The sequence below is a fragment of the Anolis sagrei genome, chromosome 6 (assembly GCF_037176765.1).
Source record: "Anolis sagrei isolate rAnoSag1 chromosome 6, rAnoSag1.mat, whole genome shotgun sequence".
Classification (NCBI taxonomy): Eukaryota; Metazoa; Chordata; class Lepidosauria; order Squamata; family Dactyloidae; genus Anolis; species Anolis sagrei.
In genome coordinates this window covers 23,554,105-23,698,283 of record NC_090026.1, presented here as the reverse complement: position 1 = coordinate 23,698,283, position 144,179 = coordinate 23,554,105, and the positions used below count along the sequence as shown (strand labels likewise).

The following is a 144,179-nucleotide window of genomic DNA, read 5'->3' as shown; positions in this document are numbered from 1 at the left end:
GCAGGTAATGGAAATGGCCTGGGATATATGAATGGTGGAGAAGCTAATGGGCTGGGGGCAGGTAAGATGGAGGGATCTTTTAAGAAGATACTTTAAAACCTCACCCTCTCCAGTTGAGCTCCTGTAACAGTCTTTTCACCCTTTGCTTGAAAAAAATTGTATCTGATACTAATTTGGTGTAATTGAAAGCACTTTCTGCAACTGTGCCTTCACTTTACATTCACATATACATTCTCTGCGCTTAGCTTTTGGCTCTCACTCTGTCTGGCAGGTGCATATGGTCCTCTTGGAGCCGGGCAAGCACAAAGAGGGTATGGTGGTCCACTAAGCCCTGGACAAACACTGGGAGGCTATGGTAGGTGACCCCGTATTTGTGTTATAGATCCAAATGTGAGGAACCCCTTCCTGCCCCACCACTATTATACCCAAGTTTGTAGTTCCTGTGTGTATCTTTATTTGTATAATCCTATCATGTGATGCTACCAGCCTCGCATCACTGCTGCCACAACAGACAAGCGTCTGAATTCCTTTATGCCAAGAATACTATTACAGCATTAGAATCACAAGTGTATAATGCAAATAATAATAATAATAATAATAATAATAATAATAATAAACAATGTTCAGTGTACCATAAAATATGATTTCATTAACACATCTAAATCTTGATTTAACTCTCATCCAAACTCACATCTTCTTTACACATTCCTAACTAACCAACCATTATAACTCCAGTCTGTCTTTGATCCTAGCTCTTACTACTTCTCTCACTCTCATTTTCCTAGTTCTTTCTAATATCCAAGGGCCCCCTGGTAGCACAGTGGGTTAAACCACTGGGCTGCTGAACTTGCTGACTGAAAGGTTGACGGTTCAAATCTGGGGAGTGGGGTAAGCTCTCACTGTTAAGCCCAGCTTCTGCCAACCTAGCAGTTCAAAAACATGCAAATGTGAATAGATCATAGGTATCGCTTCAACGGGAAGGTAACGGCTCTCCATGCAGTCATGCTGGCCACATGACCTTGGAGGTGTCTATGGACTCTTTGGCTTAGATATGGACTTAATCAGGGGAAACTTTTACCTTTTTCTGTTATCCATTGAACCATTTTAACATCTCTTGAACATTCATCCAGTCACCAGTCACCTTCCTTCTCATCCCTTTCAACAGATGACTTACCTTATTACATTTACTATTCAGGACATACATAACAATGACTTACTTTAATTTCTCTGATGAGCACATTTTCCCTTCAAAGGTCCATAATGTCATAAACATCTAAAGGAATGTCTCTCTTTTTTAATATTCCAAAATAATATTTTTAAGTTGAGGGTAATATGTTGGAATCAGACTTAATTAAAGACTTAATTGCAATTACAATACACTTAATTGTAGTTGACTCACTGTAATCAGTATGATTAATAAATCACAATCAATTAAATATGATTCATTTGGTGGGGCTGCTATACACTTGAAAACTAAGTATGGCTCCAGCCCATGAGCTTCATATAACTGGTAGAGAAGCAGACCTCACAATGATCTACAGGAAATTTGTATCAAATGAAAGTAAACTCTTAGAAAATGACAGAAACAGGAGAAAAAGAATCATGCACAATTCAGAGTTTCTTATCAGTTTCTTTCTTTCTTTTTTTTCTTTAGGGGGAAAAGAATCAAAGTATGGAATGAATGGATTTCTGGGAAATGGGTACAGAGGTAAAAAAAAGTAGAGAATCCCTGTATGCATCCCATCATTATAGCACAACCTCCTTAAGAAACTATGTTCCCCCAACCATGTTTTAGTCACATCTGTATAGTGCTAACTTCCATAGAATATAGGTAACCCTTATCTATTCCACAAACATGAACAGTTTTAAGAGGATCATCCTGTTTTCTGAAAGTCCTGGTTTATATAAATGAGGTGGGCAATGTGCTTTCCTCCAGAGATTGTTGGATACCAACCTCCATCATCCCCTTATCATTGACTGTGCTAATTATGGCTGATAGGACTTGCAATTGAATCATAGTTGAAGAATGACACTTGCCCAACCAATCTATAATATCATATAAACAGTAATAATGGTCTTTGAATGTGATTTTCCTGCTTCTTGGCAAGGGGTTGAACTGGATGGCCCATGAGTTCTCTTCCAACTCTATGATTATATGATTCTTGTCTAATGTGGAAAAGACCCATCCATGAGACTAACAAAAACTGGATCTCATCACGTTTCAAAGATGACCATGCTTATAAACCTTTCTGGATTTGTTACAGACCTGAAATGTAGATATGCTTTTATCTCCAAGTTGAGAGTATTTCTGGATAATACCCTCCTCCCAACACACATACACACATGCAATGCCACAAATCTGTATAATATTTGGACGCTAAAAGCATTGTCTGCTGTATGATCGTTTAGTGGATAAAACAACCATATCCCCTTCCCACATCATGCTTCTCTCTGCTCTGATTTTGTTGACTGCGGACTTGTAATAAATGTAATAGTAATTGTCTTATTGTCCTCATCTTTCTTTCCTTAGTTCGTTGCCCTTCTGGAAAATGCTGAACAGGTGACATGGCTCCAAGGAATGACCCACAGCAGGAATTAGGCATCCCAACAACCTTTTGGTGCTAATTCTAATGACCAGCAATACCAAAGTTTGCCAGTATAAATGAGAATGCCTTTCTTTTTTCATACTGTGTTATTTTTTTATTGTTGCAGATGTTTCATTTTAAAAGTTTGGGGAGGAGCTTGCATTTTAGGTTTTAAAGCCTCCATCAGAACTTTTTTCCAAAAGGTCCATTCACAGTAGTGATCTAGTGCTATAGAAATATTTACTGCGGAATTGGAATTTCCTTTCCTCCCCCAAAGAATGTGTCCTTAAAAACCTCCCTTCTTTACAGTTAGTTTAGAGATTATTCCCATCTGTGTATATTGTGCCCCATACCCCAGTTTCTTTTCAATTAAAAAATACAATCGTTTAGTCTTGTGTTTTTGTTATTACAGGAGAGAAAAGCACAATATTGTCCAACATAAAGCTTGGTGCTCATTTTAACATTTATGACTAAGTATCAATCATGAATCCGGAACAGTTACAGTTCAGTAAATCTAGGTAACTGTTCTGTATTCACGACAGCTATTTAGTCACAATTGTGACACTATTGCGAGGATTGTAACTAGGCATGGATAGAGTCACGTCGGATAACTCGTTGCTTGTAATAATTTCATTAAAATTACCTTTTTGAAGCAATATTGAAGCTTTTAAAAAAATTGAAAGTCCTTTTGCTCTTCCTAAGCTTTTTCCGCCATTTTTGTTACAACTCAGGAAGTGAGTCGGAAATTATTCAGCTTTTCCCTGCTTCAGGTCCCTGGCCTCAGCTCAAGCCAGAGAAGCCAGTTTTAAACCAGAGAAGGAAGGAATTTCCTGGCCTCGGCTCAAGCCAGAGAAGCCAGTTTTAAACCAGAGAAGGAAGGAATTTCCTGGCCTCGGCTCAAGCCAGAGAAGCCAGTTTTAAACCAGAGAAGGAAGGAATTTCCTGGCCTCGGCTCAAGCCAGAGAAGCCAGTTTTAAACCAGAGAAGGAAGGAATTTCCTGGCCTCAGTTCAAGCCAGAGAAGCCAGTTTTAAAGTTCTGGTGCAAGCCTCTGACTCCAGCAGTCATTACTTAGGGCCTTTCCACACAGCCCTATATCCCAGAATACCCAGACAGAAAATCCCACAGTATCTGCTTTGAACTGGGTTATCTTGAGTCCACGCTGTCATATTTTCCAGTTCAAAGCAGATAATGTGGGATTTTATTCCGCTGTGTGGAAGGGACCTTAATGAACGGAATTTGTACCCTGCCTTTATCCCAATATGGGATCTTAAACTATTCACAATATAAATTAAAACCAGATACAATTACACAATGAATACAAAAGTTTACAAATTCATAACTATTTAAAATATTAATTCAAAACAATCCTTAACAGGCCATAAAATATAAGAACAACACCAGTAGATGAATAGTCCTGTTATGTACAGTTGAGGGCCACATGATCTCAGATATAAATAAACTTGTTTCTGGAAAGATTAAGTTTGTTGGAGAATAAATGGATACAAAACTTCTTCATGAAGACAAAAGAGCTATGGAAATAAATCGGAGATAATGTTGTGCTGAAGCAACAATCAAATTTGTTTGTTTGTTTAAATAAAACATCAGGAACCATCAACTTTTCCTGGCATATTATTAAAACCTAAATAGCAAAATTGAAACAATGGACCTGGCCTCAACTCTGCATAGAGAAGGCTATCCATAAACTCAGTGACCTGGAAAAGATGGCATGACTCAGATAGGTAACAGCAACTCTGAAGAGCAGCAGAAATCTATTGTTGGGATGACAGCTAATTCAGAATCAATTTCAGGATTGAGTGACAGTGTTGTTGAGCCACAGCACCCCCTCCCCAAATTGATCTGAACCTTCAGAGGGACTCCAAGCAAGAGATTCGAATTTCTTTTTATTGTTAAAACATTTTCCGCTCTTTCAAAGTTACGCAATATCGAAGCCTTTGGAGGTTCGGAAAGGATCCAGCAGCAACTGTACCCCGAACTATATCATGTCTAAACCCTTTAATAAATGTATAAAATATTTATTGTGTAACTTGTTTTGATTGTATACTATATCAATCCCTACATGTATAAAACTGTATCAAATACGTTATGAAGGCAGCTGTTTTTCTCAGTGCCCCCTATTTACAAAAGCTTCAGGGAACGGAGATTGCTGAACAATTAAAAAGGTTTCTCCCAGTGATCTCTCAAGCTAGATAATATCAGTTCCTTTATGTGTGTATACAAGACAGATAATCCCTTTATCGCCAGGGCTATGTTGACGCTGTTTTACCTGTTAAAATATGTCTGGAAGCTTATGGTTTAAAGAAAAGGCTAAAACAAATATGAATACATTAGCCTTCTGAAAGGGCAGTCAAGCCCTCCGGTCAGCCAGGATGGCCACCTTTTGTTTCCTGGGTCTTGCATCATTGTCTTCACTGAAATGAGAATTTAAATCAGTGATTCCCAACCTTTTTTTGACCAGGGACCACTCTCCAACTTTATTACCAAAAGGGTTCCGAATAAGTTTTTGGTTAACTTTTGATTCAGCATGGTTATTTGGGGTGCAGACTCAGAAAACTGCATTAGATAGACCACATAAGCTCTAGTTTCTGTACAGAACATATGACATCCAGTAGTCGCCATGTGCTCACCACAGATGGCAAAAACCATCTTTAATAAGCCTCAGCACTATAAGAGGGTTTCATGAGACCAGTCACTCTTGTTGCAATGGTGTAGTAACAGTAAGGTCGTGGACCATATTTTAGTTCTTGCGAACACGTGGTGGTCCATTTATTTATTTATTTTTATTTTAAATATTTATATCTCGCCCTTCTTCCCACAAGGGGGACTCAGCGCAACCTCACATGAGCATTAGAAGATACTAACAGCATAAATACCATAAAAATTACAATTCACAATAAAAACATTGTACGGTGGTGCAGTGGGTTAAAGCACTGTGCCGGCAGGACTGAAGACCGACAGGTCACAGGTTCGAATCCGGGGAGAGGCGGATGAGCTCCCTCTATTAGCTCCAGCTCCTCATGCGAGGACATGAGAGAAGCCTCCCATAAGGATGATAAAACATCAAAAATTATCCAGACGTCCCCTGGGCAACGTCCTTGCAGATGGCCAATACTCCTGACACGACAAAAAAAAAAAAGAGTAAAATTTAACAATAAATTAAAAATTAATGTGCCAGTAAAAACCAAGCCGAGCTGGGAGAATCTATATCACAAAATCCAAATTTCCTTTTCCTATTGCCACTGGTCTCTAATCAAATGCCTGGCCCCAGAGCCAGGTCTTCAGTTGTCTTCTAAAGGACAGGAGGGAGGTGGCCAACCTGATGTCCTTAGGGAGAGAGTTCCACAGACAGGGGGGTTCTACCGAGAAGGTAGTGTCCCTCGTCCCCACCAACAACATTTGCGAAAGTGGTGGGATCGAGAGCAGGGCCTCTCCTGATGATCTTAAGCTTTGTGATGGTTCATAGCAGGAGATACGTTCAGACAGGTAATCTGGACCAGAACTGTTCAGGACATTAGAATCATAGAGTTGGAAGAGGCCTCACGGGCCATTGAGTCCAACCCCCCGCTAAGAAGGAAAATTACATTCAAAGCACCCCCGACAGATGGCCATCCAGCCTCTGTTTAAAAGCCTCCAAAGAAGAAGCCTCCGGGGCAGAGAGTTCCACTGCTGAACAACTTTCACAGGAAGTTCTTCCTAATGTTCAGATGGAATCTCCTTTCTAGTAGTTTGAAGCCATTGTTCCACGTCCAAGTCTCCAGGGCAGTTGAAAACAAGCTTGCTCCCTCCTCCTTGTGACTTCCTCTCACATATTTATACATGGCTATCATGTCTCTTCTCAGCCGTCTCTTCTTCGGGCTAAAAAGGCTGAGCTCTTTTAGCCGCTCCTCATGGGGCTTGTTCTCCAGACCCTTGATCATTTTTGGCCACATTCCAGCTTGTCAATACCTCTCTTCAATTGTGGTGTGGTTGTACATTGTACAACGAAATGAAATGCTTTCCCCAGCATTCATGACAAAAACTACACACTCCAAACATTGAGCCCTGGCAGTTAAAGTGGTGCCAAACTGTGTTAATTCTAGTCTAGCTGCATTTTGTCACTGACACAAGTTTGTCATTAAGTTAAGACTAAGAATGGGCAAACTTGAGCCCTTCAGATGTTTTGGATTTCAACTCCCACCATTCCTAACAGCCTCAGGCCCCTTCCTTTTCCCCCTCAGCCGCTTAAGCGGCTGAGGGGGAAAAGGAAGGGGCCTGAGGCTGTTAGGAGCGGCTGAGGGGGAAAAGGAAGGGGCCTGAGGCTGTTAGGAGCGGCTGAGGGGGAAAAGGAAGGGGCCTGAGGCTGTTAGGAATGGTGGGAGTTGAAATCCAAAACATCTGAAGGGCACAAGTTTGCCTATGCCTGAGTTAGACACCGTAAGACACAGCCAAGACGTGTCTCTTTCCTTCCTGTCAATCACCTCCTTTGGTGGCTCCTGATTGGCTAAAAGAGAGAGAGAGAAAAAAAATGGCGGGGGAGGGGGGGAAAAGAGGAAAGGGGGCGGGGCTTGTGCCTTCCCGCGCTCTTAACCCCCCCCCATCCTTTCCCTCGCTTCTGAGTGCGCGCGCACTGCTGCTGCTGCTGCCGCGGTGACGTAGGCGAGGCGGAAGTGGGCGAGCCCGTTTGGAATTTTGGCGCGAGCGCGGAGCGTTGGCCCCCAACGTTCTGAGGAAGGGGAGTGGGAGGGGTCGCCCTTGGCGCGAGGAGAGGAGAAGGAGAAGGAGAAGAGAAGAGAAGGCGGCTGCATCCGGGTATTTGTGTGTGTGTGTCTGGCGAGAGAGAAATATTCCCTCAACACTTCAGAGGAAATTGGAGAGGCCAAGAGGCAAGGCGTTCCCTGCCTCCCAAATATGGGGGGATGTCTTAAATTGGGGAGAATTGAGAGGGGAAGGAAGGGAAAGGGGGGCTTGACAGATATCCTTTATTGTTAATGGTAATGCTGTATATTGGTGGAAGCATGGCTCTTTTCTCCCTCCCTTTGAGAATTAAGGTTGCCAGAATGTTGTGTTATTATGATGTTAGTGATGGAAATATAGTCTTTTTCTCCCTTCCTGTGTGAATTGAGGCTCCTAGGTGTCACTAAAATTATTATTATTGTGTGCTGGAGGAAATATTATCCTGTTTTCCCTCCCTCTCAGTTAAAGTTGCCAGATGACATTATTATTATTATTATTTGAAACACAACAAGATCAGTCCACAGCAGACAAGATCACTCTGCTGGCTGCTGTATTGGATCGCACGTCAGACACTTCCCAAGTGTATTATTATTATTTTATTATTATTATTATTATTTGAAACACAACAAGATGAGTCCACAGCAGACACTGTGCTGACTGTTGTATTGGATCACATGTCAGACACTTCCCAAGATGATGATGATGATGATGATTATTATTATTATCATTATTATTATTTGAAACACAACAAGATGAGTCCACAGCAGACACTGTGCTGACTGTTGTATTGGATCACACGTCAGACACTTTATTATTATTATTATTATTATTATTATTATTTGAAACACAACAAGATGAGTCCACAGCAGACACTGTGCTGACTATTGTATTGGCTCACACGTTGGACACTTCCCAAGTATATTATTATTATTATTATTATTATTATTATTATTATTACTATTATTATTTGAAACACAACAAGATGACTCCGCAGCAGACAAGATCACTCTGCTGGCTGTTGTATTGGATCACATGTCGGACACTTCCCAAGTGTCTAGGACTGTGTAATGTATCGGCGAATAATAATAATAATAATAATAATAATAATAATAATAATTTTACTGACACAAAAGCACAGTATGTCACAGCAAACGAGATCTATATGCTGGATTTTGTGTCACAAAATCACAAGTTGAAGACTTCCCAAGCATCCAGGACTGTGTGATGTATTTTCAAATTATGTGTATTATTATTATTGTTATTATTATTATTATTATTATTATTATTATTATTATTATTATTATTTGAAACACAACAAGATGACTCCGCAGCAGACAAGATCACTCTGCTGGCTGTTGTATTGGATCACACTTCAGACACTTCCCAAGTGTCTACGACTGTGTGATGTGTCGGCGAATAATAATAATAATAATAATAATAATAATAATAATAATAATTTTACTGACACAAAACCACAGTATGTCACAGCAAATGAGATCTATATGCTGGATTTTGTATCACAAAATCACAAGTTGAACCCTTCCCAAGCGTCTAGGGCTGTGTGATGTATTTTCGAATGAGGCATGCAGATCCAACTAAGGTGGCCTTTTGCAGTTGACAGATTGTGATTTTGTCAATATTTGTTGTTTCCAAATGCTGGCTGAGATCTTTTGGCACGGCACCCAGTGCGCCAATGACCACTGGGACCACCTGTACTGGTTTATGCCAGAGCCTTTGCAGTTTGATTTTGAGGTCCTGATAACGGCTGAGTTTTTCTTGTTGCTTTTCCTTAATGCGACTGTCACCTGGTATGGCGACATCAATAATCCAAACTCTTTTCTTTTCCACAGTTGTGATGTCTGGTGTATTGTGTTCCAAAGCTTTGTCAGTCTGGATTCGAAAGTCCCACAGTATTTTTGCGTGTTCATTTTCCACCACCTTTGCGGGTTTATGATCCCACCAATTCTTTACTGCTGGCAGGTGGTACTTGTGACATAAGTTCTAGTGAATCATTTGGGCCACAGAGTTGTGCCTTTGTTTGTAGTCCATCTTTGTGATTTTCTTGCAACAGCTGAGGAGATGACCATGGTTTCATCAGCTTCCTTGCACAGTCTGTATTTTGGGTCATCAGCTGATTTTTCAATCCTGGCCTTAATTGCATTTGTTCTGATGGCTTGCTCCTGGGCTACAAAAATCAGGCCTTCTGTCTCCTTCTTCATAACCATAACCAGGTATTCTCCTTATCAACTTTTCCTTCAATTTTGTCAAGGAACTGCCCATGCAATGCTTTGTTGTGTCAGCTGTCAGCTCTGGTTTGGAGTGCAGTTTTCTTGTACTGGTTCATTGTCTGCTGTGCTTTTAATATATATATATATATATATATATATATATATATATATTATTACTATCATCATCATCATTAGGTACGTAACAATATTAGTACGCCGCAAACAAGATCACTATGCTGGTTCTTCTATTGGATCATATGTCGGATACTTCCCAAATGGCTAGGACTGCTTGATGTATTGGCGAATGTTGCGTGCAGATCGGAGTCAGGTGGCCATTTGCAGCTGACAGATGGTCGTTTGTCAGCGCCGATTGTTTTTAAGTGCAGGACAAAGTCTTTAGGCACTGCACCCAGTGTGCCAATCACCACTGGGACCACCTTAACTGGCTTGTGCCAGAGTCTTTGCAGTTCGATCTTTAAATCCTCATATCGTGTCAGCTTTTCCAGTTGTTTCTCTTCAGTCCTGCTGTCACCTGGGATTGCAACATCAGAGATCCATACTTCGTTTTTTAACATGATTGTGAGGTCAGGAGTATTGTGCTCCAAAACTGTCAATCTGAATTCGGAAGTCCCAGAATAGTTTGACATGTTCATTTTCTGTAACTTTTTCAGGCTTGTGATCCCACCAGTTCTTTGTCTCAGGCAAATAATAATAATAATAATAATAATAATAATAATAATAATAATAATAGATACACTACACGATTAGTACACAGCAAACAAGATCACTCTGCTGGCTTTTGTATTGGATCACACGTCAGACACTTCCCAATAATGTGCACAGATCCGAGTTGGGTAGCCTTTTGCAGCTGACAGATGGTGATTTCTTCAGCACCGATTGTTTTTAAGTGCAGACCAAGGTCTTTAGGCACTGCACCCAGTGTGCCAATTACCACTGGTGAGAGAGACGTGATTTTAAATGTGATTTTCTAATGACTGCAAGTCCTAGATGTCCTGTTTGCCTGACTTACCTCTCTGTGGCAGCTTAGAAAATGCTGCCACAGAGAGAAGCAATTATTCTCTGTTGCTTTCTACTGCTCAAGGATATAAGTTGCTAGATAGTAGATGCACTTCTTCACTCCCTAATTTCTCACAGGCATGTAGAGAAGCAACATGCAAGTAAGATAACACGGCCTGTAGCTTCCTAGCTCAGGGTCAGACATTTGAACAGTACCATTGTTATATGCTCGTGCTGTTAGATAGAAGAACAATGAGATTCCATAATTGCTAGCTAAGACCAATGGGATGACTGATTTCTGAATATCAATAAAACTGTGCCTTCTGTTTTTAATGAGAGTCATAAATATGAATGTAAACTAACTTTAGGGGCGACAAGCCCTTTGATTGCATTCTTATGTGCATGTTCATCGTTATTGCTGACAGCCGTGCAATAAAATAGCATTTTGCAGTTTTACAGATTAAATTTCCGTGGTGTTCTTTCTCACCCTCCCCGTGGAAATCTGCTTTCAGATTTGGATTTATAGAGTATCTTGGTCTTTTTGCCCCTACATTTTGGGAGGTTCCACCGAGATGACCTTGACTGGCTTGTGCCAGAGTCTTTGCAGTTCTGTATTTAAATCCTCATATTGTGTAAGCTTTTCCAGTTGCTTCTTGTCAATTCTGCTGTCGCCTGGCATTGCAGTATCCACAATCCATACTTTGTTTTTTTCCTATGATGGTGAGTTCAGGAGTATTGTGCTCTAAAACTCTGAATTTGGAAGTCCCAGAGTAGTCTGACATGTTCATTTTGTGTAATTTTTTCAGACTTGTGATCCCACCAGTTTTTTGTCACAGGCAAATGGTATTTGTGGCACAAGTTCCACTGGATCATCTGAACAACAGTATTATGCCTCTGGTTGTAGTCTGTTTGCACAAACTTCTTGCAGCAGCAGCTGAGGATGTAATCCATCGTTTTGTCTGCTTCCTTTCAGAGTCTACACTTGGAATCTGTTGTTGACTTTTCAGTTCTGGCTTTAATGGCATTGGTTCTAATGGCTTGATCTTAGGCTGCAAGAATTAAACCCTCTGTCTGCTTTTTCAAAGTTCCATTTGTGAGCTACATCCATGTTTTTTCCTTGTCAATTTTGCTCTCATTTTTTCCCAGGAACTGTCCATGGAGAGTCTTCTTTTGCCAGTTTTCTCTTTTAACTGTTGTTGTTAATGTGTGGTGGTGGAAATATGGCCTCTTTCTCCCTACATTGTGGAATTAAGATTGCCAGATATCATCATCATCGTTATACAAGGGCGGAAATATTTTCCCTTTCTCCTTACATGTGGGAATTAGGTTGCCAGATGCCATTGTTATTATTATCACTACTATTATGCAGTTGTTGAAATATGGTCCCTTTCTCCCTACATTTTGGACTTAGTGTTGCCAGATGTCATTATTATTGCTGTTATTATTAATATTACTAAGATGGGGTGGGGTGGCCCTGTTCTTCCTACATTTTGGAATTAGGATTGCCAGGTGTCATTATTATTATAAGGAGTCGCGGTGACACAATGGGTTAAACACTTGTGCTGGCTGAACTGCTGACCTCAAGGTCGGTGATTTGTATCTGTGTGCTGGGGTGAGCTCCCGTCTGTCAACTCCAGCTTCCTATGTGGGCGCATGAGAGAAGGTTCCCATAGGATGGTAAAACGACCGGGTATCCCCTGAGCAACGTCCCTGCAAGACAACCAATTCTCTCACACCAGAAGCGACTTGCAGTTTCTCAAGTCACTTCTGACATGATAAAATTATTATTATTATTATTATTATTATTATTATTATTATTATTATGCAAGGGTGGAAACATCCTCCCTTTCTCTCTACATGTATGAATTAGGGTAGCAAGATGTTGTTGTTTTACTACTAATATTGTGCGGTGGTAGAATTATTGTCTGTTTCATAGAACATAATAACTGTATTGTCATTGTACATTGTAAATCTTTCTTCATGTTGGAATTTAGGGTTGCCAGATACCCCTTATCTCCTTCTTGTTTATGCACTTGTTGTATTTTGTGTGGCTGCACTATTGAATGCTTTTGTGAGCTGCCCCACATCCCTTCGGGGAGATGGTGGCAGGGTATAAATAAAGTTGTTGTTGTTGTTACTGTTATTATTATTGTCATTTGTTTATATAGCGCCATCAATGCGCCTGACATTTTACTACTGTTGTTTGTTTATATAGCGCCATCAGTGTTCTGATGCTTTATATAGTTGTGGGAGTGGGGCAGAATGTTATAAACTCATTGGTGAGAAGTCGTATTGATATAAGTAGTGTGTCATGAAGACATAATCTTTGTCATGCCTCTGCTAATGGGTTCAAATAATGAATATAAGTGATTCAATTGATGGCTAAAGTAGGGGATCTCGCAAGGTGCATCAAAGGGGACTTTTTGAGGAGATATTTGAAGGTAGTTTTGACATCTCAGATTTTTCATGGGTGGCACTTAAAGGCACCAGGTCCTATCTGATCTGGAAACTAAGCAGAGCCAGCCCTAGTTAATATGTGGATGGGAGACTGCCAGTGAATACTAGGCGCTGTAGGCTATCTCTCAGAGGAAGGACATTATTTTGGACTCCTGTACAAATCTGAACAAATCCAGGCTGAAGTTATACTTTCCTTTGGGGCTTGGGGCAGGTGTTAGCAGAGAGCCTTCTTGCTCTTGTCCAGGAAGGATTGGGGCATGGGTTGCTGAGCATGGGAGTGGAGGATTTATAAACCAGCTGAAAGGGTAGATTTTTGGATCACATTTAGTTAACTGCAAATATTCCCAGCAGTTGTAAAATTTTAAATCCATTTTACAATCTCATAACCACCAGTATATCTCCGTTAATGAAGTAGATGTATTCCTCCGTGGTTGTTTTCAAGGAAAGTCTAAGTCCCCATGTGCCCACTCTGAATGTTTTTGGACTAGAAATATAGACATAATGATGTAATTATTTGCAATGCTTTAAAATATATTTATGGTATCTTTATTCTGAAACAAGTCTCATTTTTTGTCTTTAGGGCTCTATGGAAAGTGTTTCTATAATTGTATCCTGATTTTCACATAGATTCAAGTGGTTTGTGATAGATAATGCAAGCAAGGGAATTGTGGGGTAAATTGATACTCTGAAATTCTTTGTATCTTATTGTTGCTCAGCTTAGTCTCTTCTTTCTGTGATCCCGCTGAGAAGTTTTCTTTCTTTGGTTTTAGTGGCACTAGAGATTCAGATCCCACGCTTGTCAAATTCATTTGAATGTCATGTGGTTTATCGGGAATCACTGAAGCCGCTATCACTATATTGATGGCTCTAGGACAGCTGTGGCAAATTGATGGAATTAATCTTATCTCACAGAGCCCCCAGTGGTGTAATGGGTTAAACCCTTGTGCCGGCAGGACTGAAGACTGATAGGTCAGAGGTTCAAATCCGAGGAGAGTGTGGATGAGCTCCCTCTGCCAGCTCCAGCTCCTCACACGGAGACATGAGAGAAGACTCCCACACAAGGATGGTAAAACATAAGAACATCTGAGTGTCCCTTGGGCAACATCCTTGCAGACGGCCTATTCTCTCATACCAGAAGTGACTTGCAGTTTCTCAAGTTACTCCTGACACGAAAAAAAAATCTTATCTCAAATGCTCCCCAAACTAGGAAATAGGTATGAACAAAAACAAATTCATCCTGCAAAACAACCTATAAAGGAACTGAAAAACAAAGCAAAAGCTTGTTTGTATCGTAAGTGATGCTAGGATTAGCTAGCAAATAATGGCAATTTCTTTATTTGTGGTTTTTAGCTTTTTATGGGGGATCCTGTGCCCCTTGCCACAGTGAAAGTGGAAGGCTGGCCGTAGTTAATGATGTTTCTTCATGTTCCTCATGCTATTTGGTTTTGCATGGAGAAAGGATTCACTTATGTAGCAAGATTTCTCGTCAACATGTATTATCAGTCTATAAGAGTTTCATTTTTCTCTCCAGAACTGTAGTTAGTCTCCCTAGAGAACTATCTTGAAAATATTTGCAATTTTATATGTATTTTTCCTGCTCCCAACCTCGCTAGTGGCTATTAGCTAGCAATGCTGCTTAGTTCTGACAGTGGAGGAAGTTACCATTTAGTTCTAATGACTACCTTGTGCTTCCAGGTATGCCTGTAGCTCATGACTGTGCAGAGGCCAAGTCCCAGCTGAGTCACACTCCTTTGCCAGTGCCTGCCTTCTTCCGGGAAGCAGAATGTAGCTTTTCGGTCAAGCGGGCCCGCCAGCCCCTCAGCTATACCGTCCCTCCACGGCCGCGCTACAAGAGTACGCTAACTGTGAGCCGGGTTTTCTCTGCCCGCCAGTTGCAGCCATGGACTAGGCTCCAACCACGTAGTGTTTCCTTCCACGGAGAGAAGAGGCAAGAACCACTCCTGCGTAGTCGCTTATATGATCCAACCAAAAGAGAGTTGTTTTTCAGACAGTGTTTCCAGCAGCTGAGTTGTCTGGGACGAGGCTCTTTTGGTGAAGTATATAAGGTAAGCATAGTTTCTAAAACATGTGTGTTCTTGGGACAGCATAATTCCATTCCCTGCTTGGGTGTCAAAATTTCTTGAAGCACTACCTTGGCAAGGGGATTTCTCTGTGAATTAAGAGTTGGAACCCTCTTTAGAATATGAGTCTGACTTGGCTATTCCATCTGTTTTATAGGTACGTTATAAGGAAGATGGACAGCTGTATGCTGTGAAACGTTCTGTGGAGCACTTTCGAGGTGAGGGTGACAGGCAGAGAAAACTGGCCGAAGTGCGCAAGCATGAACGTGTAGGGCACCACCCCAACTGTGTGAGCTTCGTACAGGCCTGGGAGGAGCGCGGACAGCTCTATATCCAGACAGAATTGTGCCCGGGCAGTCTGCTGCAGTACTGTGAGAAGTATGGGCCACTACCTGAATGGCAGGTGAGGGTCTTCCTCTGGGACTTGCTGCAGGGACTGCATCACCTACATGACCACAATCTTTTACACATGGATGTCAAGCCAGCTAACATCTTTCTGTCATCTAACAACGTTTGTAAACTGGGTGACTTTGGGCTGATGCTGGAGCTGGACTGTGGCGATCTCAGTGATGCTCAAGAAGGGGATCCCCGTTACATGGCCCCTGAGTTGCTCCATGGAGAATACACCAAGGCTGCTGACATCTTCAGGTGTGGGGTGAGATGGAAAGTAGGGGAGCCAAGTTAGCCACCAGCCTCTCACTTGTGGCTCTTGCTCACCACCTTATAATCAACTGTGATATAAATTACTCCTGTAGTCCAGTAATCCATGTTGGCAGTGTCTTTATCAGTGTGTTTTCTTTTCTTTCCCAGTCTCGGCATAACTATTTTAGAGATTGCCTGCAACATGGAGCTTCCCAATGGAGGTGAAGGATGGCAGCAGCTGCGACAGGGTTATCTGCCTCCTGAGTTCACTGCAGGTGAGTGGGAGCCACACACAATATTGACCAGAGCAAGACACAGTTAATCCTCGTGAGAAGCAGGCAAATGGAAAAGTGTTCTTTAAACCAGGCGTGTTGAGGAGAAATTTCTGGTGACATGGAAAATTCAATATTCTGAAAAAAAACAAGATAAGCAACTTGAACATTCCTGCCCTTTTCAGATCTTTCTGCTGAGCTGCGGACACTTCTGGCTTCCATGTTGCAACCCAAACCTCATCTCCGGCCCTCAGTGGATACACTGCTTGCTTCCAGCCTCATGCAGAGGACGGCAAGGTGGAGGAAGCTGATGCTTCTGGCACAATCTGGGATCCAGCAAGGGGTTTCCATGTTCAAAGTGAGCATGGGCTTCACCACTGATAATCACAATACTAATCTGCAGTTGTCCTCAACTGCATTTTCAAGGCACTCCTAAGTCACCCACTTCTTTGCACTGTGTTAATTGCAGCCCTTTCCTGCTTCAATCAGTGTTTCCTTCCCAAAATGGATGCTGGTTTTCTTATGAGTGCTCCCGTGTACTCTCTGTGAGCGATTAAACCTGTAATACGTTGGTTTCTGTTGTTTGGGGAAGGGGGCTATTATACCAGCCTGTGTAATGTTGCCTCTGTTTTGTATGAAAATGTCCCTATACACTGTTATTGTGTGGCATGGTAGCTGTTTTTGGTCTCTCTCTTTCCTAACATTCAGTGTGTAACTCTTTCCTCCTGCTCATTGCAGATCTTCCTTAGGTTCATGCAGTGGGTCTGGGAGACTGTATGCAGCCCAGCTCACTGGCTGCTATTCTGGCACCGAAATGTTCCAGTAACACCTCCACATTCACCCCTGGTTCTACCCTTCCAAGACAGTGCCCTTTCTAATGACTGGGGTGAGGAGGAAGATGAAAATATTGAAGACAGCCTTGGCAAAGATGTCTTTGAGCTTTCAGGCACTGTTGGACGTCACAACCACACTTGTCCCATGGAGCTACAGTTCTCAGACAAGTAAGTAGGGGATACGCATGGAGTGAGAGAAGGCATGATTACTCTTGTAGCACTTGCTTTTATTTGTAGTTTTAATTGAGATAGGGCAGTATACAAATGATGATGATGATGATGATGATGATTATTATTATTATTATATTTTCTCCATTGTCTATTGTCCATCCTTTTTTTTAAAAACCTGTTTCTGGGTGTTGGGTTTTGCTTTTGTTTGTTTTTTGCCTTTTGCTAGCTCCAGAAAATTAAAGCTAATGATTTGCTAACACTGATAACTTCCACATTTTTGCTCTTCCAGACAGCCTGGTTCCCCAATCTGCCCATGTGTAGGAAGCACATCAACACCACGGCATCTTTCACCCCAGCATACTAATGGCAGAAAGAACAGGTGAGCTATTGATTAACAATGTCATTTTCTCCTTCCTGAAGCTTTGTCAACACTTCATGCTGTGGAGTCTTTTGTGGCAAAGTGCATTGACATTTACACTGTCAGGGTAAATTTCAAGAGATCCTGATAGCACCTCCTAACCTATGGTTTGTTTTGGTTTTTTTTACAATCACTCCATTTTTCTTGATTTCTTGTAGGTCTTTGGTCATTCTCAGTAGCCCCAATCTCAGCTACATCGGCCGAAAGTCCCTGAGCAGCAGTCCTACTTCATCCGACTCGTTGCCTGCAGATAGTCTGCGGCGCACGCTGGCTTTTGAGGATGATGATAAGGAAGATGAATGGGAACCAACTGATCCCCAGTGCTCAGATCAGTCCTCAACCTTTGAACCAAAAAATTTGCTGAGCATGTTTGAAGATTCCATGACATCTGAGTAGAAGTGATAGAGCTGATGGCAACTTAGGTTCTTTCGTTACTCATGTGGTACAGAGGAGCCCTTCCAATCCATGTTACATATGTGGCCAGTATACTGAGGGGTTGAGCTGTGCCATAGAGCTAAATCTAGCAATGAGGAAACAGAGCTTCTAGGTATTCTGCCCTGAGGCTCTTCTCCGCTTGATTCCCACAGTGGCACTGTTTTTGAGATGGATATCCTTGTCATCAGGGGCTCAAAGCAGCATTTGCTGGGTGGCAGTGGAAAACAGATAGTACTGTAGCACCAAAGGTCATTTTAGAGGAACAAAGTCCCTCTTTTATGTAGGGATGTGGGTTTAATACATTATATGCACATTTCTTTTAAGTTTTGTCCCCTCCTGCTTTATATTTCTGCCATTTGTGGGACTGGGGCCTGTTATCTTTCTCTTCCATTCTGGGGTTTTACAAAGGGTGGCAGCTGTAGGATATGACAATAAAAGCATCTGTAAACATCCACTGAACGTTGTGTGTTTCTCTTCCTTAGATATGACTAGATCACAGTCCAAGTTGGATCTCCATAAAGATAGAAGACCAATGTGAGGGTGGCTATTGATAACCAAATCAAATATTTTACAAGAAAATCCAGTTCCTGCAAGTCACTTGCCATTGAGGCAATCTATACAATTCGTTGAAGCTTTCAGTTTGTTTTAAAAACCAGCTAATATGAAACCTTGAAAGTATACAGTGTGTTTTCTGAAATCTCAAGAGAAGTGTATTTAGAAAGAGCCAGGTAGTGGTTTTGAACTAGAAACATCTAGCTGTAATCCTGTTTGTAACAGGTATTAGTATGTAGTGCAGTGGTTCTCAACCTGTGGGTCCCCAGGTGTTTTGGTAATGTATCTGTATAATGTGTTTTAATGATTTTTACTGTTTTAATTGTAACCCTTGTTGTTTATATGTTGACAGCATCACAATATGCTTATGTGAGGCAACCCTAGTCCCCCTTTGCGGGGAGAAGGGTGGGGTAGAAATGCATGTAATAAATAAATAAATAAATTTGGCCTACAACTTCCAGAAATCCTGGACAGTTTACCAGCTTTTAGGATTTCTGGGAGCTGAAGGCCAAAGCATCTGGGGATCCACAGGTTGAGAACCACTGATCTAGTGTTCCAGTTGCCTTCAGTTTAAACACAGTAGCTTGCAACCTAACTAGAGGAAAAGGCACAGTATATTTTGATGCTGAGTGGAGGTTGTCTTGTCAAATTAGATTTTATCATAAGAACTTCTGGAGTCTTGTATAATTTACTCTGCCCATTCAGTAATTTTACACTACAATTCTAACTGGATTTCTTTCCCTAGTGACTAACAATTAATGTGTGACTAACAATTAATGTGTACACAAAAGTAATTCCTCTTACCAGCTTGTTAAAATTGTGTACTTCAGACCTAATACTAAAGTTGAGTGTCAGTAACAAGGCATTTCAGTCTTCCCAAGTACAGATCACTTCAATACAGATGGAGCATATCAGAAACCAGAATATAAGAATGGTCTGGAAGCCCCACAATCAATCTAGCTTCCTCAGTGTTTGCGGCCTGCTTTAGCTCTTATGATATACAGTAGTGGGAAATGTGTTAAAATTTCTTTCTAAAGCTAGCTGTTCAAGAAACACCTCGAGTATACATGGCCTTATAAAGTATTCAAGTGGGGGTACATAGAAAGGAAATGACAGTACAAACCACAAGCTTTCTAAAATGCTAACTTCAGTGAAAGTAATGGAACTATTTAGGTACAGTTAATTCCACTGTTTTCAGCAAGACTGATTACTAAATTGTGAACTGTTATCTCACAGCTGTCCTAAACATTTTTTTAGGCCAAGTGGAGTGAAGTGTGTTGTCAAAGGCTTTTATGGTTGGAACATTGGGTTGCTGTGAGTTTTCTGGGTTGTATGGCTATGTTCCAGAAGCATTCTCTCCTGACATTTTGCCCACATCTATGGCAGGCATCCTCGGAGGCTGAGGGGTCTGTTGGAAACTAGGCAAGTGAGGTTTATATATCTGGAATGTCCAGGGTGGTAGAAAGAACCCTTGTCTGTTTGAGGTACGTGTGAATGTAACAATTGGCCACCTTGATTAGCATGTAATGGCCTTGCAGCTTCAAAGCCTGGCTGCTTCCTGTCTGGGGGGAATCCTTTGTTGGGATGTGTTAGCTGGTCCTGATTGATTCTTGTATGGAATTCTCCTGCTTTTGGGGTGTTGCTCTTTATTTACTGTCCTGATTTTAGAGGGTTTTTTAACTGATAGCCAGATTTTGTTCATTTTCATGGTTTCTACCTTTTTGTTGAAATTGTCATGTTTGTAGATTTCAGTGACTTCTCAGTCTAATCTGACATGGTAGTTGTTAGAGTGGTCCAGCATTTCTGTTCTCTCAAGTAATATGTTGTGTCCAAGTTGGTTCATCAGGTGCTTTGCTATGGCTGGCTTTTCACAGCCACAGGAGTAAAATGCTTTATACAAAATGAAATACAGCTGACTTCAGCATGTCGCTGAACCCTTCAGCCAGAAATTCTACTTATTCTTAACTTGAGGTCAGGAGTCTATTGTAGGTGTTCTAGACAGAATGGCCAGTGGTCATTCTAAAATCTGGATAGCTACAGGTTCCCACCTCTACAATAACTACCGCAAATGTAGTGTCATGGACAAAGCTCTAGTGTCTGGTGTATTGCACAGTTGAAAATGTCAGCTTGAAACCTGGGGAGTTTTCTTGCGTGTGCTACGAAGGAATAGAAGAGGGGTGTAACCTTCATTTATAAGACACTTCTGAAGAACTCCAAAAAGAACAAATACCACTTCTTCAGGCTGAAAAGGGAGGGATAAAGTGTTTTAAATAAATAAATAAATTATGACAGGCCAGGCAAAACACAAGTGTTCCTTAGACATCTCTTTATTAGAAGCCCAGACATGCCATCTGTCCAGTAAGAGGTTCTGGGACCGTAAGCACCTACATTATCCTTCTCTCCCTCCTCCTTGAAGTGCATTTTAACTGGGTGCCTTGCTCTTTTATTTTAAAGAGATATGTCGCTTCAGCCCAAAGAAGCTGCGAACATTAACCATGTCCGTCTACCCTGAGATAACAAGAGACAAGACTGGGCTGTGGCAGCAGGTGAAACCGCTGCGGCCCAAAGTAGCAGTGCAGAAAGACGCTTCACACCCCAATGTGGGAGGCTTGAGTCAGTCCTTTCCTCTTCCTATTGCAGACCTGTTAATGAATCTTCCTTCTGCCACAGCAGAAGACAACCTGTGGCGAGTAAGCAGAAGGCCTCAGCTTGGGTATTCTCCACCAGGGCAGTAGACTTTACAATAGCTACTCGTCCCAAGACCCACTTTCCCATCTGCACTTTAGCTGCTTGCTGTTAAAGTTGTATCTGATTGGTCCAAGTTCTTATCCACCAGCTGAGTCATCCTCTCTAGAGAGGATGACAGATCCCAATTAATATGGCATGCATTTGCAGGACTTTTCCCAGGAATATACACAGCCCCAGGCTCCTGAGAGTTTTAGGAGGAGGAGGAGTGGAGATGCTCTGGTTGGTCTTCTGCTCACTGCACTCTCTCCCACCCACTCACTTTCCACTGAGTGAAACTGCAAGAGGGTAACTCTCCCACCCACTCAGATTCATAGAAAGATACAAATACATGCCATATCTTGTTTGGCTCTGACACAATCAAATCTAGATAGGTTTGTCTGCTACACACTGAGAACTCACTATCAGTGTGGATCAGCAGAATAAGTCCTTAACTCTTTTCACAAATGCTCTTTTGCTCAGCCACTGATACAGTATGGATTAAGACCGGTGCTGCATAGAAAAAAGAGAAAGCCCCACTGTAGGAAGGGAGGAATACCATCGTCTACAAGAGCTTTTTAAAAGCCACATTCTTGTAATCTAGGTAAATAATATTTTGCTGAACTTAAAATAAAAATACCTTTATATGGATTGGGTTACTGGACTGGTCCGGGTGCATTCCTCAGAGGCTCATCCCCAGCCTTCAAAAGTGATTTCATGATTGCTACCATGAAGATCTAAAACAGTGGTTCTCAACCTGTAGGTCCTCAGATGTTTTGGCCTTCAGCTCCCAGAAATCCTAATAGCTGGTAAACTGGCTGGGATTTCTGGGAGTTGCAGGCCAAAGCAACTAGGGGCCCACAGGTTGAGAACCACTGATCTAGAACAAATGCCAGCGGAAGAACCATTTACAATTTGGGTGAGGAACCTGTGGGCACTTCAGTCAGCATGGCTCACGGTTAAGAATCATGATACCAAAGTCCAATTTAAGCAGCCACCAAATACTCATTCCTGATTCACATTAAAAGCCAGACCATGATAGTCATTGAGGACCTGGCTGCTGAAGAGGGCCAAGGCCCGCTGTTTTGAACAACAGAAACATATTTTTTTAAATTTTAAAATATATATATTGGCCTCACTGGCTTCAAGCAAGCACCTAAAATGGAGGAGCACCTAAAGGACTCTGGGCCAAATTTCAGACACCTGAAGAAAATGCCTGACCCTCCCAGTTCCTAACTTGGGGACAGAAGGGAGAACGAGGTGTGTAAAGGAATGGCCGAATGCCTTGCCAGAAAACGAACTGGGGCTCAGCCTTCCATCTCTATGTTCTTAAACAGCCCACAGAGAAATCTAGCTGGGCTCTGAGATAAGATGTTAACATTATTTAGAGCAGGCATTAACCTGATGATTCCAGTTCTAGGCAAACAAGCAAAACTCCACAGTAAACTCGTCACCATGGACCACTAATTCAAAATGCCAGCGAAAGGGGGGGAAATACTAATTTGGAAAGAGGAGTAGAATTATTTCCAAGCCGGCAACTCCCTTGAGAGCCATCAGGAAATAAAACTGAAACTAAACTCTGGAAAGCATATGCTCTGGCAGAAGTCTAGCTGGCAAAGGAGAAAAATAAGTATCTTGGATATATCTCGAAGTAGCAATCACTAGAAAAAAATCAGAAATAGACAAGCTGTAAGAGCCATAATCACAAATTTGGAGAAAACTACCAGAAGTGGAAACTTGAACCCCTGACCTTCCACCCCAACCCAGTTTCAAGGCCCCTGGTTGCCTCTTTGGCAGGGAGGGGGAAAGGAAATGCTGGTTCAGTGCTTCAAGTCATTTCAGAGCAAATTAAATACATACAGAGAGCATCTCTTTTCCAATCACTTGGCTAGCTGCATCCCAACTCTTTCCAAAAGAACCTCCCCTTCACTTAAGTGCAGCTGGCCTTGGCACCCAGGTGTCTAACCAGCCCTTTTTTAAAAAAACCCAGAAAGTATTGCATGGTGTCTGAAAGATACCTGGATAAAAAGTCTATTTAAATACCATGTCTCTAGAAAGCAGAGAAGCTGTACTCAAAACAAGCGTCTTCTACTCAATTACTCTTCTCCCAGTGCGTACTTCACCTTCAAAACAGGTGAAAATTAGGTCGAAGCAACAGTATTATTCCTTCATGACCACCACCAAAGCCCAGGAGAAAACTAGCTCTGGTGACAAAAACCTAGAGGAAGGCCCACAGCGTAGAGGAAATGACTGTAGGGTCCCAACAAGTTAGGAGTCTTAAGTCAGTCAGCCAGACCATTTCCTAACCAAATAATTCACCCCCATGGTAATAATTTGGAAGAATAAGGGTAGACCACTAGCCGATTTCAAAGCACCTCAGATCAATAGAAATTCATTGTTTGACCCACAAGTGTCCTGATCCAATGGAAAGCCTTGGGCCCAGAAGGAGAGAACCCCACCCTGCTCTAAGTAGGTTGTTTCTACATACTTTCTTGTCCAATTCAGCCCTTGTAGAAGACTTTGAACAAGAACTAGTAGCCTACACTTCGGAAGCAGCTCACTTTTCAATCCGTGGGGTTTTCCTGCTGGAGGCTGGAGTGCGAGCCCAGACACAGCATGGTCAGTCCATTGAGCAGGCGTCATTGGTGATCCACTGTAGATCAGCCACTACTCCCCAGTGTAAATAGAGGATGCTGACTACCACCAGCACGTGCATAATCTGATGGCTGTTGAACCAGTAGTCAAAACGTCCCGGCTTCCAGCGCTCGGGCACCCGCGAGATATTGATGACGCCCCCAAGGAAGGCCAACCCATCCATTATGAGGTATGAACGCAGCGAAGAAGGATGACCTGTTCCCAGTCCCATCCAGCGCAGGAAGAAGAAAAAGAAGCGGTACAGGGCCTGCCAGACAAAGGCCCGCAGGCGATTGACACTGGAGCGGGCAGTCACTGCGCAGAAGATGCCATAGCTTGACAAGCCGGTGTAAGACAGCAAGGAAATAGTGCGGGGAATTGGGAAGCAGGCCAGCGTGCAGTAGATGATTGGCAGAGCACCTGCAGAGGAGAAAGAAAAAGAGATAGACACAAGAGTCAATCTTTTTAGGAGGTTCAAGGACAAACGCAACTAGTAATTGGAGCTTGTGTGGCCAGTTTCTAGCACTCACGTATTAGTAATTCTTGACCCCTACATATTCACTAGTTTAGGGAGTATATAAGACCTGTGACAAGCCCCCACTTGCCAGGCAAAAGCTGTAGTGATTATTTTTATTGAGAAGCAGCTGAACGACAATTCCCCAACTTCCCCATACAAGCAACTTCTGGTATGAGGAAAAATTGCAACAAGGACCTTGCTTGTCAAAACGGAAAGTGATTATGGGAAGGGTATGTGAGCCTCAAGTCGGCTGCATCCTGGTCAACAGGAGAGTAGATCCTGTTGCTTGCAGTAGCTGCTTCCCAGTAAGTAGAGATTCACAGAGTCCAGGCCAGAAGACACTATTTAACTACGTAATTATAGCTGTTACATGGTATTTTGCTACAAGCTAACTGACTGACTCTGGGCCAGGAGTCTACCCAACTCAAATCTGTTATTCCTACTATGCTTAAAGCAAAGCATATATTTTACAATTTAATGAGGTTTGTTTAGGTTGTGTATGATACGTCATTGAATTTTTGCCATAGTTTGTAAAGCCATTCTGAGTCCCCTTTGGGATGAGAAGAGTGGGGTATAAATAAAGTAAGTAAATAAATAAATACCTGCAGAAGGCCCTTGGTTCCCTTCCTGGCAACTCCCAGTTAAAACAAGGAGCAGGGTGGTAAAGGCCTATGCCCAATAGTACAGAAGTGCTGTCAATTAGTGGAAAGTACTGGGCTAGGTGTCCCTACCCATACATATGGTAGCTTCCTATGTGTCTTCTATAACAAATTCTATCACTTAATTGTGCACCACGTGAAGGAATTCTTTTATTTATCCTGCATTTCATACTATCAAACTTCATGAAAAGAATTTGGGTTCTAGTATTCTATCTGATTTCTCTTTATGGTTTGTCAGTCTATGGAAACTACATCTTCTGATCTTAGCAAGTTTTAATCAGAGGAGGTTTGCCATTGTCTTCCTCTGAATATGGCCTATAGCACCTGATATCACCTGGCAGTCTCCCTTCCAGGTGCTAATCAAGTCTGACCCATCATTATTTTTAAGATTTGCTAACATCAGGGTATTTCACCTGCTACTATTTTTTTCACTGCCTTCCTATCATGTCTCTTCAACTCACCTATTTGCTTTCTTCTCCCTAAATCAGTGGTTCCAACCTGTGGGTCCCTAGGTGTTTTGGCCTACAACTCCCAGAAATCCCAGCCAGTTTACCAGCTGTTAGGATTTCTGGGAGTTGAAGGCCAAAACATCTGGGGACCCACAGGTTGAGAACCACTGCCCTAAGTGAAAGGTTTCCAAAACTTTGACCTGAAATCTATTGGAGTGCAATCAGAGCGTAAATACTTATGCTGGTGCTTGAAGATACTCACTGTCATTTTGTTGATGGCATACCATGGTGTTATGCCTGCATTATTTCTATTTTAGTCATATGACTTATTAAAGAGCTTCTGAAGCACACATACCCTATGGCCATTCCATGCATGGAAAAGAATGGGTAGGTAGAGGGATCACATAAGTGTCTGCCTTTGAGTATGTTGCCAGAGGTGAAGTGTTTATATCTACTGCTGAAACTTTTGGAGGCCTACAGTAACAGATGTAATTGACTTATGCCTGCCCATGGATGCTCTCATCCAGCACATAATGGCTTCAACAGTTCTATGGTAAATTTGGGTGTGGTATTGGTGGTAAATTCATCATAATAGCACAGTTCCACATATAGAACTACTACACTACTCTGAGCCTTAAACTCACCCAAGGTGTTGACCATGCATATCCCACACATATCAAGGGTGAGCAAGGTATGGTAGACGGCAGGACCTCCCTCATGATTCATAAAGAGGTGGTAGAGCACGCTGCCCAACTGTGGAAAGATACACGCCAAGTAGTGCACTATTCCCAGCCACGACACTGTGAGTCGGGTCCATGGAATGGTCAACGGCAGCACGACGAGACACCCAAGTAGAGGTATGCCTGGAAAAAAGAAAGAAAATCTCCAGTTGGCCTAGTATTGTGTCTCTGAAGAGAGTTGGAACTGGAAACCTCCCTCTCCTTGAAATCCAAACAATACTATGTGCAATTAGGTGTAAACACAAATTTCTTTTTCCTCATTAGTTTTCAAGGTAAATGGCATTCACAAGTGACTTACCAGTGCAGCCTTCTGCTTCATTCAGACAAGATTTAAGGACATAGCCTTATTAGTCTCTTTCAGCCTTTAAAGATGTCAAGAAAACCTTTAGCATGTTCCAAAGATTTTGTGGGCTTTGTGGGTTTATCAGATGGTTTGGAATCCACAAAGCATATTATCTAAATTTATTTAGTAAGTTTCAGGATTTTGTAGTTCTAAGCAGAGTTAGTAAAGTGCCGCTGCTTGCATTTTGATACTAAGAGATCCTCCATCAGCATCACCGCCCCCTCCTACTGCCCAGTAACTTCCCTTCTGTAGCTTTTTTATCTCTTCACACCATTGGAACTATCAGTTCTCTTCTGCTGATGCAGCAATTGTTCCCCGAAGAAGATGGCTGCATCCTAGTCAATGTCTTTACTTTGAGCTTTCCACCTTCGGTGACCCTACTAGGACGGCATTTAGTGTCTTCAAAAAGTCTAGTTCCCCAACGTTGCTGCTCTCAGCTACTCTGACACACTCAGACATCCTCACAAGAAAGAACAAGTACTGTATAATGATATATTAAGTAGAAAGAATACAAAACCAGGGTCGTCCATGTCACAATATTTCCAGTTTCTATGTATTAATGTGAAAGCCAAAGAGTGAAAGAAGCTGACAAGAAATCAGCTCATTATAGATGTACCAGAGGAGATTTCTACAGGCAGCATGGACTGATTTTTTATAGTCCTGAAACAAATCATGCCAGAAACCCCCCCTAGAAGCCAACAAGACAAAACTGAGACTCTCATACTTTTTTTTTTTTTTTGGTATCAGGAGCAACTTGAGAAACTGCAAGTAGCTTCTGGTGTGAGAGAATTAGCCGCCTGCAAGGACACCACCCAGGGGACGCCCAGATGTTTTGATGTTTTACCATCCTTGTGAGAGGCATCTCTCATGCCTCCCCCCCCCCACACACACACACACAGGGAGCTGGCGCTGACAGAGGGAGCTCATCCACACTCTTCCCAGATTTGAACCTCCACCCCCCCCCCCCACACACACACACACACAGGGAGCTGGCGCTGACAGAGGGAGCTCATCCACACTCTTCCCAGATTTGAACCTCCAACCTGTTGGTCTTCAGTCCTGCTGGCACAAGGGTTTAACCCACTGTGCCACTAGAGGCGCCCTCTCATAACATGAGACAACATGACTTGGAAAAAAACAGCAATGAATGATAAAGTCGAAAGCAGTGAGAAAAGCAGCATACCTCGCAGGTGGATTGATTCAGTTAAGGAATTGCCAACCCTAAGTCTCCTATGGGCCCCTGGTGGCACAATGGGTTAAACCACTGAGCTGCTGAACTTGCTGACCAGAAGGTTGGTGGTTCGAATCCTGGGAACAGGGTGAGCTCGTGCTGTCAACCCCAGCTACTGCCAATCTAGCAGTTTGAAAACATGCAAATGTGAGTAGATCAATAGGTACCGCTTCTGCTCTATGCTGGCCACATGACCTAGGAGGTGTCTACAGACAACGCCGGCTCTTCAACAGAAATGGAGATGAGCACCACCCCACAGAGTCGGACACCACCCCACAGAGTCGGACATGACTGGACTTAATGTCAAGTGGAAATCTTTACCTTTACTTTACTTAAGTCTCCTATGGCTCTTTGGACACTAGAACATCCAAGTCTCATTCAGTATTGCCAATGCTCTGTGGTAGTGATTCACAACATGTGGGTCCCCAGATGTTTTGGCCTTCAACTCCCAGAAATCCTAACAGCTGGGGACCCACAAGTTGAGAACCACTGCTCTGTGGTGTTGGGAGTTCCAGTTTTATATCTCCGAGGGCAGATGTCTTGTACCCTAACAATGGGAGTTGTACTCCAAAATCACCTATCCCGATTCCTGAGCAAGTAAGAAGCGGGGAGGTGATAGTAAAAGTGGCAAAAATGTATTAACTAGATTTCTCCTTCTCCTGTAACTAGTCACCCTAAAACCACACACCCGTCTATCCCTGTTCAACTTTTTTTCACCCTCTGTAGCCCTTTTCTTGCCCTCCGCACCCCTTTTCTTGCCCTCCACACACCTTCATATCTCTGGGGGGTTACAGCTTAACACAAACAGATCAGGTCTCCCTGAGCCCTATTACTGTGCTAATTGCAGCTGCCTGAAGCCAGGTCTCAATTAGGAATGTGATAAACACGCCCCTTGGAGTTCATTAAGAGGCCAGAAATTCTCCTTGAGAGGCACGAGAGGGAAACAGGAGAAACTCTGCAGGGGATTGAGTCAGCCGCCCAGCCCAGTCACCCAAAGCTCCAGATGGCACCCAGGGCCACCCTGGCCACCCTGCTGGCATTCCCACCCACCAGGCAGACCTCCTGTGTCTTCTAACAGCTTCACAACACACAGCAATTGAGTTGATGAAGCCCCAGCCAGCATCCCTAACTAGCTCAATTACGGCATTTATTTTGCCAGGAAAAGCTTTGTCTCTTTCAAGTTGTGCCTGGCACATTAAAAAACACGGGCTTTCTGTAAGAAGAAAAAAAAAGTGAGAGAACAGTCAGTAGCTGCCCCTTATTGCTCTACATCAGGACTGGAAAGTTTTACTTTTAGAAGGCCACAACACTCCAAATCCTCTAGGTAAGGTAAAGGATTTCTCCTGATATTAAGTCCAGTCATGTCCGACTTTGAGGACTGGTGCTCATCTCCATTCCTAAGCTCAAGAGCCGGTGTTGTCCATAGACAGCTCCAAGTCATGTGGCCAGCAAGACTGCATGGAGCACCGTTACCTTCCCGCTGGAGCGATACCTATTGATCTAGTCACATTTGCATGCTTTTGAACTGTTAGGTTGGCAGAAGCTGGGGCTAACAGCAGGAGCTCATGCTGCTTACCAGATTCAAGCCTGCAACCTTTCGTAAGCAAGTTTAACCCACTGTGCCACCAGGGGCTCCTATCCTATCCAAATCCCGTATCCATATAGTTATTTTTCTTGATTATTTGTATCTGCAACAACCTTAATGTTATTGTTATGTGCCTTGAAGTTAACTCTGACTTATGGCAACTCTGTACTAGGGTTTGCTTCACAAGGTTTTTTCTGTGGAGGTTTGCCATTTCCTTCTTCCAAGAAGAGATATTGTGACTTGCTCAAGGTTACCCAGCCAGACTGCATAGCTGAGCAAGGATTCAAACACTGGTCTTCCGGAGTACTAGATCAACATGGAAGCTACTCTATTGCAATGGTTAAAGTCCTGAAAAAGAGGCCTACTTCCAGGATCATGGAACAGAACAAGTAATCTTAATCTCACATTAATAACAGAGCAGGAAACTAATTTCTTAGGGCACAATTTCCTAGATCTCCAGCTAGCATATCCTATGGCTTTTTTTTTTTCATGTCAGAAGTGACTCGAGAAACTGCAAGTCACTTCTGGTGTGAGAGAATTGGCCCTCTGCAAGGATGTTGCCCAGGGGACACCCAGATTTTTAATGTTTTTACCATCCTTGTGGGAGGCTTCTCTCATGTCCCTGCATGGAGAGCTGGAGCTGACAGAGGGAGCTCATCCAGGCTCTCCCCAGATTTGAACCTCTGACTTGTCAGTCTTCAGTCCTGCAGGCACAAGGGTTTAACCCATTGCACCACTGGAGGTGCCTTCTATTAAATCAGTTAGCTGGTCCATCTAACTCAGGTCCATCCACTCCAGCATCTCCTACTGGTGACAATGGGAACTGTAGTCCAATAGCTATGGTGAGCACAGGGGCCTGGAGAAGCATGTCTGTTTTAAGGGTTTATGAAATAGTAATGCAATAAGGTAATTTTTTCAAGCTGTGCTGAGGAAAATAGTTATCTCTTTTATATCTGTTTATATTTGATCCATCTAGCTCAGGATTATGGACACTGCCATCATAGAATCATAGAATCAAAGAGTTGGAAGAGACCTCATGGGCCATCCAGTCCAACCCCCTGCCAAGAAGCAGGAATATTGCATTCAAAGCACCCCTGACAAATGGCCATCCAGCCTCTGCTTAAAAGCTTCCAAAGAAGGAGCCTCCACCACACTCTGGGGCAGAGAGTTCCACTGCTGAACGGCTCTCACAGTCAGGAAGTTCTTCCTAATGTTCAGATGGAATCTCCTCTCTTGTAGTTTGAAGCCATTGCTCCGCATCCTAGTCTCCAAGGAAGCAGAAAACAAGCTTGCTCCCTCCTCCCTGTGGCTTCCTCTCACATATTTATACATGGCTATCATATCTCCTCTCAGCCTTCTCTTCTTCAGGCTAAACATGCCCAGTTCCCTAAGCCGCTCCTCATAGGGCTTGTTCTCCAGACCCTTGATCATTTTAGTCGCCCTCCTCTGGACACATTCCAGCTTGTCAATATCTCTCTTGAATTGTGGTGCCCAGAATTGAACACAATATTCCAGATGTGGTCTAACCAAAGCAGAATAGAGGGGTAGCATTACTTCCTTAGATCTAGACACTATGCTCCTATTGATGCAGGCCAAAATCCCATTGGCTTTTTTTGCCGCCACATCACATTGTTGGCTCATGTTTAACTTGTTGTCCACGAGGACTCCAAGATCTTTTTCACACGTACTGCTCTCGAGCCAGGCGTCACCCATTCTGTATCTTTGCATTTCGTTTTTTTTTTTTGCCAAAGTGGAGTATCTTGCATTTGTCACTGTTGAACTTCATTTTGTTAGTTTTGGCCCATCTCTCTAATCTGTCAAGATCGTTTTGAATTCTGCTCCTGTCCTCTGGAGTATTGGCTATCCCTCCCAATTTGGTGTCGTCTGCAAACTTGATGATCATGCCTTCTAGCCCTTCATCTAAGTCATTAATAAAGATGTTGAACAGGACCGGGCCCAGGACGGAACCCTGCGGCACTCCGCTCGTCACTTCTTTCCAAGATGAAGAGGAAGCATTAGTGAGCACTCTCTGTGTTCGTCCACTTAACCAATTACAGATCCACCTCACCGTAGTTTTGCCTAGCCCACATTGGACTAGTTTCCTTGCCAGAAGGTCATGGGGGACCTTGTCAAAGAAGGCCTTACTGAAATCCAGGTACGCTACATCCACGGCATTTCCCACATCTACCCAGCTTGTAACTCTATCGAAAAAAGAGATCAGATTAGTCTGGCATCACCTTGTTTTGATGGGAATTGTAGTTCAATACCTATGGTGAGTACTGGACTGGAAAAGCATGGCTGTCTGCAGGATTTTGAACATTATAGTGCAATAAGGTAAGTTTTCCAAGCTTTCCTGATGACAACAGGTACCTAATTTATATTAGGTCAGATGATTGATTTGTCTAGCTCAGTGGTTCCCAACTGTGGGCCACAAGATCTAAAATAAGGCCCACAAGACATGCATTTTAGGCCTGTTATTTGGGGTACTGATTCAGAAAATTGCATTGTATAAACAACATCAGCTCTAAATTATTAAATTTGGTTTTCTGTGGGCGAGCAGATGGCGACTATTGGATGGCATATGTTCTGTATCAGAAACTAGAGTTGATGTGGTATATCCAATGCAATTTTTTGAATCAGCACCCCAAATAACCAAACCAAATCTAAAGTTGACCAAAAACTGATTTGTAGAACCATTGGTCTAGCTCAGTGGTTCTCAACCTGGGGTCCCCAGATGTTTTTGGCCTACAACTCCCAGAAATCCCAGCCAATTTACCAGCTGTTAGGATTTCTGGGAGTTGTAGGCCAAAAACATCTGGGGACCCCAGGTTGAGAACCACTGGTCTAGCTCATGACTGTCCACATCAGCATTCTCCATTGGCAACAATAGGGGTTCTAGTTCAACCAAATCTAAAGTTGACCAAAACTGATTTGTAACCCTTTTGGTACTAATGTTGGAGAGTGGTCCCTGATCAAGGTGGTCCCTGGTCAAGGTGGTCCCTGGTCAAGGTGGTCCCTGGTCCTAAAAAGGTTGGGAACCATTGGTCTAGCTCATGAATGTCCACATCAGCATTCTCCATTGGCAACAATAGGGGTTCTAGTTCAACCAAATCTAAAGTTGACCAAAACTGATTTGTAACCCTTTTGGTACTAATGTTGGAGAGTGGTCCCTGATCAAGGTGGTCCCTGGTCAAGGTGGTCCCTGGTCCTAAAAAGGTTGGGAACCATTGGTCTAGCTCATGAATGTCCACATCAGCATTCTCCATTGGCAACAATAGGGGTTCTAGTTCAGCACTTTGGGGAGAGGCATACTCACTAATATTGGCTCTTGAGAACTTCCAAGAGAATACCAGGAGAATGATGGCCAAGCATGGCTTTTGACTTCATGCCCTACTCAATGGAGACTGTAGGGTCTGAAATACAAGAACCCGGGCTCAAAGGGCTAAGAAACAGCACCTACAAGAAAAGTGAGGAGCCTTTGGCCTCCAACCCCCACCAGATCATGTCTGGTGAAGGATTATGCAAGCTGCAGCCCCAAACATTTAGAGGCCCAACAGTTCTCCATCCTGGTAGATTTACAAGGTGAAAGTGGGCATGTTATCTTTAACAAAACGCCATCTGGTGCTTCATCAAACAGATCTGCTGGCGTTTAATCTACCCCAACTTTTACTGGTTTCCAGAAACTTCACCTGACAGGATGACAGCGCCAAGGACAATGGGGAAGCGGTGTCAGCAAATAAAGCCCAACTGCGCATACTGCTGACAGCATGGATTGTGGACCCTAAGCACCAGAGGCACAGTAGCAAATGCCTCCAAAATGCAGCCAAACCTTTTAAAGAACCCATGCAGCAACTTTGTGCACCAAACTCTATGGAGAGGATTTTTTTCAACCTCAAAAGATAATATGTTGGATGCCAGCTGAAAGGTAAACGATGTCTGCTCTCTACATTTCCTCACTCTACTTGCCAGAAGGTTAGAAAGGAAATGGTCCTTTCCAGGACTTGAGAAGAGGGCATCTAAGACCAAGTGGCTGAAGAACCCAGGAAGGAGTCCAAAGCACAAGACAGGATTATGAAGTATTTAGTTCTGTACATTGTAAAAGGATAAGAGGAAATACTTACAAGCTTAGAAGGTTAATTGCTGGAGCAATGAGGATTCTTTAACAATGCTGCAGAATATGGGTTTTGGTGCAAAAATCAGCTCACTAAGAACCACGGTCTTTTCTTTTTTTTTTTTTGAATTGAAAAATATATTTTATTTTAAAGCAGTATGATAATATAATTATACAAGAACAGCAAAATAAGGGGTTTCTTTTCCACAGGACATTATGCAAGGCTAACCACTAGAGTCCAAAGAATGAGAGCATGTGAAATACTTCTATTGATGGCTCTGTCGAACAAAAAAATGTGAGAATTTATCCAAGTTCTGTAATGAGCTGTGCGTGTATAGATTCCTGGAAGTTTTGGCCGACCACAACCAAGGCCAAAACTTGTGATTCCCACCAGATAGTATTTGGTGGCATCTGGGAAATAGCACATTAAAGGTCCACCACTGTCTCCCTGACAACTATCAATACCTCCACTTTCTGCACCTGCACAAAACATATCCTTTGTTACTGTCCCTGCATACCAGTCAATTCGGTTACAGAGTACAGATGGAAAAACATCTACTTGTGCTTCCTGTAAGACATCTCTGAGTCTACCTGACTTAAAAATGAGTGGGAAATACAACCGATTCCTGGATAGCTTCCATCAACTTTCTCCACTGTGTTTCCCCATCCACTTATGTAACATGGGGTCTCATTAGTTACAGTAAGGGGACCATTAGGTAAGCAAACAGGTTGGATATATTCATTGAATTTGATAGAATCTATTAATTTGAACAAAGCAACATCGTTTTTAAATGTGGCCTGGTCGTAATTAGCGTGAATAATGATAGCCCTGACCCGGCTCTTTCTTGTATGTGTTTGGTATCTATAAAGATGAAAAAAAGAAAAAAGAACCACGGTCTTTTCTAAGCAAATTTCTAGTCCCTAAAACTGAATGTGTTATATGGCAGGTGGAGCAACTTCAGCCTTATGGACTATAATCACTGCATTGTCAAAGGCTTTCATGGCCAGAATCACTGAGTTGCTGTGAGTTTTCCAGACTGTATGACCATGTTCCGAAAGCATTTCCTCCTGAGGTTTCACCCACATCTATGGCAGGCATCCTCAGAGGTTGTGAGGTCACAGCCGCTGAGGATGCCTGCCATAGATGTGGGTGAAACATCAGGAGAAAATGCTTCCGAAAGATGGCCATACAGCCCAGAAAACTCACAGTAACCTGACTTATCACAATCATTCATCACTATTATAATGATATAATAATAAAACTTTATGTATATACTGTATCGCTCTATCTCCCTTAGGGGACTCAGAGTGGTTTCTACACATGCAATAACACAGAAAAGATATACAGAGTATTCAAGACATAGACACAAAATTATTAACACAAAACATATACATTAAAACCAGTTCAAACACTATTCTATCATATGGAATACCCTGCTAGGGGCCGGAGTAGTCGAGTGGGCCCAGACCGTCTAAGGGGACTAGGCCGAGGTTAGTGCACAGCAATCTAGAGCCGGGGAGATGGAGAAAGTGCAAAGACTGGTCTAACAGTGACCATAGTGGGGCCTGGGGCTACATTTCCAGGACCTATTGATGAACTATATGAGGGACTGGGCAGAACAAGTATTCGGAGATGACAAGGGGTTGGAAAAGAGAATGAAGAGCAAGGTCGAGTCCTAGCTAAGGCCTGGGGACTGGGACTAGTAACTAGTCATTCTCAAGGCCTGATAAAACCAAGTCTTCAAGTTCTTGCGAAATGAGGAAAGTGATGGGGCCTGTCTGGGGAGGGCATTCCAGAGGCAGGGGGCCACCACCGAGAAGGCCCTCTCCCTCATCCCTACCAGCAGAGTATGAGACAGCAGTGGGGGCAAGAGAAGGGCCACCCTGGAAGATCTTAGAGTGCATGACAGTTCATAGAGGGACATGCGATCATGGAGATAGGCGGAGCCCAAACCATTTAGGGCTTTATAGGTCATAACCTGCACCTTGAATTTGGCTCAGCAACTTATCGGCAGCCAGTGGAGCTGTTTTAATAGGGGTGTTGTACGCTCCCTATAGTTTGCTCCACTTAGGAGCCTGGCTGCCGCCCATTGCACCAGTTGAAATTTCTGGGCCGTCTTCAAGGGCACCCCCATGTAAAGTGCGTTGCAGTAATCCAATCTGGATGTAAATAAGGCAGGTTAGAAGGGGAAACACAGGGCCAAAGTTTCTTCTACTTCTACAGAAAGTGGAGATTCAATGGAACAGGGGAGAGGCAAATCCACAAATTCTTAGAATAGAGTAGCAAAAGGCAAGGGCTTAATCCATCTTGAAAGAACTATATTTTTTCCTGCCATGGTGCCATTTATGGTACATTGATACATTCCCCTCTCTGTAGAATGACCCTCAACTTAGCCATAATTTTGACCTCCAAACATGCTCTCAACATATACATGAGGCCAACTTATACATTAACATATCTCTTATAAAAAAAATCAGAGCTTGGAAAAATTAGCTGTGAGGACTCCATCTCCCAGTGGCCATTGCTGGCTGAGGGATTCTGGGAGATGTAATCCAAGCTATACATTTCCTGAGCTTCCAAACACAGAGACACCCACAATCCTGGGTCTTACTGCTGAATTCCTGGCAGGATGAAGAACTGCCAACCTGCCGACACTAATCCAGAACCCTCAGTTGTGGGTCAACCTTAGTTTTGCCTTCCCATCACACTTTTGCCACACATCAGAAAGGACCGGGCACACAGGGCTTCTACACAGAGGCAGCCTCAAAGGGGTGAAGGACAGAAGCCGCATTCCCCACTGTCTTCCAACACAGAGAGAAAGCAGCTGACCAGAGGCCTTCAATGGCATTCTTGTTTTCCTCATTCAGAAAGAGAGAGAGAGGGAGAGAAGCTGTTCTCGCCTTCCTTTCCTGTCCTCAGTTTTCTGCCCTGGCTGCTTGCAGAGCTGTCACACAAGCACAATCCCGGCCTTGCCATTCTCTCCTGGGATGTGTCGTGGATCAGATATCCGACCCGGAAGCATCAGGACGGTGTAATATTAAACAGTCATGATTTCACGCTCCGAGCCAGAAATCTCAGACAGGAAAGAGAAATACCCCATATAGAGCCAGCAATATGGGATCACTTCTGGGATCTCAGACCCACTGAGAAGGGTCTGCTTCACATCTCAAACATCACTACATCAGCCTCAAAATAAGATATGGGCCAATCTTCTATCGTTCTTATTTAAGTATAACACACATCACTGGATGCAGTAATATTTTCCAGGTCTGTGTCCCAAGAGGTCACCTCAAAGAGATGGAGAACAGAAGCCGCATTTCCCACCTGTCTTCTGGCATAGAGATGTTACACATCAGTTGCAATGGCAATTCCCAGGTTAGTAGAGTGGTAAATCTACTTTGGGCTTTGGGTCTCAACAGTAAAGGAGCTAACCAAGGTGCTGAATACCTTTTCCACAATAGGTTTCATATTCTTGAGTAAGTCTTCTAAGGTTTTGGCTGAAACCCAGAACTAACTGACCACCAGAGCCCTCGGTGGCACAGTGGGTGAAACCTCTGTGCCGGCAGGACTGAAGACCAACAAGTCGCAGATTCGAATCCGGGGAGAAGTGGATGAGCTCCCTCTATTAGTTCCAGCTCCTCATGAGGGGACATGAGAGAAGCCTCCCACAAGGATGATAAAAACATCAAATCATCCGTGCATCCCCTGGGCAACATCCTTGCAGACGGCCAATTCTCTCACACCAGAAGCGACTTGCAGTTTCTCAAGTCGCTCCTGACACGACAAACAAACTGACCACCCCTATAGACATCTAAATCACAGGCAAAAAATAGCAACCATGGTAGGGACAAGTACTCACATTGTGGAAAAGTTACTTTGTTGTTTGCCTTCAAGAAACCTCTGACTTACGGTAACTCTATCACAGGGTTTTCTTGCAAGATTTGCTCACTTTTGGCTTTCTCTAAGGCTGAGAGAGTGTGACTTGCCTAAGGTTAGCCAGTGAGTTTCCATAGCCAAGCAAGGATTCAAACCCTGGTCTTTCAGTGTCCTTGTCCAGCTCAAACCACCACATCACACTAGCTCTCTAGAGTTGCTCTCTTGGATTACAACCGCCAACTGTCCCCCAGCCATCATGCTGGCTGAGGGATGCTGAGACTTGCAGTCCAAGAGAACAACTAGGACACATGCACAAATGAAAACCCATGTTCCTTTATTTCATTGGTTCTCAATGTTCTTAATGCTGTGACCTCATGTTGTGGTGACCCCCAACCATAAAATTATTTTCATTGCTACTTCATAATTGTAATTTTGCTACTGTTATGAATCGTAATGCAAATATCTGATATGCAAGATGTATTTTCATTCACTGGACCAAATTTGGCACACATACTGAATACTGGTGGGGTTAGGGGTGGGGTTGACTTTGTCATTTGGGAGTTGTAGTTGCTGGGATTTATACTTCACCCACAATCAAAGAGCATTCTGAATTCCACCAACTATGAAATTGAACCAAACCTGACACACAGAACTCCCATGACCAACAGAAAATACTGGATGGCATTGAGCTTGAGTTTGGGAGTTGTAGTTCTCACATCCAGAGAGCACTGTGGACTCAAACAAGGATGGATCTGGACCAAACTTGGCACGAATACTCAATATGCCCAAATGTGAACACTGGTGGAGTTTGGGGAAAATTTGGGACCAGGTTTGGGACCTGCCTACCTGGCATGACCGCATCTCCGTTTACGAACCCACATGCTCCCTCCGATCATCTGGAGAGGCCCTGCTCATGATCCCACCTATGTCGCAGGCGTGTTTGGTGGGGACGAGGGACAGGGCCTTCTCTGTAGTGGCCCCCCGACTCTGGAACTCTCTCCCTAAGGACATCAGACAGGCTGCAACGTTGGCTGTCTTTAGGAAGAGCCTGAAGACCTGGTTGTTCCAGTGTGCCTTCCCAGAATAGGAAACTCCTGGCTTCAAGTCCCAAACACACTTCGTTAGAGATTCAGGATTATATGCACATTGCACCTACCATCAAATACCTCTATATATTACCTGTCAGGTTCAGCACTTTTAACTTTTGTCCATTACATTTGGCTCGGCCCCTAGGTTTTTAATTGTGTCACGGTGTCATTGTTTTACTTGTTATTGTTTTGCTTGATGTTTTATTATTTGCTAATGGGTTTTACTGTGTATTATATGTTGTTGTTGTCGGTGGCCTCAGCCTTTGTAAGCCGCATTGAGTCCTTCGGGAGATTTTGCGGGGTATAAATAAAGATAATAATAATAATAATAATAATAATAATAATAATGGGATTTATAGTTCACCCACAACAAAGAGGATTCTGGACTCCACCAATGATGGAATTGAACCAAATTTGGCACACAGAACTGCCATGACCAAATGAAATTCTGGAGAGGTTTGGAGGGCAATGACCTTGAGTTTTGGAGTTGTAGTTCACCTACATCCAGAGAGCATGGTGTACTCAAACAATGATGGATCTGGACCAAACTTGGCACAAATACTCAATATGCCCCAACCTCCAAATGTGGTGGAGGTTGGGGAAAACAGACCTTGACATTTGGAAGTTGCTGTTGCTGGGATTTATAGTTCACCTGCAATCAAAGAGCATTCTGAATTCCATCAACTACAGAATTGGGCCAAACTTCCCACACAGAACCCCCATGACTAACAGAAAATACTCTGTTTTCTGATAGTCTTTGGCAACCCCTCTGATACCCCCTCATAACACCCCCCCCCCCCCGAGGTTCTGACCCTCAGGTTGAGAAACACTGCTTTATTTAAACATCCAAGGCCTCCCCAATTGCACGAGTTCGGTCCAGCTTCCCTTTTGTCACTTCCACAATCAGCTGCTAAAATGTAAGCCACTTACAGCCGGAGCTGCTATTTCAAGATATCTAGGACAAGATCTTCCCCACTTCCTAGGGGCTGGGGTGTGTCCCATGATGTGTGCCCCCCTGAATAGAGGTACTAGAGAGGGAGGAGGAAAGAAGGCGAGAAGAAAGAGCTGAGCCTATAATAGGATCACATCATTAGCCGTCTGGAAGGAGCTAAATAAAAAACAGTTAGAGGATGAATAGAAAGTGGGAGGATGCCCCAAAGGAGGAAAGGGGAGGAAAGGTGCTTCATACAGAGCATTGAAAGGCCAGATCAGGGCAGAACATGTCCGCCTCTTAATGCTCCTCTGTGTGGAACTATAGAGCCAAAGCAAGAGTATATAGTGGCCGCCTGGTCACAGATGACCAACCTGAGGGTCTATTTCTTCCTGGGTAATGACCACAAGATGTAGCAGAGGCTGAGATGGTGTTTAAAAAATAGATCAGAGAATAAAATCAATGCCTTATCCATTGCACTCAGGTACAATAATGAACCTTCTATATTCAGAAGAAGTCAATTATATGTATTGTCCAAGGCTTTCATGGCTGGAGTCACTAGGTTGTTGTGAGTTTTTGGGGCTGTATGGCCATGTTCCAAAAGCATTCTCTCCTGACATTTTGCCTGCATCTATGCACCCTGATTAGCATTTAATGGTCTTGCAGCTTCAATGCCTGGCTGGTTGCTGCCTGAGGGATTCATTTTTTGGGAGATGTTAGCTGATCCAGATTTGTTCTTGTCTGGAACTCCCCTGTTTTTGAGTGTTGACCATTTTATCCATCCCAGTAGCCTTGAGTGTTGTTCTTTATTTACTGTTATGGTTTTAGAGTGTTTCAGGTTTTTTTACACTCAAAAGCAGGGGAATTCCAGACAAGAAACAATCAGGGCTAGCTAATCACCTCCCAGCAAAGGATTCCCCCAGGCAGTAAGAAGCCACACCTTGAAACTGCTAGGCCATTAAATGCTAATAAAGGTGGCCAATTAAAACATTCACACCTACCTCTAACAGACAAGAGTTCTTTCTCCCACCCTGGATATTCCACAGATATATAAATCCCATTTTCCTAGTTTCCTACAGACTTCACAGGTGCAGGTGAAACATCAAGAGAGAATGCTTCTGGAACATAGCCATACAGCCCAAAAAAACTCACAACAACCCACGTCTATTATAGATTGTCAGATGGGAGGCAATGCCTATCTTTCTCCAGCATGACCTATTTCACAGGCTTCTCGGGATCATTTGGCTTATCAAAACCAGAATGATGGACTTATTTAACCTGGCTTCACCCAGAAAAGCATTTCAGAACTGCTCCTTTGGATTCCAGAGACTTTGCTGCTATCAGTGATAAGACTTCTTCTCTTGTAGCAATCTCCCCCCGACACCGCCCGGAAAAGTCCTTTCTCCAATACATTCACTGACATCACAATTTCACCAGACACCAAGTTAAGTCGGTCTTATTCTCTTGAGCCTTGAAGTGCAATTAATATTGATCTTCTCTTAGCTACTGTTAACCTATTTTTAATTCATTTTTAGGCTGTGATTATTTAATTTCATCAGGCAGAGCTCTCATCACTTTCACCATATTTTGGAGATTTCATACTATTTAAATATATGTGCGGTAGTACCTTCACATCTCCTTGGTTAAAGCCACAAAATCCCTGCAAAAAAGGGAAAAGGGGAAAATACAAAACACTAATTTTTTTTAACTAAAGGGAACACTTGTCTAGGAATCTTTAGGTCCTCCGGCACAATTCTATGGCCAACTTCTGATAGAGGTTGACCATACAGTTGCACTGTTTACTAAAGGGAACACTTATCTAGGAATCTTGAGGTCCTCCAGCACAATTCTACGGCCAACTTCTGATGGAGGTTAACCATACAGTTGCATTGTTTACTAAAGGAAACACTAATCTAGGAATCTTTAGGTCCTCCGGCACAATTCTATGGCCAACTTCTGATGGAGGTTGACCATACAGTTGCACTGTTTACTAAAGGGAACACTCGCCTAGGAATCTTGAGGTCCTCCAGCACAATTCTACGGCCAACTTCTGATGGAGGTTAACCATACAGTTGCATTGTTTACTAAAGAAAACACTAATCTAGGAATCTTGAGGTCTTCTGGCATAGTTCTATGGCCAACTTCTGACGGAGGTTGACCATACAGTTGCACTGTTTTTTAAAGGGAACACTTGTCTAGGTATCTTGAGGTCCTCCAGCACAATTATATGGCCAACTTCTGATGGAGGTTGACCTACAGTTGCACTATTTACTAAAGGGAACACTTGTCTAGGAATCTTGAGGTCCTCCAGCACAATTCTATGGCCAACTTCTGATGGAGGCTAACCTATAGTTGCACTGGAGGATCTAAAATTCTTAGAGAGACTTTGTTAACCAAATCCGCAAAGGTATGTAAATGTATGTATGCGTGTATATACCAGACAAGGGCAAACTTAAGTGGCTGGTGGGGGGGGGGGGGGGAGGAAAGGGCCTGAGGCTGGTTGGAATTGTGGAAGTCCAAAACCCCTGGAGAGCCAAAGTTTGCCTATATATACAGATTGATATATATATGACTCATGAAAAATAATTGAAAGGCAAGATGAAACTGTTGAAATCCATATGGTTTCTATTCCAAGATCCTGACTAAATTTCAGCCCCTCTGTCTCAGTTTTCAAATCTATATAAGGGGAGCAAAAACATAATTTTTCTCATTTGAGCAATAGTGCATTGCTCAAGTGATACAAGACACTGAGCAAGCCTAGGCAGAAGTCAATCACAGCTCATAGAATGTTATATGGGAAGACAAATGTATAAAAACAAGTCCAGATACGGTTAGAAATAGAGACTGAGCCAATAAAGAAGAAAGGAAAGGAGGACATAAATAGAAGGAGTTTTGGAGCTGAGGCGATGAAAAGCTTTTAAGGAAAAGTGTTCTAAGTTTAAAGCGGAATTGTTACCAACGTACTGTGTGCATAATCCTTGATTTTTATTTTTACCTGGTACAATATGTCTTTACTGATTTTATTTTCTGCTCCTCTGTGTGGATGTGTTAATTTAAAAACTAACAAGGAAGACAGTGCACACTTTAACATACAGAACTGCATAAATCACCACAACTACTTTTCCAGAAACAGTGGTCACCTTGAGGCGCAGGTATCTAATCCTGGATGAGTGACTGGAGCCCCTGGGCAGGAGACCTATCACATGTGTTGAGAAGGAAAGTGAAGAGCTCAGCTTAAAGGACTCAGAGCTGGAGCAGGCTGGGATTTTGAAGGTGTTGCTTCACTCACACTATTTCAATGGCATCCTCAAACTAAAAAGGAGGAGAAAGTCCAGCCTGACTTTTAGTTACATGGGGACAGAAGCTCAGCTCAGTGTCCTTGTTCTACCTCTCAGCCACCCATATGTCCACAAGATCAAGAAATCCGGAACAGCTCACATTACCCGAGCAGCTGCCTCCCTTCCAACTAAGTGTGGGTACCGTGGCCACTTTACTGTTTATTGTTTTAATCTGTTTATTTTGTTTTCTTCTTTTAGTAATTTGTCATTTTTAATATATATATTTTATTTTGTTTACTTATATTGTGAATTGCTCCAAGTCCATTCAGGGAGATGGGGCAAGACAGAAATTATTATTATTATTATTATTATTATTATTATTATTATTATTGCGAGCCCAGTGGCACAATGGGTTAAACCCTTATGCCAGCAGAACTGAAGACTGACAGGTCGGAGGTTTGAATCCAGAGAGCACACACGAACTCCCTCTGTCAGTACCAGTTCCTCAAGGATGGTAAAACATCAATACAGCTGGGCATCCCCTGGGTAACATCCTTGCAGACGGCCAATTCTCTCACACCAGAAGTGACTTGCAGCTTCTCAAGTCACTCCTGACACAAATTATTATTATTATTATTATTATTATTATTATTATTATTATTATTCCCTCACTCCAAAACATCCCAAATTCCCATCTGCACTACAAAACTTCACTTACTGTTGGATTCACTCCAATGGCCATGCCATTTGGAGATGATGTAAGTCGTATTCCAAAACTTGCAAAAGTTTGGATTTTGGAATGACAACATATCTCAACCTTTAGACAACATAGCTAGTGAACGTGTTGGTTAGTGGATTCTGGGATCTGTCATCCAAATTCTAAGACTAACACATTTAATAATAATAATAATAATAATAATAATACACTTTATTTATATTCTTCTTTATCTCCCTGGGGGGACTCAGAGCGGATTACAATACACATGTGAGGCAAACATTCAATGCCTTTACACACAGACATACAACACACATGACCTCATCACACCAGAGAATGAATCCGCTTAAAATCCAGTTTCTGCCTCCTGCAGAATTCTGGGGTTTGTAGTTTAGGGAGGAGACTTTAACAGCCTCACTAAACTACAAACCCCAGAATTCTGAAGGAGGCAGAAAGTGGATTTAAAGTGGATTCATTCTCTAGTGTGATTAAGTAAACAGACAAAGGTAAAGGTGTTCCCCTTTTTCCATCTCCGGCATCTGGACGCAATTCTCCACTCCGGTCATGGGGAGGCGCTCTTGCTCAATTTTTCCATGCCGAAGAGCCTTTTATCCATAGACATCTTTGATTGTGTTGCCAGCATATCTGCATGGGATGCCCTTTTACCTTCTTTTTGAGGCGGTACCTATTGATCTACTCGCATTGCATGCTTTCGAACTGCTAGGTTGGCAGAAGCTAGAGCTGACCATTGGGAGCTCACCCTGACCCAAAGCTCTGAACTGCAAATCATCTGGTCAGCAGCTTTTTCTGCAGTTTAACCCACTGTTCTACCACTGCATATTTGGTGGCCATTGGACTGTGGGCTATGACACATCTTTCCCAGCTGGCCAAAACAGTCAGCTTTAGATCCCAAATAATCCACTGTTCAAAACATCAGCATTTTTCATTTTCAGTGTTTTGTTTTCCCATACAGCTGTAACAAAAGCAGCAAGCTGCAGTGGTTAGATTGTTTTATGAAAGATACTTGTATTCACACTCCTAACTCCACTCAGTCACAGAGGTTATTGTGTGAACCAATATAATAATAATAATAATAATAATAATAATAATAATAAACCTTTATTTGTACCCCGCTACCATCTCCCGAAGGACTGGGTGCGGCTTACAAGAGGCCGAGCCCAAATACAATAGTAAAACAATAAAAACAGCAATAACTCAAAAAGACAAAGCAATAACATTAACAACACACAATGATGCAATTAAAAACAATGGCAGGGCCAAATGTAATGAAAAGTTAAAAAGTGCTGGGCGTGACCAGGTGGGGTGTTTGGAGGAGGGTGGGCATATAGGTATCCTAGATCTCTGATAAAGTGTGTTGGGACATAATGCTAGGAGTTTCCTTATTCTGGAAAGGCACACTGGAACAACCATGTCTTCAAGCTCCTCCTAAAGATTGCTAGAGATGGGGCCTGCCTGATGTCTTTAGGGAGAGAGTTCCAGAGTCGAGGGGCCACCACCAAGAAAGCCCTATCCCTTGTCCCCACTAATCGCGCCTGTAACGCAGGTGGGACTGTGAGCAGGGCTCTCCAGATGAACGAAGAGATCGTGTAGGTTCGTACTCAGAGATGCGGTCATGTAGGTAGGACAATGACAATGGAGACTGTGGATAGCAAGTGCTTTTTTGGAGAAAGTATGTGATAAATAGGTTAAGAGAAACAAACATAATATGCAAGTACAATATTTGGTTGCACTTGCAAAATAATTCAGAATGGCACATATTACAACAATAACAGGCATTGAGACTTTACAGCTGGGAAGATCAATCCAAAACACAGGTGTACAATCTCCAGTGATGCCAGAAAAGAAGACTTAGAGATGCTGAGTAAGACAGTCATGAAATATGGCTTAAGCACTCCACGCAGCATCTTGTTAATGCACGTAGTCCACTTCCAATACATAGCAGAAGAGGTCAGATAACACAAGCAAATAAAGTTGCTTTCCCTACATTTATTTACACTGGGCTCTTCATTTTTGCTGGAATCAGAAGTGCAAAATCACAAATAATATCCCAAGCACCTCTCTAAGGATCTCTAGGTCCTCCAGGGTGACTCAATGATCAAAACATATGACTCAAGCCTATGAATTTGAGGACCCCTTACCCGAAATGCTTGGGATCAGAAGTGTTTTGGATTTTAGAATATCTGTATTTCACATAATGAGATGTGGAGAAAAGACCCAAGTCTAAACAAAAATTCATTTATGATTCATATACACCTTATACACATCACCTAAAGGCAATTTTATGCAGTTTTAAAAAAATAATTTTGAGCACAAAACAAAGTCTGTACACTAAGCCATCAGAAAGCAAAAGTGTTACCATCTCAGCCATCTATATGGACAGTTGTAAAGAATTTTGGATTTCCAGGTAAGAGATGCTTAACCTATAATTAAATCCACAAATGTGGAGAGTCAAGTTACTTTATACAATCCGCCCCTTACACACTTAACTGAAAATACTTCATGGCTTTGTGCCAACATGTATGCGGGTTACCAAAAACATCCACTTACAAAAATATATGCAACCTTTATTGGTAAACAGAAAATAAGCATAGCCATGCACATTGAACTCTGGACTTTTACATAAAATTAACAGAAACCAAGTGGAAGGAACAGTTTAGAGCAGGCATGGTCAAACTGTGGCCCTCCAGGTGTTTTGGACTACAACTCCCACAATTCCTAACAGCCGCAGGACCCTTCCTTGCCCCCCTCTGCCGCTTAAGCTTAAGCGGCTGAGAGGGGCAAGGAAGGGTCCTGCGGCTGTTAGGAATTGTGGGAGTTGTAGTCCAAAACACCTGGAGGGCCAAAGTTTGACCATGCCTGGTTTAGAAGAACTCTGACAGTTCAACTCTAGGTAGAATCAGGGGTGGTGTTACTGGGAGACAAAACAAGAGCATTACTTCCCAATTTCTAGCACTACAGAGTGCAATGCTAAACACTATCAACATCAAGAACTCATATCTGCCCTAGATATTTCTTCTAGATTCACTCCCAACTCACTTTTTGAGTTCTAAGTCACGCCACAATGCTTGAAATCTTGTGCTTTGTTCTTACATGCTAGAAAGTTGTTTCTGACTCTAATGCAAGTGATGAAATATATACTCAAAGATAAGCCAAGTTTTTCAGCCCTTTTTTGGGTGGAAAAAGCCTCCTTCAGCTTATAATGGAGTCAAGGCTGGGCAGCGGAGCCTGGAAGCCATTGCTTGCAATATAGGATATATTTCTCTCTCTTATCTCCCTTAACAGTGTGTTTTCTTTTCCAGTCAAAAGGAGATATATTTCATGTCCTTCTTGTTTGTATGGCTCTCTTTAAAGCCCACCCAAGTTCCTGGCCTTTTTTTGTAAATATAAATGTATTAACTTTATATATGATATATAGGGCTTGCAAATATTGCAGGGGAAATGCATACACACATACAGATATTTAGATAGATATAAACAGATATATGGGGCTTGTAAATATTGCAGGGGAAATGCATACACACATACAGATATCTAGATAGATATAAACAGATATATGGGGCTTGTAAATATTGCAGAGGAAACGCATACACACATACAGATGTCTAGATAGATATAAATATAGATATATAGGGCTTGCAAATATTGCAGGAGGGAAATGTACATAAAGAGAGGATTTGCAAACGTTTCAGGGGGAAATGCATTTGTGAAATTAGTAAATATAATTATCAATTTATATCTAGCTCTGCATTGTTTATATAGGCATTGAATGTTTGCCTGTTACGGTGTTGGAAGCTGGCTTGAGTCCCCATGGGGAGATAGGGTATTATTATTATTATTATTATTATTATTATTATTATTAAGTTATTGTTGATACTATATTGTTTTTGTTGACTCCACTTTTCCACTTACAGAGCTAGTTTACTGTTTTACTTTGAAATATGGTAAATATTCAAAAACATTTAACCTACTGATATCTCAATTAATGTAATTTTACTGCGTATCTATTTTTATTTTGAAATTTAAACGTAGCTACTGCATTTCCCACCCTCATCTTATACTCGAGTCAATACGTTTTCCCAGTTTTTTTTGTGGCAAAATTAGGTGCCCTGTCTTATATTGAGGTTGACTTATAGAGTATATACAGTATTTCATTAGGAGCAACATTTGACTTCTTTTTCCTTTCATTTGGCTCTCCTTTCAGTTGCTGATGGCTTAAGCAAATTCAGATCAGTATGTCAACCTGGAACAAGACTGAAATCTATTACTTTTGCATTTGTTGTTCTCTCTTGACCATTCAACTAAAACAAGACTCTGGACTTTTGATCCAAAGCTCGATTGCGTGGCACCATGAGATACAAAAGCCCATTACTATAGTTCTTGGAAGCAAACTGAGACCTCAAAAACCAACATGGATTTCCAAAAAGGAGACAAGGCTTCTGGTTTGTGGTGGATGATGTTCGTATCTCTCACCTCAGGGAGCATCCCAGCCTCTTGTGTCCTTCAGAACACTTGGGGGGAAGGCATTAAACATTAAAAATAATCAGTTCCCTGCACAGGTCTTTCTAATCCTCTGCACCATGACTCCATGAAAGGTCTCTACCTCCAGTTCTTAATGGAGAGCTGGGAGAATAGAAATGATTCTGACACATTCTCGCTTTGTGCCTGGATTAGCCAGGATCAAGGGCGCTTAACCCCAGGGAACTGGAAAGGCAATTCACAGCAGGACTCCTGGGTCCTGTGAGGAGAGAAAATCAAGCACGACTGAACCAGAGCAAAAGCTCCCATGAGTGCACTAGATCTGCTCTATACTTAAGTCAGACTATTTTCCAATGAGATAATTTTAGTCTTGGAAGTGGCATTGTGGTATAATGGGCAGAGTGCTGGACCAGGACATGGGAAAGCCAAATCTCCGCCGGGCTACAAAAATCACAAGGAACCCACAAGCCAAACACTCTCTCTCAGTCTGACCTACTTCACAGGCTTGTTCCGAATATATAGTAGGGAGAGTACAGTCATATGAAGAAAGGCTTGAAGTATCCTTGGTTGTTGCTTATGATGTTTGTTATATTATTCTTATAATGGTATTTTATGCTGTTTTATATTGTTATATTTTATATGCTACTAGCAATCCCCTGCCACACGCTTTGGCCCAGTCTGGTGATGTGGAAAATAAAGTAATGAGAACATCTAGGTTTCTAATATTTGTAATGTCTTTATGCTTGTGGGTAAACAGTATTTCCTGTTGTTTCATTGTCAGTGTTGATGTGGAGATTGTCTGGTTTGCCTACTCTGGAACATGCAACATATTGTTGTCCTTCTTTAGGGGTCCCTTTCCAATCTTTGATACTACACCTGTCATATACATATATGTGTGTGTCTGAATGGTTGGATGGCCCTTTGTCAGGAGGGCTTTGATTATGTTTTCTTGCCCTGGTGAAGGGAGTTGGACTGGATGGCCTTAAGGCAGCATTTCTCAACCTGGGAAGTCAAGACCTGGGAGGGGGGGGTCACCCCCCTGGTGTCAGAAGGGTCACCAAAGACCATCAGAAAACACAGTATTTTCTGTTGGTCATGGGGGTTCTGTGTGAGATGTTTGGCCCAATTTCGTTGGTGGGGTTCAGAATGCTCTTTGATTGTAGGTGAACTATACATCCTAGTAACTACAACTCCCAAATGTCAAGGTCTATTTCCCCCAAACTCTATCTGTGTTCACATTTGGGCATATTGAGTATTTGTGCCAAGTCTGGTCCAGATCCATCATTGTTTGAGTCCACAGCGTTCACTGGATGGAGGTGAACTACAATTCCAAAATGCAATGTCAATGCCCACCAAACTCTTTCAGTATTTTCTGTTGGTCATGGGAGTTTGGTGTGCCAAGTTTGGTTCAATTCCATTGTTGGTGGAGTTCAGAATGCTGTTTGATTGTAGGTGAAGTATAAATCCCAGCAACTACAACTCCCAAATGACAAAATCATAATTATTTGAGTGATGGTCACTCCTTGTGTTGTGAGATGTTTTATTGCCAAATTTGGTGTGATTTCGTTCATTGGTTCTTTTGTTTTTAAGGTACTCATTACGCACAGAACCTTTTTAATATATAGATGCTTTGAATTCTGTGTGATTGGGCTTGGCCCCATGTAAGCCGCCACGAGTCCCTTCGGGGAGATGGAGGTGGGGTATAAAAATAAAATTATTATTATTATTATTATTATTACTATTATTAAGGCAAGATACAAATGGAGTTTCAGTAGACATTCCGGGTTTGCGAGTTTGTCTTTTGTGGGTTTGATTATTTGTGGATTTGATTAAAATGTTATCTCTAAAAATCACTAGGTCCTCCAATGTGATTTTATGGCCAAATGGAACATAAAGTACCATTAAAGTAAATAAAATACCACATATAAAACAGCTGTTTGCCACAATAGTTGACTGGTGCACTCATACGTAGGGGAAGTATACCTATGAGGACCAGACACACAGGGACAAAACAAAAATTGCTGGTTGACTTTTATGCCCCGCTTTTTGAGCATCCTAGAGGATTCTTTCTGGCTACAAAATCGTGGACTAGATCCTGGAAGTATATACTTTTGGGAGTATAATTTGCAGAATTCACCAATCAACATGGCCACTCCAGAAAAAGCTTTGACTTGACTGACCTTTGCCTAGCGCAGCCACAGCAGTTTTTGACAATCCTATTCATCCCCGACTCTGAAATTGCTTCCTTTGGACCCATCCTCTGGGACCCATGCTGCCAGGCAGGTCCCAGGTGCCTGGTATGTGCCGCTCCCTAGAGATCCCCACCCTGTCCTTGCTGCCAAACTAATCAGTTTCTCCAAAGCATTTCTCTTGGGAAACAAGTATAAGCAAACATGTACACAAACTCACGCACAAAAATTCCATCTGGATCAGCAGAACACAAGTCTAACAATTTCTTGGCTCAAGGTTTTGTCTAAGCAAACGTCTCCAGTTTTGAAGGACTTGGTACTTTACACACACACACACAAAACACACACACTATAGAACAATGATGTCACTAAAGGGTGAAGGGTCACACCAGGTGACTCCACTGGCAGGAATGACACCAAAATGACTTTCTATAACAGGTATGGGTGAGCCCAGGCCCGGGGGCCAGATACGCCCCCTTGGAATTTTTTCTCAGGCCCTTATCTCTCTCACCATCCTATCCTTTTCTTCTCTCTTTCCTTCCTCCTTCCCTCCCTCTTTCTCTCTCCTTCCTTCCCTTCCCCCCTTTTGTCCTTCCTTTCTTCTTTCCCTCCTTCCCTCTCTCTTTCTGCTTCCTTCCTTCCCTTTTGTCTTGCCTCCCTCTCCATTCTCTTCCAGCCTTTCATCCTTTTCTTCCTTCTTTCCTTCCTTTTCTTTTTTCCTTCCTCCTTTCCTTCTGGGGGATGTTTAGCTGGGAGAAGAGAAGGTAGCCCTGAGTCCCCTTGGGGAGATAGGGTGGGTTATAACTAAATAATTATTATTATTATTATTATTATTATTATTATTATTATTATTATAAACACAACAAGAGTAGTACACAGCAAACAAGATCACTCTGCTGGCTGTTGTATTGGATCACACGTCGGACACTTCCCAAGTGTCTAGGACTGTGTGATGTATTAGTGAATAATGCATGCAGATCCTAGTAGGGTGGCCTTTTGCAGCTAACAGATGGTAATTTTGTCAGTGCCGATTGTGTTTAAGTACAGGACAAGGTCTTTAGGCACTGCACCCAGTGTGCCGATCACCATTGGGACCACTTTTATTGGCTTGTGCCAGAGTCTTTGTAGTTCGATCTTTAAATCCTTGTATCATGTCAGCTTTTCCAGTTCTTCTTCTTCTTCTTATTATTATTATTATCATCATTATCATTATAGAGCGGGAACATGAGAACCATGTTTCTAGATTTAAAAGAGTGTCCCATTGAGGAGGAGGAGGAGGGAAACTGACTTTCTGCTGCCAGGACACAAGGAAGCAATGGTTTCAAATGGCAGGGAAAGAGAATTGACTGAAAAGATTAGGAAGAACTTCCTGAGAGTAAGAGCTGTTGGACAGTGGCATAGGCTGCCTCGGAGTGTGGTGGAGTCTCCTCAGGAGGCTGTGTATTGGGAGTGCTGTGACTGTGCCTTCCTGCATGGCAAGGGGTTGGACTGGACGCTCCTTGAGCGTCTCTTCCAACTCTAGGATTCTATATCAGGAGTAGGCAATAGGGGGTGTAATGGATACACTTCTTCTCTCCCACCCACCATGTCATCCTGAGCAAGGAAAACCCTTTTGGGATCCAAACGTTTCCCATCTTTCCTTTACTTTATTCCTCTGAAAGAAAAGAGGAAGGGGAGGAAAGGGCTGGGAGGGGACTTGGGGAGAACCCACCTTTTCCCAATCTGCCCACCCTGCTCCAGCCCACCATGCAGCCCCCAAGTTAGTAAGTTTGCCCATGCCTGGTCTATAATGACTGTCCACTGTGGAGGAGCTGTTGGAATCCCTTCTCCCGCTGCAAGTTCTTTTCCATTCTTCCCTTCCCCTCCTACTTGACAAGAATGCATACCCACAACAGCCATGGAGCCATGTAGTCAAAAGGAAACGTTGTGATGGATTCTGGAAGACCTGGCTGCAAGCAGCATTGAGGACTTGGCAGGAAGAATGGCTTACCCACCTTGAGGCAGGTAATGATGGAGCCCATGCGGGAAACACAGCAGTGATGGTTCTGGGTAAGTGATTGGAGGTGACCCCATGAGTTATCACACTGAGTGACACCAACCTAAGTGTTGCCATTGCTACAAAGGTGTCTCTTCTCTTAACCCAGCAGTTTTTAAACCACTTCAAACCTAGCCCAATTTCCTTGGGAAGGATAATAAATGACCTAAAAACATACTACAGGATATTGTGTGTAAAGCATGTAGGACAATGGGTAAGTTTCACAGATCTAGCTGACACCTCATGGATCGCTGACATTGTTGTGTGCCTTCAAGTCATTTCTTACTTATGTCAAACCAATAAAAAGATTTTCTGAGTGCATGTGGCTCACCTGAGGTCACCCAGCAAGTTTCCAGGGCCAAACAGGGATTCAATCCCTGGTCTCCAGAGGTGTAACTAATGCTCAAACCACTATGCAACACGTTTATACCAGGCATGGGCAAATTTCAGGTCTCCAGGTGTTTTGGACATGAACTCCCACAATTCCTAACCACCTACCTGGAGGGCTGAAGTTTGCTCATGCCCAGTTTATACCATTGCAGAAATTCCACTGCAGAGATGGAGAAAACCCTGAATATATTTCCACACAGAAAGAATTCCCCATGGTTTAGGAATTAGAAATGTACAGCTCTAACCCAAGGCTTTTCTCCACTCTCAGCCACAGGAAGAAAAACAACCAGGAGGCTGGGCTCCCTGAGGAATATTGATCCATTAAACACCCACACATCTCTAGGCCAGCCATTTCCCTCCTTGGATTTCTGACTTTGAACCTTCATGGTGTGTAAATATAATTCAAAGCCGCTGAGCTGGGTTGGCCAACAAATTCTGGGCCTCTCCTACAACCCGCCCTTCAACACTTTACACAATGAAAATTGCTCCACTGTTTTCCCCAATGCTCTTTGCTCTCATTTGACACCAGCGGGAAGAGAACAATTCTTTCCTTCACGGCTCTTGTTGACTTGTGCATAGGAGCAAAGAGCAAGAGCTAGATACTGGAGAAGGATACTGCCTGGAACTGGTTATGTGCATGGGTTCTCTGTTGGAGTGAGGGCACAAAAGGACATAATCTACCCCTATATACTTGTGTGTAAATCTAGACATTTTAAAGTCAAGCAAAAAAACCTGTGCCAACATATCCAATGGGGGACGCCTACCTCGACAGTAATACATGTGAAAAAGATCTTGGAGTCCTCGTGGACAAGTTAAACATGAGCCAACAATGTCATGCCGCAGCTAAAAAAGCCAATGGGATTTTGGCCTCCATAAATAGGAGTCTACTTTCTAGATCCAGAGAAGTCTTGCTGCCCCTCTATTCTGCCTTGGTGAGACGACAGTTGGAATACTGTATCCAATTCAACTAAAATGAACAAGAGTCTAGAGAACAAGCCCTATGAAGAGCGGCTTAAAGAGCTGGGCATGTTTAGCCTTCAGAAGAAAAGGCTGAGAGAAGACATGTTGAGAGCCGTGTATACATATGTGAGGGGAAGTCATAGGGAAGAGGGAGCATGCTTGTTTTCTGCTGCTCTGGATACTAGGATGTGGAACAATGGCTTCAAACTACAGGAAAGGAGGTTCCACTTGAACATTAGGAAGAATTTCCTAACTGTGAGAGCTGCACAGCAGTGGACCTCTCTCTCTGCCCCAGAGTGTGGTGGAGACCCCTTCTTTTAAATAGAAGCTGGATGGCCATCTGTCGGGGGTGCTTTGTGATTTTCCTGCTTCTTGGTTGGACTGATTGGCCCACAAGGTCTCTTCCAACTCTATGATTCTATGTGAACTCTTATAAAAACAGAAGCACCAGTGTTTTGCCCTTTCCATTGAATGATTCTCGACTTATTCACAAGTCCTACCATAATCCATAATTTTGGCCTCCAAATTGACCCTTGGCTTATACATTAGTATATATGGTAAGTTGCAACTTTCATTTATTTAAATAAGCAGGTGGTTTTAAATATACCCCCTGAACAAGAAAGAGATATAGTGCTTACCCAGTACAAGGAAGTGTGTTTATTTAAACAGATCCTTATTAAAAGTTATTCTGGCATTCACACCCACATAAGCACACTACAAGAGAGAGCCATCTACAGCAATCCTCATGGCCCATACAATGAGGTTTGCTTGTTTATTGCCCATATTTAGTAGTTGTCAGGTATTATAAGGGATAAGGGACCTCACAACCTCTGAGGATGCCTGTGATAGATGTGAGTGAAACACCACAAAAGAATGCTTCTGAAACACAGTCATACTGCCCGGAAAACTCACAGCAACCCAGTGATTCCAGCCATGAAAGCCTTCAAGAACACATAATAAGGGATGTTCCTTGTTTAAAAGTTGGAAAGCTTGTTCTTTATAGGGTTGGGAATGTCCTTTACTATAACGCCGCTCCATGCAGTCATGCCAGCCACATGATCTTGGAGGTGTCTACAGACAACGCCGGCTCTTCAGGCTTAGAAATTGAAGTGAGCACCACACCCCAGAGTCGGACACAACTGGACTTCATGTCAGGGGAAAACCTTTACCTTTACCTATAATGGAAGTACCATATTTGAGGGTTAAAAAGCTTTTTTAAACAGACTTAGCAAGATGCTTCCTGCAAATTCTATATTTTTGGCCCATTTATAAAGACAGAAACAACTGCATTGTGTAATTTATGGATGAGATAATATGCTGATTTTACAGAGAAACACGCAGCTAAGCTTGATATTTAATCAGAACATCATGATCCACACAATGACCTTTGTCTGTTTATTGCCCCATATTTAGCATTGCCACATATTATAAGAGATATTCCTTGTTTCAAGGTTGGAAAGCTTGCTCCTCAGAGGACTGGCAATTTCCCTATTTGAGGGTTGGAAAACTTTTCCTCTTTCTGTCTTTCTTTTTTATAGACAAAGCAAGATGCTCCCTGCAAATCCCATATTTTTGGCCATGGACCACTCATAAAGACAGAAGTGTGTACATGATGAAATTTATGGAGGAGGATAACAATGTTATCCTCCTCCATAAATTGAAATGTGTGACATGTGAGCTTGACACTCAGAAACTATTAGCAAGTTTGTATTCTCAGAAACTATTAGCAAGTTTGTATTCTGATGAAACACCAATACAAACTTCCTAATAGTTTCTGAGAATACAAACTTGCTAATAGTTTCTGAGTGTCAAGCTCACATGTCACAAATGTCAACTGTCCTTTACCGATGTTTTGAAAAACAAATAACACTACTGACATTATTAGTAGAAAATGCAAATGATAAGCCTTCTCAGCAACTCTGCCAAGATATAATCTAGACACAACACGATCCATAATCTAATGGCAACACACTTACTATGAACACACAAGGCCCATTCAAATGGCACTATGGGAATCATGGAGCTCTCTAGGTGCTACTGGACTGCAGTTCCCTCATCATTCGTCTTGCTGGCTAAGGGCTAAGGTTGCTGGGAGTTGGAGTCTAAGAATGCCTGGATAGCTATACACCAATGGTTCGCAACCTTTTTTTGACCAGGTACCACCTGACCAGGGACCACTCTCCAACATTAGTACCAAAAGGGTTACAAATCAGTTTTTGGTCAACTTTAGATTCGGTGTGATTATTTGGCGTACTGATTCAGAAAATTGCATTGGATAGACTACATCAGCTCTGGTTTCTGATACAGAACATATGCCATCCAGTAGTCACCATTTGCTCACCCACAGAAAACCATATTTAATAATCTAGAGCTGGTGTGTTGCTAGTAATCTTATGTGGGTAGTCAGCCTCTCTCCTCCTGACATCTCGGTTGCCTCGGCACTATAAGAGGGTTTCACGAGACCAGTCACTCTCATTGCCGTGTGGTTTCAAGACAACAGTTTAGTAATGGTGAGGCCGCAAACCATATTTTCGTTCTTGCAGACCACTGGTGGACTACAGGCCACAGCTTGGGAACCACTGCTGTACACACATCAGACCTATCCAAGGGAATGGATCTCAGGAAGCAGCAGTATTCAAGATACTAAGGCAGCAATTGTGATCATGGGTTCATCCAGTTGTTGGTGAAATGCAACTCCCAGGATTCTTCATCACTAGGGTTTGCTGGAGCATGCAGTCTAACAATATCTGGAAGGCAATTCCTACCCCTAACGTAGAAAGCCTATAGAGGCAACACTGGGTGCAACCAAGGTTCTGGTTGCATCTGAAAACTCTACAGATGTGAGTCTGAAGCTCTAATCATGGATCCAATGATCATGGATTCTGGGAGGTACAGTCCCAAACACCTGGAAGACCATAATTGGAGGGACACTGCTTTAAAGTCTCTCTAGAACTAAGTTACTTCTGCAGTAGACCTTGACCAAGAAAAGAAGAACATTGAAAGAACAACAGTAACAATCACCTAGATCTCAAGCTCTTAAGAAATCAATTTCAACAGACAGGTTTGCAATAAATTCTGCCATCCGCTTTTACCCAATGGGCAACGGTTGCCTTAAAAGTTTGTTTATGCTAGCATTTACCCAGATCTTAGAAAAGGATTATAACTCTAAACAACATTTACGGTTATAGATTAGAACTCCAAAGAAGTCCTGGGATTCTAGATTAGAACTCAAAAGAACTTGCTGGATTTTGGATCTTTGACAAATCCTTGGGTTTCTAGACTAGAACCCCAAAAGAATTCCTGGGGAATTCTGGGAATTGTAATCCAAAGAATGACTGTTCCCTGGTTTTGCTCCCTCCCTCATTCAGAACAAGCCACAACCAGCAACTTGTGTATTTCTGGACAGTCAAGGGAGGAACTAGTGTGTGCATGGAAGCGAGAGGTAATGAGCACTAGCCTTAGAAGGAAAACCGGTTTATTAGTTGTCTCATGATATCTCTTGGAAGGAGAAACTTCCCAACTTCTTTCAGCTACATCTACAAACATATTATTGGGTCTAACTTTTTTCCTATTGCATTGTCAAAGGCTTTCATGGCTGGAATCACTAGGTTGCTGTGCATTTTTTTGGGCTGTATGGCCATGTTTCGGAAGCATTCTCCCCTGACGTTTTGCCCACATCTATAGCATGTTTTTATACTGTAACCATGTTTTTGGTGGCATTGAATTTTGCTTGTAAACCGCCTCAAGTCGCCAGAAGACTGAGAGGAGTGGTATACAAATACTGTAAATAAATAAATAAATATAACAGGCATTCTCAGAGGTTGAGAGGTCTGTTTTCTAAAACTGAAAAAAGGCACTCTGCATATGATTTTTTTTGTTCTTTTGTGATTCAAAAAAGGCAACATTCCAGAAGGTGTTCATTCATGCCCTGACCAGTCCCAAACAAGCTTAACTTCAACAAAATGGTAACTTCCAGTTCGGCTCTAGGACATAAACATTGTGTTTTCTGCTGCCCTGGAGACTAGGACGCGGAACAATGGCTTCAAATTACAGGAAAGGAGATTCCACCTGAACATTATGAAGAATTTCCTAACTGGGAGAGCTGTTCAGCAATGGAACTCTCTGCCCTGGAGTGTGCTGGAGGCTCCTTCTTTGGAGGCTTTTAAGCAGAGGTTGCATGGCCATCTTTCGGAGGTGCTTTGAATGCAGTTTTCCTGCTTCTTGGCAGAGTGTTGGACTGGATAGCCCATGAGGTCTCTTCCAACTCTATGATTCTATGATTCAGGATGATTTTTGGCTGCAAGTTAGACCTGTAACTAGACTTTTGTAATAAGAAGGCTTGAGGGGTGGCAAGGCATCAAAACAAGAGATTGTTTAACGGGTCTCAAATTAATTTAATTGCATTACTTCTTAGTGAGCAAGTTTGCATGGCTGTTACTGCAGCTTCACAACAAAACATTCAAAATCACTTAGCTTCACTGCTGAGAATGGGTTGGCACCAGACATATATAGAAAACCTATAGCAGAATAAGCATTTCTTATTAGTCCTGTCCTGATCAGCTGTTTATTTATTCATAACTTTATTTGTTCAAGCACAAATATCCCAAATTTTCTCAAATAAGTCTCAGGTTCCCTCTGCTTCATTTTGTCCTCACAACAACCCTGTGATGTAGGTTGAATTGAAAACAGCAACTTGCTAACTTTCAGCAGGTGAATATAAGGACTCACTAAAGACTCAAGAGATTGTGTTGTCGAAGGCTTTCATGGCCGGAATCACTGGGTTGCTGTGAGTTTTCTGGACTGTATGGCCATGTTCTAGAAGCATTCTCCCCTGATGTTTCACCTACATCTATGGCAGACATCCTCAGAGGTTGTGAGGTCTGTTGGAAACTAGGCAAGTGGGGTTTACATATCTATGGAATGTCGAGAGTGGGAAAAGAGCACTTGACTGCTTGAGGCAAGTGTGAATGTTGCAACTGGCCACCTTGATGAGCACTGAATGGCCTTGCAACTTCAAAGCCTGGCTGCTTCCTGCCTGGGGGACTCAAGATTCATGATGTAGTGGGTTGATCATTATATTATGATTCTGGAGGTCTGGGTTTGAATTTCTACTCAGCCATTAGAAACCCATTGGGTGACCATGGACAAGTGATGCTCTCTCAGCCTCATAAGATGGCACTGGCAAATCTCCTTTTGAACAAATCTAAAAACTTGTGACTTGATTGACTTAGGTCTCTATGATTTGGAAACGACTTGAAGGCACACAATAATAAACCTGGATCTCCCACTTTTAGTCCAACACATTAACATCAACAGCACAGTGATTTTCTTTTTGTTTACATATCTTCCTTTTGAGGGGATTTCAATATATATCCTATAGCAGTGTTTCTCAACATAGCAGGTTCCGAGGGGGGGGGGGGGGCAGCGAGGGAGTGTCAGAGGAGTTGCCAAAGACGATCAGAAAACACAGTATTTTCCATTGGTCATGGGGATTCTGTGTGGGAAGTTTGGCCCAATTCTATCATTGGTGGGGTTCAGAATGCTCTTTGATTGTAGGTGAAATTACAACTTCCAAATCTCAAGATGTATTTTTCCCCAAACTTCACCAGTGTTTCCATTTGGGCATATTGAGTGTTTGGCCCAATTCTATTGTTGGTGGGGTTCAGGTCGCTCTTTGATTGTAGGAGAACTATACATCCCAGCAACTACAACCGCCAAATGTTAAGGTCTATTTTCCCCAAGCTCCACTAGTGTTCACCTTTGGGCATATTGAATATTCATGCCAAGTTTGGTCCAGATCCATCATTGTTTGCATCCACAGTGTTCTCTTGGTGTAGATAAACTAAAACTCCAAAACTCAAGGTCAATGCCCACCAAACCCTTCCAGTATTTTCTGTTAGTCATGGGAATTCTGTTTGCCACATTTGGTTCAATTCCATCATCAGTGGAGTTCAGAATTCTCTTTGATTGTAGGTGAACTATACATCCCAGCAACTACAACTCCCAAATGACAATATCAATACCCCCCATAACCCCCACCAGTATTCTAATTTGGGCGTATTGGTTATTTGTGCCAAATTTGGTCCAGTGAATGAAAATACATCCTGCATATCAGATATTTACATTACAATTCAAAAGAGTAGCAAGATTACAGCTATGAAGTAGCAACAAAAATAATTTTATGGTTGGGGGTCAGCACAACATGAGGAGGAGGTATATTAAAGGGTCACTGCATTAGGAAGGTTGAGAACCACTGTCCTATAGCATTCCTCTGAGTCTGCCTCCCCTCCAGGAATCCACTTGACTCAAAACCTGTTTTGCTTGAGGAAGATGTTTGCAATAGCATCAGATTGTGCCATCGCTCACCCCTTTGCCACATTGCACACACAGCTATTTGTGGGGAAACGAGCAGGGGTTACTGACTTTTGCGGTAATATACGCAAGGTTATATTCAACAACAACAACAAAAGAGCAGGAAACCTTGTGTTGCCTCATGACTCCCTTCCCTGTAGCAAAAAAAGGAGAAGTTGTGATGAGCAAACACAAATATTGAATGCCTCACATCCGCGCCAGGAGAGGGCTTGCCATCCAGCATTTTCGCAGTGTACTCTAGCAAAGCCAGCTGAGCAGATTCTCACTAGAACCAACGATAAAGGCACATTGTCTATTTTGCCAAGACTGGTACTCAAGCTTAGCGATGAATGGAGGCGAAATTCAAAACACACACGCTTGGTTCCAGTTCAGTTGGAACAACAACAAAATTGCCAAAAGAGGGGGACATTTGTGAATTCATATCCAAGACCTCAATTCCTCAAGCTTTTGTATCCCATCTAACATAACTTTAGAGGGCCAGTGTGGGACTGTAGAGTGGTTTGAGCATTTGGAATAGGACTCTGGAGAACACAATATAAATCTCCTCTCGCCCATAGAAACCACTTGGGCGTGTCACAGTCTCTCAGCCGCAGAGGAAGGCAAAGTTCCCCTGAAGAAATCCTGCCATTATCAGTAAAGGTTTCCCCTGACATTAAGTCTAGTCATGTCCCACTCTATGGGGTGGTGCTCACCTCCATTTCTAAGCCGAAGAGCCGGTGTTGTCCATAGATGCTTCCAAGGTCATGTGGTCAGCATGACTCTATGGAGTGCCATTACCTTCTCGCCAAAGCGGTACCTATTGATCTACCCACACTTGTATGTTTTCGAACCGCTAGGTTGGCAGAAGCTGGGAATGTATTGTCGAAGGCTTTCATGGCCACGATTACTGGCCATGAAAGGTTGTTGTAAGTTTTTTATTTATTTATTTATTTATTTATTTATTTCATTTATTGACCGCCCCTCTCAGCCCGAAGGCGACTCGGGGCGGTGAACAACAACAAAGAAAAGACAGTATACAGCAAATCGTGACAATACAAACCGGACAATACAACATAACATATACTATACTAAAAAATCCGCTTCGTCAAGTCCTGGGGTCATAGCCGAAATTCATAGTCCTAGTTCATTCCAGTGTCATTCCAAGATACACTCAGCTGAAGGCCTGCTCGAAGAGCCAAGTTTTCAGGCCCCTACGAAAGGCCATCAGGGAGGGCGCCTGTCTAACTTCGGTAGGGAGGGTGTTCCACAGCCGGGGGGCCACCACCGAGAAGGCCCGCTCCCTCGTCCCCGCCAGACGTGCCTGTGAGGCAGGCGGGACCGAGAGAAGGGCCTCCCCGGAAGATCTCAAGGCCCTCGTGGGCTCGTAGGCCGAGATGCGGTCTGCAAGGTATTTTGGGCCGGAACCGTTTAGGGCTTTGTAGGATAACACCAGCACCTTAAATTGGGCCCGGTAGCAAATCGGCAGCCAGTGGAGCTGGGACAGCAGGGGCGTTGTATGCTCTCTGCGTCCTGCTCCGGTTAACAACATGGCTGCCGCGCGCTGGACTAGCTGAAGCTTCCGGGCCGTCTTCAAGGGCAGCCCCACGTAGAGAGCGTTGCAGTAGTCGAGGCGGGATGTGACCAAAGCGTGTACCACCGTGGCCAAGTCAGACTTCCCAAGATACGGGCGCAGCTGGCGCACGAGCCGAAGCTGTGCAAATGCTCCCCTGGTCACCGCTGAAACCTGGGGGTCCAGGCTCAGCGATGAGTCCAGGGTCACACCCAAGCTGCGAACCTGTGTCTTCAAGGGGAGTGCGACCCCATCCAACACAGGCTGTAACCCTATACCCTGTTCGGCCTTGCGACTGACCAGGAGTACCTCTGTCTTGTCTGGATTTAATTTCAGTTTGTTCGCCCTCATCCAGACCGTCACAGCGGCCAGGCACCGGTTCAGGACTTCGACAGCCTCCTTAGTAGCAGGTGGGAAGGAGTGACAGAGTTGGACGTCATCTGCGTACAGATGACACCGCACCCCGAAACTCCGGATGATCTCACCCAGCGGCTTCATGTAGATGTTAAACAACAAGGGGGACAAGATGGAACCCTGAGGAACGCCACAGGTCAACGGCTGCGGCGTTGAACAGGAGTCCCCCAGTAACACCATCTGAGTACGACCCTCCAGAAATGACTGGAGCCACCGCAGAGCAGTGCCCCCAAGACCCATCTCTGCAAGGCGCCCCAGAAGAATACCGTGGTCGACGGTATCGAAGGCCGCTGAGAGGTCCAGGAGCACCAACAGGGACACACTCCCCCTGTCTAGCTCCCGGCGCAGATCATCCACTAAGGCGACCAAGACCGTCTCGGTACCATGTCCCGGTCTGAAACCAGACTGTGCCGGATCCAGATAATCCGTGTCTCTCAAGAATACCTGGAGTTGTGAGGCCACCACGCTTTCCATGACTTTGCCCAAGAAGGGGAGATTGGAAACAGGCCGAAAGTTGTCCAATTTAGTGGGGTCAAGTGATGGTTTCTTCAACAGCGGCTTTATAACAGCCTGTTTTAGGCTCGCTGGAATCTTGCCTTCCCGAAGGGAGGCATTAACCACCACCGTTACCCACTCGGCCAATCCCCCTCTGGCCTCCTTTAGAAGCCAGGATGGGCAGGGGTCTAGGATGGACGTGGTGGGTCTCATTCCTCCAAGTACCTTGTCCACATCCTCGGGTTTCACAAACTGAAAAGAATCCAACAAAATCGGACAAGCAGGTGCTTGTGTCACATCCCCAGAGACTGCACTTAATGTGGCGTCCAGCCCAGAACGGATCAAAGCGACTTTGTCTGTAAAGAACCGAGCAAATGCTTCACAGCGCGCTGCCAAGTTGTCAGGGCTCCCACCTGAGATAGGGGGAGTTAAAAGACCTCTGACAACCCGGAACAGCTCCGCCGGACGGTTTTTTGCAGACGCAATAGTGGCCGCGAAGAAGGTTTTCTTTGCGGCTTTTATTGCCACAGCATATGCCCTTAAAAAGGACACAAACCGTGTTCGGTTTGGCTCGCTTGGGTCCGATCGCCACACGCTCTCTAGAACCCTCTTCCTTCGCTTCATCGCTGCCAGTTCCTCAGTAAACCAAGGAGCTGGTTTAGCTCGGTTACTTGAGAGGGGACGTTCCGGAGCGATCTTGTCAATAGCCCTGGTCATCTCCCCATTCCAGAGAGCGACCAAGGCCTCGACATGATCACCTACCGCGGTGGCGGGAAACTCCCCAAGAGCCGTCAGGAATCCATTCGGATCCATTAGCCTCCTGGGGCGGACCATCTTAATGGGTCCTCCACCCTTGCGGAGGTTAGGGGGCGCAGTGAGCCTAAATCTAATCAGGAAGTGGTCGGACCACGGCAACGGAGAGATGGACAACTCCTCCACACCGCCACCCTGCTCCCATCCCTGGCAGAAAACCAAGTCCAATGTGTGTCCAGCTGTATGGGCTGTATGGCTGTATGGCTGTATGGCCATGTTCTAGAAGCATTCTCTCCTAACGTTTCACCTGCATCTATGGCATGCATCCTCATAATCTCTGAAGATGCCTGCCATAGACGTAGGTGAAACGTCAGGAGAGAATGCTTCTAGAACCTGGCCTGAGACCTCACAACCTCTGAGGATGCCTGCCATAGATGCAGGTGATACATTAGGAGAGAATGCTTCTAGAACATGGCCTCACAACCTCTGAGGATGCCTGCCATAGATGCAAGCAATACGTCAGGAGAGAATGCTTCTATAACATGGCCATACAGCCCAAAAAACCTACAGCAACCCAGAAGCTGGGAATAACAGTGGGAGCTCACCCCGCTCCCTGGATTCAAATCGCCGACCTTTTGGTCAGCAAGTTCAGCAGCACAGCAGTTAAACCTGTTGTGCCACTAGGGGCCCCATTATAGATCATAATAAATTGTAAACAACTTGGAGGCACACAACAGTCAACGTATTGCTAGACTGACAAAGTGGTAAGAAACTCCAAGCTTACATACACCATTATGGGTTAAAATTCAAGTGATATACATTCAAATCATCGGTGATCTATGAAATTAATTGTTTCATGCATCAGTGGGCCATTATTCTCTTCCAGCCTGACTTACAGGGTTGTTGTGAAGACCAAGTAGAGAAAAGTAGAGCTCATGAGAGACGGAATGTAACTTCAGTAAATAACTAACCATCAGCCTGTCTGGTTTCCACTGTCCAAACCTCAAGGTGAAGATCCTCCTCACCTAACTGGGACCATCTCTTGAGCTTGATCAGATATGGGCAAACTTGGGCCCTCCAGGTGTTTTGGACTTCAACTCCCACAATTCCTAACAGCCTCAGGCCCTTTCCTTTTCCACCTAAATTGCTGAGCTGCTGAACTTGCTGACCAAAAGGTCGGTGGTTTGAATATGGGGAGCGAGGTGTGCTCCCACTGTTAGCCGCAGCTTCTGCCAACCTAGCAATGCAAAAACATGCAAGTGTGAGTAGATCAATAGGTACCGCTTCGGCGGGAAGATAATGGCACTCCATGGAGTCATGCTGGCCACATGACCTTGGGGGCATCTATGGACAATGCCAGCTCTTCGGCTTACCTAAACTAGACGTAAGGCCTTCAATTTGCCAAACATCTGCTCTGCTCCCAAACCTTGGCCCCTCTCTGTAAAACTGTCAGCTGCTCAGCCACAAAAACCCATGCTCAATACAAAGCTGAATGAGAACTCGGTCTCCCAGCATGGAACACAATTCTACCACCAGTCTTTGCTCAACTATTTTTCCCCAACTCTTGATAAAGAAGTTCCAGCTCTTTGCTGATTGTTATGGAACAGCCTTCCTTAGCAACAAGAAATCAAATAAAGAGACCCTGAGTTTCAAGGAGTACAGGCGAGCTAGCAAAGAAGAAAAGTAGAAGGGAATATCCGTGTTGGCATATTCAAAGAGAAGAAGGTGACTAAGGTTGTGTCTATATTGTAGAATTAATGTAGGCTAACACCACTTTAAATGCTATGGAATCATGTGTGTTGTACTTTTACAAGAACCTTGTCTTCTCTGCCAAAGAGTGTTGGTACCTCGCCAAATTACAGTGTAGATCAGGTATGGGCAAACTTGGGCTCTCCAGGTGTTTTGGACTTCAACTCCTACAATTCCTAACAGCCTACTGGCTGTTAGGAATTGTGGGAGTTGAAGTCCAAAACACCTGGAGGGCCCAAGTTTGCCCATGCCTGGTGTAACTGCACTCTGAGCCTGATTTGTGAGGTCCATGTTTTGGAAAGGTTCGAGGTTAGGTGGCCCCAAGAAACATGTTATGATGACTACATATTATGATTACTAGTAGCATCTTGGGGTGCATCTACACAGTAGAACTCATACAGCTTGACACCACTTGAACTGTAATGGCTCAATGCTGTGGAATCATGGGAGATAGAGTCTTGGAGAGGCGTAAGCACTTTTTGGTCGAGAAGGCTAAAGACTTGTACATCTCCAGCTCCCATGATTCCACAGCCTTGAGCCATGGCAGTTCAAGAGGTGTCAAGTTCCATGAGTTCTATAGTGTAGACCAGGCATGGGCAAACTTTCTAACTCAAAATCCTCTGCTATCCTAATAATATAATATAATATATTTCCATGTCAGGATTGAATTGAGAAACTGCAAGTCGCTTCTGGTGTGAGAGAATTGGCAGTCTGCAAGGACATTGCCCAGGGATATTTTGATGTTTGACCATCCTTGTGGGAGGTTTCTCTCATGTCCCCGCATAGTAAGCTGGAGCTGACAGAGGGAGCTCATCAATGCTCTCCCCGGATTCGAACCTGCGACCTCTCGGTCTTCAGTCTGCCGGCACAAGGGTTTAACCCACTGCGCCACCAGGGACTCCGATATAATATAATGTAATATAATATAATATAATATGTTGTACATACATATAATATTTATAATATTATAATATTATTATAATATTATAATATAATGCAATAAAATAATAATATATTATAGTTATATATTTATATTACATGTAATATTACAAATAATATTATTATAATATAATGGTATAGTACAATATAGTGATATAGAATACTGATATTGTACTATGCTAATAACATAATATATTGTTTGTATGTATGTATGTATGTATGTATATATCTTGTAAGCCGCTCTGAATCCCCTTCGGGGTGAGAAGGGTGGCATATAAATGTCACCAATAAATAAATAAATACATAAATATCTTGAGGGCCACATGGCAGGCCAGGAGGGAGGGGATTCTCCCCAAGTCCCCTTCCTGCCCTTTCCTCCCTTGCCTCTTCTCTTCTGGAGGCAGAAAATAAAGGAAAGATGGGTTTGGATCCCAGATGGGTTGGCTTTGGTCAAGATGAGATGGTGGACAAGAGAAAAAAGGGTATCCATCAGACCTCATGTTGACTACTCCTGATATAGAATCCTAGAGCTGGAAGAGACCCCCCAAGGGCCATTCAGTCCAACCCCCTGCCATGCAAGAAGGCACAATCAAAGCACTCCTGATAGACAGCCTCTGTGGAAAAGCCTCCTGAGGAGACTCCACCACACTCCCAGGCAGGCTAAGCTACTCTCCAGGAAGTTCTTCCTAATATTCTCAGTTGAATCTTCTTTCCAGTCATTTGAAACCATTGCTCCCTTGTGTAAATGCCAGTTTACCCCTTCCTCCGCAATGGGATATGGTTCTCTACTTTCTCTTCTCCCAGCTAAACATCCCCCAGGAGGAAAGGAGGAAGGAAAAAGAGAAGGAAAGAAGAAAGGGAGGGAGGAAGAGAAAGATGGAAGGAAGGGAATAGAGGGATGGAGGAAAGACAAAAGGGAAGGAAGGAAGGAGAAAGAGAGAGAGCCCGAGGGAAAGAGGGAGGGAAGAAAGAGAGAAGGAGGGAAGGGTAGAAGGGAAGGAAGGAGGAAGGGAGAAAGAGAGAGGCAAGATAGGTGGGGAGAAGGAAGGGAGAGAAGGAAGGGAGGATAGGATGGTGAGAGAGAGGAGGGCCTGAGAAAAGAGCCCAAAGGCATCTACATCTTGTGTAGATGCTCCCTAAATCTTGCCCATGCCTAGTGTAGATGCACCCTGAATCTCTTCCCTGGAAGGTTGGGTTTCCAAGAGAGCTACTGTATTTAATATTAAAGCAGTGTCAAACTGTAATTACTTCTACAGTGTAGATCAGACACAGGCAAACTTCAGCCCTCCAGGAGTAGGCTGCTAGGAATTGTGGGAGTTGAAGTTCAAAACACCTGGAGGGCCAAAGTTTGTCCATGCCTGGTGTAGATTCACCTACAGAGCAGGGTCAGCTGCAGAAACGCAGAACAAGAATGGTGGGAGAACATCCTACAACTCTAGAACCCTTCTGGAGCATGGATGATGGGCTGTGCAGTCGTAGCTCAGGGCAAGAAGGGGGGCACTTGGAGATTAGGGGTGATAGATAGGTTGTGGGTTACCCCTTTTGCACAGATGAGGGTTGGACTAGATGGCCCTTGGGGGTCCCGTCTTATGATGGCTCCATGTTCCTTGGCCTTTTTGATATGACAGAGAAAAAAGCCAATGTGTTTCTAGACTGTATCAATAGGAAGATTGTGTCTAGACCAGGCATGGGCCAACTTAGGCCCTCCAGGTGTTTTGGACTTCAACTCCCACAATTCCTAACAACCTTCTCACTCCAAAAGACCTGGAGGTGCCCGGGTGAGGCCTGATCAAAGCAGAATAGAGCAAAATGATGGTTTCCCTCAATCTAGACCAGGTATGGGCCAACTTGGGCCCTCCAGGTGTTTTGGACTTCAACTCCCACCATTCCTAACAGCCTCAGGCCCCATTTCCTTAAGTGGCTGAGGGGGGAAAGGAAAGGGTCTGAGAGGAATGGTGGGAGTTGAAGTCCAAAACACCTGGAGGGCCCAAGTTGGCCCATGTTTCGTATATACAGATACATATATGAGCCATGAAAAATAATTGAAAGTCAAGATGAACGCTTAAGTGGCTGAGGGGGGAAAGGAAGGGGCCTGGGACTGTTAGGAATGATGGGAGTTGAAGTCCAAAACACCTGGAGGGCCCAAGTTGGCTAATGCTTCATATATACAGATAGACGCATATATGAGCCATGAAAAATAATTGAAAGTCAAGATGAAAGGCTTAAGTGGCTGAGGGGGGAAAGGAAGGGGCCTGAGGCTGTTAGGAATGATGGGAGTTGAAGTTCAAAACACCTGGAGGGCCCAAGTTGGCCCATACCTGGTCTAGATGGAGGGGAACCATAGTTTTGCTCTATTCTGCTTCGATCAGGCCTCACCCGGCCACCACAATAAACCAATGGTGGGACCAAAGGTTGAGGAGCTGGGTTAGGGTTAGATGAGAGAAGAGAAAGCTGAGAGGGCATCTGATCATGGAATCACAGAGTCGGAAGAGACCTCGTGGGCCATCCAGTCCAACCCCCTGAGCCATGATAGCCGTGTTTATTGTGTCCCATGGAGGAGGGGGCAAGCTTGCCTCCTGCAAAGGGACACAATGGGCCATGGCTTGAAAAGGGATGCAGGAAGAACTCCTTGGAAGCTTTGGGAGCCTGGGCCGTATGGCCATCTGCCGGGAGGGCTTGGGTGGTGTCTTCCTCTGCTGGATGGCCCTTGGAGAGGGGATGGGGGTCTCTCCTCGGGATGGGACTCACCGTGGGTGTAGATGTTGCCCAGTTCGTTGTGCAGGTAGAAGAGGCTGCGGAGGCACCCGGACCCGGAGCTGACCGGCCGGTATCCGGTCAGCACGAAGCGGTTGAACTGGAGGTGAGGGGGGGAGCTGGCCCAGTCCAGGAGCCGGGGCCCCCCCAAGAAGGCCATGGCCGGGCTCCCCCCCCGGGGTCAGCTGCTGCTGCGGCTCCGCATCCCCTTCGCCTTCATCCTCCGCCTTCCTCTCCCTCCTGCCGTCGTTGCTGCTGATGCTGATGCTGCCGCCGCTGCTGCAGCTCCTCCTCGGGCTTTCCCCTCCAGCACCCCTCCCTCTCTCCCTCTCTCCCTCCTCCCCTCCCTGCCCAGGAGCTGAGCTCACAATCTCGCCCCGCCCACCGCCCTCATTAACATAATAGATGCCTGTGTCACTCCCTCCCCTTCCCCATCTCTGGGCCCGCCTCCCCTGAAGCCCCGCCCTCGCCTCCTCTGCTCATTTGCATAAATCCCTGCCGCCCTCTCCTTGTCCTTTGGCACGCCTTGTCCACAAAAAGCCCCGCCCACTCTCCCAACCTTCATTTGCATAAATCCCTGCCGCCCTCTCCTTCTCCCTTGGAACGCCTTCCCTACACAAAGCCCCGCCCACTCTCCCTGTGCCAACCTCTCCTGTTCGCCCTTCCCATTAGCCACGCCCACTCGCCTTCCCTACACAAAGCCCCGCCCACTCTCCCGACCCTCGTTTACATAAATCCCTGTCACCTTCTCCTTTTCTCCCTTCTCCATTAGCTCCGCCCACTTCTCCAGAAAATTTGCATAAATCCCTGTGTCGCCCTCTCCTGGTCGCCGTTCCCCATTAGCCCCGCCCACTCCTCCGGAAAATTTGCATAAATCCCTGTCTCAGCCTCTCCTGTTCTCCCCTCCCCATTAGCCCCGCCCACTCCCCTTCCCCACACAAAGCCCGCCCGCTTTCCCCAACCTCTATTTGCATAAATCCCTGTGTCGCCTTCTCCTGTTTGCCCTTCCCCATTAGCCCCGCCCACTCCTCCGGAAAATTTGCATAAATCCCTGTGTCGCCCTCTCCTGTTCGCCCTTCCCCATTAGCCCCACCCACTCCTCCTGAGATATTTGCATAAATCCCTGTGTCGCCCTCTCCTGTTCTCCCTTTCCCATTAGCCCCACCCACTCCTCCGGAAAATTTGCATAAATCCCTGTCACCCTATCCTGTTCTCCCTTCCTCGTTAGCCCCGCCCACTCGCCTTCCCCACACAAAGCCCCGCCCGCTTTCCCCAACCTCTATTTGCATAAATCCCTGTCTCACCCTCTCCTGTTCGCCCTTCCCTGTTAGCCCCGCCCACTCCGCTGGAGATATTTGCATAAATCCCTGTCACCCTCTCGCCTATCCACAAACCCCGCCCATGTCTGCTCTGTCCATTCTCTTCATTTGCATAAATCCCCCGCATCGCAAAGAATCTTCCTCCGGACCTGAAGCAAAACCTCCTTTCTGGAGACTTGGAGCCGTGCGTCTACTCAAGCCACGCCCTCCTCGGCTCCAAACCCTGTCTGCTTGCAATCCGGTTGGCCAAAGCAACGTTCTATTATTAGCATAAAAGCCGACCCTCCCACCCGGCTGCGTTGGGTGTTCATAGAGCGCGCGCCGGCGATTTGCATAACCCCGAAGAGGCCACGCCCACTCAACCCCTGCTTTCCCAATCGTGGCGGTGTAGGCCCAGGTTTCAATGCAAGCGGAACACGCCCCCTATCGGCAGGAGGGCGGGTTGGGAAATGCCAAAGTTCCCAACCCAATGCTAAATGAATTGAAAAGTCTGGTTCCGGATGTCGGATTAACGCGGTTTAACACCGCTTTGGCTACCACGGCTCAAAGCTATGGGGTCCTAAGAATTGTGGTTGCTGCAAAATCAGTTCAAAGTCGAAGGAATGGAGGAGAAAAGGGGAAAAATACACTCTTACCAGAGTGTTCAGGCAAAAGCAAACTGCTGCTTCTGTTCTTCCACTAATAACTTCCAGCATTTTGATCTCACTCTGATGTTCTTTGGCCCGAGATATCTGTGATGTTCAATGAGAGGCTCAACTTCTCCTATGCTTCTTAATAATAATAATAATAATAATAATAAACTTTATTTATACCCCGCCACCATCTTCCCAAAGGCGGCTAAAATAGGTCAAGGCCAAAAATAATACAGCAAAGTTAGACACAAAACAACAGAAAAATTACATCAAAATAATAAAGTAACAAAATAAACAGTGCAAAATACCATAATAAAAATCTGAAAAGGTGTTTAGAACATCGATAAAACCAAAGTGTTCTACCAGCCAATTCCTCTGCAAGACTAGAAATACATCTTAATGGTGTAACATTAGAAAATGTAGACCATTTCCACTTGCTTGGCAGCCACCTCTCCACAAAAGTCAACATTGACACTGAAATATAACACCGCCTGAGCTCTGCGAGTGCAGCATTTTTCCGAATGAAGCAGAGAGTGTTTGAGGGCCAGGACATCCGTAGGGATACCAAGCTTCTCCTATTCATCGAGAAAACCAAAGTGCTCTTCCAGTAGTCACTAGCCAAACCCTCTGCAATGCCATAAATACAGTTTAATGGTGTAACATTAGAAAATATTGACCCTTTCCACTCCCTTGGCAGCCATCTCTCTACAAAAGTCAACATTGACACTGAAATACAACACCACCTGAGCTCTGCGGGTGCAGCATTTTTCCGAATGAAGCAGAGAGTGTTTGCAGGCAGGGACATCCGTAGGAATATCAAGGAACTTGTTTATAAAGCTATTGTCCTCCCAACCCTGCTATACACCTGCAAAACGTGGACTGTCTACAGATGTCACACTCAATTCCTGGAATGATTTCATCAATATTGCCTCCGAAAAATCCTGCAAGTCTCTTGGAAAGACAGGCAGACAAATGTCAGCATGCTGGAAGAAGCAAAGACCACCAGCATTGAAGTGATGTTCCTCTGCCATCAACTCCGCTGGACTGGCTACGTTGTCCGAATACCCCATCACCATCTCCCAGTTACTATGCTCCCAACTCAAGAATGGTAATCGGAATGTTGGTGGACAGGAAAAGAAATTTAAAGATGATTTTCAAGCCAACTTAAAAATTGTGGCATAGACACCAAGAACTGGGAATCCCTAGCCCTTGAGCGCTCTAACTGGAGGTCAGCTGTGACCAGCAGTGCTGTGGAATTCAACGACACACAAATGGAGGGCAAAAGGGAGAAACGTGCCAAGAGGAAGACGCATCAAGCCAACCCTGACTGAGACTGCCTTCCATCTGGAAACTGCAAGAGAACATGTGGCTCAAGATAAGGGCTCCGCAGCCACCTACAAACCCACCACTAAGACCCTACACTTGAAGGATTATCATCCTTGGGCTACGAGGAATCACCTAACTAATTTGTGATGTGATTAACAGAGAACTTGAAAGTATAGATCAAGATCAAAAGTCTATATTCAAATCAGAATCCCAGAAAGAGGCAGCAGCTGATCATTTAAATTAGGTATTTACTGGAGTGATTAACAAACATAAACATCCAGGCAAAACTTTGTATTATTATTATTATTATTATTATTATTATTATTATTATTATTATTTAGAAAGGCCAGCGAAGGAGAGGTTTTGTTTACATCCTCAAGCAACTTTGTTAGAAGTATGTTTACACTGTGAATTTAATGACACTACTTGAATTGCTCTGGCTCAGTACTGTCGAATCCTGGCAGTTGTAGCTTCACAAGGTATTTTGTCTTCTCTGCCAAAGAGTGCTGGTACCTCTCCTACCTACAAACCCTAGGATTTCATTGCATTGAGCCATGTAGTATCAAACTGCATTAATTTAGCAATGTAGATCAGGCATGGGCAAACTTTGGCCCTCCGGGTGTTTTGGACTTCAACTCCCACAATTCCTAGCAGCCTACCAGCTGCTAGGAATTGTGGGAGTTGAAGTCCAAAACACCCGGAGGGCCAAAGTTTGCCCATGCCTGGTGTAGATGCACCCTAAGCTACTCTCGTCCTTTGGAGAGATACAGAAATGGATTCGCAGAGGAATTTCTTCTCCTTATTCATAGGTTAAGCCTCTCTGAGTGGGTTGGGATCTTTGCACCAGTGTTTGCACCTTCTGAAGGTTTCACCCTTTCATTTATATCCCGATGAGTAATAATTCCCCAGGCTCATTTCCTAATCATCCAGGCTATTTTCACATTCATAAGGAATACAGCAGGTGCCTCCTTATCTATGCAGAACATAAGGCAACCTAGTGGATGATTGATCATTATGACACATGAATTCATTGTAGTGCTGGCTTCTGCCTTTGGGATCTCCCATTGGGAAGATGCTGGGGTGTATGTCAAGAGCAACGTTGGCCAAAGACTAGCCTTCAAAATGAAAGGCAACTGCAATTCCCATGTGGAAAACAGTGTTTCCTTCCTTTACTTTGTGTGCTTGTTGACTTATGGTGACCCCAAGAATTCTAAAGAAATAGTGAGAACTGGTTTGCCATTCTCTTCCTCTGAAATATAGCAACATCACTTGATATTCCTTGGCAGTCTCCCACCCAAGTATAATCAGGCCTGATCCTGCTTAGCTTTTCTACTCTCAATTGTGTTGCTTTTCCTCTCCCCCAGTGGCGCAGAGGTTAAAGCGCTGAGCTGCTGAGCTTGTCGACCGAAAGTTTGCAGGTTCAAATCCAGGGAGCGGCGTGAGCTTCCGCTGCCAGCCCCAGCTTCTACCAACCTAGCAGTTTGAAAACATGCAAAATGTGAGTAGATCAATAGGTACCGCTCTGGCAGGAAGGTAACTGCGCTCCATGCAGTCATGCCAGGCACATGACCTTGGAGGTGTCTATGGACAACACCGGCTCTTCAGCTTAGAAATTGAGATGAGCACCAACCCCCAGAGTCGGACACAACTGGACTTCATGTCAGGGGAAAACCTTTACCTTTTTTTACCTTCTCTCCCAAATCTGACTTCAAAAAGCCGAGTGTACTTTATTAAATATGCACATTCACAATTTGGCCACGGTGGTCCATACTCTTGTTACATCAAGGATAGATTACTGCAATGCGCTCTACGTGGAGTTGCCTTTGAAGACTGTTCAGAAGCTTAAAGTGGTCCAACGAGCTGCAGCCAAATTCTTCACTGGGGCAGCGTACAGGGAGCATACAACCCCCCTGTTACGTCAGCTCCACTTGCTGCCAGTGTGCTACCGAGCACAATTCAAAGTGCTGGACTTAGCCTATAAAGCTCTAATGGTTACAGCCCTGCTTACCTGTCCAAACGTATTTCCTCTATGTGATCCACTTTGGAGATTAAGATCTTTTGGGGAGGCCCTGCTCTTGGTCCCACCTCTTTCGCAGATGCAGCCAGTACCATCTTGGAACTGGCCCCAAATGCTCACATGGTCTGAAAGTCCAGCTTGATATGGATTCTTTTGGATACTACAGAGCAACCCATGACATTTGTTTGTGATTCAAGACCACATTAACTTTAATCAGCTCCAGTGACCCTGGTAGGCTGTTGGGAATTGTGGGAATTGAAGTCCAAAACACCTGGAGAGCCCAAGTTTGCCCATGCCTGCCTCAGGTAGTCCAATGTAGTTTTACACTATCTACTGGTGCCAACATAGTAACAGATAATGCTCTGGATGGGCCAGATTAGGCAGCCAGTGTAGATGTGGCCTCTGTAATCTTTCCCTTGGGTGAGATCTTCCTGAATAATCTATATTGATGGGTGTGCTAATTCTTATGGCAGATTTCTCCACACTAGGAATGAGGTTTTGTGGTCCAGTCAAAAAGATGCTGGACATTTTAATCTCAAAATAGATTAGTCACCGGTTGCTTGTCAAATTAAAAGTCTGAACATCTTTGTATGCAATATTAAAATCTGAAGATAACAACCAATGGTTATGCTGTTATATGGCTTTTTGCTACAAATATACTGTATCTCAGATCCGTTATGGGCATATGGTGAATCAATTCAGAATAAATGCATGAGCATGCTATTGGGCCTGCTGTCAGGTACTCAGGCTTTGTATAATTTGGGCAAAAATTGGTTTGCAGCCAGTTTATGTTATCGTATAAACTATATTTTTCTATTTTTAAAACTAGACTATTTGCGAAAGGAATTGGTTATATGATATGCAGCAGAGGAGCATGGAACAAAGTCCAGAGGTGCAAAAATAGTACTGGATTCCTCTTCAGGAAATTTGATTTTGATTCTTTGCTACCCACAGCTGTTCTTCCTCAATACAGCCAGAAAGTGATTAATGAGGCAACTCCAAGAATATTATTCTGGGCTGGATACTGAAGAAAATTGAGGTTTCTGGATTGTTCCGGAGTTTTCCTGTCCTAAAACCACAGTAGGGTGAAAAGTGATAGTTACTGAAATTTATTCACCCCACCCTTTTACCAAGCCTATATATAGCCTTTGGCTTTCAGGCAATAAAAAACAGTGTTTTGGAATGAAGATGTAAGAAAATCCAAGATAATACTTCATATATATATGATTTGTGGTCATTTGGTGATTGAGGATACAATCCTTTTGTGGGAATTTGGTTGGTGAGTCAAAACCCCTTCCAACATTTCACAGATGAAAACTGAGGGCCCTTCTACATAGCTGAATAAAATCCCACATTATCTGCTTTGAACTGGAATATATGGCAGTGTAGACTCAGGACCCCATCACACTAGAGAATGAATCCACTTTAAATCCGGTTGCTGCCTCCTGCAGAATTCTGGGATTTTCTGCCTTAATATTCTGGGTTATATGACTGTGTGGAAGGGCCCTGAGGCCTCTTTCCACACTGCCCTATATCCTAGGATCTGATCCCAGATTATCTTCTTATCCCAGATTATCTGGTAGTGGAGACTCATATAATCCAGTTTAAAGCAGATAATCTGAAATCAGATCCTAGAATATAGGGCAGTGTGGTTCCATCTTGAGAAAGCATATAGCCAAACAATATCAAAATGTATTGTCAAAGGCTTTCATGGTCGGAATCACTGGGTTACTGTAGGTTTTTCTCTGAGGATGCTTGCCACAGATGCAGGTGAAATGTCAGGAGAGAGTGCTTCTAGAACATGGCCATACAGCCCGAAAAACGTACAACAACCCAATATCAAAATGTCCTCAAGATAGTAGAAGTTATTAATAAGGAAGAACATACAGCCTAAAAGAGAGACGCCAGCAGGTAGTTATGGCAAGCCTGTAAATCAGTGGTTCTCAACCCTTTTTTGACCAGGGACTACTTTGACCAGGGATCACTCTCTAATATTAGTACTAAAAGTGTTACAAATCAGTTTTTGGTCAACTTTAGATTCGGTTTGGTTATTGGGGATGTTGATTCAGAAAATGTCATTGGATAGACCACATCAGCTCTAGTTTCTGATACAAAACATATGCCATCCAGTAGTTGCCATCTGCTAGCCCACAGAAAACTATATTTAATAATGTAGAGCCACAGACCTTATTTTAGGTCTAGTGGCCCCGGTTGGGAACCACTGCTGTAAATTGAGTTGCCTCCTCCTCCTCCTCCTCCTCCTCTTTACATTATTGTTGTCAACTACTTTTATGAAACTAAGGGCCCTTTCACAGAGCCATATAACCCAGAATATCAAGGCACATTATTCACTTTGAAATGGGTTATCTGAGTCCACACTGCCATGTAATCCAGTTCAATGTGGTTTTTATACAACTATGTGGAAGGGCCTTAGTTTCTACTATAACAATAATATGATAGTAATGTGCTACTGTTGTATTATGTACTTAGTTAAGTATACAAAGGTATCTTGTATCAACTCAAAGGAACTGAGAGTTGGTCCAAGAGCTTTTGTAGACTAAATCTACTTTGTCAGATGTCATTAGTTAAGTATACAGGCAGTCTCCGACTTCCAAACATCCTACATCTTGTAACTACTAGTTACAAACAGGGGTGAGACAACAGAAAGTGAGAGGAATCTACCTCTAGGAAGGGAAATCCACTTCTGAAAAAGTTATCATGAGAAAAAAGTGTCTCCACTGAAGCTTTATCACCAATCCTTATTTCCACAACAAGCCAAGTTTTTCAAAATCCAATTGTTAGAGGGACAGAAAGTGAAGTGACATCTTCTGAACAGGGGCACAGATAGCAAAACGAATGTTACAGGGGTGTTAACCCTTCTCTATGCAATCCAAAACTAAAATACACATAGTATTGTCGAAGGCTTTCATGGCCGGAATCACTGGGTTGTTGTAGGTTTTTTCGGGCTACATGGCCATGGTCTAGAGGCATTCTCTCCTGACATTTCACCTGCATCTATGGCAAGCATCCTCAGAGGTAGTGAGGTCTGTTGGAACTAGGAAGAAGGACATCTAATCACCTCTCAACAAAAGTTTGCTCCAGGCACTGTCAGGCCATTATATACTAATCAAGGGGGTCAGTTGAAACATTCACACCTAGCTCCGGCAGACAAGAGTCCTTTGTCCCACCCTGGCCATTCCACAGATATATAAAGCCTTTTTCCTAGTTCAAACAGACCTCACTACCTCTGAGGATGCTTGCCATAGATGCAGGTGAAATGTCAGGAGAGAATGCCTCTAGACCATGGCCATATAGCCCGAAAAAACCTACAACAACCCAGTAAAATACACATATTTGTTGGCTGGAGGTACACTTTAAAATGTACTTGTTCTGACTTACATACAAATTCAACTTCAGAACAAGCCTACAGAACCAGATCTTGTCTGTAACCTACGGACTGTCTGTACTTCATTATGCAGTAGTAAACAGTACTATACTATACTTAGTATACTTGAAGTAACTGTTCCTGTCTCATCAACCCAAAGACTGATGGAAATATCATTACCCATACTCTGATTGCAAACAGAATCAACCGCCTTTTCCACATACAGTTGATGCCAGGAAAAAGAGCTTGGGAAAAGAAGTTACAATTGTGGCAGTCGTGTCACAATTGTGACCAAGTAGCAATTGTGAATACAGAGCAGCATTCCTATATATACTCATCTCTAACTCTTCCATATTCACAGCGACTACTTAGTCACAGCTTTGACACTCTTGACGCAAAATCATAACTCTCCCCCCTCCCTTCAACCTACTTTACTGGACATCAACTGCATGGAGAGAAGGAAGTCCATTCTGCAAGTAATTAGAACATGGCTGAGTGACATTTCTATCAGTTTAAGAGTCTTAATTACACACAGCATCAATGTCATTATTACCGATCACAGCATGGCTCTTGCATATTAAATGTTAGTGGAATGGATATGGGTGGTAGTGGTGGTGTTAAATGCTCCTTAGCAATGTGATAACAGCTTCCTGTTAGGAAGAGGCTTACTACACGTACCAATGGGAGGTTTGTCCTAATAACTGCTTTGTGAAAGGGAACGAGTAGGAATTAATTAAGAATACTGCTAGGACAGGAAGGCTTAAAACCTCATTTTCTGTATGTAGCAGTTCTACTTACAATGACTGAAGTCTCCCTTCTTGCCCTTTGTACTTAATTTTTCAAAAGTCTACATAACTGCCTAACATAGTGTGAGTAGTTAGACCAAAATATGCAATATGTGAAAAAAGTACTTCCCCAATCTCTCACACTGTTTCATTGCATAATCCAAATCTTAGGGCCCTTCTACATAGCTATATGAGGCAGAATATCAAGGCAGATAATCCACAATATCTGCTCTGAACTGGATTATCTGAGTCCACACTGACATATAATCCAGTTCAATGTGATTTTATATAGCTGTGTAGAAGGGGCCTTAGTATAATGAGAATATTACTTTTCCCACTTGGTGCAGAATTTGTATATACCTCTGTTGTGTCCCTCCCACATGCCATTTCATCAAGCTACAAAAGTTAATGCTTGGGAGTATACCCTACTCTTTCATTATTTGGGTTTGTTCTTTCCTGCAATTATTTTGGATAGAGGTAGCCAAAATTCACCCAAAATGCAAGGCCTTCTTAAAGACTAGGGGAACATCTACACTGACAGCTTACATGGGTTATAGGTTGTCACCAATAACCTATACTGGAGCTGATCCCAGTATCGCCCCCCGATTTTCAGTTCAGTGTAGATCCACCCTTGGTAATCCTATGGAAATGAATGACTTTCAATTTATATTTGATCCAGGAAAGCAGGAAAGAGTTAAATTTCTGGTCCAGCTTACCTATCCAAACATATATCCCTTTATGAACAAGTTTGAGCGCTAAGATCTGCCATGGAGGTGCTGCTCTCGGTTCCACCTAGTTCGCAAACATGATTGGTGAGGATGAGAGACAGAACCTTCTTGGCGGTGGCCTCACAGCTGTGGAACTCCCTTCCTAATGAGATCAAATGGACCCCCTCCCTCTTGGCATTTAGGAAACAAGACTTGGGGATTCAAACAGGCTTTCAGAGAGTGACAGAACTGCAATCTAACATCCAGTCATGACATAGTTAGAAATGAAGCAGCTGAATTATGACTGAATTATGACCCCTGGTGGTGCAGCGGGTTAAACCGCTGAACTGCTGAACTTGCTGACCAAAAGGTTGGTGGTTCGAATCCGGGGAGCAGGATAAGCTCCTGCTGTTAGGCCCAGCTTCTGCCAACCTAGCAGTTTGAAAACATGAAAACGTGAGTAGATACCACTTATGTGGGAAGTTAATGGTACTCTATGCAGTCATGCTGCCCACATGACCTTGGAGGTGTCTATGGACAATGCTGGCTCTTTGGCTTAAAAATGGGGATGAGCACCACCCCCCAGAGTCAGACCCGACTAGGCTTAATGTCAGGGGAAAACTTTTCCTTTACCTATAACTAAAGATTGGTGCAATGTGGTATTTGTGTATTAGATTTATCATGCTTTAATTTATGCTGTAATTTATGTTTGGTGTTTTAATGATTTTATGCTATGTTTTAACAGTTGTCTAATTGAGGCATCGAATGTTTACCTAAATATATGATGTACACGGCTCTGAGTCCTCTGCGGGGTGAGAAGAGCAGGATATAAACAAAGTAAATAAATAAATAATACCTCCAACCTAGAATGACCTAGTTGAGACAATAACAGAGAAGCATCTTCACTGATATGAAAATAATTTAATGACGGTTTCGTGTTCCAAAATGATTTTTGTGCCTGTTGGGCTCAGGAGACCAGAGGCTGGTTTTCACTACCCCTCCTCCTCCTCCTTTGTTGTGTTTATAGAGCCCCCAAGAACCAAGTCATCAACCCTTCCATTGTCCTGTGGTCTTCAGGCTCTCTTTGTCTCCAAATGTTCTTAAAGAGTTTCTGGTGATGGGTTCAGCTCGTACAAGTGCCACTCCCTGCCCGCTGTTTAGTATCTATAGATTAACCACCTGCATGTGGTTTCACTCTCTTTCATCCCCCAACTACCCGTATCTGGGAATCCCTCGATCGCCAGACCTTTGTATCTCACAAAATCTTATTTTGTGAGGTATTGACATCATGCATTACTGAGTATGTGCCTCTTCTGTCACACAGTCTTACATTTTCACTTGGTTCCATGGGCATGTCTCCAGCAATGTCAGGGCTTTGTATCAACCAGGAAATCTTTTACAAAATTCCAGCTCCTTGATGGGAGCTTCCTTCTTTCAACTGAGCTGTCTCCTTCCAAGGGATGTGGCAATGGGATCTCCCACCACTTTCATAGTCTCCGCACCCCCAGAAGATTGTCCATAGCAGCCAATAAAGTCTGTAAGGGATTATTGCTATGTATGATTGTTGCCAAATGACCTTCCATTCCTCTGGAATGCTGTTATCAGTGCCGTGATGGGCCCTGGTCTCTATTATGGACCAACTTCCCCTGCAATTCCCCATGAATGGATGCAGTTATTAAGGTCCCAATCTTGGTCCACCTTGAGAACTGATGAAGTTCCAGCTTATGAAGTTGGCAAGTGGAGAGTGGGCTGACATTCCCAACATTGACAATGGGAGTTGAGAGCTGGTGTGTCTCGCCTCATATGGTGGAGATGAGAGATTTGAGAGAGGACTGGTTGGTGGAAGAAAGGTTCTCGTAACTGTGGCACAAGCAAGAGCAGTCTGAGGAGGCTTCGTCATCCCCGCCACCCCCACCGCTGTTGTGCAAAGGGCGATGGTGTGGGGCGCCACGTGTGGTGCAGATCACCACCCGGGTATGTCGGTAGGCCACAGCCCACGCCTCCCCGCCAAGGCACTGGCAGCGGCTCCGTGGGCCTTTGGAGGAGAACGGGACCAGGGAATTGCCCGACTTCTTCTGCACAAAAAGGCAAGTCCTGGAAAGGAGAGCAAAACAAATAAGGCAACCAAGTGAGTGGTAATTTTATACCCAGTAGGAACATCTTGAGAACATAGATCTTAACATCTACTTTGAGTTCTATAATTCACAGTTAAATTACATTAAAATAAGTCATATTCCCATAACACGTGTTGTTTGTGGAAGAAGTGTTTCTGGATCATTGCCCATCTTGGTTTGGAACTTTTAAAGGCATGGTTATGTTGGACAAATGCATTTTGTACTTTCAAAATTTCCCTTATTGGGAGAAGAAAGTGTATTGACAGCTGTTATTATTATTATTATTATCATCATCATCATCATCATCATCATTATCTATGCTCCACTTTTTCTCTCCACAAAGTAGACTCAACGCAGATTGCACTCAACGTATTTCAATACAATTTAAAATCCAAAAATATACAAACACTGAAAAAAATGAAACATAAATGATATTAATTAAAAATTAACAGTTAAAACAGCAAGTCCAAGACATCCAGTATTTGAGGAAAAACATAGAATGGCATCTCTATCTACCAAAGGTTGCCAGGTGAAAAACAAGACAAGGATCCTGTTCCTTCTAATAGTTGGATGGTTGTGTTCCTTCAGGTTATTTCTGACTTATGATATCACAGTGTTTCTCAACCTGGGAGTCGGGGCCCCTGGGGTGGTTGTGAGGGGGGTTTCAGACGATTCGCCAAATACCATCACGAAATACATATTTCTGATGGTTTTAGGAACCCCTTTGGCGGAGAAGGCTGAAGATCTCTCCCCTGTCCTTCTCTTCTTTTTTGGAAACAGATGGTGAATCCTCCCACTAAAAGCCCTCCTCCTGCAAAGACTGCCGGTGAACTATAAATTCTAGCAACTACAACTCCCAAACGTGAAGGTCTATTTTCCCCAAACTCCACCAGTGTTCACTTTTGGGTATATTGTGTTTGTGCCAAGTTTGGTCCAGATCCATCATTGTTTGAGTCAACAGTGCTCTCTGGATGTAGGTGAACTACAACTTGCCCAATGCCCACTAAAATCCTTTCAGTATTTTCTGCTGGTCATGGTCATGTGTGCCAAGATTGGTTCAGTTCCATTGTTGGTGAAATTCTGAATGCTTCTTGATTGTAGATGAACTCTAAATCCCAGCAAGTACAACTCCCAAATGACAAAATCAATTCCCCCTCTCAACCTCATCAGTATTCAAATTTGGGCATATCGGGTATTTGTGCCAAATTTGGTCCAGTGAATGAAAATACATCCTGCATATCAGATATTTACATTACAATCCATAACAGAAGCAAAATTACAGTTATGAAGTACCAATGAAAATAATGTTATGGTTGGGGATCACCACCACATGAGGAACTGTATTAAGGGGTCGCAACATTAGGAAGGTTGAGAACCACTGGTCTATCAAGTTTTTCAGGAGCTGAGAGTGTGATTTGCTCATGGTTGCCCAGTGGATTTCAAACCATGGGGATGTAGTTTGTTGCAGTGCCAGTACTCTTTAACAGAGAAGGTTAAAGACCTTGTAAAACTACAGCTCTCATATATATTCCTGCTTCTTGGCAGGGGGTTGGACTGGATGGCCCATGAGGTCTCTTCCAACTCTTTGATTCTATGATTCTATGAACAGAATCCAGAAATTCTTGTCCCTTTCTCCTGAATATATTGGATCCGTGACATTATGCCAGAAATGGGAATGGAACACAAACTCCTCTATCTGCCTCCCCTATTCTTCAGTTTTCTCCCAAAACGTACCTCTTGCGGAGATGGTATGTGATGAGGATAATGGCCAAGATGAAGGTTCCTGTGGCCGTGTACATCACCCAAGCTGCGTTACAAAGGAAAAGAAGAGAACATTAGGTCACTAGGTCTTCTACCAAAAGTCTCACAATACACAGACATCAATAACTATATATGCACCCTACAGCAGCCTTGACTTAGGCTCCTTCCACACTGTCCCTATTTCCCAGCATCTGATCCCGGATTATCTGTTAATTCTAGGTAATCAGGCAGTGGGGACTCATATAATGTGGATGAAAGCCTGAGTTAGCAACACACTTCCTTCTGAAGTATTGGATTTCAGGTCATACCTTCCATGTGCTGGACAGTGATGATTGTAGTTTTAATCTCTGAATCAGTATCTCTAGTGCAAGTAGGGGGAAACCTAGGCCTGAGGATGCAGACCCTTGGGGTCCTTTCTCAGGCCCTCCTTTCTCACCATCCTATCCTTCCTTCCTCTTTCCCCTTTCTTCATCCTTCCTTCCTTCCTTCCTTCCTTCCTTCCTTCCTTCCTTCCTTCCTTCCTTCCTTCCTTCCTCCCTCCCTCCCTCCCTCCCTCCCTCCCTCCCTCCCTCCCTCCCTCCCTCCCTTCCTCTTTTTCCTTCCTTCTTCCCTCCCCATCCATCCTTTTGTCCTACCCTCTTGCCCTCTTTCTCCTTCCTTCCTTCCTTCCTTCCTTCCTTCCTTCCTTCCTTCCCTTTTGTTTTTCCTTCTGTCTCTCTTTCCTCACTCCCTTCCCTCTTTCTCCTTCCACCCTTTTCTCCTTCCTTCTATTTCCTTCCTCCTTTTCTTCCATCCTTCCCTTCCACTCTTTCATCCTTACCTCCTTCCCTCCCTTTTATCTTTCCTTCTTTCGCTGTTTCCTTCCTCCTTACCTCCCTCCCTCTTTCTCCTTCCATCCTTCCCTTTCACCCTTTTGTACTTCCCTCTTTTGTCTTTCCTTCCTCCTTCCCTCCCTCCCTCCTTTCCCTCCCTCTTTCTCCTTCCATCCTTCCCTTCCACCCTTTTGTCCTTCACTCCCTTTTGTCTTTCCTTTCTTCTCTCTTTCCTTCCTCCTTCCCCCCTCCCTCCCTCCCCTCTTTCTCCTTCCATCCTTCTCTTTCACCGTTTCATCCTTCCCTCCTTCCTTCTCTCTTTCCTTCCTTCTTCCCATCCTTTCTTTCATCACTGGACAGCCAGTTCTCCTAGCAGGGAGTACTGGCATGCAGCCCCAAGTTAGAAAGTTTGCCCGTGCCTGTTCTAGTGTGTTGAATTACAACCCCCATGTTCGTTGAGCTAGCTGGGGATAATTGGAGTTATAGTCCAACGCATCAATATGGCTCTCGGTTGCAAAAAGCGCTCACCCCTTCTTACTATATTTGTTGTGCAGCAACAGGAACATGTTCATTCCCAACACTAGGCTCCTTTCAAGAAATCCTGCACCAGTTCCAACAAATATAAACACTGACTAATGTTATACATTCAGAGAACCTTTTAAAGTAGGAAATAGAGGTTTTCCTGTTCCCAATAGGATGAAATTTTAAATCAAAGCTTGGAAAAGTGTGTGGGTTTTTGTTTTTTTTGAATTATGATTTTCCCTATGGCATAGTGCCCCCCCCCCCTCCAATTTCATGATATGCACAATGCTGTCTTACTGCAAATTCAAAATAACCAATCGAACACTGTAGAATTGTGATAACAAACAGGAAAAGGACCTCAAGGATTTATGTTTTCATGTATGAAAACTTCTGATCTCCCTCCTAGGGTACAAAATTTTGAACAGAATATATGGCTGTATTTAGTACTGTTTAGTATGCATTCCTTCACCAAACTGACTACAAAAACTATTGAATTGAAAAGGCAAAGGATGGTGCCCTCTCCTGGTTGACACCAGTACTGGATTACTACAACTTTTAAAAGGAGCACAATAGGAAACTAAATAAAGAGTATCATCAAAGGCTTTCATGGCAGCAATCACTGGGTTGCTGTGAGTTTTCCAGGCTGTATGACCGTGTTCCAGAAGGATTCTCTCCTGATGTTTCACCCACATCTATGGCAGGCATCCTCAGAGGTTGTGAGGTCTATTGGAAACTAGGCAAGTGAGGTTTATATATCTGTGGAATGTCCAGAGTGGGAGAAAGAACTTGTGTCTGCTTGAGTCAGATATGAGTGTTGCAGTTGGCCACTTAAATTAGCATTGAATAACTTTGCAGCTTCCCAACACCTCCCAACAAAGGATTCCCCCAGGCAGGAAGCAGCCGAGCTTTGAAGCTGCAAGGATATTGGATGCTAATCAATAATAATAATAATAATAATAATAATAATAATAATCTTTTTATATACCCCACCACCATCTCCCCAGTGGGGACTCGGAGAGGCTTACATGAGGCCAAGCCCAAACAACAAATTACAATAAAATAAAACCACAACACAACCGAAAATGCAGACAATAAACCACAACATCATAATTACATAAAACATGTAAGGTGGCCAATTGCAACAGTCACACTTTCCTCAAACATATAAGAGTCCTTCCTCCCACAGATATATAAACCTCACTTGCCAAGTTTCCAACAGACCTCACAATCTCCATACTTATTCCTACAAAAAATGTGTATTGTTTCCAAAGAATGCATTTCCAAATCTATTTTTTCTCATAATGTACATTAGAGTAAGATTTGGATTCTTTTCAAAATTGCATTGAAATAGTCAGGTGGTTCACAAAGGCCCCATTTACAATGCTATACAATCCATCTTGAAATGCATTATAATGGTCAATGTAGACCAGACGTGGGCAAACCTTTTCCCCCTCAGCTTAAGCGGCTGAGGGGGAAAAGGAAGGGGCCTGAGGCTGTTAGGAATTGTGGGAGCTGAAGTCCAAAACACCTGGAGGACCCAAGTTTGCCCATGCCTGGTGTAGACTCATATAATGCAGATTGAAAAGGATTATATGAGTCTACACTGATGTATAATCCAGTTCAATGCAATTAAATCTGCATTCTGAAACTGGATTATATGGTAGTGTAGATGCGCCCTAAATCACACATTTTTTGGGGAGATACAGCTCTGGAATTCGCAAAGACTGCTTGCAAGGAAATATATGTTCTCAAGTCCCATTTTTTTTCAGACTCTTTGGGAAAGCAAAGGGTTTATAACAAGAGAGCAGTAGTGGGAAAGCTGTGCTGTTTTTACTCCTCTCTCTGTGTATCTCTGTGCCTTCAAATCCCCGGTCAATTTATGGCTACCCTGGTTGTAAACGACCCCTTTAATGAGAAATTTCCCCTTGACCACAAGGTGCCAGTCACATGTTCACAGTAGAAAACACACAAGTGGAAACTTTTCAACCTGTGTGGCTGCCTTACAAGTTATTCAGAATTGTTTAAATGACAGGTGGAAATTAGGATTAAGCACACCCACACAGAGACTCTGCCTGTCTTGCGTCCAAATCCTTCTCTCCCAAAATAAAATCTCTCTTTTAAAAAAAACAGTGTCAGCATTTCTGCAGCAGGTGATGTGTCACCAACAATGCAGGTTCCTCAGTCTGGAGGAAAAGAGATCTGTCAGAGACTGGGTTTACCCAGAGCCAGTCTGACAGATTAGAAAAACAGAATCATAGAGTTGGAAGAAACCCCAAAGGTCATCCAGTCCAACCCTCTGCCATTCAAGAAGACACAGTACAAGCACTCCTAGTAGATGGCCATCTGACCTCTATAGAAAAACCTCCAAAAGATAACACTCCACGGCTACATCTACACTGCCATATAAAATCCAGATTAAAGTAAAGATAAAGGTTTTCTCTGGCATTTATGTTACAGAAAGTCATAACAGGATCAAGTATGTGTGCGTGCTAAAGAAAATATTATGCTGTTAATTATTATGTGCAGCTGCTAATGTAGGTCAACTAGTAAGTTTGGACCACATCCGGTGGGGTATAACTGTATGGTTTTTAGTATACAGTTCAGCTTTAGCTCTGAGGAGCCTTTGCTTGGGCATTTTGCTCAACCATTTCTACTTGACAGCACAAGGTGTCACCCCAAAGGAGATTCATCAGAGAATACAAGCTGTTTATGGTGATTGTGTTGATGTGTGTCATTGGGCGAGTAAGTTTAAAGATGTTGAGGTGTCAAGAATTCAGTGACTACATGTTGCTTAAGTCGGATTGACCGATCGTCTGCGCAGAGTTCCATACTTTGCTCTTTAACAACACAATCATTCAATGCTAAGGCTTCCTGCCAAAATTGAACTGTAGAGGTGAGTCTACAGAACAAGCCAGTACCTGCTGCATACCAGAATTGCCATCTGTTGAGGAATTACAAAGGTAGAAGCATTACTTTTCATTCAACCCTCATATATATGTACTATCAATGCAGTTTAGAATCGCAGTGGTTTTGTGAGCTTCCATTTCACACAATTGACTCGTACTCAGCTTTTGGTCTACTAAGATTCCTAATATCCCAGATTAGTTTAAGGAAAGCAAGGAAACTAAGAGCTGTTCCAGACAGCACTAAATTATGCTCTTTAGTCAGGGGCAAAAAAAAAAACAAAAAACCAGGAATCTGAAAAGATGCCCAGATACAGACCTGTTGGTCCTGGGATTTCTGCTTCTGTTGTCCACACTTGTTGCTTTGTCATGGGATTTTGCACCCCCCAAAAAAAGGCCGCCACGGGACTTCCGCCCGAAATTTCGACTTTTTTTTTGAAAATAAAAAACTTAAGATGCAAATATGCAAATCATGGTATAAGTTCAATTTCTGGGTTATATAAGCTGCAGGGCCATCTGTGCAGACAGGGTGTTGTTCCTCTGTTATACATGTTTGTTCCTCATTGCTCTTCTTGTGAAAAGATGTACAACATTGACAAGGGAGATACAACTTTGTCCTGGCCAGAGAAAAGGTGCCCTCCACACGTTTCATGAAGTTTCTGGCACACAAACAAAGTTTTTGCCTTCTACTCAACTCTCTTTTTTTTTCAAGAACCGACAAATCAGGAACAAGCATCTAAAACCCAGGAACAAACCCAGATAAAAAATCCCGTGATTTCCAAATGCAGGGATATATAGACATTCAAAGATTTTCACCCTCGTGTTTGCTGCGGAAGCTCCTGGGATAAAGGTAATGTCTGTAACGGCCCTAAGAGTCTTGGACTTACCTCCTACTCCAATGGCAGGGTCACTGGCACTGTAGGTCCAGGTGGAGTTCAGCCAATCGGAGGAGGTTGGGACGAGACGGGATCCATCACCGGGAAGGGTTCGTAAGTTCACCGATGAACCTTTCAACCCTATAATGAAAACCACAGAGTGATGTTACAGTGGATTCGTAATCCACCCTGTTCCCAAAGGCAGAAGTTTAATTTGTTCCCTATCGGTTTGAGATATTATCACACCCTCCAACATTTTTCAGATGCAGCCTGGGTGGCCGAGCAACATCAGAGTATGGTCAGGATGTCAAGGTCTTTCACCTTCTCTGCTATAAAGTGGTGGTGCCTCACCAAGCCACAAATCCCTGGATCCCATGGCATTGAGCCATGGCAGTTAAAGCAGTATCAAACTGCATCAATTCTACATTGTAGATTTATTTATTTATTTACGACATTTATATGCCACCCTTCTCACCCCGAAGGGGAATCAGAGTGGCTTACAAGATATATATACATACAAAACATTATATTATTAGCATAGTACAATATCAGTATTATATATTGCTATTTTGTACTATACCATTATACTGTAATACTGCCATGCGTTGCTATGGCCCAGTCTGTGTATATGTGTTTTGTGTGTGTATATATGTGTTTATGTCTATGTATATATTTGTGTATATATGTGTGCTTGTGTATATATATACATATGTGTGTGCATATATGTGTGTTTCTGTGTTTATATGTGTATATGTTTATTGTGTATATGTGTGTGCTTGTGTATATGCATATATGTGTGAATATATGTGTGTATGTATATGGTTATATGTGTATATGTATGTGTGTATATACTCTATGTGTATAGTTGTATGTGCTTGCGTATATGTGTATCTGTATGTGTGAATGTGTATATGTATATTTCTGTGATTATATGTGTATATGTATATTGTGTATATGTGTGTGCTTGTGTATATGCATATATGTATGTTTATATGTGTATGTATGTGTATATCTATATAGGTGTAAGGGTATGTGTGTGCTTGCGTATATGTGTGTGTGTGTGTCTGTATGCATGTGTGCATGTGTATATATATATGTGTGTGTGTGTGTATGTATGTATGTGTATATATATATATATATATATATATATATATATATATGGTTTATTTTGGGGTTTTTAAAAGTCCATTCTGCTGGGTTTTTTGGGTGTTTTTAGGCGTGATAGTCACTTGCTGGCCTGATAGGTGTATTGTGTCCAAATTTGGTGTCAATTCACCCAGTGATTTTTGAGTTATGTCAATCCCAAAAATGAACATTACATTTTTATTTATATAGATTATTACTAATATTACATGTAATATAAAATATAGAATTATAATATTTTATTATTATTATTATTATTAGTAGTAGTAGTAGTAGTAGTAGTATTATATTGTATTACATCATAATATTATAAATAATATATTATATTATATTATATTATATTATATTATATGTAGATGCACCTTAAGCCGCAGAGGTCAAGTCTTTCATTTGGAGAGCTGTGTAAGGATAGCAAACTGAACCAATCTAATCTATTTGGATTGCTAGTTGTTCTAAAATTAATTCAAGGAAAATTGCATTGTAAGAACCGTTGAGGTTGCCTATCAGGTAGTAACTAAGCAGGGATGCAGGCGACAGGTGAGAATGGCGAGAATTCTCACAATGGTGAGAAAGACTGTGTTTCTATTTCAATGACAGTAATTATTTCTGAGCATACCTATAAATTAGGATACAGCATTTTTATATAATTCTACGCCTTCTTTTGTCTTCTCTGGAGATCCATAATAGGGCGAGCCATCCCGTAAAAAAGAAAAGCCTCTTCAAATAGATCAGCCATTGAGTGGGAAACAGGTGGGAAGACCTGAGTGTTTGGCAAGAGTGGGCAGCTGCCTCAGGGGGCTAGTTTTGATGGTCATGTAAGAAAAGTATAATTTTAGTCATTCAATGTAATATTACTGTGATTCGTTTCTCCCTGAACAGAAATAGAGCTGGTGAGATTTTTTTCAGAGATGGGAGAGGTTAATGCAGGTATGGGCAAACTTTGGCCCTCCAGGTGTTTTGGACTTCAACTTCCAGAATTCCTAACGGCCGATAGGCAGTTAGGAATTCTGGAAGTTGAAGTCCAAAACACCTGGAGGGCCAAAGTTTGCCCATACCTGAGCTAATGTTTATGTCCTGCTGCTGTTATTATTATTATTATTATTATTATTATTATTATTATTAGTACTTCTTTTCATTGCTACATATCAACTTACTGGTACGTCTCTTATTTGGGGAATGGGTCAGATATAAATCAATAAGGAGAATGAAGAGGAAGGAAAAGGGCGTGTATGATGACAACATAGGCACACACTTACACAAACATACATACACCCAATACAGAGGCATAAGGATAATCAAACATAAGAAGTATTACAATTATTAAATATTAATATTTAATAGGGGCCCCCAGTGGTGCAGTGGCTTAAACTGCTGAGCTGCTAAACTTGCTGACCGAAAGGTTAGCGATACGAATCCAGGTAGCTGGGTGAGCTCCCGCTGTTAGGCCCAGCTTCTGCCAACCTTGCAGTTCGAAAACATGCAAATGTGAGTAGATCAATAGGTACCACCTTGGCGGGAAGATACCACCTTGGCCACATGACCTTGGAGGTGTCTATGGACAATGCTGGCTCTTCGGCTTAGAAATGGAGATGAGCACCACTCCCCAGAGTCGGACATGACTAGACTTAATGTCCGGGGAAACCTTAACCTTTACCTTACTATTAAAATAATTAAAAGCTGATTGTACCTATTCATCTGTCTGTCTATTTAAAAGTTAAAGTATGTCTGTCTGCGTGTACTGCAGAAACAATTCAGGGCCCTTCCACACAACCATATAACCCAGAATACCAAGGCAGATAATCCACAGTATCTGCTTTGATCTGGGTTATCTGAGGCCACACTGCCATATAATCCAATTCATTGTGGATTTTATACAGCTGTGTGAAAGGGGGCCTTAGTAGCTCTTTGTGATGTTACTGGATTGGCTTTTGTTAGGTGAAGTGGCCCTCCATGATGTCACTGGGAAAGAAAAGGGACAATTGTATGAGGGGAAGTGAGGAAGGAAGGAAAGAGAGCGACGGAGACATTGTGAGGCGCTATCAGAGCTGGAGAAGGGGAAAGGAGAGAGGAAGGATGGAAGGAAGGAAGGAAAGAAAGAAAGAAAGAAAGAAGGGAAAGGAGAAGGAAGAAAGGGAGGGAATGGGGAAGAAAGAAAAAGGAGGGAAGGAAGGAATAGAAAGGAAGAGGCAAAAGGAATGAATGGAGGAAAAGAAAAAGAAGGGACGAAACCAGGAGGCACACAGGCAACTTGGGTTAGATATGCTAGTTACACAGTAAAGTGTTAAGCCATTTGCTCTTACTCTTTGTCCTGCATTTTATCTCCCTTCACCCCTCACCTTGTTCCTTACACCCTTACACTCCTCAGCTGCATCACAAACATTTTTGGCTATGGCCCCGAGGCCACAGCATCAGAAGGAACCTAACCATAATTATCTGGTTGGGTTGCATGGAGGGCATGGGGTTGCGATTTCAAAGGTGCTGCACCTACTGGGTTGGGGTGAGGGGGCGAGTCAGTGTGAGTAAGGCACTGAGCAGGCTTCGCAAGGGCTGACAATTGAAGAAACGTTCCCCCTTCCCAGGGCCCCAGTTCAAAGGGACAGTCCTCCTTCATCTGCCTCCCCTTTGCAGGTGTGGAACCAGGAGCTTTATAATTAGAGACTCCGGCGCTCTCAGCCCCAGGGAAGAGTTGGCAAGCGCTAGGGTGAGTCCAGGAGTTCAAAGACGGCTCTACTCTGAGCCTGGGAAAGTTCCTTTGAAGGGACTTCAACTACAAACATCCTCCAGACTGCGTGCTGCTTGGGGTTTTTTGGGTGTTGTGATCCCACAGAAGGAACTTCCCTCTCCTCTCAGAAGACACATCTCTCCCATTATCAGGAATGGGAACTGACTCTCCAGATGTTGTTGGACTCCAACTCTGAGCAGCCCTAATTGACACAGACAATGAAGAGAAGAGTGGTCTGTCCATATCTGGAAGGCCCTGGGATTCCTTCTCCTGCTCTTTATGGACCAACATGATGGCCATGTTTAAATATCTGAAAGGATACTGTATTGAAGGGGGGGGGTGGAGCTTGTTTTCTGCTGATTTAGGGCCCTTCCACGCAGCCATATAGCACAAAATATTAAGGCAGATAATCCAAAATATCTGCTTTGAACTGGGTTTTCTGAGGGCTCTTCCACACAGCTCTATATCCCAGAATATCAAGGCAGAAAAATAATACATTATCTGCTTTGAACTGGGTTCTGTGGCGCAAGTAGCTGGGAGTCAGCTGCATTAAGATCACTACTGACCAAAAGGTCATGAGTTTGAAGCCAGCCCGGGTCCAAGGGAGCTTCTGACCAATTTTTGTAGCTTGCTGTCAACCTTTGCAGCCCAAAGACAGTTGCATCTGTCAGGTAGGAAATTTAGGTACCACTTATGCGGGGAGGCTAATTTATGATGCCATAAAAAGCCACCAGCAAGCATGCAAAGAATGAGGAAGTACTTCATCAGTGTCACAAATGGACGGTGAAGCGACAGCTCCCCTGGTGGCCAGAATACCCTCATGAAAAAGCTGGAATGTTAAATAGCCTCTGTGTGTCTTTCTATATGTGTTGTGTGTCTATGGCATTGAATGTTTGCCATGTATATTTACATTGTAATCCACCCTGAGTCCCCTGCGGGGTGAGAAGAGCGAATATAAATACTGTAAATAAATAAATAATCTGAGTCCACACTCAGGGTGCATCCAGGCAGCACTAAATTAACGGGTTTAAAACAGGGGCAAAAATTCCCGGGAGTTCAGAAGAGGTCCACATACAGACATGTTGGTCCCGGAATTTCTGCCTCCGTGTCAACATTTGATGCTTCATTGTGGGATTTGGAGGCTCCCAAGATGGCCGCCACGGAACTTCCATCAGAAATTTCGGTGGTTTTTAAAAAAAAAAAAAAAAACTTAAGATGCGAATCATTGTATAAGTTTTGTTCCTGGGTTATATAAGCTACAGGGCCATCTGTGAAAACAGGGTGCTGTTCCTGGATTATACATGTCTGTTCCTGATTGCTCTTATTGTGAAAAGATGTACAACATTGACTTGGGGGCCACAACTTTGTCCTGAACAGAGGAAAATGTGCCCTCCATGCGTCTCATGAAGTTTCTGGCACACAAACAAAGTTTTTGCCTTCTACTCAACTGTCACCTTCTTTTTAAGAACCGACCTACCAGGAACAAACATCTAAAACCTGGGAACAAACCAAGATAAAAATGTTGTGATTTCTCATTTCAGAGACATACAGACATGCAAAGATCCGCATATTCGGCTGAAAACAACAATATTACTGGACCTAGAAATTTCGCATTTTTTTGCCTTTTGTAGTAATTGCTTCTGCATTTACAGGTAATGGCGTCTGGCCACCCTCCTGTTTGCTGCGGAAACTCCTGGGATAAAGGTACTGTCTGGATAGACCTTCAGATAATGTGGGATTTTCTGCCTTGTTATTCTGGGATATAGGGCTGTGTGGAAGGACCCTTATCCTACACTGCCATATAATGCAGTTCAATGTGGATTTTATACAGCCGTGTGGAGGCAAAGATCCAGAACAATGGATTCCAACTTCAGGAGAAGAGTTTCTACCTATACATTAGGAAAAACTTCCTAAAGAAAGGGCTTTGATAGTTGAATACACTGCCTTGGAGTGTGATGAAGTGTCCTGCTCTGGAAACTTTGAAACATGATGAATGGCCTTCTGTCAGGAGTGTTTTAATTGTATGTTCCTGCATAGTAGAAGGTTGGACTGGATGCCCCTTGGGGTCTTTTCTATCCCTATTATTCTATGGTAACAGTTGTTATTCTGGATGAAATGCCTACCCCATCATTACCCTTGTTGCTGTTACCCCCCAGATTTCTTCATATCCTGTTTCAAAGCTCATGTGTAGAACTTGTTCCACACACATAGAACAGGTTTAGTTCGTTTTTTCTGCCCTACAGACAAGTATATTGGGCTGTCAAGGTCAGGCCTGAGTGCCTACCTCTGTACAAGATGGCAAAGCCCTGAGCTTGCATTAGCTGGTCCGACTGGAAGGAGAGGAGTAGGTAGTCAGTAGGAAAGAGCAGGGGAGCTCCCGGCCTCCAGCGACCATCAAACTGGGCCAACAAGACATTGCTGTGTCCGTCCCGCAGCTCCAGGCGGTCGTTGGGGTCGTGAACGTCAAAGATGCGGAAAGTGAGCTCCACAGAATCGCAGCCCACGGGACGCAGGGCCCAACTGCAGTTGCTGTCGGCTTCATAGTCATCTGGGAACTGCGGAGAGTAGATCACTCCAGAAGGATCACTGAAGTTTCCTTGACAGGCGCCCATGGAGACTGTGGAGTTGGAGGACAGGAGAGGAGAGGAGACAGCAGCAAAAGAAGAAGAATGCAATCATTATGAGAACTGTGACCATTAGTAGGTTAGGTTTGGGGATTTGAAATAATCTGATCAGTAAAAAGTATCCTGTTTGATCAGTCTGAATAAAGGCATCTCCTATTAGGTGAGGGCACTTCCAGACAGCACTAAATTACAGGATTTAAACAGGGGCAAAAAATCTCAGGAGTTCAGAAGGCGTCCACATACAGACCTGTTGGTCCTGGGATTTCTGCCTCCATTATTCAGACTTGATGCTTCATTGTGAGATTAGAGGCTCCCAAGATGACCACCATGCAACTTCCACTGGAAATTTTGGCATTTTTTTAAAAAAAATCTTAAGATGCGAACATGCAAATCATTGTATAAGTTCCGTTCCTGGGTTATATAAGCTGTAGGGCCATCTGTGCAGATAGCGTGCCGTTCCTGGGTTATTTATTTATTATTTATTTATGGCATTTGTGACCCGACTTTCTCAGCATTACGGTGACACAAGGCGGCTTACAGAAATTGGCAGAATTTGATGCCATACATTCATAAAGTATAATTAAAAACATTCAACCTAATATTATAGAAACCATATAAACCATTAAAATCATTAAAAACATATTATCACCAGTGTCGTCCTGTTAAAATCATTGTCCAGTAGCATCGTCTAGTCCAGGGGTCCTCAAACTAAGGCCCAGGGTCCAGATGTGGCCCTCCAAGGTCATTTACCTGGCCCTCACTCAGGGTCAACCTAAGTCTGAAATGACTTGAAAGCATACAACAACGACAACAATCAGCCAAAAGCAGGCCAACACTTCCCATTGAAATACTAATAAGTTTAGATTTGTAAATTTGTTCTTCATTTTAATTATTGTATTGTTTTTGAGTGTTTTTGTGCACTACAAATAAGATACAGTATGTGCAGTGTGCACAGCAATTCATTCATGTTTTTTTCAAATTATAATCCGGCCCTCCAACAGTTTGAGGGACTGTGACCTGGCCCTCTGTTTAAAAAGTTTGAGGACCCCTGGTCTAGTCATTCCGTATTCATTCTTCCTATATCATAATTATTTATCCTGCTGCATTTCCAAACACTTGTTCAAAGAGCCAACCTAATATTCCTAGGGAGGGAGTTATACATGTCTGTTCCTGATGGCTGCTCTTGTGAAAAGATGTACACTGTTGACTAAGGGGACACAACTTTGTCCTGGCCAGAAAAAATGTGCCCACCACACCTTTCATTAAGCTTCTGGCACACAAATAAAGTTTTTGCCTTCTACTCAACTGTCACCTTTTTTAAAGGAACCGACCAATCAGGAACAAGCATCAAAAATCCAGATAAAAATCCCATGATTTCCTATTGCAGGGACATACAGACATGCAAAGATCCAGATATTCGGCTCAAAACCGCAATATCCCTGCACCTAGAATATCCCATGTTTTTTTGTTTCTTGTAACAATTGCTTCTGCATTTACAGGGAACTGCGTCTGGGCACCCTCCTGTTTGCTACAGAAGCTCCTAGGATAAAGGTACTGTCTGGACAGGCCCTCAGAAAGCAGATGCAAAGGTGAATAAACATGACACGTAATAGCAGGGGGGAATCACACATGGGAATCACCCACTTATTTTTGCAGCCTCCGTCTAATTAGGTAAAGGTAAAGGTTTTCTCCTGACAATAAGTCCAGATATGTCCAACTCCGGGGGTTGGTGCTCATCTCCATTTCCAAGCCGAAGAGCCAGCATTGTCCGTAGACACCTCCAAGGTCATGTGGCCAGCATGACTGTATGGAATGCCATTACTTTCCTGCGGTACCTATTGATCTACTCACATCTGCATGTTTTTTTTTGTTTTTTTTTTGTTTTTTTTATTTAATTTTATTTAAGAAAACATACATTTGCAAGTGTTTGTTGCATACAGTGCAATACTCGCCATCTATTAATGTTCTATAATCCTTTATCTCATAGTATATTTCTATTAAGGGGTCACAGTCTACTATCTAAATATTACATAAAAAGATATCATAGATTCTTACTTTGCATCCACTTCTTCCTTGTCTACGGTCTTATAGGATCCTCTATATACATTTTTAATTTAACTTTACATTAAGGTGTTGAATCATTGGTTGCCATTCATTAACGAAGTTGTCTAGTATTTCTCCTCTTAACAATACAGTTATTTTGTCCATTATCAACATATCTATAATATATTTTTCCCATTCTTCTAGAGGAGGTATATCTGGGGTTTTCCAATATCTAGCATATACTATTCTAGCTGCCACTGTTGTGTAAAACAAAATTTTTCCAAATTTTCTTTCTAATTCTTCCTCAGGCATATTCAAAAGGTACATTTGAGGTGTCATTTTGAAATTTGTGTTTAACATTTTTTCAAGATATATGTGGATCTGTTTCCAGTAATTTTTTACTTTGCTACAAGACCACCATGTGTGATAGAATGTACCATTTTCTTTCCCACATTTCCAACATCTGCATGTTTTTTAATTGCTAGGCTGGCAGAAGTTGGGGCTGACAGCAGAAGCTCACACCGCTCCCCGGATTCCAACCTGCGACCTTGTGGTCAACAAGCTCAGCAGCTCAGCAGTTTAACCCACTGCGCCATTGGGGGCTCCTGTTCCATCTAATTATTATCCCCTAAAAAGTAGACCTAGTCAATCAAACTGAATTTAGATATGTATTCATTTAATATGTTCTCTTTGATTTAATGACTCTACTCCATCGGGATTAACAATTGGATTTAAATTGTTGTTTGTGATCTCTGAAAACCACAACATGAACCCACGCCAAGTCTTGCTGTTGTTTGGTTTTGTTCTTAGAAGACACTTTGTAAAAGAAATGAAAACTAATCTGTGAAGCTGACACGCCACGCTTTGACATCTCTCAGAGTAACAAACTGGGAAAGAAAACAGCCCGACCGTGTCCGAAGAAATAGGAAAATGAAAAACACAAAATAAAAAAACCCCAATGTTGGTTAAAAATAAATAAATACATGCAATCCAGATGTTGAGAACATGAAACTGGAAGGACAGGAGCAAAATGATATCCACTTTGGAGGCAGGCTGGGAAAGTTTCCCTTGTGCAAACCCCAAAATACGCACAATCCCATCTGCAATGCATTCTTCCCATTTCTAAGCCAGACACTCCCTCTTGACACTGGCAAACGTTTAGTGTCCTTTCAGGCAGCAAAAGATGAGCTTGGGCAAATACACATATATTGCTACTTAAATGCCTCACGACGCTCAATGGATTTTCCTCCCCATTAAGTGAGCATATAGCATTGTAGCCTTAATTCCATAATATGGGAATGAACTTTCTTTTACCCATTCTTGCAGGAAAATCCCATATTCTAATGTTGCTCATCACTGCTCCCAAGAGTTTCAGGGATTTCAGACCCCTGCTGTGAACCCTAAACAGGAATGTTTCTGAATAACCATGGACTCAGATACACCAGCTTAAAGCAGACATTGAATATCAAGGCAGCTCAATGTCTGCTTTAACCCAGTGTGGGTTTATGAGTCCACACTGTAATGTAATGTAATGTAATGTAATGTAATATACACACACGCATATATTGCTGGAGTTTCACTTAGAAAATGTTCCTGTTTTGAATTATATACAAATTCAACTTAATCTGGTTGCTTACTTGGAACTGCCTGTATAATAATAATAATAATAATAATAATAATAATAATAATAATGTACCCAATCAAATTAGTGGATTTATTTATTTATTTGACTTGTATACCGCCACTCCCAATTTGGCTCGGAGCGGTTTACAACAGTAGATTAAAACAATACAACCAACTTTAAAATACAATAAAAACGAGAGCAGACATAGTCCCAAGTTATTCACCCATTGAAAGCTTGCTGGAAAAGAAAGGTTTTACAGGATAGTAGGTGTAGGAGTCCTTCCACACAGCCATATACCCCTACACCTATATTATTATTATTATTATTATTATTATTATTATTATTATTATTATTAGGTTCTTGTGGGTTTTTTCGGGCTATAGGGCCATGTTCTAGAGGCATTTCTCCTGACGTTTCGCCTGCATCTATGGCAAGCATCCTCAGAGGATCCTCTGAGGATGCTTGCCATAGATGCAGGCAAAACGTCAGGAGAAATGCCTCTAGAACATGGCCATATAGCCCGAAAAAACCCACAGGAACTGAGTGATTCCAGCCATGAAAGCCTTCGACAATACATTATTATTATTATTATTATTATTATTATTATTATTATGTTTCTGTGAGTTTTCTGGGCTGTATGGCTATGTTCCAAAAGCATTTTTTCCTGACGTTTCACCAACATCTATGGCAGGCATACTCAGACCCATGATCTCACAACTTCTAAGGATGCCTGTCATAGAAGTGGGTGAAACGTCAGGAGAGAATGCTTCTGGAACATGGCCATACAGCCCAGAAAACTCCATGCAACCCGGTGATTCTGGTCATGTAAGCCTTCAACAATACAATAATAATAATAATAATAATAATTTATACTCCACTTTTTCTCTCCACAAAGGAGACTTAAAGCAGCTCCAACAGTATTATGGAAAAGGGGGGGAAATATCTCAGGCCCCTTCTGCACTGTCCTACAATCCAGTTTATCAAAGCGGACAATCTGGATTTTATATGGGGGTGTAAAGGGGCCTCAGACACCATGGATATATTGAATTATGACCCAGATAGAATTTGTATGTAAGTCGGAACAGGTACATTTTCTAAGTGAAACCCCAGCCATATGTGCGTGTGTGTATGTGTTAATGTGTGTGTGTGTGTACACACACACACACAAAAATAATGACCCTTGACATTAAGTCTAGTGGTGTCCATCTCTGGGTGGTGGTGCTCATCTCCATTTCTAAGTCAAAGAGCCGGCATTGTCCATAAACGCCTCCAAGGTCATTTAGTCGGCATGACTGCATGGAGCTTCGTTACCTTCCTGCAGAAGTAGTACCTATTGATTTACTGACATTTGCAAGTTTGCAAACTGCTAGGTTGGCAGGAGCTGGGTCTAACAACGGGAGCTCACCCTGTCCCGTGGATTTGAACTGCTTTGCACCACCGCGGCCCATATACACACATACATACACACAGTTTATTAACTTTAGATAGCACAGGAAAAGGTTAACACCCCTGTGGTGTTTGTTTTGCTCTTTGTGCACTGTTCAGAAGATTTCACCTCAGTTTTACCCTGTTATAATTGAATATTGGAAAATATTGGAAAATTTGGCTTCTTGTGGAAACAAAGACTGGTGATAGAGCTTCAGTGGAGACACCTTTTCCCTATTCTTTCCCTATTCTTTCCCTATTCTAACCCCTCTTTCAGGGGTTAATTTCCATTTCTAGGGGTAGATTTCTCTCACTTCTTGTGGTCACATTTCCGTTCTTAACTATGAGTCATTTGTAAGTTGGATGTTAGTAATTTGGGGACTGCCTGTACCAATATCATAAGCACATAAATCTTGATTAATTTCATTATTTAAGCCAGGTTTTTGACAATACACTTACCATTGTATATGCCTATCCGGCCATCTCCTCCACACAGTTCACTGGATTTGCCAAAGCAGACTTGGTCACACTCCACGGCACTCACTGGTTGACTATGGCGGACATCCCCTTCGTGGCCACAGAAACAGGCATAGCCAGCTTCTACGCCAGCAAACTTTAGGAGAGAAAGACAGGTAGCAGGATAATGTATTTGTAGAAATGGTGAATATGTTTCTGTAACTTGTAACATGCTGGGCCCCATCTACACTGCCATATAATGCAGTTTGATAATGGAGTTTAACTGCATTGAGATGCATTATATGGCAGTATAAACCAGGCATGGGCAAATTTTGGCCCTCCAAGTGTTTTGGACTTCCACAAATTTCTAACAGCCGGTAGGCTGTTAGGAATTGTGGGAGTTGAAGTCCAAAACACCCGGAGGGCCAAAGTTTGCCCATGCCTGCTGTAGCCTCAGATAGTTTGGAAATAAGACTTGAACACTCTGTGACAATCTTTTTCTGGATTAGGGCCAGTATTTCAATCAAGCTTTAGGGAAGAATTGTTAAGTTGCTTCATCAATGATCCTTTTAATGGCTAATTAATACTTATAGAACCAGACAGGTGGAGTGTGGTAGGACGCGCCATAGGCAAAGCACTTTAAAATGAATTGTAACTCTAAGTCAATTGCAAAAGAAAAGTCATGCAATGGCTTGAGCACATTGCAGCTGCATTTCCATTCATGTTCATTGGCAATGGCCAAGAGTCATTTACCAGTCCCTAACTCAACCTGGGAACTGGGACCCCTGGGGGCATGCGTCACAGGGGTTGCCAAAGACCATCAGAAAACACATATTTCTGATGGTCTTAGTTTAGTCCAGATCCATCATTGTTTGGGTCCACAGTGATCTCTGGATGTAGGTGAACTACACCTCCAAAACTCAAGGTCAGTGCCCACCAAACACTTCCAGGATTTTCTGTTCATCATGGGAGTTCTGTGTGCCAAGTTTGGTTCAATTTCATCCTTGGTGGAGTTCAGAATGCTCTTTGATTGTAGGTGAGCTATAAATCCCAGCAACGACATCTCCCAAATATCAAGATCTATTTTCCCCAAACTCCACTGGTGTTCACATTTGGACATATTGAGTATTCGTGCCAAGTTTGGTCCAGATCCATCATTGTTTGAGTCCACAGTGATCTCTGGATGTCGGTGAACTACACCTCCAAAACTCAAGGTCAGGGCCCACCAAACCCAGTATTTTCTGTTGGTCATGGGAGTTCTGTGGGCCAAGTTTGGCCCAATTCCATTGTTGGTGGAGTTCAGAATGCTCTTTGATTGTAGATGAACTATAAATCCCAGCAACTACAACTCCCAAATGCCAAGGTCTATTTTCCCCCAAACTCTACCAGTGTTCACATTTGGGCATAATGAATATTTGTTCCAAGTTTGGTCCACATACATCATTGTTTGAGTCCACAGTACTCTCTGGATATAGATGAACTACAACTCCAAAACTCAAGGTCAATGCCCATCAAATCCTCCCAGTATTTTCTGTTGAGTATTTGTTCCAAGTTTAGTCCAAATCCATCATTGTTTGAGTCCACAGTGCTCTCTGGATATAGATGAACTACAACTCCAAAACTCAAGGTCAATGCCCATCAAACCCTCCCAGTATTTTCTGTTGGTAATGGGAGTTCTGTGGGCCAAGTTTGGCCCAATTCCATTGTTAGTGGAGTTCAGAATGCTCTTTGATTGTAGGTGAACTATAAATCCCAGCAACAATTGTAGGTGAACTATAAATCTCGGCGAGTGAATATATTTCCCAAATGCAGTCTGTTCCAACTACTGCTCTGTCCTCATGAGGCACTTTCCCCTGTCCTTAATGAAGGCCTTACTCTATTGTTCCGGTCCTTTTGTGTTCCTCCCTCAGAAACCCATTCTCCCTGAGAAACACATTCTACATATCTCATCTAGGGTTTTACCAATTTTATCAATTTTATTCCTAGTACATTTGGCCTGCCCACTGTACTCTATTTCTCTATCATGTTAATTTGAATCTGTTTATTTTATTTTGTTATTTCATGTATTTATTTTGATGTTATTAATTGCTTGTTTGTATTTTATTTTGCTGTACTGTAATTTTGGGCTTGGCCTCATGTTAGCTGCCCCAGGAGATGGTGGCGGGGTATAAATAAAGTTTATCATCATCATCATCATCATCATCATCATCATCATCATCATCCTCTACAACTCCCAAATGACAAAATCAATCCCTCCCTCCCAAAACCCACCAGTATTCAAATTTTGGCATATCGGGTATCTGTGCCAAATTTGGTCCGGTGAATGAAAACACATCCTGCATGATCAGATATTTACATTACGATTCATAACAGTAGCAAAATTATTGTTATGAAGTAGCAACAAAAATAATATTGTGATTGGGGGTCACCACAACATGAGGGACTCTATGAAGGGGTTGTGGCATTAGGAAGGTTGAGAAACACTGCTTAACTGGATATTGCAGTCAGGATGGCTAAATTAATTTAGGAGGCAGAACGCAAATTATGTGCCTATAATCAAATACATTGCAATGAAAGGCATTTATTAACTCAAATTATTAATAGAATACAGTACTGCCTTTAGAAAATAGGAGAGAAAAGTTTCCAAGCACAAGACACTCCTCCCAAGAAGAATCTGCAAGTGGCCTTATGTGGCCTTGTACTTACTGGCTCGAGAAACCAGGGCTGGATTTACTTATAATTTTTGGAAAATGTTATATATAACCGTTATATTACACAACCGTCAACAATAGCACATGATAGACATTAAAAGTACACCAACTGGGTTTCTCTCCCTTTGTCCCATAAATCTTATCTTGCAAAGCTTAGCATTACTTCATTAATTTTCCAGCTTCACTGTTCCCTATTATTTTATCATATCTCTCCAAGAAGAATGTTTGGTCTCGTGGTGGTTTATGGTTTGGGAGAGCCTTGTTTATGAAAGGAAAATGGATACCAGATTTCAATAAACTGAATGGCATTCCTCTTCCATTCTCGTCTGCTCTGGGCAAAGACTGTAAACAATACATTTGCCTGCCATAGATGAAGGCGAAACGTCAGAAGAGAATGCTTCTAGAACATGGCCGTACAGCCCGGAAAACTCACAGCAACCCGATACATTTTAGACTGTCAGTCCCAGAATCCCCACACGAGAATGGTTACCATCTGTGCTAGGTGGGAGCTTCTGCAAGTAATAGTCCCCCAAAGTAACTTTTCCAGATCCTGGGGGGAAACTGAACCTTCCAGTAATGCTACTGGAGACTTTGGAGACATTAAATTAATTTAGCTGAACAGCAGGGAAAGAGTTCTTGACTTTAAGAGCTTCTAAGAAAGACAATGGGAAAGACTAAATGTAAACCATATAATGGGGAAGACAAACAGAGCAACGTATTCCCATATGCAAAACAAAATGTAAACACTTTGAAATGTGTAGTGTACGTCATTCGAGCAAATGCAAAATCCCCAAAACAGGAGCATAACTGCAAAGGCAGACGCCCAAACTGAGTGCAACAAATGGGTAACAACTGTAGATTTGCTGCGCTCATAAAAAATTGATCGCCCAAAACGAGAAAAACAAATTTACAACTCAAATGGGAGAACTCCGTCTTACTCAGTCCTGAGGATTAAGCTGATGGGTTGCCAACAGGGAACCATAATATAGTATCTGATGCTCCTTAGGCTACTCAGTTGGTGGAAGACATAGGGTGCACCTACACTGCAGAATTAATGCAGTTTGATGCCACTTTAACTGTCATGGCTGAATGCTACGGAATTTTGGGAGATGTAGTTCAGTGAGGCACCAGCCCTCTTTGGCAGAGAAGGCTAGTCCTTGTAAAGCTACAGCTCCCACAATTCCATAACAGTTAAAGAATGCAAAACTGCATTTTTGCAGTGTAGATGCACCCATGGAAAATTTTAATACTGGTTATATTTAATCCACTTTTAATGCTTGTATATCTATATATTTTCAAATTGTTATGCTGATGCTTTTATGTAAAGCCGCTTTTGGCAGTTGTAGTTCACCTACATCCAGAGAGCACTGTGGACTCAAACAATGATAGAGGTGATCCAAACTTTGCACGGATACTCAATATGCCCAAACATGAACAGTGGTGGAGTTGGGAAAAATAGACCTTGGCATTTGGGAGTTGTAGTTGCTGGGATTTATAGTTCACCTACAATCAAAGAGCATTCTGAACTCCATTGACGAAAAAATTGGGACAGAATTTCCACATAGACACCTCCTCGCACACTCTCCATCACTCTACACATGTGCACCACACTGCCATGTGTTGAGCATGCCTGCTCTCCCCTCTCTGCTTGGAGCCTTAGAAATAGCCCTCCCCTTGGCTGAAAGGCCGTCTGAGAGGCTGGCCACATCACAGCAGAAGAGGACTTTTGGTGGGAGGATTCGCCGTCTTGCTGCCTGTTTCCAAAAAGGAAGAGAAGCACAGGTGGCAGATCTTCAGTCTTCTCTGCCAAATGGGTTGCTAAGACTATATGAAATTTGTTTTCTAATGGACTTTGGCAACCCTTCTAAAAACCTCTTACGACCCCCCCTCTGGGTTTCGACCACTAAGGGTACCCAATTCAGGCTTGGGACCCACGGATTAAGATTGTGGAATGACCTGCCAGAAGAGGTACATCTCTTGGCTATACTTTCTGAGGCTAAAAGAGCAGCATAGATCCCTGGAAGCAGAGGTATGGATAAAGCTGGGTGACTCATACATCCACTTTGGGTCAATCACTCTGGCTTATCTGATAGAGTTGTTGTGAGGATGGGGAGGCAGACAGTCGTGTCCACCAGGTTACGTTCATTGGGCAAAAATACAGGGCATGAAGCATAGCTAATAATAACATAAATAAGCCTATGATGATATCCACAACAGAAGGGGAGATTGATAGGGACTGGCTTACCTTGTAACCTCGCTTGCGGCAGAAGCTGAGGCAAACTTGCACCGTGAGTTTGGTGGAGGTGCCGCTGCTTCCGCTCAATGCTGGTGGAGTCCCAGAGTCCAGGAAGCAACCGACATAGCCGGGCACTGGGGAAAATACAACAAAATAGTCTATTTACGCTCTCATCCATATCAAAAAGAAGGCAACAATCAGAAATGCCATTACATGCACCTTTTGGAGACAAAGCATAACTACAAGACTCTCAATGCAAGCTAATTATTATGATGCAAAATGACTAATGCATAAAAGTCTCGCTTCCTCAAATACCAAATTATTAGTATAACTAAAGAAATAAAAATGCTATGTAATATCATGCTGTTGGTTGACATGCATTGCCATTCCTTGATGTGCTTGACATGCATTGCCATTCCTTGATATTTGGAAATTAGGGGCCTTCATCTAAAATTTGTCACAGGGGAGATGCAGCCCAAGAGAATCATTGGGACAACCCCAACAGAATTGGGAAATGCTATATTTTTGGTCCAAAACTCTCAGAATCCTACCCATATTGATGGAGGAATTCTGGAAACTCTGGAAATTTCTTAGTTACATACACACAGAAAGCCTGCCCAGGGTCCCAAACTCACTGTGGCAGGTTGGGATGTCACAGTACTTCCAGTAGATCCCTTCCTCGTTCTCTGAGATGTAGCACCAAGGCTGGACATCGCCATCCGGATTCCGGCAATAGTTGTGGCTGCCCAGGCCCCACTCGCCATTGGAGTATTTTGCTGTGTTGTAGGCATGCTCCCGCGTCTGGTTCCAGTAAAGGCAGGCACGTCCGGTGCTCCCCAAAGAGGTCCTGTTCTGCGAACCCCGATAATCAGCCCCATTCACCATAAAACATTCAGATAACTCTGAGGACAACAAGGGGGGAGAGAAAGAAAAGGAGATGGTTAGCTCTCTTGAATGCACACATTCCAGTCTTCTCATAGGTAAAGGTAAATGATTCCCCCTGACATTGAGTATAGTCATGTCTGACTCTGGGGGGTGGTGCTCATCTCCATTTCTAAGCCGAAGAGCCAGTGTTGTCCATAGACGCCTCCAAGGTCATGTGGCTGGCATGAGTGCATGGAGTCCTGTTACCTTCTCACCAGATCTACTCATATTTACATATTTTTGAACTGCTAGGTTGGCAGAAGCTGGGGTTAACAGTGGGAACTCACCCCGTTCCCCGGATTTGAACTGCTGACCTTTCAGTCAGCAAGTTTTGCAGCTCAGCGGTTTAACTCACTGTGCCACTAGGTTACATCTGCGTACAAGATGTATATGAAATATACATGATTGCATGTTCAGACATGGGGACTATCTCTTAAGATATCTCATTATGTATATATGCAAATACCGGCATTCCCAAATCTGAAAAAAGAAAATCCAGACTATTTCTGATCTCAAACATTTTGAATAACTTAACTTATACAGGAATATTTATTTTGCATCTCCAAAGACCAGCTGTCTTGTGTAGGAGAGCTGTATTTCTCCCCAAGGCTAGCAATGTATTTTAGGAGAAACGAATGCACATAAAATTGTGTATGTTTCCTAAATCCACATGATAAAAATCGAAATAAAGGAGCACAAACCCCTTCGAAAAAGGAGAAGAAATACAAAAACATATATGTCCAAAAGAAGTGCAAAATAATGCCTATGGTATATTTGGAACAAAAGCATACAAACAAGCATGAATGTCTATGGGAAGCAAAGCCTCGGTCTCGTAACCTGATACAGAAGTGAGGCAGAGCAAGAATGCCAGTGGGATGCTGAGAAAGACAGAGAGAATGAGATTGACAGATTTTCACATTCCAATCTATAGATTCTGCTTCCACTACACCATGCAATAAGCAATTATAGACACCAAACTGACTCAAACTCGACCAATGTTTTTAAAACAACAACAAAAGTGTTGTCGAAGGCTTTCATGGCCGGAATCACTGGGTCACTGTAAGTTTTCCAGGCTATGTGGCCATGTTCCAGAAACATTATCTCCTGAGAATGCCTGTCATAGATGTGGGTGAAATGTCAGGAGAGAATGCTTCTGGAACATGGCCATACAGCCTTGGAAACTCACAGCAACCCAACAACAAAAGTGTCTGAATAATACTGCACTGATATGTTCATATTAGGTACTGATCTAGAAACAGCTTTGCTATAGCCAGTTTGGAAGTAACTCATTACAAATAACCAGTTATTTGAAATTATTTCCCCAGTAACTAACACATAACAAAATCACAGTAAAATTGCAGAAAGAAGGATATCATAATTCCTTTCATAGTATGACTCTTATTTTTATGCTTGCATAGTTATGTGGCTGTAGCATAGTTTGTGCTGGATCTTGTCTTGAATTCTCATGTGGATATTGAGGTTGATGTTTTGGTGCACAAGCAATCAGCTTAGATCAGGCACGGGCAAACTTGGGCTCTCCAGGTGTTTTGGACTTCAACTCCCACAATTCCTAACAGCCTCAGGCCCCTTCCTTTCCCCCCTCAGCCGCTTAAGCTTAAGCCGCTGAGGAAGGGGCCTGAGGCTGTTAGGAATTGTGGGAGTTGAAGTCCAAAACATTTGGAGGGCCCAAATTTGCCCATCCCTGGCTTAGAGTATACAGATTTTCTTTAAGTACCTACATAGATACTCTGAAATCCTATAAAGGATTGTTTTTAAAATGTAACTATACAATAGCTAACTATTTATGGGAGGAGTGAAAGGTTTGTCTCTATACCTGTTTATAATTTCTTTTTACAAATAAATTCACAAGTTACTTACGGTGAATTTGTGATTCATAAAAACTGCAAATCACCTAGTTGTTTTGCTAGAAATTCACTCTTGCAAAGCAGTCTTCCTGAGATCTTTAAGAAGGAGAAAATCCCATTGTGTTCACGAGGATAACTTCCAAGTATGGAAATGTATAGAATCATACAGACTCATAGAGTTTTGGTTTATATTTGAGTTTTGGTTTCTGTATGTAAGGCATTGAATTTTGCCATTATTTTTGTGTAAACTGCTTTGAGTTCCCTCCAGAAGTGGGAAAAGCAGTATATAAATATTGTAAATAAAGAAATAATCGAGTTGGAAGAAACCAGAAGGGACATCCAGTCCAACCCACTACCATGCAGAAATACACAAAGCACTCCTGACAGATGGCCATCCAGTCACCGTTTTAAAAAGCTTCTCAGAAGGATACTCCACCACACCACGAGGCAGCATATGTTACTAATGAACAACTTTTACCATTAAGTTCTTCCTAATCTTCCTAATCTTCCTGTAATCTGAATCCATTGCTCCATGTGTTAGTTTCTGGAGCAGCAGAAATAATAATAATAATAATAATAATAATAATAATAATAGAAACAATTATAATAATAATTAATAAGAATAAGATTAAGAATAATAATAATAATAATAATAATTATTATTATTATTTATTATTTACAGTTCTTATATTCCGCCCTTCTCACCCCGCAGGGGACTCAGGGCGGATTACAGTAAACACATATATGGCAAACATTCAATGCCAGTTTGACAAACAACATTTAACAGACAAAGGCTATTTAACTTTTTTCTGGCCGCCAGGGGAGCTGCTGCTTTTCATCGTCCATCAACGACACCGATGAAGTTCTTCGGCATTCCACATTCCCCGGAGTCTTTTTTCTTTATGGCCTCATAAATTAGTTAAATTTAGCCTCCCACACAAGGTGGTCCCTTATTTTCCTACTTGACAGATGCAACTGTCTTTCGGGTTGCAAAGGTCGACAACGGGCTACACAATGGCTGGACACCCACTCCAGCCCGGGCTGGCTTCGAACTCATGACCTTTTGGTCAGAGTGATCTTAATGCAGCTGACACTCAGCCAGCTGCGCCACAATCCCGGTGCTGTTAATAATAATAATAATAATAATAATAATAATAATAATGAGAAACAATTGGAAAAGCGGACACAATATGAGGATTTAAAGATTGAATTGCAAAGAGTAATTTGCACAAGCCAGTAAAGGTGGCTTTTTGATTGTAGAATAACTATAAATCCCAGCAACTACAACTCCCAAATGACAAAATCAATCTGCCCCCAACCCCACCAGTATTCAGATTTGGGCATATCGGTTATTTGTGGCAAATTTGGTCCAGTGAATGGAAATACATCCTGCATATCAGATATTTACATTATGATTCATTGCTCTGATGTTCCTCCAGCTCCACATAAATGTAGCAAAATTACAGTTATGAAGTAGCAATGAAAATAATATCATGGTTGAAGGTCATCACAATATGAGGAACTGTATTAAGGGGTCACCAGATTAGGAAGGCTGAGAACCATTGAACTAGATCATTTACCTGCCTTAGCTCACCAGGCTTTCATTCTGGAGTTACAGACCACAGGTTCAACGGCACATTTGTTTGTCTTGTTAGTATGCTATCCTTGCCCCTAGGCTGGCCTTGTTATACAAATAGGTTCTTCTGAAAGTGTGGGAAGACCTGGGGCCCAACTCCTTCCAGCCTGGGGTCTGGAGGGGACACTGTTGAGCTTTCTAGAGGTCAAGGAGGAAGATGGGTAGGTCCCTATCCGCTTTATCCGCCTCCTTCTGCCCCTGTTGTGTTTTGCCTGCACTTGACTGTCTTGGCATGGTCGCCTCTAAGTGTGCCTTTGAACTCTTTGATCCTCCTCCAGTCCCTCCTCTCCCAAACATAAGATCTAAAAGGGTCTCCTGTGTTTCTCTTGCCTCCAGCCAGGGCTCACGCGACACCCTCCACACCGATTCCCCTTTGAATCTTCAAAGCCTTTGCATGCTTTAACTGATTACACATTTAGCATCTCTAATCTCTTTTTGGCCCCCGCCCTGGAGGCAGCCTTGGGACGTGTCCCTCTTCTTTCAAGCTTGTCTTGTCACACTTGCTCTGAAGTTCCTCCAGCTCCACATTTCAGGGGAAGGGGGAAGGGGAGAAGAGGGGCAGCTGGAGGTCTCTTATGAACTTCCAGAAAAGACAAGAGCCTTCCTCTTTCGGCTGGTCTTGTCAAAGCCTGCCCTTCCCTTAAACTCTTGGCTTTTGAATTAAGTGCCAGAGATGTACGTTTATTAAGCCTTCCTGTCACAAATGTGGTGCTGGATTCGTCCGGCAAAAGAAAGTGTTTCTGAGCAAGAGCTGGTCATTCAAAGCATGTCCTCACCTCTTTTGGAAAAAATGTCTTTTTGGAGTTACAACTTCTGGGAAAAGTCATCTTATAAATTTCTCAGCATCTGGCCTTGGTTCTTCCCAATTTGGAGGCGTAGCTTGAGAAACTTCAGATCTCATTTTGGTGGTTATTCTTGTTTTCTTCTGTATTGTTTAGAAATTGAATAGTATAAGCTAGGTCGCTGTGAACCCTGGACATGATGATGTTATGGAGCCAATCCCCACCCAGACCAAAAAACTCATTTACACAATGTTGTCTTTTTCATCAATTATGGAGTACATCGCTAACATTTGTCAGTCTGAACTCCACTCCTACTGTTGTTCATTCCTGTCATTCTAGAGCAGTAGTGGGCTAGATGGGCTATCGCTATAGATGGCTCAGAAAGGTTATTTAAGTGGCCTACCTTCCCCACCATTTTGCCCTCTCTATCAGTGATTCTCAACCTTCTAATGCCGCGACCCCTTATTACAGTTCCTCATGTTGTGGTGACGCCCAGCCATAAAATTATTTTTGTTGCTACTTCATAACTGTAAGTTTGCTACTGTTATTAATTGTAATGTAAACGTCTGATATGCAGGATGTATTTTCATTCACTGGACCAAATTTACCCAAATTTGAATACTGGTGGACTTGGAGGGGGAACTGATTTTGTCATTTGGGAGTTGTAGTTGGTGGGATTTCTAGTTCACCTACAATCAAAGAGCATTCTGAACTCCACCCATGATGGAATTGGACTAAACTTGGTACAAAAACTCCCATGACCAACAGAAAATACTGGGAGGATTGGGTGGGCATTGACCTTGAGTTTGGGAGTTATAGTTCACCTACACCCAGAGAGCACTGTGGACTCAATGATGGATCTGGACCAAACTTGGCACGGATACTCAATATGCCCAATTGTAAGCACCGGTGGAGTTTGGGGAAAATAGACCTTGACATTTGCGAGTTGTAGTTGCTGGGATCTATAGCTCACCTACAATCAACAATGAAATTGCACCACAACTTGGCATACAGAACTCCCATGATCAACAGAAAATAATGGAAGGGTTTGGTGGGCACTGACTTTGATTTTTGGAGTTATATTTCACCTACATCCAGGGAGCACTGTGGATTCAAACAACAATGGATCTGGACCAAACTTGGCACAGATACTCAATATACCCAAATTTTAACACTGGTGGAGTTTGAGGAGAATAGACCTTGGCATATAGGAACTGTTGCTGCTGGGATTTATAGTTCACCTACTATCAAAGAGCATTCTGAACCCCCCCCCCCCCCGACAATAGAATTGGGTGAAACTTCCCACACAGAACCCCCATGACCAACAGAAAACATTGTGTTTTCTGATGGTCTTTGGTGACCCCTGTGACAACCCTTCACGACCCGTCCCCCCCCCCCCCCCCCGGGTCCCAACCACCAGGTTGAGAAATACTGATGTAGTAGAACATGGAAGAATTGGAATGGACTGCAAAACTGAAATGGATCTCAAGATACAACTCTGAATGCTCCAGCACATTCAGCAAAACCAATGAAATGCAAGACAGTGCCCCCTAAGAAAAAAGACTAGTACACTAATCAGGATTGTAGTCCAATGGTTCCCAAACTTTGGTCTTCCAGTTGTTTGGGACTTCAATTCTCAGAAGCCACAGCCAGGTCAATAGTCATGAATTCTGGAAGTTGAAACCCAAACATCTGGAAGACCAAAGTCTAGCCAAACAACTCTCATTTTGCTAGTTTTCTGTTTGCATGATTAAAGTGTATGTTTGTAAGAAACACACAAAAGTTGAGAGTTTACAAGCCCCAGAATCCTCAACCCAGTTATTGGAGGTTTCTGGGACATGTAATAAGACCAAAGAAGCAATGTTTTCAAGCTCTGTAAAAGTGTGATTGCTCATCTATAGCCTAAAGAAATTAAAGTAGCCAGTGTTTCAGCACATCGGGATTCTATTGTCTCGTTCCAGGCCAGAAAAGGAAGAGACTCTGCATGAGAAAAGTCTGTTTCCTGAAAAAGTCTGGAGCCCTTGGCACCTATCATTTTGAGAAGCCATGGACTAGGGCTAGATCTGATGTTTTGTTTAGCTTGGAAAAACAAAGAAGCAAAAAGAATGACAGCGGGATCTTTGGGAAATATCATTTTCTGGACAACTCCCCAAAAACCTCACATATGATCACAATAGCTCCCCCCCCCCCCATGTGACTTCTGATGTGAGAGAATTGGCAGTCTGCAAAGTACGTTGACCAGGGGATGCCCAGATGTTTTGATGTTTTACCATTCTTATGGGAGACTTGTCTCATGTCCCCACATGGGCAGCTGGAGCTGACAGAGGGAGCTCATCCTCACTCTCCCTGGATTTTGCGCAAGGGTTAACCCATTGCGCCACCGGGGCTCCTACTATACTGGCTAAGGATTATAAAACCATACTCTTCAATATTTCACAGATGAAAACCTGGATGCATGTTGTCAAGCAATATCAGAGTGAGACAAAGATGGCAAAAGTAAGGAAGAACACAAACACTGGAAGAGGCTGCGGCAGTTTACTTTTGCCCAAATCTACTGGGAAGGTCAAGGTTCTGCCCACTCCTCTTCTCTCTCCTGAATTAGTTGAATGCAAACTATCTTTTGCACTTTAAACTTGGTTTCAAGCAATCAAAGTAAGTTGAGGATAAAGAGAAAAGCAGCAGGAGAGAATAACTGGGACATTTTAAAAGGACCCAGTAAAGATAGACAACCGAGGATTAATCAGGACTGTATCTGACAAATCAGAAAGAGTTATAGAGCATGATAAATAAGTAAACTTCCAAGAGCCATAGAATCATACAGTTGGAAGAGGCCTCGTAGGCTATCCAGAGGGCTATCTGTGTATTATGTCGCACCCCTTGGATAGTGAACGAAAAATACAGTACTGTCAGCCCTCCATATTTGTGGGTTTAACTTTTTATGACTGGATTATTGGCAGATTAGATTAACAAGATGTTTCTAGGAATCTGTAGGTCCTCCTGTGTGAACCTATGGTTAACATCTGTCAGAAATGGAACCATAGAGGACCTGATCAATTTCTGGCATACATTGCACTGGAAGACCTAGAGATTTGGGCAAAAGAAATAATAAACATTTATTTGTATCCTGCCACCATCTCCCCAAAGGGACTTGGGACGGCTAACAAAGCACTCATCCCCCCGGTGGCGCAGCGGGTTAAACAGCTGAGCTGCTGAACTTGCTGACCAAAAGGTTGACGGTTCGAATCCGGGGAGCGGGCTGACCTCCCGCTGTTAGACCCAGCTTCTGCAGTTTGAAATGTGAGTAGATCAATAGGTATCACCTTGGCGGGAAGGTAACAGCGCCCCATGCATTCATGCTGGCCACATGACCTTGGAGGTGTCTAAGGACAATGTTAAGCTTAGAAATGGAGATGAGCACCAACCCCTAGAGTCATGCACAACTTTACTAACAAAGCACTCCAGGTGCCACACATAAAACAGGATTACATATCATCAAAACAATACACTGAATACAAATTGATAAAATTAAAAAATTAAAACATTCTAAAACACAGTCATTCCTGTGGGTCATTGGGTTTCTTCAAACACAAACTAAAGTGCCAAATAACAATGGTCAACGTCATCATTACTCCAGGTCAAAGACCATGTCAATAGCCATGTTTTTAGGCTCGAATGGAAGGTTTGGAGATTTGGGGCTAATCTAATCTCTATAGGGAGGGCATTCCAGAGCCGGGGAGCCACTACAAAGAAGGTCCTCTCTCTCATTCCCACCAACCGCACTTGAGATGGTGGTGGGACTGAGAGAAGGGCCTACCCTGCCGATCTCAAAGCCCGTGCTGGTTCATAGAAAGAGATGTGGTCTCCAAGATAGGTATAGCATATACGGCTTTATAGGTAATAACCTGCACTATGAATTGGGCCCAGAAACTTGTCAGGAACTAGTGGAGCTCCTTCAATAGGAGTATGGTATTCCAAGTTAGATGTTGTTTTTTTCAGGTAGTTTTCTACTCACAGTTTCCCCACTTTTCCAGGGGTTCTGCTCCAGGGACTATGGAAGACTGTCTATGAGTAAAGGTAGGGCAGGATGTATGTAATTTTACAGTTATTTTATTTATTTATCATATCAGGAGAAAACCAAGGGTATAGCTGTGACGTATTTTAAAAACACAAAGTTTAAAAACTTGGCATTCTATTAAATGTTTTTTGACCAGTAGCTGGCCACTTGGAGTGCCTCTGGTGTTGCTTTAAGGAGGTCCTCCATTGTGTATGTGGCAGGGCTCAGGTTGCATTGTAGTAGGTGGTCTCTGGTTTGCTCTTCTCCGCACTCTCATGTCGTGGACTCCACTTTGTGGCCCCATTTCTTAAGGTTGGCTCTGCATCTCGTGGTGCAGTCTAGTCAGCATCTTCCAGAATGTAAATATCCTTGTGACAGCATCGTGATCCCACATCCTTGCTTTGTTACAAGCACTATAGAAAAAGCACCGTTATGGTTGGCATTCTTTTGGATTCAGTAAAGCTGAGCGCCAAGGTTGGCGAGAGAAGGGGCCCGTCGGCTGGATGCCTCCCTGAGAACCGGACAGCCCTGGCTGCTAGCCTGCCCTTGTTCTGTATCCCAGACATATTAATGTCCTTCCACAGCTGGGAATATAGACCCCATGGGTCACACGCTTCCCTTCCCTTGCTACTCCTGCCTTTCCGAAGCCCGGCTTCTCCCGATTGTAACTAGACGCCTTTCCGACCTCGCAGACACGAACCCCCAGGGGGACCGGTCCCACCTGTTGTTGGGGATGGAAATAGCTGAGAACATAATAAACAGGTGGTTGATATAAAGCAAAAGGGGTGGAGAGAGGAGGGAATTGGGGGGAGTTCTTTGTGGGGAGATGGGGAAGGCTACAGCGGCCGGAGCCAGGATGTCTAGCAGGTGGTGCCTGTTGGCAGCTGAACCTACAGCACGCTGGTTTGGGCCTAGTAAAGGGCTGTCTTAAGGGTGGGACCATGGGGAGGGGAGATAAAGCCATGAATGTGAGGGGGAGAAAAATATATCAAGATGGAGAGTGGGACATCAGAGGGACAAGTGGTTCAGGTCTCTTGAGTGCTGCCGAATTGCAAGAGAAATGTGACGAGAATGTCCCCAAACGCAGCCAGGGAGGGGAATCGCTCTGTTCCAAAAAACCCGGGATTAGCTATTTCGGGACTATTGTGGCGGGCTTCCTCCCGCTGGGACTGCAGCTGTCGGAAGGCCCAACAGGCAGCATGGAAGAGCTTGGAATGGAATTGATAGGGATTCCAAGCGTATCTCTAATGCCTCTCTTTAAAAAAAGAAAACTGAGAATGCATTCACACCTTTTGAAGCTTGGAAAAGTTATCTTTTGGGGCAGGACTACAACTCACAGGTCCGCCAAGCCACCTCTGCTCAGTAAAGAGGAATGGAGTCAGCAGCTGATCTCCATTTCTATGCTGAAGATCCAGCATTGTCCATAGATGCCTCCAAAGTCATGCGGCCAGCATGACTGCATGGAGCTCCAAACAGCATTATACAGATCTATATAATGTCATTCCAAACTTCATTATATGGCAATGTAAATCCATTATCGGAAGAAATGTACTAATTTGAGTTCAATGGGTTAAACCAGGCATCCTCAAACTGCAGCCCTCCAGCTGTTTTGGCCTCCAACTTCCAGAAGCCCTAGCCAGCTTGTTAAATGGCTAAAATTTTGGGAATTGGAGGCTCAAACAGCTGGAGGACCGCACTTTGAGGATGCCTGGGTTAAACCCTTGTTCTGGCAGGACTGATGACCAAATCCAGGGAGCAGGGTGAACTCCCATTTGTCAGCCCCAGCTTCTCATGTGGGGACATGAGAAAAGCCTCCCACTGAATGGTAAAACATCCAAGTGTCTCTTGCGCAACGTCCTTGCAGACGGGCAATTCTCTAACACACCAGAAGCAACTTCCAGTTTCTCAAGTTGCTCCTGACACAAAAAAATGGGGTGTTAACCCTTCCCTGTACTATCCACACACACACACATACACACACAGCTGGAATTACATGCAAAAATGTACTTGTTCCAACTTACAAACAAATTCAACTTAAGAATAAACCTACAGAACCTATCCTGTTCGTAACTTGGGGACTACCTGTATTGTGTATTGCATATTGTGTATGGATGCTGCCAGTTTGGTTACGTATGTATGGTATCTTAGGGACAGGGCCAACTCAAGATATTTTGCTGCCTGAAGTCAAGCTGAAAATAACACCCTACCACCCACATAGGGCATGGCCATTGCACACCCCAGGCCAGCTGCATGATTTTGGCACACAAGGCAGAAAATTCTACAAGCAGCAATTCCTATCTCAGCAGAAAAGTCATGCTTCTTTTTTGCACTTTTATTACTCTCACCTGAATTTGCTTCACCTTCTCTCATAGTACAAATATTCCTGTGTATAGTTATAGTGTGAAGACTTCATTGGAACATGACACTGGTATATATAAGATCCCAAGAAAGCGTGTAGGTACACTGCAGAATTAATGCAGTCTGGCACCACTTTAATTGCTATGGCTCTATGTTGTGGGATCCTGGGAGTTGTAGTTTTACAGTCTGTAGCCTTCTCTACCAAAGAGTGCTGTTGCCTCACCAAATTACAAACCCCATGATTCCACAGCTCTAACTGGAGGTCAGCTGTGACCAACAGTGCTGCAGAATTCAAAGAGGCATGAATGGAGGAAGGGACAAATGAGCCAAGAGGAAGGTGCATCAAGTCAGTCCTGACAGGGAACCACCTTCCAACTAGAAACTGACGTCCTCACTGCAGGAGAACATGCAGATCAAGACTAGGGCTCCACAGCCATCTATGAACCCACCCCCAAGACACTACACTTGGAGGGCCATTATGTCGGGTTACAAGGAATCGCCTAATATGAAAACATTGTTTTACAGTCTTTAGCCTTCTCTGCCAAAGAGTGCTAGTGCCTCACCAAATTACAAACCCCATAATTCCACAGCTCTAACTGGAGGTCAGCTGTGACCAGCAGTGCTGCAGAATTCGAAGAGGCACAAACAGAGAGTGAAAGGGAGAAACGTGCCAAGAGGAAGGTGCATCAAGCCAACTCTGACAGGGACTGCCTTCCACCTGGAAACGACGTCCTCAATGCGGGAGAACATGCGGATCAAGAATAGGGCTCCACAGCCACCTACGAACCCACCACCAAGACACTAGACTTGGAGGACCATCATCCTTGGTCTACAAGGGATCTCTTAGTACAAAAATACAGCTTTACAGTCTGTCGCCTTCTCTGCCAAAGAATGCTAGCGCCCCACCAAATTACAAACCCCATGATTCCACAGCATTGGACCACATCATCAGGTAAAGTAGTGCCAATCTGCATTTGTTTGACCATGTTGATGCACCCAGAGGCTAGGCAAAGAGGATAGAAGGACAACTTGTGCAGAACCTGCATGCATGGAAACAGATCACAGCTATTTGAAGCCAGTTAAATTGTGAATGCTCCTTCCTATGGAATATTGGGACTTGTTGTCTGATGGAAGGAACCATTAATGGAGAAAACATATTACAATGAAAGGGGGGGGGGGGATGAAATAATGCATTGCTTCCAGCCGGAGACTGTTCTTCTATTAGAGGGAGTGACGTGATTATCTCAGGCAGCAAATGTGAACAAAGTCACTATTCTTGGGCAATAAAGTCACTGTTCTTATGACCTCTCTTGATATTCCTCTGTCCGGAGGCAAGGCCATAGAAATAATGTGCTAAATTGAATGCCGTCGTCTCAATGTTGTTAATTTTTTTCCTCACCACCATATGTTTCATTAGGTCTTTCGATCATTAAATGCCAGCAATATTATGGAGTTACTAATTCATTACTGGCCATTTCTAGCCACTGTAAACAATTTAAATGACTTAATGTTAATGGGTCGGTGCCAACACTAACATTTCCAAGATGCAGAACGGAGCTGCATATGCCACCCAAACTGTTCTAGGCACTATAAATTATCTTGCTGCATCAGTTTTGCTCGTGGATAGTTTCCAAGTTTCCAGGATGTATCTACACTGTAGAATTAATTTGGTTCAACATCAGTGCCATGGCTCATTGCTGTGGAAACCTGGGATTTGTAGTTTGGTGAGGCACCAGCGCCCTTTGGCAGAGGAAACTAGCTGCCTGTAAAACTATTATTATTATTATTATTATTATTAGAAACACAACAAGATGAGTCCATAGCAGACACTCTTCTGGCTGTTGTATTGGATCATACATGTTGGACACTTCCCAAGTGTCTAGGACTGTGTGGTGTATTGGTGAATAATGCATGCAGATCCCAGTAAGGTGGCCTTCTGCAGCTGGCAGATGGCAATTTTGTAAGCGCTGATTGTGTTTAAGTGCAGGCCAAGGTCTTTAGGTACTGCACCCAGTGTGCTGATCAACACTGAGATCACCTTGACTGGCTTGTGCCAGAGTCTTTGCAGTTCGATCTTTAAATCCTCATATCGTGTCAGCTTTTCCAGTTGTTTCTCTTCAATCCCACTGTTGCATTATTATTATTATTATTATTATTATTATTATTATTATTTACAGTATTTATATACTGCCTTTCTCATGCCTGAGGGGATTCAAAAGTGATTTACACAGAAAAAATGGCAAAATTCAATGCCAGACATACATAAACCAAATCACAGATCAATACCATATAACTAAGCATAAAATCAATAAAACAATTCACTATCAGATAAGAAAAAGGGCTCAATGTACATAAGCTGCCATCCATGGCCTCAATGTGTGAGGAGGTGAATATTTAAAAACAGAGTTGAAAATACAAATGGAATCTCCTAAACATGCCAACATTTAGGGCACTGTTTCGCAACCTGGGGGTCTGGACCCCTGGGGGTCGTGAGAGGATGTCAGAGGGGTCGCCAAACTTTTCAAAGCAGTGGTGGGTTGTTTATTGTTGTTGATGTTGTTGTGTGCCTTCAAGTTGCTTCTGAGTTATGGTAACCCTATGGTGACTCTATCACAGTGTTTCTCAAGCTGGAAGGCAGGACCCCTGGGAGAGGGTTGCAAGGGGGTGTCAGAGGGGTTGGCAAAGACCATCAGAAAACACAATATATTTTGTTGGTCATGGAGGTTCTGTAAGGGAAGTCTGGCCTAAATCTCTTGTTGGTGGGGTTCAGAATGCTCTTTGATTGTAGGTGAACTATAAATCACAGCAACTACAACTCCCAAATGTCAAGGTCTATTTTCCCAAACTCCACCGGTATTCACATTTGGGCATATTGATTATTTGTGCCTAGTTTGGTCCAGATCAATCATTGTGTGGGTCCACAGTGCTCCCTGGATGTAGGTAAACTACAACTCCAAAACTCAAGGTCAATGCCCACCGAACTCTTCCAGTGTTTTCAGTTGGTCATGGGTGTTCTGTGTGCCAAGTTCGGTTCAATTTAATTGTTGGCGGAGTTTTTGATTGTAGGTGAGCTATAAATCCCAGCAACTACAACTCCCAAATGACAAAATCAATCTGCCCCCAACCCCACCAATATTCATATTTGGACATATTGGGTATTTGTGCCAAATTTGGTCCAGTGAATGAAAATACATCCTGCATATCAGATATTTACATTGCAATTCATAACAGTAGCAAAATTACAGTTATGAAGTAGCAACGTAAATAATGTTATGGTGGGGGGTCACCACAACATGAGGAACTGTATTAAGGGGTTGCGGCATTAGGAAGGTTGAGAAACACTGGTTTAGGGCCTCCGTGTGCTTTAATCCATCTCTGTCTGAAAAGTCACACAGGTTCCCAGATCTGCTTTATGATGGAGAGAAGAAAAAGGGGCACCGCTTCCCATTCTTTAGACCCTGCACTATATAACCTTCTCTGTGCAATAAAGTAATAAAATGCTCCAATTCCTGGCTGGCAGCTGGCAGCAGCTGGTGGTGTTTTAGAAACACAAGAACACAGGAAATGGCCTTACGGTAGTTTGGGCTATTTATCCACCTCCATGGACACATATATGGCGGGCCCTTCACAATTGCTATGGTTTAGAGTACAGGAACCCCATAAAATAAAAAGGGGAGATAAAATAAATACTTTTTTCAAACTTAAGTCTACATCTCTCTTGACATTTGTAAGGCCTCCAGCATAATTTTATGTTCAACTTCCAGTGGACCATCCTGGAGAACCTACAAATGCTAAGAAAAGGAATCTCTAGGTCAGTGGTTCTCAACTTGTGGGTTCCCAGATGTTTTGCCCTCCAATTCCCAGAAATCCTAACAGCCGGTAACTAGCTGGGATTTCTGGGAGTTGTGTAGGCCAAAACACGTGGGGACCCACAGGTTGAGAACTACTGTGAGTCTAGTAGCCTCATCATACTAGAGAATGAATCCACTTTAAATCTGGTTTCTGCCTCCTGCAGAATTCTGGGGTTTGTAGTTTAGGGAGGAGCCTTCAACAGCCTCCATAAACTACAAACCCCAGAATTCTGCAGAAGGCAGAAACCAGATTTAAAGTGGATTCATTCTCTAGTGTGATTAAGTAGTTGGTCTTCCAATACAATTCAATGGTGATTCCTAGAGTAAACGTATTAATCAAGCCTGTGAATAAATCAAATCCACAAAAGTCATCTACTTTGGTTGGCAATGGCTCTGTAGAGTCTTTGAAACTTCTGTCTCAGGGACAGGATTTCAAATAATAATTATAATAACTTCTCCACCCTACTGATTTTAATAACTGATTTGCAAAGCATCTTACTATGACTAAAATGGCCCAACCCCAGGATCATGTGCATTCAATGTGAGCTCAGGACGAACCAAGAAGAAGATCTATGGCTCTCTGTTAAGCAAAAGAGGTGGGAAAACCCATGAAACCCAGCTGATTTCGGTGCTAACTAGGGCAGAAGAACAGATGTCCACAGTAGGTTTCATTATATACAGGGAATCTGATTTGTCACACAAAAAGACTGCAGTGAGTTTGGTTTTTGGCTTCGTTTTCATCCAGACTTAGGTATCAGGCAATAGATCAGTTTTCTTTGTAACAATCTGAATCATTCAAAAGAGAGTGATCAATATGCTCCATTTGCCAATCACTCCACTAAGAAAATCCAACAAATGCTATGTTCAGCAAAGGACAAGAGGGATCCTCTCACCTCTGCGGGAATTACCATATACCATGCAGCTGTGGACAAGTCTCCATAGGGACTACCAAACGCACATTGCCCAAACAGAAATCAAGGAACATGAAAGGCACTGCAGACTAATTCAACCAGAGAAGTCTGTCATAGCAGAACACCTGATGAATCAACCTGGGCACAGCATATTATCTGAGAGCGCAGAAATGCTGGACCACTCTAACAACCACCATGTCAGATTTCACAGAGAAGCCACTGAAATGCACAAGCATGTGGACAATTTGAACAGAAAGGAGGAAACCATGAAAATTATCAAAATCTGGCTACCAGTATTTTTTTTAAAAAAACAAACCCTAAAATCAGGACAGTCAAAACACCTGAAGGGCCCAAGTTTCCCCATGCCTGGGCTAAAGGGAAATCCTTGCTTTACCAAGAAGGGACCAGTAAAGGTTTGGAAGCTTCCCTGGTGAAAGAAAACTCAGCACAGTCAACAATTCCTCCTGCAGGAGAGCTAAAGCTTAAAAGCAATCCTTACAGAGATGGAACTATCCAAAACGGACAAAACAGGTTCAACTCCAGAAACCATAGTGGCTCTGGGTTGTTGTGTGTTTTCAGGGCTGTATGGCCATGTACCAGAAGCATTCTCTCCTGACGTTTTGGCTGCATCTATGGCAGGCATCCAGAGGCTCACAACCTCTGGGGGTGCTTGCTATAGATGCAGGTGAAATGTCAGGAGAGAATGCTTCTGGAACATGGCCATACAGCCCCGAAAACACACAACAACCCAGTGATTCTGGCCATGAAAGCTTTTGACAACACAATAATACATTGTTAGAATATTATTATTATTATTATTATTATTATTATTATTATTATTATTGCTCTTCTTTTGCTGACAGTTTTTATTGGATCAGAGGTTATGTGTTCTGGACTTTGAGCAATCCAGTGGTTCCAGCCATGAAAGCCTTCGACAACACATAGGGCCCTTTCACACAGCCCTATATCCTAGAATACCAAGGCAGAAAATCCCACATTATCTGAGTGCGGACTCAGATAACCCAGTTCAAAGCAGATATTGTTGGATTTTCTGCCTTGATATCCTGGGCTATAGGGCTGTGTGGATGGGCCCCCAGTGTCTCCTTATGGCAATCTGAAGCACTGCAGCTGGCCTTTCCAATTCCCAGCATCTCAGACATGGGAAAATAGAGAAGCTGCATGCAAAGGGATAGGGCGGCATTTCCTAAAACCGAAAAGGAAATGGAGAAAAGCTGTGACCAATCCTAGTAAAACAACCAGGAGGCAATTGGCGAAGTTTTGTGTTCTGTACCCATCGAAGCTGCCAACGTTCTCCCTGTCTGCTGCCAATACATATTATGGTACATGCACCAGCCAGTAGAAGTTCAACATGTGAATCTTCACCAACCACTATTTGCTCTGTGCCAGCCTTGCCCATTGAATTTCCGCTTGAAAGACTGTCCTCAAACAGCAGAAAGGGGACATTTTCAGAGAGCCGGGGTGTTCCAGGAAAAATAACACCCCTTTTCCCACCAGACGAGATCTGGGTATATTGACTTTTTTCTGGGAAGACGCCTTCACTCATCCACACTCTTGTATTTAATTTTATGTCGTCCTCCTTCCAGGAAATTAAGGGCAATCGACATGGTCTTTCTTTAAACACCAGGTCCACCCTTTTTAACATCACCAGGAAGCCCAGTTGGATTGGATAAACTAAAGAAGGAGAAAGAGAGTTATTGTGTAACTGCCCGGGGTGACCTAATGTGTTTCATAACAGAGTGTGGATTTGAATCTGTTTCTCTCTGGTCTTAGTCTAACTCTCTAAACCAGAGCTGGAGAACCTTTTTCTACCTCTGATGATGTTGGGCGGAGCCAGGGAAAGCAGGGCTGGGTCCAATAATGAGTGGAGCCAAGTGGGTGGAGATTGCCAAATTACAAGATGCCATCTCTTTCCCTTTCTGTGCCACCCTAACTCTCAATCTCACACTCTCCACCCCCTGTCTGTCCCACTTTCACTGATGCATCCTTCATGTTAGGTGATCTCTCGTTGTCCGAGCAGGATAGTCTACCAAGATCAGGGTATGGTGGGTCCGTAGGTGATTGTAGAGCCCTATTCTTGACTTGCATGTTCTCTCGCATTGGTTTCCAGGTGGAAGGCAGTCCCAGTTGGGGTTGGCTTGATGCACCTTCCTCTTGGCATGTTTCCCTCTTTTGCCCTCCATTTGTGCCTCTTCAAATTCTACAGCACTGCTGGTCACAGCTGACCTCCAGCTGGAGCGCTCAAGGACCAGGGTTTCCAGTTCTCAGTGTCTATGCCAGACTTTTTAAGGTTGGCCTTGAGCCCATCTTTAAATCTCTTTTCCTGCCCACCAACAGAAAACGGAATGTTTGTGGTCATCCTTCATAATGATCCTCGTATCAGAGTCTCCATATCCTCACCTGTCTAGTGGGGGCACAGTTTAGACCAGTGGTTCTCAACTTTCCTAATGGCGCAACCCCGTAAAACAGTTCCTCATGTTGTGGTGACCCCCAACCATAACATTATTTTAGTTGCTACTTCATAACTGTAATTTTGCTACTGTTATGAATTGTAATGCAAATATCTGATATGCAGGATGTATTTTCATTCACTGGACCAAATTTGGCACAAATACCCGATGCGTCATTTGGGAGTTGTAGTTGCTGGGATTTATAGTTCACCTACAATCAAAGAGCATTCTGAACTCCATCAACAATGGAATTGAACCAAACTTGACACACAGAACTCCCATGACCAACAGAAAATACTGGAAGACTTGGTGGGAATTGACCTTGAGTTTTGGAGTTGTAGTTCACTTACATCCAAAGAGCACTGTGGACATTGATGGATCTTGACCAAACTTGGCACAAATGCTCAGTGTGCCCAAATATGAATGGTGATGGAGTTTGGGGAAAACAGACCTTGCCATTTGGGAGTTGTAGTTGCTGGGATTTATAGTTCACCTACAATCAAAGAGCATTCTGAACTCCATCAACAATTGAATTGAACCAAACTTGGCACACAGAACTCCCATGACCAACAAAAAATACTGGAAGGGTTTGTTCAACGTTGACCTTGAGTTTTAGAGTTGTAGTTCACTTACATCCAAAGAGCACAGTGGACTCAAACAATGATGGATCTTGACGAAACTTGGCATAAATACTCAATGTGCCCAAATGTGAATGGTGGTGGAGTTGCGGAAAATAGACCTTGACATTTGGGAGTTGTAATTGCTGGGATTTATAGTTCACCTACAATCAAAGAGTACTCTGAACCCAACCAGTGATGGAATTGAGCCAAACTTCCCATACGGAATCCCCGTGTCCAACAGAAAATACTCGAAAGATTTGGTTTTCTGATGGTCTTTGGCGACCCCTCTGACACTCCTCCTTGCGACCCCTCCAAAGAGGTCCTGACCCCCAAGTTGAAGAATGCTGGTTTAGACACAAAGGCAAGTCTAGAAAGTAGTGTGTTAAAAACACAAAAACACAATTGAGAGATGAAGCATTTGGCAACCGTAACAGCCACGTGATTTCAACAATTCACAGAACATCCTTGGGATCTAAGGTCCCTGCTGGCCTTGGAAAGTATCCAGGCGCCTTTCTCTTTACCCGAGAGAGACACGGAAGGGAGGTGTGGAGTATGGATGGATTCTTTCCTGATACCTGGACAGCATTTATAACTTGGTCCTCAGCCCAGAGCGTATCCGTGCAGCCTGGCTTACGAACACACAAAGCTGTCTTAAACTGAGTCTGACCACTGGTCCATTTGGCCTCGCATCCTTCGCTTTGACTGACAGCGTCTCCCCAGGGTTTTAGGCAGAGGTTTTTCTCACCACCTGGAAACTGATCCTTCTTCATTGGCAATGCCAGGAATTTAACCTGAGACCTTCTGTATGCTAAACATGTGTTCTTCTATCTGGGGATGGTATGGGTTGTGGTCCAACACAACTGGAAGACACCAGATTAGGATGATGACTACACTACTGGAACTAAGCCTATGTACACAGAAAAGAAGTGATGGTATTATCTGTCCAATTTGCTCCTGGCTCTAATTTTCCCTGACTGCTGTTGTCTCTTTGTCTTTGGGGCAGTGAACAGCCTTCTCATTCTTCTTAAAGTTTCACGGAGAACTTGAGGACATAACTTTCTGGACCACAGAGGCCTTGCTGGCTGGAATAATCCTGAGAATTTATTTATTTATGACATTTATATCCCGGCCTTCTCACCCAAAAGGGGATTCAGGATGGCTTACATAATTGGCATTATTCCATGCCCAAACAACAACAACAATTAAAAGAAATTAAACAACATATGTAAACATTAGATGACTATTGTTTGGTGCATCTTTATATACTATAGAATTAATGCAGTTTGACACCACTTTAATTGCTGTGGTTCCGTTCTATGGAATTTTGGGGATTTGTAGTTTGGCGAAGCACAAGCATGCCTTGGCAGAAAAGGCCACTCTGTAAAACTATAACTCCCATGATTATGTAGCATTGAGCCATGGAAGTTGAAGATGTACTCAAAGTCCAGAACACATAACCTCTGATCCAATAAAAAACTGTCAGCAGAAGAAGAGCAATAATAATAACAATAATAATAATAGCTAACAATGTATTCTTGTGTTGTTGAGGGCTCTCATGGCCAGAATCACTGGGTTGCTGTAAATTTCCTGGGCTATATGGCCATGTTCCAGAAGCATTCTCTCCTGACATTTTGCCCATATCTATGGCAGGCATCCTCAGAGATTGTGAGGTCTGTTGGAAACTAGACCAGTGAGGTTTATATATCTGTGGAATGTCCAGGGTAGGAGAAAGAACTCCTGAGGGTCAGCTAACACCTTGCAACAAAAGATTCCCCAAAGCAGCAACCAGGCAGGCTTTGAAGTAGCAAGGCCATTGCCAGTGCCATCCTATGAGGCTGAGAGACTATCACTTGTCCATGGTCACCCAATGGGTTTCTATGACTGAGTAGATATTCAAACCCAGACCTTAGAATCATAGTATAATGATCAAACCACTACATAATGAATCTCTTGAGTCCTCCAGGCAGGAAGCAGCCAGGGTTTGAAGCTGCAAGGTCATTCAATGCTAATCAAGGTGGCCAATTGCAGCATTCACACATGCCTCAAGCAGTTCTTTCTCCCACCCTGGACATTCCACAGATAGATAAACCTCACTTGCCTAGTTTCCAACAGACCTAAAGATGCCTGCCATAGATGTGGACAAAATGTCAGGAGAGAATGCTTCTGGAAGGTGGCCATACAGCCCGGAAAACTCACAGCAACCCAATGTATTCTTCTTGTTGTTATGGTTTATCATCTATGCATGTTCTCCAGCTCTCTCTGCACCCCAAGAACTAGGAATGATGTAAGCAGAAAAAAGTCACTCTCATGCTTCTTTCTCATAATTTGCTCGGTGATGACTATCTTTGGAAAGCAATTCAACTTTTCGGATGGGAACAGGAAGGACCCATTCCTTGGGAGCATCTCTTGCTTCAAGGGGAGGGCGTAGCTCTACCCACCAATGCCACCACGCGCTGGCATCAACAACGTTGCAGGCTCCCTACCTCCCCAATTATAACCCAGCCCAACCCTGTAGAGCCAGTTTCAAGCACTTAGGATTCCCATCTGACAGGTATTCTGGGTGGCAGCCAAAGGCGTCTGGGGAGACAGAAGCCGTCTGGGCCAAAACCTGGGGTTAAAAGTGAGAGGGAATGCGGACAGGGGTGGAGAATCCGTCTCCCTCCCTCCCTCTCTTCCTACCACTGCTGCAGCTGCCCAATAAGGATCCCGTGCAAAATCGACTAGGCTCCGTCTGTCTGCCATCGGGTGGGACAGGTGGCCATATAACTGTGGGATGGGTTGCATGTGGGCTTCTTCTTCTTCTTTTTTTTTTTGAAGGCTGGGGGTTTGTGGGGCCAAGCAACATTACTCAGAGAAAGGGAAGGAGGAGGAAAGAGGGGATAATCCTGCCAAGCGATGGGGCGAGGAAACATCTGCAGTGCCAAACCTCCCCAACAACTGGAGAGTCACCCTTCTCTTCCTCGTCTCCTTTTTTAAGGCTACCAACCATCAACACAACATTCCCTTTGTCCCGGGCTGCAACCGACCCAAAAAATAGTGATCGACTATTGTGATTTTATTTTGTATTGTGTACTAATCTTGTATGGCTTTTTATTTTTATCTTTATTATATTTATTATTATTTTAAGTTGTATATTTGCTTTGATGTAATTGTTGGGCTTGGCCTCATGTCCCCTTGGGGAGATGGTGGCGGGGTATAAATAAAGATGATGATGATGATGATTATTATTATTATTATTGTGCCAGCATAGATGACATTCACACTAACCCAGTGTTTCTCAACCTAGGGGTTGGGACTCCTGAGGGTTTCAGAGGGCTCACCAAAGACCATCAGAAAACACATATTTCGGATGGTTTTAGGAACCCCTTTGGTGTAATCCTTTGGGTTCACAGTGCTCTCTGGATGTAGGTGAACTACATCTCTCCTAACTCACGGTCAAATCATCCCAAATCTTTCTGGAGTGGAAGTTTGGCCCAATCCTATCATTGGTGGGGTTCAGAATGCTCTTTGGTTGCAAGTGAACTATACATCCCAGCAACAACCACTCCCAAATGTCAATGTCTATTTTCCCCAAACTCCATCAGTGTTCACATTTGGGCATATTGAGTATTCATGCCAAGCTTGGTCCAGATATGACATTGAGTCCATAGTGCTCTCTGGATGTAGGTGAACTACAGCTCCAAAACTCAAAGTCAATGCCTACCAAACCCTTCCAGTATTTTCTGTTGGTCATGGGAGTTCTGTATGCCAAGGCTGATTCAATTACATTGTTGGCGGAGTTCAGAATGCTCATTGATTGTAGGGTAACTATAAATCCCAGTAACTACAATTCTCTAATGGCAAAATCAACCCCTACCCTAACCCCACCGGTATTCAAATTTGGACGTAGCAGATATCTCTGCCACATTTGGTCCAGTGAATGAGAATGCATCCTGCATATCAGATATTTACACGACAATTCATAACAGTAGCAAAATTACAGTTATGAAGTAGCAACAAAAATAATTTTATGGTTGGGGTTCACTACAACATGAGGAACTATATTAAGGGGTCACAGCATTAGGAAGGTTGAACAACACTGGACTAGAGTCTCCTCTGGAGGTTTTTTTAAGCAGAGGGGCTTTGGCTGAGTTTAGGTGCAGGGCAGAATGGAGTTGGGCTGGATGGCCCTTGGGGTCTCTGCCAACGCCATGTATAAATATGTGAAAATATGTGAAAGGGTGTCATAAGAAAGAGGGAGCAGACTTGTTTTCTGCTGCCCTTGAAGCTAGGAGCAATGGGTCCAAATTCTACCTGAACGTTAGGAAGAACTTCCTGACTATATGAGCTATTCTGCAGTGGAACTCTCTGCCTCAGAGTGTGATGGAAGCTCCTTCCTTGGATGCTTTTAAACGGAATGGCAATCAGTCACTGTCAGGAGTACTCTGATCGTGCTTTTCCTGTATGGAAGGGATTGGGATAGATGCTAGATGGCCCATGTGGTGTCTTCCAACTCTATGAATCCATATGCAAAATAGCTATGGATTGCTGTGAGTTTTCTGGGCTGTATGGCCATGTTCCAGAAGTATTGACTCCTGATGTTTTGCCCACATCGATGGCAGGCATCCTCTGAGGTTGTGAGGTCTGTTAGAAACTAGGAAAATTGGGTTTATATATCTGTGGAATAATGTTCAGGGTGGGAGAAAGAACTCTTATCTCTTTGAGGCAAGTGTGCATGTTGCAATTGGCCACACTGATAAACACTGAATGGCCTCGCAGCTTCAAAGCATGCCTGCTTCCTGCCCAGGAGAATCCTTTGTTGGGAGGTGTTAATGCTGGACCACTCTAACAACCACCATGTCAGACTACACAAGGAAGCCATTGAAATCCACAAGCATGTGGACAATTTCAACAGAAAGGAGGAAACCATGAAAAGGAACAAAATCTGGCTACCAATGTTAAAAAAAGAACTCTAAAATCAAGAGGAACACTCTCAAAAGAGGGGAATTCCAGAAAAGAATCAATCAGGGCCAGCTTATTTTTTTATTTGGGTTGTTGTAGGTTTTTCGGAATATATATGGCCATGTTTAGAAGCATTCTCTCCTGACGTTTTGCCTGCATCTATGGCAAGCATCCTCAGAGGTTCTGAGGTCACGGGCTATATGGCCATGTTCTAGAAGCATTCTCTCCTGATGTTTCACCTGCATCTATGGCAAGCATCCTCAGAGGCTGTGAGGTCACAATCTCTGAGGATGCTTGCCATAGATGCAGGCGAAACATCAGGAGAGAATGCTTCTAGAACATGGCCATATAGCCCGAAAAACCTACAGCAACCCAGTGATTCCAGCCATGAAAGCCTTCGACAATATGTATTTTTTTATTTATTTATCATATCAGAAGTGAACCATGGGTACAGTTATAATGCTTTTTAAACTTGGCATTATATTAAATGTAAATCATGGCCAGCTAACACCTCCCAACAAAGGATTCCCCCGGGCTGGAAGCAGCCAGGCTTTGATGCTGCAAGGCCTTCAAGGTGGCCAACTGCAACATTCACACTTGCCTCAAACAGACTAGAGTTCTTTTTCCCACTCTCACAGATATGTAAACCCCACTTGCCTAGCTTCCAACACACCTCACAACCTCTGAGGATGCCTGCCATAGATGTGGGCGAAGCGTCAGGAGAGAATGCTTCTGGAACATGGCCAGACAGCCCGCAAAACACAGCAACCCAGTGATTCCGGCCATGAAAGCTTTCAACAACATAACTAGCTGTGCAACCAACCCACTGTCCCTTTTGCAGGCACTCACCTGCCCTCTGCAGAGCCCTGGACCCTCGAAGGAGCACCAGCAGGAGTCCGAAGACCACCAAAAGCATCTCTGGAAGCCCTTGTTGGGGACCCCGAGGCTGCCCCGCCGAGGGAGGGCGCCAGAACAGCCAGGGAGCCCCACAAGGGCGGGCGGGCAGGCGGGGGAGCCACGGAGGAGGCGGGTCCTGGAGGAAGGGGTCGGGGGGCTGCTAGCCGTGCTGTTGGGGCTCCCTCTCTCCGGGTTCCTGGCCCGGGGCTGCCATGGAGGGCGATCTAGGGCCGAAGGGGAAAGCCCGACGGTCTTCTCTGCTCTGATGCCACTTTCCCCAAATCCGCCCCGACTCGGGTTTCGACAGCTCTGGGAGTGGGATGCTTATGGGTCTCTCTCTGTGTGTGTGTCTCTCTTCTCCGCCTTTCTCTTCCTCTCCCACGCCAGGTGTCACGGCCAGGTGGGTGTCTCCAAGGCATCCGAAGCTAGAGCCTCAGCTCGGCGCCACCCGGACGGAGCCGCCTCCCCGCCACGCGTGTCTCTCGCCTCCGGAGGCTGAAGAAGGGCGCCCGCGAGGAGATCCCCAGGCTCGGAGGGCTGTGTGGGGCTGCTGCCTCTCCTTCTCGTCGCCCAGTCTCCCCCCAAGTGGCTCCCTTGGCGGACGGAGGCAGAAGGGAAGGAGGCTCCCCCGCCATCCCCACCCCGCTCCCCGCAGATCTCCCCGCCCCGAAGACAGGCCGCCCTGGGACCTCCCCCTCCCTCCCTCTCTCCCTCCCTCCCGCCCTCCTTCCTTCCTTCCCGGAGGAGGAGGAGGAGGAGGAGGAGGAGGAGGGGCCCGAGTCTTCTCCGCTGCTTGCCTCTTACTTCACTTACTTTCTTTGGCTCATTTCTCCCTCTCTCACGTTTCCTCTCTCTCTCTCGGATTCCCCCTCTCTGTCATTCCCCCCTCTTCCTCTCTCGCTTCCCCTCTCTCGTTCCCCCTCTCTTTTCCCTCCTCTCGCTCTCTCTCATCTTCACCCCTCTGGCATATCCCCCCCCCCTCTCATTGTCTTCTTGTTTCACTCCCTCTCTCATTTCCTCCTCCTTTCACTCCCTCGTTCTCTCTTCTTTCACTCCCTCTCTCATTCCCTCCTTCTTTCACTCCTTCTCTCAGTCCTTCTCATTCCCTCCTTCTTTCACTCCCTCTCTCACACCCTCTCTCTCATTCCCTCCTTTCACTCCATCTCTCATTCCCTCTCTAATTCCCTCCTTCTTTCACTCCCTCTCTCATTCCCTCCTTCTTTCACTCTCTCTCTCAGTCCTTCTCATTCCCTCCTTCTCTCTCTCTCTCTCTCTCATTCCTTACTTCTTTCACTCCCTCTTTCCCTCTTCTTTCACTCACTCTCTCACTCCTCTCTCATTCCCTCTCTCATTCCCTCCTTCTTTCACTCCCTCTCTCAGTCCTTCTCATTCCCTCCTTCTTTCACTCTCTCTCTCATTCCCTACTTCTTTCACTCCCTCTTTCCCTCTTCTTTCACTCCCTCTCTCACTCCTTCTCTCTCATTCCCTCCTTTCACTCCATCTCTCATTCCCTCTCTCATGCCCTCTCGCCTTTCCTCTTCTTTCACTCCCTCTTTCCCTCTTCTTTCACTCCCTCTCTCACTCCTTCTCTCTCATTCCCTCCTTCTTTCACTACCTCTCTCATTCCCTCCTGCTTTCACTCCATCTCTCATTCCCTACTTCTTTCACTCCCTTTCCCTCTTCTTTCACTCCCTCTCTCCCTCACTCTCTCATTCCCTTTCTCTCATTTCCTCCATCTTCCACTCCCTCTTTTCCTCTTCTTTCACTCCCTCTCTCCCTCCCTCCCTCATTCTCTCTCACTCATTCTCTCTCTCCCATTCCCTCACTCTTTCCCTCTTCTTTCAGTCCTTCACTCACTCCCTCTCTCTTTCTTTCCCTCTCTCACTCCCTCCTTCTTTCACTCCTTCTTTCCCTCTTCTTTCACTCCCTCTCTCATTCACTATCTCTCATTCCTTCCTTCTTTCACTCTCCCTCTCATTCCCTCCTTTTTCACTCCCTCTCACATTCCCTTTCATTCCCTCCTCCTTTCACTCCCTCTCATTCTCTTCTTTTTTCACTCCTTCTTTCCCTCCCTCACTTAAGCCCTCTCTCAATCCCTCTCTCATTCCCTCCTTCTTTCACTCCCTCTTTCCCTCTTCTTTCACTCCCTCTCCCTCCCTCCCTCCCTCTCTCTCATTCTCTCTCTCCCATTCCCTCCCTCTTTCCCTCTTCTTTCACTCCCTCTCTCCCTCCCTTCTCTCATTCCTTCTCTCTCATTCCCTTCTTTCACTCCCTCTCTCTTATTCTCTCTCTCTCATTCCCCCCACTTTCATGATAGATAGATAGATAGATAGATAGATAGATAGATAGATAGATAGATAGATAGACTCAAACAATTGGAGCTCAAGGGTCATGCAGTCCATCCCCCTGCCATGCAGGAAGACACAATGAAAGCACTCCTGACAGGTGGTCATCTAGTAACACTTTCCAGAGAGGTTCCCTCAATCTTTTTTCTCTCTCATCCCCTCCTCTCATCCCCTCCCTCCCTTCCTCAATCCCCCCTCTCTCTTTCTTTCATTTCCTCTCTCTCATTCCCCCTCTCACTCCTTCCATCTCTTTTTCTCATTCCTCCTCTCTCCTATTCCCCCCTTCCCTTTCTCTCTCATTCCCTCTCTTCTTTGCACATAGCCTTGAAATCTGAGATGGGGCGGAAAAGCAGACGAGAAAGAAGCAAAAAGCGGAGGGAAGGGGAAAGGGGCTGGAGCTGAGAGAAGCTGTGCCCAGGCATCTACACTGGAGAATGAATGCAGTTTGACAGCTCCCAGGATTCCCTAGCATTGACCCATAGCAGTTCAAGTGGTGTTGAACTGCATTGATTCTACAAGATGTACCTTCAGTTGAGGGTTGATGTTGGTGTGATCACTGCCTTGCAACTAAATCCGGCATGGACAAGCTTTGGCCTTCCTCCAGGTGTTTTGGACTTCAACTCCTACCATTCCTAACAGCCTCAGGCCCTTTCCTCCCCCCCCCCCCCCCAGTCGCTTAAGCAGCTGAGGGGGAAAAGGAAAGGGCCTGAGGGTGTTAAGTCCAAAACACCCGGAAAAAGGCCCAAGTTTGTCCATGCCTGAACTAAATCTATATAAGTAAAAATGTAATGTTTGTTTGTGGGATTAACATAACTGAAAAATCACTGGACGAATTAACACCAAATTTGGACACAGTACACCTATCAGGCTAATGAATGACCATCACTTATAAAAACACTGGGGGGGGGGGGGGACAGCAGAAGGGACAAAAAAGCAAAAAGATGCTACAGCGCATGCGCAAAATTACTCCCCCCAGCAAACAAAATACACAATAGCATATCCACACTCTCTTCTGGACTACAGCTCCCAGCATCCCCTAGACCAGGCCCTTTACATGAAATAAATGCACTGATTCCAAGATGCAAGCTTTCTTCTCCTTGGATTTCTTTGAGAGCATTGCAATCCCTGCATATTTCCAATTTCCTATTCCTGGATTGCAACTCCTAGCAATCTTCCAGATAGATACGATAGATCTAGGTAATTTTCAAGTGTAAGCAAACAGTATTTTGGCACCCCCTCCCAAACCAATCACTGAAAAATAAAACCTGCTGTGTGTGCAGGGGCACCTCAAGAGCGCCCCTCGGGGGTTTGCGCTATACTCAAATGCATATCTTGCCTATTGCTTCAGCCGTCCCTGGATAGATAGATTAGATAGAGATAGATAGATTGATCAGGACGACTGCTGGGAATTGCAGTCCAAGAATAGGTAGAGAAGGAAGAAAGGGGAGAATGGGGAAGTGAAAGAAAAGGGAGGGAAGGAAGGGGAAAGAAAGAGAAGGAAGGAAGGAAGGGGAGAAGGAAATAAAAAAGGGGAAGGAGGAAAGGAGAGAAAGAAAGGAGGAGAGTAAGAGGGAGGGAAGGTTGGCCACAGCAACGCGTGGTGTGTACAGCTAGTGAATAATAAAGCCTCCCTGATATGATAAAAAGGATGGGCTGGGGCAGGAGACATAATAGAGTAAGTGCAGAGCATCATCTCGCCAACCAATGTGGTTTGGGAAATGTTGAACTGCAAGAACGTAAAACTGGTTCAAGAAACCAGTTCAGCTATTGAGGTTTCCTTCAAAGGATCTCAGAAACTGTAATCTCGCTGAAAATGACTCTCTGCAAGTTCTCTTAAATTAAAAACACCTTTGTAGTCCTGTAATTGCCAGGATTCCTAGCTTGGGAGGCTGTGGCAGATGAGTAGACATGGAAAATTGCTGCAGCGAGTGTCGGTCTTAGTGGATCAAAGTCACGGGGTTGGATCCGAGAAAAGGTTTTCTCAGCAAGGCGAGTCAAATTCATTTCAATGGCTGGATGGAGCAAACATGTTTGGGTACATGTTCATATCCAGAGCTTGGAGGATTTTCCATTTTTGGACTATCTCTTTGCAGATCTCCAGTGTCTCCATGGCTCAGGGTTTCTCAACCTGGAGGTCAGGACCCCTGGTGAGGGTTCATGAGGTGGTGTCAGAAGGATCGCCAAGGACCACCAGAAAGCATAGTATTTCTGTTGGTCATGGGGGTTCTGTGTGGGAAGTTTGGCTTAATTCTATCATTGGTTGGGTTCAGAATGCTCCTTGATTGTAGGTGAACTATAAATCCCAGCATTCTCATGGTCTTAGGAACCCTTTTGGGATAGTCATTTGGATTCATAGTGCTCTCTGGATGTAGGTGAACTACATCTCCCCTAAATCACAAGTCAATTAATCCCAAATCCCTCCAATATTTTCTGTTGGTCATGGGGGTTCTGTGTGGGAAGTTTGGCCCAATTCTATCATTGGTGGGGTTCAGAATGCTCTTTGATTGTAGGTGAGCTATAAATCCCAGCAACTACAACTCCCAAATGCGATGGTCTATTTTCTCCAAACTCTGTCGGTGTTCACATTTGGGTAGATTGAGTATTTGTGCCAAATTTGGTCAAGATCCATCATTGTTTGAGTCCACAGTGCTCTCTGGATGTAGGTGAACTACAACTCCCACACTGAAGGTCAATGTCACCAAACCCTTCCAGTATTTCCTGTTGGTAATGGGAGTTTGGTGTGCCAAGTTTGGTTCAGTTCCATAGTTGATGGAATTCAAAATACTCTTTGATTATAGGTGAACTATAAATCCCAGCAGCTACAACTCCCAAATGACAAAATCAATCCCTCCCAACCCCACCAGTATTCAAATTTGGGGGTATCGGGTATTTGTGCCAAATTTCCAATCCTGCATATCAGATATTTACATTACGATTCATAACAGTAGCAAAATTGCAGTTATGAGATAGCAATGAAAATCATTTTATGGTTGGGGGTCACCACAACGGAAATTTAGTAAGGGGTCACGGCATTAGGAAGGTTGAGAAACACTGCTCTACATGGTAGAATTAATGCGGTTTGATAGCACTTTAATTGCCACGACTCAGTACGATGGAATCCTGGAAGCTGTAGTTTGGTGAGACGCCAGCACTTTTGGACAGAGAAGGCTAATTTTGGACAGAGAAGGCAAAACTATAAACAACAAGACGTCATCTCTTGAACTCAGAGCAGACCCTGCCCAAGTGGGAATGATTTCCAAGCCGCAATCAGAATAGGCATCATGTTGTTGAAGGCTTTCATGGCTGGAATCACTGGTTTGCTGTGAGTTTTCTGGGTTGTATGGTCATGTAGATGCATTCTCTCCTGATATTTCACCCAGACCTATGGCAGGCATCCTCAGAGGTTGTGGGCCCAGAAGACACACAGCAACCCAGAATAGGCATCGCCAAGCATGCAGCAAGGCCCGCACCTTTGCAATGGGAACTCAAACCTATATAGTACGCCACTAAAATTCAGTAACATAGCAACAACCCATTTCTGGTTTTGGTTTGGGAAAAAACATTCTTTTGTAGGGTTGCCAGTCCGAAATCATCCCAGCCGCTGAAGTTTCCAGGCCAAAACCTGAGACCAAAGGACAGCCACCGGTGATGTCATTCAGCTTTGTGCATTACATACCAACCACAGCTGCTCACAGCTTGTCATTCAAACACGCACAGATCATATTTTCTTCTTTGAAAAGTAGAAATCTTAGCTAAAGTGGTTATTTCCAGATCAAGGTGAAATGAGATGACAATTCTTTCTCATGTATGTACGGAGAGGGGATAAGAAACACCTATAGAGCTAGCAAGGTATCATGGTTTGAGTGTTGGTCAACAGTTTTGGAGACCAGGGTTTGAATCTCCCCTCGAATCTCCCCTCAGCTATGGAAACTCTGTGTGACTCTGTCAGCCTCAGAAGAAGACAACAGCATAGTGCCTTTGACAAAATCTTGCCATGTTAGGGGTCACCATGAGGCAGGAATAACTTGAAGGCATATATCACACACAATTTATTTCATCTTCTATTAAGATGAACACAGACCTGAAGGTGAGCTCTGATACCGCAATAGGATTACCAGAGAATGGAAACAGCCATGGAGAAGGCTCTCTCTGGTGTCCTCACCAAGTGAGCATGGGATGGTGATGGGACTATGACAGATGCCCCATCTGTTATAGCTCAGCCTGATTATGGGTTCACTGATTATTCAGAAGGGATTGTGGAATTTCCTGGGGTTCAAAGTGTTGAAGATTCAGACCAGGGAAATGAAACTGGCTCAGATAGAGCCATACACCAAGGTCAATCACAGGAGCCAGAAACAACATAATTAGATAAGGGGTTGAGCGAAGAAGAATTAAGTGAAATGGAAAACTCTCAAGGGAAAGCACTTGGTGTTACGGAGATAAGCAAAAGTCTTCGCTTATAATTCAGAGCAGAGAACTGGTTCCATAGGTAGAAGAGAATTTGTGGGGAAAAGATAAAGAAAATTCATAGGAAATGACATGATTTCATGAGTGCTTATTAACAATCAGTTGAGTCCCCCTAGGGGTGAGAAAAGCGGTATATAAATACTGTAAATAATAAAATAATAAAAGTTTACCTTATAATTAGTTCAGGCAACATTGGTAGGCCGGAGTTTTTGTGTCAATTATTGGATTCAATTATTCTGGAAGTTTTCTACAGTCTTGTTTTATTATTCTTGTTCCAATTTTTCTAGTATACCTTTTGATTATGGATTTATGCTGTACTTGTGAGTTTTGGCTATTCCTGGATTGTGTTATCTTTGGATTTTTATGAGACGTTTGGATTCATGTGTGGCTGTCACCTACTGCTAAACCATTTTTGGATTACCCTTCTCTTTTCTTATTTCCTGCCTTTAAAATATATTTGTTTGTGCTTTTACAATAAACTGTTTGCTTATACTCTGGACTCTTATGTGGTGCTGTGGTCACAGGTGGCTCCAAGCCTGAGGTTTAACACCATCCAAGCTGCTATATGGTACAGTTTGAAACTTCATTATATTATCAGTGTATATTCCTATAATGCAATTAAACTGCATTATAGGAGTCTACATTGACCATATAATGCAGTCTCAAACTGCATTATATAGCAGTGAAGCTGGGGCATCAGCAAACGCTTTCCTGTAGATCTTAGATCTGTCATAGGTTCGTATGGTGAAATTTGGTCTTTCAGATAATTTGGACTGAAACTATATAAACTTTATAAGTTCATGGTCAGCTCTTTGAATTATGCCTACAAATGAACATTTAGCCAGTACAAGGGAGTTATATGATTCCTATAACTAGCCCTGGGGAGCCCCCGGTGGTGCACTGGGTAAAACTGCTGAGATGCAGAACTTGCTGACTGAAAGGTCAGCAATTCGAATCTGGGGAGTGGGGTGAGCTCCCACTGTTAGCCCCAGCTTCAGCCAACCTAGCAGTTCAAAAACATGCAAATATGAGTAGATCAATAGGTACCGTTCTAGTGGGAAGGTAATAGCACTCCATGCAGTCATGCCGACCACATGACCTTGGAGGTGTCTATGGACAATGCCAGCTCTTCGGCTTAGAAATGGAGATGGGCACCACCCCCCAGAGTCGGACACAACTAGACTTAATGTCAGGTGAAAACCTCTACCTTTATAACTAGCCCTGGTCAGCATTCTGTATTTTCTGAACAATTTCCAAGCTAATCCTACCTTTGAGTGTGTTACAGTAGTCCAAATGGGATGAAATCAAGGCATGTATCGCTATGGCCAAAGTTAGTATTTGTATCTTATTGACATATTAGTAATGGGATACAGTCCTCCATCATACCTACCCAGTTTCACCGAAAATAAGATCTCCCTAGCATGATTTTTTCAGAATTTTTGAGGTTGCTCAAAAATAAGCCCTGGTTACAGTTCACTATTTTAAAGGTCAATTTAAATAGTGTCCAGACAGCTATACATAAGCCCTAACACATATTTTGGAGCAAAAAAGGAACATAAGACCCTGTCTTATTTTGGGAGAAACAGAGTATAGAGAGTACAAGGTCTTAAAATTGTTGGACAGGCCTTATGGCACTGACAGCAGAGTCTTGCAACAGATGAGACGATGAGGAGAGAGAATAAGAAAGCTGCCCCTGTATCTGTTGCTGGAAGTCATCACCTCACTCTACAGTAGGAGTGATCCACACCACAGGGCTAACAGTAGAATAGCCAGAAGAGGTATCTCAGCCTCATTGTCTCCTTCTTTCATCTCTTCTTACCTTTCAGGTTCAAAGCTATCATGGAGGAGGCGGGGAAGGTACTTGGGTGGGGGGAAGTATTTTCTTAGGGATCAAGCAGAGTGGGGGGATTAGGTGTGATGTGGCTTTTTGCAGTGTCTCTTGGCAGCCACCAATGCTGGGTTTAAGGGGGTTTCCACGCAAGGAGGAGAGAAGAGAAACCAGCTGGGATTTGGGACCTGCAGAAACCTGCCCCTTTTGAAGGGGGCTTGGAATCTCCCTCAGGCTTGCAGAATGGGGAGGAGGGGAAAGGAGTGGTCCCAGGTGGGAGTTAAAATAGTGGTGCACATTGGAAAGGGGAGGGGGGAATCAGAAAGAGAGAGAGAATCACGCCTGCATCAATCACACCCAGACTACAAAAGCTTCTGTGAACACTGAAGCATAGAGGAATCCAGGCTTTGAAACACAACCAACTCTCTCAAGCGCTGCGGCAGGCATCAAAACCTCACCCTCCTAGCCTCGCATACTCTCACTTCTCACATTCCTTGCAAGAAATATAGTGCCTTGTTGAAGGCTTTCATGGCCGGAATCACTGGGTTGTTGTAGGTTTTTTCGGGCTATATGGCCATGGTCTAGAGGCATTCTCTCCTGACGTTTCACCTGCATCTATGGCAAGCATCCGCAGAGGTAGTGGATGCTACCTCTGAGGATGCTTGCCATAGATGCAGGCAAAACGTCAGGAGAGAATGCCTCTAGACCATGGCCATATAGCCCGAAAAAACCTACAACAACCCAATATAGTGCCTGCACATACTGAAAAGAGAAACCCGGCCTTCCTAAGTCCAGGGCTTGCTTTCTGCTCTGAAAGGTGGACCAGTATGATGAGCTCAGAGACTCTGTGCATGAACAGAACACATTTCCATCCAGCCCTAAAATCCACTTCCAATATCATTCCAATATTATACAGTGCTGTATAATGCAGGTTCAAACTGCCTTATATGGTCAGTTTAGGCTCGTATAATGCAGTTCAATGAAGTTGCACTTCATTATAGTCCAGTGCTTCTCAACCTTCCTAATGCCGCAACCCCTTAATACAGTTCCTTATGTTGTGGTGACCCTCAACTATAACAGTATTTTCGTTCCTACTTCATAACTTTAATTTTGCTACTGTTAAAAATCGTAATGTAAGTATCTGATATGCAGGATGCGTTTTCATTCACTGGACCAAATTTGGCACAAATACCCAATACACCCATATTTGAATACTGGTGGGGTTGTGGGGGTTGATTTTCTCATTTAGGAGTTGTAGCTGCTGGGATTTATAGTTCACCTACAATCAAAGAGCATTCTGAACTCCAACAATGGTGGAATTGAACCAATCTTGGCACACAGAACTCTCATGACCAACAGAAAATACTGGAAGGGTTTGGTGGGCATTGAGTTTTTGATTGTAGTTCACTGTGGACTCAAACAATGATAGATCTGGACCAAACTTGGCTCAAATACTCAGTATGCCTAAATGTGAACACCAGTGGAGTTTGGTGAAAATAGACCTTGACATTTGGGAGTTGTAGTTGCTGGGATTTATAGTTCACCGACAATCAAAGAGCAATCTGAATTTCACCAACGATAGAATTGGGCCATACTTCCCACACAGAACCCCCATGTGTTGAAGGGACTCACTGGCATGAGCCTTCCTACAGCCTCACACACTCTCCTTCACTTGCACATGGGCACAATTCTGCCATGTGATGAGCATGCCTGTTCTCTCCTCCCTGCTCAGAAACAGCCCTCCCCAATCACAGCGGAGGAGGGCTTTTGGTGGGAGGATTTGCTGTCTGTTTCCAAAAAGAAAGAGAAGGACAGGTGGATAGATCTTCAGCCTTCTCTGCCAAAGAGGTTCCTAAGACCATCAGAAATATATGTTTTCTGATGGTATTTGGCGACCCCTCTGAAACCCCTCATGACCCCCCCCCAGGGGTCCCAACCCCCCAGGTTAAGAAATGCCATTATAGTCTACACTGATCCTATAATCCAGCTTCAAACTGCAATGTGCTGCACTGTAGATGAGATCTAAGAGCAAATATATTGACCGTAGCAGAACATTGGATCAAAGCTATGAGCAAAACCTAAAATTATGAGTATTTTAAAAGGTTCTGACAGTTCTTTTACTTTGATGGCAGTCACGTTGTTTGGGAACACTAGGGACTTGGCTCTCTCCTGAGTTTTATATAGGCCATGGCCACTTGCCATGTTGGCTGGGGGATTCTAGAAACTGTAGTCCAAACAAGTCACTTTTTCCCCGAGCTCTGTGCAAAGCTAAGCAAGATCTTCTTGGATTTAGCCTGGCCTCCTCTTTCCAATAGTGGTCAACACAGATAGTGTTTTAGAGAGGCTCAAAAGAAAGCATGAAAACAAAAAGCAAACTCTGAATATTCAAATATAAGGCTGTTTGAGGGGAAATTTAGATTGGGGAGGATCTTTGGATCTCCAGATGTTTTGGACCAACTCTCTGGATTGCCTGGCTGCCATAGCTGGAAGAGAGTCATAGGACATTATCACACGGAGATGGAAACCAACAGAGATTATTCTTATCACAAAACACCATGTGATACCTATTGCAAACCTGGCACTTCCCCATAGTGAAGCCATGCCTGAATATTGATGGGCAAAAGCTATCGATAACACTAATCATATGCCACAAATTGAACTTATTTAGGGCAATATGGTGCAGGTGCTTCTGTGGTGGCATCTACTCTCTCCTTGCAAAGTTAAAAGCGGGGGTGGGGGGGGGGGGGTACAAAAATAGAATAATTTTACCCACCCAGAAGTGCAGCTTTGGACTACTAAAGAGCCATCTACACTGACCATTTAATGCAGTTTCAAACTGGTTTTGAAGGAAGTGGTTTCACTGTGCAGATGATTACATGGAAATTACTGCCCCCATCCCCAGTGGGGATGGGGAGGTGGTGGATTGGGGAAAATACTTGTATCTTGACTGTTGAACTTTGAAGATTGTATGTATCTATGTATATGTGTGTGTGTGTGTGTGTGTATACACACACACACACATACCCTGGAAATTGAGCCCCAGATGGTGATTACAGCAACTACAGAGCATTGATGCTCATTAAGGGTTTTCTTTCATGTATTTTTGTGGGCATTTGTTGTCTGGTCACCACAGTTTGAAACTCATTTCACATTATATTAAATGGCAATGGTGCAATAAATGTCCTATATTCAAAACACCTGTGGAATCAAAGATTTTATAGAATCATAGAGTTGGAAGGGACCTCGTGGGCCATCCAGTCCAACCCCCTGCCAAGAAGCAAGAAAATTGCATTCAAACACCCCCCACAGATGGCTATCTAGCTTCTGTTTAAAAGCATCCAAAGAAAGATGCTTGAACAATGTTTGAACAATAGCTTCAAACTACAAGAAAGGAGAATCCATCTGAACATCAGGAAGAACTTCCTGACTGTGAGAGCTGTTCAGCAGTGGAACTCTCTGCCCTGGAGTGTGGTGGAGGCTTCTTCTTTGAAGGCTTTTAAACAGAGGCTGGATGGCCATCTGTTGAGGATGCTTTGAATGCGATTTTCCTGCTTCTTGGCAGGGAGTTGGACTGGATGGCCCATGAGGTCTCTTCCAACTCTATGATTCTATTATTCTAAGAAGCCTCCATCACACTCCAGGGCAGAGAGTTCCACTGCTGTGAACAGTTCTCACAGTTAGGAAGTTCTTCCTCATGTTCAGGTGGAATTTCCTTTCCTGTAGTTTGAAGCCATCGTTCTGTGTCCTAGTCTCCAGGGCAGCAGAGGAGGGAAGCTTGCTCCCTCCTCCCTATGACTTCCTCTCACACGGCCACCATGTCTCTACTCGACCTTCTCTTCTGCAGGCTAAACATGCCCAGTTCTTTAAGCCGCTCCTCATAGGGTTTGTTCTCCATACCCTTGATCGTTTTAGTCACCCTCCTCTGCACACTTTCCAGCTTGTCAACATCTCCCTTCAATTGCGGTGCCGAGAACTGGACACAGTGTGAATCCAGATGTGGTCTGACCAAGGCAGAATAGAGGAATAGCATGATTTTCGTAGATTTAGATCAGGGGTCCTCATACTTTTTAAACAGAAGGCTGGGTCACAGTCCATCAAACTGTTGAAGGGCCAGATTATAATTTGACAAAATCATTAATGAATTCCTATGCACACTGCACATATCTCATTTGTAGTGCAGCAAACACGTAAAACAATACAATAATTAAAATGAAGAACAAGTTTAACAAATATAAACTTACTAGCCGTCCCTTGCCACGCGTTGCTGTGGCCTACATGGGGGTTCTGTGTGGGTGGTTTGGCCCAATTCTATCATTGGTGGGGTTCAAAATGCTCTGTGATTGTAGGTGAACTATAAATCCCAGCAAGTACATCTCACAAATGTCAAGATTCTATTTTCCCCAAGCTCCATCAGTGTTCACATTTGGGCATATTGAGTATTTGTGTCAAGTTTGATCCAGATCCATCATTGCTTGAGTCCACAGTGCTTTCTGGATGTAGGTGAACTATAACTCCAAAACCAAAGGACACTGCCCACCAAACCCTTCCAGTATTTTCTGTTGGTCATGGGAGAACTGTGTGCCAAGTTTGGTCCAATTCTATTGTCGGTGGGGTTTAGAATGCTCTTTGATTGTAGGTGAACTATAAATCCCAGCAACTACAACTCCCAAATGTCAAGGTCTATTTCCCCCAAACTCCATTTGTGTTCACATTTGGGCATATTAAGTATTCCTGTCAAGTTTGGTCCAGATCCATCATTGTTTGAGTCCACAGTGCTCTCTGGATGCAGGTGAACTACAACTCCCAAACTCAAGGTCAATGCCCACCAAACCCTTCCAGTATTTTCTGTTGGTCATGGGAGTCCTCTGTGCCAAGTTTGGTTCAATTCCATCGTTGATGGAGTTCAGAATGCTCTTGGATTATAGGTGAACTATAATTCCCAGCAACTACAACTCCCAAATTACAAAATCATAATTTTTTGAATGATGGTCACTCCTTGTGTTGTGAGATGTTTTGTTGCCAAATTTGGTGTCATTTCGTTCATTGGTTCTTTTGTTTTTAAGGTACTCATTATGCACAGAGCATTTTTATATGTATATATTAGTATTTAAATGGGAAGTGTGGGCCTGCTTTTGGCTGATTAGATAGGATTGTTGTTGTTGTTGTGTGCTTTCAAGTCGTTTCAGACTTAGGTTGACCCTAAGCGAGGGCCGGGTAAATGACTTTGGAGGGCTGTATCCGGCCCGCAGGCCTTAGTTTGAGGACCCCTGATCTAGACACTATGCAGGCCAAAATCCCATTGTCTTTTTTGCCATTAATCTATTTCATTTCTTCTTATTTCATATTTTGCAGTGTTTACACATTGCTCAGAGCCCCTGGTGGCGCAGTGGGTTAAAGCACTGAGCTGCTGAGCTTGTTGATCGAAAGGTCGCAGGTTCGATTCCGGGGAGCGGCGTGAACTTCTGCTGTCAGCCCTAGCTTCTGCCAACCTAGCAGTTCGAAAACATGCAAATGTGAGTAGATCAATAGGTACCGCTCCAGCGGGAAGGTAACGGCGCTCCATGCAGTCATGCCGGCCACATGACCTTGGAGGTGTCTACGGACAACGCTGGCTCTTCGGCTTAGAAATGGGGATGAGCACCACACCCCAGAGTCAGACATGGCTGGACTTAATGTCAGGGGACTACC

General features: G+C 43.5%; 4 protein-coding genes across 8 annotated transcripts in view; 2 read left to right on the top strand and 2 right to left on the bottom strand.

The window, feature by feature from the left end:
• The window catches only part of GREP1 (glycine rich extracellular protein 1), a 24,289-nt gene extending 21,317 nt beyond the window's left edge, over positions 1–2,972 (top strand). For all 3 annotated transcript variants that reach the window (XM_067469933.1, XM_067469934.1, XM_060783089.2), the window contains exons 14-17: positions 5–61; positions 272–355; positions 1,655–1,708; positions 2,531–2,972. In XM_067469933.1, coding sequence (XP_067326034.1) covers positions 5–61; positions 272–355; positions 1,655–1,708; positions 2,531–2,556 — 221 coding nt within the window. In that variant the 3' untranslated portion in view covers positions 2,557–2,972. The remainder of the gene's footprint in view (positions 1–4; positions 62–271; positions 356–1,654; positions 1,709–2,530) is intronic.
• Positions 2,973–7,221: 4,249 nt separating this feature from the next.
• PKMYT1 (protein kinase, membrane associated tyrosine/threonine 1) lies at positions 7,222–18,324 on the top strand. Of its 2 annotated transcripts, none has more exons than XM_060780580.2 (8): positions 7,222–7,393; positions 14,716–15,086; positions 15,259–15,749; positions 15,912–16,018; positions 16,201–16,373; positions 16,754–17,016; positions 17,309–17,398; positions 17,596–18,324. In XM_060780580.2, the coding sequence occupies exons 2-8, from the start codon at positions 14,718–14,720 to the stop codon at positions 17,831–17,833; spliced, it is 1,731 nt and encodes a 576-aa protein (XP_060636563.2). In that variant the 5' UTR covers positions 7,222–7,393; positions 14,716–14,717; the 3' UTR covers positions 17,834–18,324. The 2 variants fall into 2 exon arrangements, with proteins under 2 accessions (XP_060636563.2, XP_067326033.1); XM_067469932.1 differs by having other exon boundaries at positions 7,222–7,467.
• Positions 18,325–20,735: 2,411 nt separating this feature from the next.
• Positions 20,736–68,745, bottom strand: PAQR4 (progestin and adipoQ receptor family member 4). 2 transcript variants are annotated; one of them, XM_060780578.2, is made up of 3 exons: positions 68,397–68,743; positions 26,052–26,270; positions 20,736–24,202 (listed from the first exon to the last, which is right to left on the bottom strand). In XM_060780578.2, the coding sequence occupies exons 1-3, from the start codon at positions 68,560–68,562 to the stop codon at positions 23,769–23,771; spliced, it is 819 nt and encodes a 272-aa protein (XP_060636561.2). In that variant the 5' UTR covers positions 68,563–68,743; the 3' UTR covers positions 20,736–23,768. The 2 variants fall into 2 exon arrangements, with proteins under 2 accessions (XP_060636561.2, XP_067326032.1); XM_067469931.1 differs by lacking the exon at positions 26,052–26,270 and having other exon boundaries at positions 68,397–68,745.
• Positions 68,746–79,474: 10,729 nt separating this feature from the next.
• KREMEN2 (kringle containing transmembrane protein 2) lies at positions 79,475–130,489 on the bottom strand. The gene is made up of 8 exons (XM_060780577.2): positions 129,804–130,489; positions 105,180–105,446; positions 104,554–104,678; positions 99,601–99,754; positions 93,710–94,042; positions 87,573–87,701; positions 82,422–82,494; positions 79,475–80,667 (listed from the first exon to the last, which is right to left on the bottom strand). Exons 1-8 carry the CDS (start codon positions 129,868–129,870, stop codon positions 80,373–80,375), a joined length of 1,443 nt encoding a protein of 480 aa, XP_060636560.1. The 5' UTR covers positions 129,871–130,489; the 3' UTR covers positions 79,475–80,372.
• Between the last annotated feature and the right edge of the window lie 13,690 nt (positions 130,490–144,179).

Bases quoted from the DNA above. Each gene is read 5' to 3' on its own strand.
- KREMEN2 (XM_060780577.2), bottom strand. From the start codon at position 129,870: ATGCTTTTGGTGGTCTTCGGACTCCTGCTGGTGCTCCTTCGAGGGTCC. The intron at 94,043-99,600 runs GTAAGTGTATTG...CCAACTCCACAG, and splicing joins CCGGATAGGCATATACAATG to TCTCCATGGGCGCCTGTCAA. The intron at 80,668-82,421 runs GTACGTTTTGGG...TCTCCTTTCCAG, and splicing joins ACATACCATCTCCGCAAGAG to GACTTGCCTTTTTGTGCAGA.
- PAQR4 (XM_060780578.2), bottom strand. From the start codon at position 68,562: ATGGCCTTCTTGGGGGGGCCCCGGCTCCTGGACTGGGCCAGCTCCCCC. The intron at 26,271-68,396 runs GTGAGTCCCATC...TCTTTTTTCCAG, and splicing joins GGGCAACATCTACACCCACG to GCATACCTCTACTTGGGTGT. The intron at 24,203-26,051 runs GTGAGTTTAAGG...TCTCCTCTGCAG, and splicing joins ATGCATGGTCAACACCTTGG to GTGCTCTGCCAATCATCTAC.
- PKMYT1 (XM_060780580.2), top strand. From the start codon at position 14,718: ATGCCTGTAGCTCATGACTGTGCAGAGGCCAAGTCCCAGCTGAGTCAC. The intron at 15,750-15,911 runs GTGTGGGGTGAG...TTTCTTTCCCAG, and splicing joins AAGGCTGCTGACATCTTCAG to TCTCGGCATAACTATTTTAG. The intron at 16,019-16,200 runs GTGAGTGGGAGC...TGCCCTTTTCAG, and splicing joins GCCTCCTGAGTTCACTGCAG to ATCTTTCTGCTGAGCTGCGG.